This window comes from Aegilops tauschii, chromosome 2 (assembly GCF_002575655.3).
Source record: "Aegilops tauschii subsp. strangulata cultivar AL8/78 chromosome 2, Aet v6.0, whole genome shotgun sequence".
NCBI classification, from domain to species: Eukaryota; Viridiplantae; Streptophyta; class Magnoliopsida; order Poales; family Poaceae; genus Aegilops; species Aegilops tauschii.
The window spans coordinates 651,329,633-651,473,811 of record NC_053036.3 but is presented as its reverse complement, the minus strand read 5'-3'; the positions used below and the strand labels follow the sequence as shown (position 1 = coordinate 651,473,811).

The following is a 144,179-nucleotide window of genomic DNA, read 5'->3' as shown; positions in this document are numbered from 1 at the left end:
ATGTCAGACTCCGATTCTGAGAAGGGGAAGAACAAGGGCGGGACGAAATCGCCGGCGAAGACGCCACTGACCACGGCGCCAGTGGCGCGTCTGACGGGCGGTGGCAGCAACGAGCTCCGCATCGTCGAGCGAGTTGTGCGGGAGAGCGAGACCTCTTCGTCACCCGCACAAACTACATGGAGTGGTCCCTCGTCATGCAGGTCAAGCTGCAGGTTGCCCGTGTCTGGTCCGCGGTGACTGACGCTGCCGCCGACGAGCACGACGACCGGCGCGCTTTGCGGATCATCCTCACCGGCGTGCCGCCGGAGATAATCCGTGTACTGGTCGCCAAGGCACGGCCAAGATGGACCGGGAGACGATCAAAACTGTCCGGATGGGCAGCGAGCGCGCGTGCGAGGCTAAGGCCCAGGTGCGGCGCCGGGAATTCGAGGATCTCCGCTTCAAGGACGGCGAATCCTTCGAAGACTTCGCGCTGCGGCTCTCCGGCTTCGTCGCCGATCTCGAGCTGTACGGCGACCCAGTGACGGAGCACAAGTCCGTGCAGAAGTTTCTCCGGGTCGTGCCGCGCAAGTACCGACAGATGGCGATGGCGATCGAGTCCCTCATCGACCTCAAAACCATGACGATCGAAGAGCTCACTGGGCGCCTGTCCGCGTGTGAGGATCACTATGATCTGGATGACACGGCGCAGTCCGGTGCGCGCCTCATGTACACTTCCGCAGAGTGGGACGCGCGCGAGCGGCAGCTTGGCTCCAGCGGGTCATCATCAGGCGGCAACAACAACAAGAACAAGTCGCTGGGGAAGAACAGGTTCCAGGGCGGTGGCAAGGCCGCGCCGCCGAGCGTGGGCGCGGGCGGATCCAGCGGCTTCGGCGGGAAAAAGAAAGGCAAGTGCCATTACTGTAACAAACCAGGCCACTGGAAGGAGTGCCGCACCAGGCTCAAGGATGAGGATCAGAAGGGCAAGAAGGAGCAAGCGAATCTTGCCCAAGCCGGCGCCGAGCACGATCAGCGTCTGTACATGGCCGTGATCACCACTGTGGACACAACACAGCTCGCGGCGCCCCAGCAAGTGTACCTCAACGAGGAGAAGGTCATGCCCGTCCCTTCGCCGGACGGGGTGTGGTTCTTCGACACCGGGGCAAGCAGCCACATGACGGGCGATCGACATGTCTTCTCCTCACTCGACGAGATAGTGCACGGATCGATGAGATTCGGCGACGGATCGGTGAGATTCGGCGACGGCTCGGTCGTGGCCATCCGCGGGCGGGGCAGCGTGGTGTTTCGCTGTAAGGGCCGCGATCAGCGTTCGCTCACCGGCATCTTCTTCATCCCTAGCCTGCAGACGAATATCGTCTCTGTGGGACAGCTGGACGAGACCGGCTGCATCATCAATATCGCAGACGGTGTCATGGCCGTCCTGGAAATCGCCTGTACACCAGAGTGCTCACGATTGATGCGCCGGCGTGTCTGATGGCGCAGGGCGACGACGCAACATGGAGATGGCACGCTCGCATGGGGCATCTTCATTTCCGCGTGCTCCGGACCATGTCCAAGATGCAGCTCGTGCGCGGCATGCCGGTGATCGATCGCGTGGCGGAATACTGCGACGGCTGCTCTCTGGGCAGGCAACATCGAGCATCGTTCCCGCAGGCCACGGCGTACCGAGCTGATCGCGGTCTATAGCTCGTGCACACGGACTTGCGCGGGCCGATCACTTCAACAACTCCAGGAGGTAACAAGTTTTTCTTGCTTGTGGTAGATGATTACAGCCTCTATATGTGGTTAGAACTCGTAAGGTCCAAGGATGAGGCGTACTCTCGTTTCAAGAAAATCAAAGTGATGATCGAGGCCGACGGCAACTGCAAGCTGCGCGTGTTCTGGTCAGATCGCGGTGGCGAATTCAACTCAATCGAGTTCAGAAAATACTGCGAGCAGAGTGGCATCAGGAACTTCACCACCGCGCCATACATGCCACAGCAAAATGGCGTCATCGAATGACGCAATCAAACAGTGGTGGAGATGGCCCGGTGCATGAGCCAAAGCATGGGCATGCCGGCGTTCTTCTGGGCGGAGGCGGTGAGAACGGCAGTGTACCTGCTGAACCGCGCGCCAACCAGAAGCTTGGAGGGTGTCACGCCCTATGAGGCGTGGCACGGCCGTAAACCCAACGTGCAGCACCTGCGCACGTTTGGGTGCATGGTTCACGTGAAATGCGTCGGCACGAGCATCACCAAGCTCAGCGATCGATCGACACCTATGGTGTTTATCGGCTATGAGGAGGGCTCCAAGGCGTACCGAGCATACGATCCAGCAACCAATAAGGTCCAGGTGACTCGTGATATCGTTTTTGAAGAGAGGAGGCCCTGGACTTGGAGTGCTCCGGGCACGAGCGCGGTCACCACTGCACCAGCGACATTCACCGTGGTCTACACCATGGAGAACGGTGTCTAGGAGGTCGATAGCGGGTCTTCCACCCCGCCGGTCACTCCTCGAGGTGCGGCGACACCCTCTACACCAACCTTGGGGACGTCGCGATCGACTGTAGTCACCACGCCTGACTCATCGTAGTCCGGGCCGGTCCGCGGACTCGCCAAAGGGCAGCGAGAGCACGCCTCCGCCACACGACTCTAGGCACGATGTGCCTACGGGGCAGCCATTCCGCTATCGGAGTTTCACGAGCGTGCTGGAGGAAACTGAAGACCAGGCACTGCACGAGCAGTTCGAGCGGTGCTTGCTCGTGCGCTGTCTGTTCAGTGCCGAGGAGCCGCATCGAGTGAACGAGGCGCTCGCTAGTAAGCCGTGGAAGGGCGCCATGGACGTAGAGATGCAGTCCATCATCGACAACAAAACTTGGGAGCGTGATCCGGCAGGCAACATTGTTAAGCACAAGGCTCACCTCGTTGCAAAGGGATATGTCCAGCGTCAGGGTGTGGATTTTGAGGAAGTATTCGCTCCCGTAGCTCGCATGGAGACGGTGCGGATGCTGCTGGCTCTTGCTGCACATTCAGGCTGGGAGGTTCACCATATGGATGTAAAATCTGCTTTTCTGAACGGTGATCTCACTGAAGAGGTTTATGTCACTCGGCCGCCGGGATATGAGATCACCGGAGAGGAGGAAAGGGTCCTGCGGCTTCACAAGGATCTGTATGGACTGCATCAGGCTCCACGAGTGTGGTACGCAAAACTGGATGAGTCACTGAGCACTCTTGGCTTCACGCGCAGCCCCTTGGAGCATGCAGTCTACCGGCAAGGTGATGAGCGCTCATATCTGCTTGTGGGGGTGTATGTGGACGATCTGATCATCACAGGCACAAGTGCAGCAGGAATAGTTTCCTTCAAGGAGCAGATGCTGCAGCTCTTCAAAATGAGCGACCTTGGGCAGCTGAGTTACTATCTAGGCATAGAAGTGCAACAAGGGAGTAGCGGCATCACTCTCAGTCAGAAGAACTATGCTGGCAAAGTGTTGGAATTGGCAAACATGAGCGGCTGCAACAGCTGCCACACGCCCATGGACTGTCGCCTCAAGCTGAAGAAAGAAGACGGTGAGGAGCCCTTCGATGCTACTCTGAATCGCAGGGTGATCGGAAGCCTGTGCTATCTGGTGAACACACGACCAGACATCACGCATTCAGTCGGCATCGTCAGTCGGTTCATGGAGAAGCCTGGCACACAGCACTGCGCAGCGGTCAAGTAAATCCTAAGGTACGTCAAGGGCACTATACACTATGGATGCAACTACAAGAGAGGCCAGGGAAAAGCTAACTTGCTCGGGTTCAGTGATAGCGACCACGCCGGCGACACCGGCGATCGCAAGAGCACCTCCGGGCATGTCTTCTACTTGGTTAAGAATCTGATCACCTGGAGCTCTCAGAAGCAAAAGATAGTCGCTCTTTCTTCTTGTGAGGCAGAATACGTGGCCGTGGCATCTGCAACCTATCAAGGTCTGTGGCTGAGTCCGCTGCTTGAAAGCATGACAGGAACTGCACCAGCGAAATTTAGATTGTTGGTCGACGACAAGTCAGCTATAGCCTTGAGCAAGAACCTTGTCCATCATGATTGAAGCAAACACATAGATGTGAAATTTCATTTTGTCAGAGATTGCATGGACAAAGGGGAAGTGGAGATCGATCATGTAGGGACGCAAGACCAACTGGCTGATGCACTGACAAAAGCACTCGGACGGGTTCATTTCATCGAGATGAGACAGAGGCTTGGAGTGATTGGCTTGGAGCAGTGAGATTAGGGGGGTGAAATGTTATGCCTAGACTAATCTCATGTTTGCAGCGTAGCTTCTGTTTTTCTGTTTGTAATAATGCATGCATGCGGGATGATGTGACCCGGACATGCACGTAGCTAGGACGTGGATCAAGTTCCGTAGCATGCACTGACCACTTCTCCCTCTCCCGTTTTCTTCTCCTTGTTGGCTCATGCGCTGTGAGTGATGGCCGCGGGATGGCGCGGCCATCGCAGATCATGGCACGCCCGCCGGGAGGTAGCTAGCTAGTTTGTAGCAACAGATAAAGAGTGGAATGAAAAACAGAAAACGTTGGGCAGTTGGTGGCAGCACAAAATCCTCTCTCTCGCTTGTGTGGCATCGCTCTCTCTCTCTGATCTACCTTAGCTTGATCGCGTGTCTCGACAACAACAACACATCCACACCTCCACCGACAATGCTACACGCATCAACAGAACGGGGACTAGGCGGGGAGACATTTATTCCATCTTCAGGGAGCCGCCGCCGTCTCGCCTTCCTAAGCAGGACACAAACCCTAACAAAACTCGAAAAATATCTAAAAACGGAGCCATCCCACCAGCATGGGCCGGGATCCACTCCGCCCCCATGACAATAAGGCCACCGGCGACGGCGACGACGAGAGGCAGAGGAACCCTAGCTTTTTGGGAGCGGCGGCTGGCTAAAGTAGTTTCACTTGACGCCACCGTGGTCCAATCTTGCCGGCATAATACTTGGATCTTTGGCATGTTTCGTATTGGATATATAGATATATAGATCTATGCATCCGTGCTTTCAGTTTCTTTTTGACCTAGGACGTAACTTTTGCCGAACCGAATTGAGTGAGGGGTAGATAGTTGAATATTATGATAAATATGGGTCAACACAAGTTCCTCATCTTCTAATAAATTAGCAGGGTTTTGCTATTTGTAGACATCAAGCGTCACCGAGAAGGGATTTGAGCCGGATGGTTTTATTTTGACATGACACCAGCATTATTGTCGCCGCAATTCTAAAACCTACTACGCAAAGGATGAGAGACGAGAATCCCTTCCCTCTACCTCACAACACCAAAGCAACAGTCAGAGCCGAAGGGGAGATTATATTGATCTTGTGGTGGCTATGATTAATATCCAAGGGGTGTTCTCTAGCTAGAATTCAGAGGCAAAGCCAGGATATAGAGATTGGGTTCAGATGTACCCCATAAACTTCGTAGAATCCCATTATAATTAATGCTTATCTACTGATTTATTACTAATTTAAATCTAGTTTTACCACATATAATGAAACCAATAGAACAAATGATGAATCTTTTGAATGATGTTAGTAAAGAAACTTCTAGTCCTTTTTCTAACCGAGCCGCTTTGCTTGAGATACAACAGAACATAGAAGGAGCTCACACAAAATCACTACACCAAGACTTGTAAGAGCTATGTGCACGCACACTGGGCAGCCCAACAAGATTAGCCCAAACAAAGACGCTGGATTTCATTTCGGTTAGTTAGAGTGTGCTTCCTAGACCCCTAGTCGCCGCCGCCCCTATCATCAACCCCCTCCCTCCAGATCCCCTCCGCATGTTGCCCTTCGTCCCGATCCGATTTAGGACTTCGAGCTGCCATTGCCCCTCTCCTCGCCGCCACCGATGTGCGGAGCTTAGGCGAGGGATGATGGCGGTTGCATGGCCTTCGTCTACTGCGGCTCCGGGATGCGGTTGCAGTGGAGATCCGTGTGGGTGTCCTAGACATGTGAGTCGTCTGTCGGCGGCGGCACTGCGGTGTGGGCCCCTTCACCGTCGATGCCTCACCCAGGCGGGGAGGCGATTCCGGGAGGTGCTTCTAACGCGGTCGTGCGGTTTCCCAGCTAAAGACGTCATCCATTGGCATTCGGGATGACGGGGGAAGTATGTTTGGTGGTCCAATCGGGGATGGGCATGAATTTACCAGTGAAAGCTTGGTTCGGCCTTGGCCAGAACTGTCAACGACGACGCCCACAGGTGTCGTTACCTCATTGGAGGCATTGTTGGGCGATTCACGTTTTCTATGTGCCCCGGTGTGTCGATACTAAAACTGGCAGATCTCGGGTAGGGGGTCCCGAGATGGTGATACTAAAACTGGCGGATCTCGGGTAGGAGGTAACAGGAAGTAGAGAAAGACACACTACTTAGATTTGAGCCCTCTCTAAGAGGCAAAATGCTACGTCCTGCTTTTGTTATATTGATTGTGATGGGATACAGAGTACAAGATGCTCTGCGTCGCGATCATTTGAATGGATCTAGTCTAAACATCTTGCCTCTATAGACTAATCCCCTCGTCTTATATAGGTACCTAGGATACCTAGGGTTTACACATGGTCGCTTACATCTAAGGATAAACATGCCGACTATTTGAATACCCCTTGAAGTGTACGCCAAGTCTATGAAGGTTTCCTTCTTGAGTAAGCCGAGGGCCACAGCTGGTGTGGCCCATTCTTCAGTCGTCGATGGGTCCTCGGCCCGGCCCGTGAATGATGGGCCGACGCGGTGAGCACCCCCTAATCCAATACACCGCCAGTATCCCTTGAACTAGTATTATTCGAGCCGAGGACATTGGCTCCTTCTTTGGAATAGCTTCAACTTTATTGTCTTCGGCTTCATAGGCGAATTCCATCCTTCCACGTCGGCTTCTAGATTAGAGGACTTATTTGGCTCTGAAGTCCCTTCTATGTCCAGCTTCTTCTTGCACCGCGCTCATATGTAAACCCGAGCAATGATATACTCTGAGTAACCGGGCCGGTTTTCTAACAAGGCTCTTCATGAAGATAATGTGGTTTTATTGGGTCCAAAGACTCCTGATAGAGGACCCCAAGTTTGAAGTTTCGTTACTCCGAGGTCGATTTCTTATAGGCGAAGTGTTACTCACCGAGGATTCCCGACGACCCTTGGTGATTTTGTGGTCCCACATCTCGATATACCCACTAAAGGGGTTGTAGTGGGCCCCAAGATCCCTTTTTAGCGGTAGTTTGAAGTCTTTTTCCTCACTCTGTGTGTCCAAAGAAAGCATAATGCGGGGGAACATGCGGATTAACTATCAGGGATTCAAGCGTCCCATCATTGCATGCCCATTATTGCCGATATAAGACTAAGGAGGAGTTCCCCCTATCTGCTTCTTTGTCGCACCCAGGCAACTCCCCATTATCACTTCTAGAGCTCCAACAATAGTGAATGCTCCTGGCTCGTTGAATCGCCCCAATAGTCCCCTTGATGGAGACTGGAGGAGTTGCTCAGTTAACCAAGGGCAACTAAATCAACTCGCAACACAAGGGTATCTGCCTGATCCAGAGTTTGTGCACAGTGCGCCCTGGGCTGGTGGCCATAGATAGAAGGGTACTCGACGATAGGTATCCCACACCCCATGGGGCAGAGTGAATCTGTTTTATTCCCTTTCTCATCCGAGGAATTGGCTTTCCCATACACCCATTCCTTAGGGGCCTTGTAGGTTTTTATGGGATCCAGTGATGGAAATATGCCCTAGAGGCAATAATAAGTTGTTATTATCATATTTCCTTATTCATGATAAAGGTTTATTATTCATGCTATAATTGTATTGATCAGAAACTTAAATACATGTGTGGATACATAAACAAATACAGTGTCCCTAGTGAGCCTATACTAGACTAGCTCGTTGATCAAAAGATGGTTAAGGTTTCCTAACCATAGACATGTGTTGTCACTTGATAACGGGATCACATCATTAGGAGAATGATGTGATGCGCAAGACCCAACCTTTAGCATAGGATATGATCGTTTAGTTTATTGCTACTGCTTTCTTAATGTCAAGTACATGTTGCAAGGGCAAGTCCACTCCACATACCAATAACATGTATTAACGAAAAACAAACCAATTTGACCGCGATAGTTTGGTTGTGAGAGACTAACAGGAGCTTCTGTATGGAGCCTATAAATAATCAATTTAATGTACGTGAAAGTAAATTTGAGACCATTTATATGTTAGTTGTTAATTATTATACGCAATGTATTTAATTCCCAGTAAAAACATGCTAATTTCAACATTTCACTGAACCCAAATTCCAAGACCTATTTACCAATGGCACAACTTATACCCCAAAAGTTTATGTAAAAATAATTACCTAATAGTAGAACACTAGAAACCACTATTAAGATACTTGATGGATGATATGCTTTAGAGCTATAAACCGTATTGATATTTAAATATATAGGGACACATGTATATACACACAAATACATTCATATGCACTACATGATTTATGCAATCGTCAAAATTCATTCACACAAGTTTTTTATTAGAACAAAAAAAATTAAGTTTTGTGGAAAAAAAATGTCAATATATACATCAGAACTATATTAAAAATATTAGTAAATATTATTCAACAATGTTATTACGTGGTTTATTATGCCAACTATGTAATGCAAAGGACATTAATTATGAGAATAATATAATAAGAATTAATTTTAAAAAGTATAAATGTTTTGTATAAATCTTTGTCTTAAAACAGTTCTTAAAGTATAAATATATTACAAATGGAATAGACAGGCATGAGTACAAGAAAATAACTTAACCTTAAAATTGTTACAGGAAAGCACCGGTTCAAACAGAAACCTTCCAACTAAGCGAAATCAAGACAACATCAATTCTAACTGATGCGAGTTAACAAACCAATCCTTAAAAGAGAAGAAAATTAGATATGTGTCTGCACCTACACCTCAGTAACTAAATGAAATGCAAAAATGATCAAACAAGGGGCACCAATCACAATAGAGGAATGGAACATTAGCAATAAATATTGGTTGCCTTTGAAGATAATGAGATGTTGTTTTCACAAATGTATGTTTCATTTGACTATGATTTTTACAGATCACTCACCAACAGTTAATCAGTATTTTATATTCTCATATATGCAGTAACACTATAATGAAAAGAAGATACTGACTAGAAATATCACATTCAAGTACTGACTAGAAATATGAAGTAGTAAACATGAGTTTATTATAAAGAAAGCCAAGCCTCTTAGAAATATAATATAGCTCACCTTCAATGGAGGACATGCATGGTAAGAAAATATATTTTGGTATCAAGCAGTGGGTGCTGCAAAGCAAAGGTCAGTCCAACATCAACGGTTACAACTAAAATAAACAACGAGGGGAAACAAACCACACACACATATAGAAAACAATACTACCGAATCTGAATAAAACACAAAAGTGATCAAACAAAGGACACCTCTCACGATAGAGGAATAGGACATCAACAATAATTATTAGTTGCCATTATGGGCACCTCTCACGATAGAGGAATAGGACATCAACAGTAATTATTAGTTGCCATTCTCACTTGAGCAAAACATCTTTGAGGAACATCTTCCAACACTAGTATCACAAGATGACAATTTTCCAAATATATATTTCATTTGACTGATTTTTCCAGAACACTCACCAACAGTTAATCAGTACTGCTACAAAAGTTTAAAATAGTAAACATCAGATTACAACACACAAATTGCCTCATAGAGCAGCTGCAATTGGACATTGGTTACAAAGAAATGATTGAAAGCAATGAGCCATGAACTTAACAGTTATTTTCTGGTCATCCTTGCGGATGCACTTTGGAGGAAACACTTCACGTTGGTCCAGCAAAACAAAAGCTTCAAGATGCACAGTGCCCTAACACAAGAAAAAATGAGCATACCACTCAGCTAGGAAATCTTGAACAATACAAATATGAGGAAGTAGCTGCTAACAATAGAAAATGGGTCACCTTTAAAATCTAACTTCAGAAGATGGGAGGGGGGTTTGGCGCCCTACTTCATCTTGCGAAGGGATAGATGGAAGAACTACCCTTGTACTTGTAGCAGGAGGAGTTTAGGATGGACTGTAGAGCTGCAATGGAGAACGAGCAACCTAGGTGTCACTCTGGGAGAGAAAGCAGGCAAGTCAGATTGGAACCACAATGCAACAAGAAGAAGGAAATCTCCTCAGAAAACAAAATCCCCATCATGGAGATCAAGAGGAAGGGAGGGGGCAATCTCACATGCTGCTTGGCTTGGCGTCGAGCGGACGAGGAGGAGCCGCTCCGTCGTTGGCGTCGAGGGGACGACACCACGCAGCTCGAGCGTAAATGACGGCGCGTTGCTTCAGCTGGTTGGTGGGGGGAGCGGCTAGGTTACAGTGTAGGCGTGGTGAATGGGAACTGGACCACGCCGCAATGGCAAGATTGGTGGACTCGTCCCGGGTGCCCGGGCTCCGTTTTGCAGGCGAGTCGGAGGCAATTCGGTCCAGCAGGATGACGGCAGGCTCCTTCACGGTAGCCCACACATCAACCATACGATGGGCGGACACCTACCGATACGAGCGTCGTGCCGCCGTGCACCACGCCGGCTTGAAGAATATGCCCTTGGATTGCACAATGACGGTGATCCATCCAGCATGACTGTCGGCTGACTGGATCGTGGCATCTCATGGTTGTTGATGCAGAAGGGCACCAACGGCGAAGGAAGGATGCATGTCGCCGGCCGGCAGACCACCACAAGCGAAGGACGTGTCGAACGGCTCATATGAGTGAGAGAGATTCGATTTCAAGAGGAGGGAGGATGGGAGCGCGGCGGCTGGATGCGCAGCAGAGGAGTAGAGGGGCAAGGGTGTATTGTGATTAGGTTTAGGTATGGGTGTTTATATAGGCCAGCGGTGGAGGTGGGGCATTAATTACATTCGGGCCCGCCACCCCTGCCTACCGTGTCGCATTCTTACTTGGATCCGATCCACATTCACTCACGCGATAAAAGCATAAATGCGCCAGCCAAGCAGCAATTATTGAGAAGGCTCGCGTGGAAAGTGACGCGTCATGCATGAATTCAATTATTGCGGTGCGGTGCGGTGCATCAGTCGATTACCGAGGAAGGGAAGGAGTCGTGCAAATGAGTAAAGTCTGATTTAAACCTTAAGGTTGTAGACCTAGTTCGAAATAGACTTCACTCCCGTACATATTTCATGGATTTAGACGTCAGGGTTCATTTGCGTCACGCTATACAATCTCAAGGTTTAAAATAGTCTTCACTTCCGTGCAAATAAAGGAAAGCAACAACGCTCCCTTAATTATTGCTTGTGTCAATCAACATCAATATCGATCACGCCAAGCCTCCCCCACGGCGGTTGCTCGTTTCTCGCTAATTACTACTCCTATTACTACGTACTATTATATCTTTTTCATGCAAGGAAAGATATAATAATAATCTCTATCCCTAATGAAGCAGTTCGTACGTTGTTTCGTTCGTCCGTAGCCCCCACCATCGATCAAACAAGTCGCGCGGCCGCCCTGGCCGATTTTTTCTTCCTCCTGTCGTGGTTTTTTTCTTCTAATAATCAATCTACCCAATCCCCCGAGCATACAGAAAACGGCTGATGACATCTCTCTTCGCTAGGGTACGCGCAACCCTCCTCGCTAGCCACTCTTCTCTCGATCCAACTCCTCCCTCGATGCGCAACAACTGCCGCCAGGCGCTTCGCTCCTCACGGTTTCCAGGCGATTTGCAGGGCGACGTTTCTGCCCCCTTTCTCCATTGCCGGGGCTGAGGGTCCTCGCCTCCTCCGTCCGCCGCTTTGGCGACGGATGGGGGTGGGGACCCCGGTGATTCTGCCCCTGCTTGTTGGAAGGGTTGGCCAAGTTTGTCCTTGGGGCGTCGTTTTAGTGGTGAGGACGGCGCCGCGTCCTTGGAATAAAGTGCCTTCGCTCGTCTCCCACATTGACGGCGCTTCAACCGGCGGCGTCGAGGAGCAGATGGCTAGGTCTTCTCGGTGGTCTTCAGATCTGGCGAGTGTAAGTGTTGTTGGTCGCTGCTCGTTATCCTCTTTGGTATCCACGAGCTTGGCCTTTCTAGAAGGTTTTGGTGGCTTCAAGTGGGGCACATGGTTGGAGGAAGGCGGTGCCGGTGTTGTTCTTCGTCCATGTCGACTGAAGATGATGATCGCGATCTGGCGGACACAGGGATGATCCCGGCCCACGTGCCACATTGCCTCGGCCTCGTCGTTCGCGGCGAACCGGTTAATCGGCTTGAAAAGCAGCTTTGTCTGCGAAGGTGTACTTTCAGGTCTGGGCATGGTGGATGCTCTCATCTGTTCTCGGTGGCGCTCCGGCGGCACCAGTGACCCATGGTGGGCAGCGATTAGGCGAGGCAGGAAGGACTCCAAGGGCCAGAGTATAAATTTTAGTACTTTGGGGTGCTTTTGGCAATGCTTCATGTCACCGACCTTTCTGATGGTCTTGTATGGTTTCCACGTCTGTTCATGTTGTATTGTCCATGTTTAATGCAATGTGTGGTTACTGCAAAAAAACAAAAAACTCCTCCCTCGATTTTTTTTCTAGGGCGTGGTTGTGGGACGCCGCCACCGCCGCCCCCATCACGGAACCAGGGTTCCCAGCCTCCGTTGCACAATGTCTTAGCTTCTCCGCCGACCTCCGAGATTGCCGCCACTGTCGCCCCTCCACCTCACCTGCCCCCTCCGCCGGCTGGTGGCTGACATTGAGAGAGTCGAGTGTGGCCTGGTCGACGCCCCCGACTCATGGGCCGCCGCCGTCGTGTAACCGCGGGGCAGCGCGTGGCCATGGCCATGGCGTGCAATGGAGCAAGGAGGAGCGACAGGTATACCCCACTATCGTTTTCTGTTCGTTTTCTCTTTCTATATCTGGTTATGGGAGACGGGCCGCCGTGGAGATTTTTTATAGTTGCTGGCATTCGTGCTTGCTGGCTAATGTGCGTGTGTTGATGTTGTTGCTGTGCTCCTGCAGTTGTGTGTTCTCACCACAATCCACTGCAAATAATATTCCTTAGTTTTCTTAGTATCGTGTGAGACATGATCTTCATGCCTGGCAGGGTTCACATGACGCGTGTGGACAATGGTATTTTTGTGTTCTGTTAAGTTATCATATGTTTGTGCATATGCATTATCTATAAAACTGAGGATTGTTGGTTTTCAGATTCAGGTTTGATATGTCAGTGCAGAAGTAGGCTCCTGAGGCGAAGAAAGACCTTGAGATTCTGTAGCTACGGTGTTACACTTAGTGTGTTGTTGTCAGTATACTCCAATACTTTAGTCTGGGGTTGCATTATGTAACTAGAAAAAAAAACTGTTTAGCTTAACATTCAGGAATGTATACTGCAGATGGGAAAGCATCAGTCTTCCGTATTTATATTTGCTGCACAATAGGGAAATCAATAACGATTACCATTAAGAAAGCATGCATACTATAGTGAAAACTTAGTATACCACTCGTATTTTCTTGTCAACATGCACCTATTTGGAGGATTAGCCGATATTATTGCAATCTGATAGATCTGTGTTACTTCAAAGAATTGAATGTTTTTAGTTGGAATACTATGTTAATGTTCAATCACAATGTTGGACGAGACCACCTACTTATTCCTGAGACTTTATGTCTTTGGTAGCTTAAGCACAATATGCCCGGCATATGTTCTGCTTCTGAGGCATGTAATCACCCTATTGGTATTTCAAGAGGTCTTGTAAATACAACGCTGTTCCAAAGTATTTCCAAGTAAGTGATCAACTTGTGAGCTTTATTAAATATTTTAGATATCTCGCTTGTGAAAACTTGTGATTGCTCATCAGTAGCTAATTTCCTTAGTATTTTTATAATGGGTTTAGGTTGGGACGGGTCATTGAGCCTGTATTGATGAAATAGGTTGACAAAGAAGGAACTGAAGAAAATCTTGGTTGATGAGCTATTATCTGGCCAAAAACTCAAAAGCTTGAATCAAGTATGTCATCCTTTTTCTAACCACACGAGGCTTACTGTTTTTTGTTCTTGTTACCACCAATCAATAAAACATTGTGTATTCATTGCATATGGTGGATGGCCTTGATCTGAGATTTCATAGGTAGTTATACAACAGCAGAGCCATGTTCTAAAAATAGATTCTAGCCTTTCCTTGGTTTGGAGTTGGGTCCTGACGAACGTTCGAGCGCATGAAAATACTCTTTTTTCAAGAATTCAACTGTTTTTCTCCCTCATAGATTCCACTCGTAACATATCACAAGCATCTCCAGTCTAAAAAAAGAAGAAAACTGATCTTACATAATGTATTTAAATTACTAAATTGTACCAAGGAAGAACAAAGGAATGGAACCAAAGAGAAATGAGCGAGCATACACCTTTGCTACATTTTATCAATTGAACTAATGTACAAAAACACAGCTAATTTTTTTAAATAATACATTTTTTTATTAAATTACACAAATATTACGCGAAAAAATATTTTTCACAAATAATACACCGTCGGCCCTCAGCCGGCCGACTGGACCTAATCGGCCCACAGCAGGCCGATCGGCTTGCTGCTGGCCGACTGCTGGCCCGCCTGGCACGCGTCGGCCTCGGATTGGGCTGGCCACGTCGCGAGGGGGAGGGAGGGAGCTGTCGGCGCGGGCGTGCCCCTGTCGGCCTACCGCGGGCCGATCGGCCAGCTGCTGGCCGACAGGGTGCGGCCCCACCTTGCGCGCGGCTGGCCGGCTGCTCCCTGCGGCCTTATCCTCCCCTTCCTCCCTTCTTCTTCTGTTCCTCTGTTCTTCTTCTGTTCTTACCTTCTCCTCTCTCTACACAAAAATGCCACCAATTTATACACCTAAATGAGCAAGTTTTTCGCGATTTTGGCACCGTGAATGGATTCAACTCAGTTAGGGCAGCCAAAAGAGGTCTCGATCTACTGATGGGGTAGCTCGTGGTGGTCGTGGTGAGCATTTTGGTGGAGGTGGTGGTGGTGAAGTTGGGGCAGTGTGGTGGAGGTGAAGCTGTCGTTCGTCGTTCTTCGTTGGAGGCGGAGCACCGGCAGTTTGGTGGCCGCCGTTCGTCGTTCTTCGTTCGCACGCACGCTTCAAGGGTATATTTCAGCAAACATTTTATTTTTCGTAGGTGCTCCGGTAGTATTAGTTAATATGTTTCGATGTGAAATAAATTAGGTGTGCGATTATTGTTATTTGCCCCGGTAGTATACGTAAATATATTTAGATGTCAACCAATTAGTTGTGTAAAAATGTGTAGTTGCTCCGGTAATATTCCGTACTATATGTGGATGTCAAGTATTTAGGAGTGTCAGTATTTGTAGTAGTTCTGAAAAAAGGTCCGTAATATAGGCAGTCCAGTCAAATATATTAATCTGTCAATATTTGTAGTTGCTACGGCAAATATTTGTAATATACTTGTAGGTGTGTGAATTGTATTAGTTGCTCCGTTAATATTCTGCAATATATAGCTAGGTAATATATAGACATGTCTAATATTTGTTAGTGGGGATATTAAGTTGTTGCTTAATACTTGTATTTCGCTGTTGAAAAAAAATAGGTGAGCCGAGATGTCCGATGTAGTGAAGTTCATGTAGGGTAACGCAGCAGAAAACAAAAAAATTCCGACCTACGCACCAGCCCAGGACCACTATGGAGACTGCATACATGGTTTGATCTTTTTCGTTATCGACTCGTAGCGCAGCGGGAAGTAGAGTCGATGACGATCGGCGGTGCAGATCCCCGCAGCTAGGATTTACAACCTCCCAACCGCGAGGATGTATACCCTCATCTGCTCCTCAGACAGCCCTACGGGAGGCGGTCGAACAGCCCCCCGGACGGTGTCGCGGACAGCCCTTCGGGAGGACCTTCGAAACTCGAACGGTCACTCGGACAGCCCTTCGGGAGGACCTTCAAAACTCGGACGGTCACATGGACAGCCCTTCGGGAGGCACTCACGAACTAAGACCGAAACTACGATCTCTCTACAGAGTTGCACACATACGGTGTCATCTATCCGGCAGGGCTTCGCCGTCCAGAACTAGTTCCTGCCGGAACCCAGACAGCCTTACGGCTCTACGAAACTCTTTTCGGGGGAGGGAGAGAAGAAGCCAGATAATGCATGGCATGTGTATGAGAGCAAGGGATGAGTGTGGAGGGCTGCCCTCCACCTCTATTTATAGGAAATCCCAAGGGGGTAGGGTAGTTTCACAAAAAACCCCAAAATGCACATGAATGAAGTCCTTCCACAAGGACCTAGGAGTGAAACCAAGAAACAAGAGGGTCCCCAAGGGGATACCCCATGTGGCCGGCCACACCCCCATGAGGGGCCCAAAAAATGGCTCCTATCCATCCATGTCATCCCCAAGATCTTTTGGAGCAAAGCCCCAAAAGGTGGCTTTCCATAAAGTAATCATAAAGCTGATTTTCACTATTCACGATGACATTTTTCAGCGTCTGATCGAACTGAAAATATTTATGTGGGCTAAGAACATTTCTAGTACCCACTAAAATGATTTTCAACGCGTTCCGAAACAATTCTGGTTTTAGTGATTTTCATCTGCGAAACGCATCTGAAGTGGCTCCGGCAGCTCCGGAACATTTCCGGTTTTTATCTCAGAAAATTCCAAAAAGCTTCCAGAATGATTCTGGCATCCTCCAAGAATTATCAGGCATGTGCCGAAACCAATTTGACTTAATGGTGTATTCCGAAACAACTTTTCGGTATCATCCAAACTTATCCGATGACCTCTCTCTGCGGTACGATTCCGCTGTCCGAAACTTTTCGGTGTCCGAAACTTTTTCGGTGATTTTCTCTCAGACTCCCTGTCTAGTATTCAGCAGATAGATGACCCTTAAGTGTGTGACCCTATAGGTTCGGTGAAGTATAGACATGACCCGGAACCCCTTCCGATCAATGATCAACATCGGAGCCGTGGACACCCATATTGACCCCTATACCCACACGAATAAATATTCGAGTGAACCTCCAGTTGCCGTGTGCTATTCCTGTTGCTTCGCGATATGTTACAAATACCCGAGGTGAGACATGTTGGCATTCCCGTGGATCAACAACTTGTCCACTATGCTAGTTACCTCGTTACCGGTATTGTTCTCTTTTCTCGTTATCGTGTTCCGGCATCCCCGTGATCAAATCACAAAGTGTCTGGCCAGACGATGATGGATACCGTAACACTGAGAGGGCCCAGAGATATCTCTCCATCGTCGGAGGAGCAAATCCCAATCTTGAGCTATCAAGTTACTTGACACACTTTTCCATGAACCTGTAAGCCGCCGTAATGGCCACCCATTTACGGATGACGTTTAACAAACCCCAAAGTTCATGAAGCAAGCATGAAGAAACTCGATACTCTCATGGTCTAAGGAATCATGCAAACGTTAACCATCTCTGTGTTATGTACCAATAAACTTGTGACGAATGAATCTCATAGCATAACATCATGCCGGGTCGATTCAACACAAATGTTCTCTTAACATTATGCCCTCAAGGTTGTTGACATAGACATGGGCATGATCAGGAAAACATAACCATCATGCAACACTTGAGCTAGTCTTAGAGGCCAGACTAGGAATACATTTTACCGTTTATTATTCCACACGTGCATATGAATCTTCCTCCGAGCCTCGTGGTTATTGCAAACTCGAGAACCATAGCAGTTATAGCATGGAACATAAACATAATTATGAACTCGGAGATAAATAATATCATTTATTATTACCTCTAGGGCATATCTCCTACAGACTCCCACTTGCACTAGAGTCAATAATCTAGTTAATGCTAATGCACTTTACACCTGTGGCACACCGGTGTAAATATGCTTCGCTTGTGGTATAGCCTGATGTCCAACGGATCTGACGACTTCAGTTCCGTGTGTATCTTTGCATGTCCTCGCGTTTTCACGTTTTCACAAAATTCATATTTTGTGTGGACTTGGCTTTGTATGTATGTGAATCACAGGTCGAACGTGGATTCCTCAGACTGAGTTTTGGAGCAACTACCTGCAGTAGTGTCCCATTGTCAAAAGCCATCTTGGAACTATACTAAGTTCATGAATGAACTATATGATTCAACATCTTCTTTGTCGCTTCTAAAGCGTCAACATACTTAGCCCTTGTTATAGAATTCGCCACAGTAACTAGTTTGAACAAATTCCAACTAACTGTGCCACCACATTGTGTGTTACACAAAACCCTTAACTTAAATCGAAAATCGCACGGTGAAAAGATGAAGACTATCGATGTAACATTTTACAACGAACTCTTCATGATCTCCGCTTGCAAGAAAACATATCATCAGTACTTACTCTTGTACTCAATGACATCTTTCACTGTTGTCCCACGATCAATACTTTGATCACTTTAGTATCCATACTCGCAACACCTTGAGCGTATCGGACATATCTGGTTGTTTTACATACCATGGAATACATGATTAATCCAAACACAAAAGTGTGTGGAATCTGCATCATGTATTTTACTCATTAGTGTTTTGGGACACCGAGTCTTGCAAAAACTCCTTCCATGTGACTTTGGCAAGAATCACTCTTTGGCGTTTTAAATGCTAAAAGGTTTTAGCATCTTGTCAATATGTATTCATTGCTTAGCCCCATTAGGTAAATCTATCTCCATAGATCATCATGCCTAATATTGAGGCTATTTAGCCTAAGCACTTCATCGAAAAACTATTTTCAAATGAAGTCCTAATTCGTGTCAAGAAATTTATTTCCAATTACCAATGTGCCAAGCACATAAGGTTTTTAGAAATATTATTACGCTCCCACTTACTTTCTTGAATTACAAGCATCTTCGTTACCCATTGATGAAGTCAAAACCCCTTTGACCATTTCATCAAAACACGAAGATTCCAACTCCATTTTGCTCTCTTCTGTCCATTGCTGGAACTCTGAAGTTTGCATACCTACTAGCATCCTCTGGATCGACAAATTACTTTGGACTGTATCATATACAAGTCCTAGCTTTCATTTCCATTAGATGGAAATCCTTTTATCATCCATGTTTCATATCTCATGATTGAAATATGTATTAATTGCTAGTTCAACCCGAACCGACTTTAAGCATCGCTACGATGAAAACAACCTCATCGTAGTCAACTCTTGAACTTGTTATTTCAACAAGTCGAGCTTTATGGATAAAACATTTTATCCGTATCAGTTTTAAGTTCCATAAATATTCTTTAGACTCTAAGTCTTCCGAAAGGTGTATCAAGGTTTTAATCTTGAATCACTTATATGGAAACTAACTCGGGTTGTATTGGCATTTAGCCAATTCCGGAGTCAGGGCCCATCAACGCTTCCTTGTGTATCATAGGTATAATGTTGTCTAACAACAATATCTCGTTTGCGCACCTGAGAGGTTTGCACGAGCCTTGCCTACGTGGTTCAGCTGCAAGTTCGACCGAAGTTCATACATTTTATTGTAGAGACTTCCGTATCAGTCGCGGTAGGAAACTCTGGAATTCCTTCCAAGGTCTCTTTCCTTTGATCTGATGACGTAGATACTATTTATCTCGTCGAGTTGCACTATTCTCCCACTCACCTTTTTGAAAGAACCATTCTTTTTAAAAGCACACCGTTTCACGGCAAAACTATTTGCCTCGGTATAGTGAGGGAGGAATACCCAACATTTTGGTATAACCTACAAAGTAGCACTTGTCTGATTTGGAATAGGTTTGTAACCTTTTACACAAGCCCCATATTCCAAATGTTAAGAAAAGATATAACATGGTTGGGCGTACCATACCATGGCTTCATTTCAACAGACCCGATGTAGCTCTTTTCAGTGTAGAAGCCGCAGTCTCTAAAGCATCACTTTAAAAGGGATAATGGCAAATTTATTTATGTCATCTTTCACCTTACAATGTCATAAATGGTTTGATTACATCTCCACAGACTTTCCACTTGCAGTGGTGTTCCGGGAGGTGCAAGTTATGAAACCCCTTTCACAACTCATCAGACATTCGCTAAACATGTAACTCAAATATTCCTTTGTGCAATCAAATTGCAGAAACATAATTTTCTTGTTACAATAACTTCTACTTCATTTTTGAGAACCTTTCGAATGATTTCAAAAGATCCAGACTTACGTCTCATCAAGTAAATATCCATATATCTACTTGAGTCATTTCTGAAGATAAATAAATCCACCACTAACAACACTTATCGGACTACACACATCAAATGTATGATCACTAATAAGTTTGTTGTTCGTTCCTTATGGCATGTGAACGGTATTTTAGTCACTTCACTTTTCGGAGGAAAGTTGCAAGTGTCAGATGATTCAAAATCAAGAAGACTTCAAAATCCATCATAATGGAATTTTCCATGCGGTTTCTCCAATGTGACCAAATGTAGTGCCACACTTGTGTGGTATTCTTTTAGTCTTGCGACATTTAGCGTCAGTGTTATGGATGTATCATATTACCATCAATATTCATAACATACATGCCATCTTGGATGGAAGCATGGCCCTTCATGTTATTCATAATACTTAACAACAATTGTTGTTTTTATGAACAACTCTTTTGCAACAAACATTGTGCAATGGGCTAGAGTGTATGAAACTCTAAAATGAATTATGAAAGTAAACCCAGAGGTATTGTATTATTATCAATATTCATAACATACATCTCATTCATAATGAAAGTATGGCCCTTGTGTTATTCATAACATCGAACATGAAAAGTTCTCTTATGAACAACCTTCTTGCAAGATACCTTATGCAATGGGATAGAGTTTGTAAAACTCTAAATGAATTATGAAAATAAATACCGACGGCAATACACCGATGGAAGGTATAGTAACATTTACTATGTTCCTTGTGTATACCTTAACCTCATTTCTAGCTAGTCTTTCAGGCCATAGTAGTTCTTACATCGAGTTGCAACAGAATGCAATCGAGCGGGCAATTTTGTGATGAACTCACAATACCCAAGAATTAGTGATTAACATGTTTAACCATAATTCGCAAGAACTATATCTTTGACCAGCCTTCTATACATCAAAAACTTGTATGACATTCATACATGAGCTGGATATTCCAATCTTCTTTCCTTTTGCCTTTATACTTCTAACAGTTTAACTTTTAGTATTTCTCCTACTCTCAGAAGAAGCACCCAACTTAAGAGTGGCATTAGCCCCGGACTTCCTAGGCGTGTAAGTCATACTAACACCCTTTGGACACTTCCTTTCTCTTTAAGTTGTTGTTTTATTCATCTTTCATTATATGACAGGCGTTCTTCTGGATCCCTTTCCCAACAGTCAAATGCATAGTAAACACTTTTACTAATACTTGCAAACAAACATTGCTTTGTTTGTATCTGAAAATAATTTTCAGTTCCATGAATATCATATAACTATCCCAACTTTCGAAGTTTGGGTTTCATGGAAGCAACCATATTCCACTTGACCGTAACAGAATTCTAGCTTTTGGATCGAAGGACGAGAGTCACATGATCCATAACATTAGCGGGAGGATACGGAAAGCATGCGATAGGACAAAGTCCTTCTCGGCACTTTTGAGGACAATCCTCATATTACGTTACCAATCGTAAAGTTTTAACCAGATATTTAACAGCTATTCAATTTTAATAGGGAAGGTGGAAATGCGGGCCATTATTCTACAACTATTATGCAAAAAACACTTAGACAGTGTTCATAATTAATTGCACTGAGAATTAAACATGTTAATTCAATAGTGCGCTCCCACTCAAATCAATATCTCTCACAATTAATTTTGAGTGATACAAGATCCAGACTTCAATTCATCGCCATAGAATCATCATCTCATAACGGGAATTTTAATCGGTAGGCCAACTTGCCGATCACATCTCTATGTGACTCTTGCTCATCTTTCGATGCGTGTGTTCCGAGCTCAGGACGATCCTGCCATGAACGTCAAGACAACCAAGTGATCTTGCTGCGAGGTCTGACCTCACCCGCCTCACACTTCTCTAATCGTTCGTACCCATGCATCCATGGCGCACCCCGAAAAGATAGGTGCCGTGACGGTGCTACACTTGGGAGAACACTAACTACTTGATATTTTAAGTGAGAGATCACCCTAATAAAAGCGACTACCGCGCAATCAAGAAGGGTGCATCATAAGGGATAAACATCTCAGGCAATTCATAATAGCATGATATGGTATAGCCCTTTCTGACGGAGAAGTATTTCATTTCTTCGTCTTCGGCATTCGCGTCGGTGTTCACCTTTGCGAAGATTGCCACCACCTTGTCGATGCACCAGATAATATTGCTATCTCTATAGCTAACAAAATAATGCATTACAACAAGGTTGACACGCAGGTCATTAAAGTGCAATCATATGGCTCCAGCCATCATGCCGAATCATGACACACAGGTCATGTTAATCAAATTACATCATATAGTCATCTCATACATAATCGAATTAGTATGAGCACTGCTATACCACATCACATGCACATCCTGCAAAACCAAGTTAGACGCCTCTAATCGGTTTATGCAAAATTTATTTTACGTGGCTTCTAAGGTTTTGACTTAAACCGCAGCGACCAACGTTCATCATCAAGTATGATTATTCAGGTTGCTAGATTAACATCTCGGGGTGTATGAAACACGGGATAATTAAAACAAAAAATTGTCGATGAAACCTGCATCTACGCATAGCACGGCTCTTGATGCCACTGTAGGGTAACGCAGCAGAAAACAAAAAATTTCCGACCTACGCACCAGCCCAGGACCACTATGGAGACTGCATACATGGTTTGATCTTTTTCGTTATCGACTCGTAGCGCAGCGGGAAGTAGAGTCGATGACGATCGGCGGTGCAGATCCCCGCAGCTAGGATTTACAACCTCCCAACCGCGAGGATGTATACCCTCATCTGCTCCTCAGACAGCCCTACGGGAGGCGGTCGAACAGCCCCCCGGACGGTGTCGCGGACAGCCCTTCGGGAGGACCTTCGAAACTCGAACGGTCACTCGGACAGCCCTTCGGGAGGACCTTCAAAACTCGGACGGTCACATGGACAGCCCTTCGGGAGGCACTCACGAACTAAGACCGAAACTACGATCTCTCTACAGAGTTGCACACATACGGTGTCATCTATCCGGCAGGGCTTCGCCGTCCAGAACTAGTTCCTGCCGGAACCCAGACAGCCTTACGGCTCTACGAAACTCTTTTCGTGGGAGGGAGAGAAGAAGCCAGATAATGCATGGCATGTGTATGAGAGCAAGGGATGAGTGTGGAGGGCTGCCCTCCACCTCTATTTATAGGAAATCCCAAGGGGGTAGGGTAGTTTCACAAAAAACCCCAAAATGCACATGAATGAAGTCCTTCCACAAGGACCTAGGAGTGAAACCAAGAAACAAGAGGGTCCCCAAGGGGGGATACCCCATGTGGCCGGCCACACCCCCATGAGGGGCCCAAAAAATGGCTCCTATCCATCCATGTCATCCCCAAGATCTTTTGGAGCAAAGCCCCAAAAGGTGGCTTTCCATAAAGTAATCATAAAGCTGATTTTCACTATTCACGACGACATTTTTCAGCGTCTGATCGAACTGAAAATATTTATGTGGGCTAAGAACATTTCTAGTACCCACTAAAATGATTTCAACGCGTTCCGAAACAATTCCGGTTTTAGTGATTTTCATCTGCGAAACGCATCTGAAGTGGCTCCGGCAGCTCCGGAACATTTCCGGTTTTTATCTCAGAAAATTCCAAAAAGCTTCCAGAATGATTCTGGCATCCTCCAAGAATTATCAGGCATGTGCCGAAACCAATTTGACTTAATGGTGTATTCCGAAACAACTTTTCGGTATCATCCAAACTTATCCGATGACCTCTCTCTGCGGTACGATTCCGCTGTCCGAAACTTTTCGGTGTCCGAAACTTTTTCGGTGATTTTCTCTCAGACTCCCTGTCTAGTATTCAGCAGATAGATGACCCTTAAGTGTGTGACCCTATAGGTTCGGTGAAGTATAGACATGACCCGGAACCCCTTCCGATCAATGATCAACATCGGAGCCGTGGACACCCATATTGACCCCTATACCCACACGAATAAATATTCGAGTGAACCTCCAGTTGCCGTGTGCTATTCCTGTTGCTTCGCGATATGTTACAAATACCCGAGGTGAGACATGTTGGCATTCCCGTGGATCAACAACTTGTCCACTATGCTAGTTACCTCGTTACCGGTATTGTTCTCTTTTCTCGTTATCGTGTTCCGGCATCCCCGTGATCAAATCACAAAGTGTCTGGCCAGACGATGATGGATACCGTAACACTGAGAGGGCCCAGAGATATCTCTCCATCGTCGGAGGAGCAAATCCCAATCTTGAGCTATCAAGTTACTTGACACACTTTTCCATGAACCTGTAAGCCGCCGTAATAGCCACCCATTTACGGATGACGTTTAACAAACCCCAAAGTTCATGAAGCAAGCATGAAGAAACTCGATACTCTCATGGTCTAAGGAATCATGCAAACTTTAACCATCTCTGTGTTATGTACCAATAAACTTGTGACGAATGAATCTCATAGCATAACATCATGCCGGGTCGATTCAACACAAATGTTCTCTTAACATTATGCCCTCAAGGTTGCTGACATAGACATGCCCATGATCAGGAAAACATAACCATCATGCAACACTTGAGCTAGTCTTAGAGGCCAGACTAGGAATACATTTTACCGTTTATTATTCCACACGTGCATATGAGTCTTCCTCCGAGCCTCGTGGTTATTGCAGACTCGAGAACCATAGCGGTTATAGCATGGAACATAAACATAATTATGAACTCGGAGATAAATAATATCATTTATTATTGCCTCTAGGGCATATCTCCTACAGTTCAGATTTTACTACGGTCCTGGTACTGTCCAAACAACTGAGATGGGAGAAGATCTGAGTGAATTTACTCACATAGAGGTGCCAATGAGCGCACCACAAACATGGACTGTCAGTCAGTTGAAAGAATGGATTGCGGCAAGTTTAGGTCTTGATACTGAAACACACACCGTCGGTGTTCATGCATTGTGGACACGGTCAAGTTCAATAATTTACTTTTATTTGAGGCCAATGGAGGGAGACTCCGATTGGGTGCGGTGGTTACAAGGTTGTGAACGAAGGGGATGCAATCCTGTTGCTTTAGTGCTTCCCGTCGTGAAGGAGGTCACTGCACATGAAGGCGAGGGTGGCTACGAAGGACAGAGCAGTCAGGTAGAAGGAGGAAATGCTTATGGTTACGAACAAGGACAGAGCAGTCAGGTAGAAGGAGGAAATGCTTATGGTTATGAACCAGGACAGAGTAGTCAGGTAGAAGGAGGAAATGCCGATGGTGATTACAATGGCGAGGTGGACGCTGACGAGGTAGATGGGCACATGCAGAACCAGATGGAAGAAGAAGACACCGATGTTGAAAGGGGTCATGCCGATGATTCTGACGAGTCAGATGAAGAAGAAAATGCAGAGGAGGTCCCGAATCCTACATGGTGGAATCATGACTTCACATCTGCAATGACCGTGAATGATGGACATGATTCAGCCTGGCAATATCACCAGAACAATATTGCGACGGGTGCTATGTATCCGAACAAGCAAGCCCTGAAGGATGCAATAATTAATTGGGCAATGTCCACGCAAAGGGTTTTCACAGCTCAGGTGTCCAGTCAGAAATTCTTGACAATGGTATGCAAGAACGCAGATTGTCCCGCCAGGGTGCACGGCTTTCTCCCTAAGTATGGCACAAGTTGGGTGATAAGTGACTTAGTTAATCACACTTGTCTTATTCCCTGCATCCCTCAAGATCATGCCAACCTTTCATCCACGCTTATTGCTCGATTGTTTTACGATGAGATAATGCAGGGCAAAGCTATGGAAGTGAAGGCAGTCCAAACAAAAGTCTTCGCCAGGTTCAAGTACAGAATTTCTTATGGCAAGGCTTGGAGGGCTAAGCATGCGACGCTTGAGAGGAGATTTGGTTCATATTTTGATGCATATGACTCTGTTGTCCACCTCCTCCACACCCTGCAGCAGCGGAATCCAGGCACCTATATCGATATCCAAGACATGTTCATGCCAGAGTTCCCAACTGTGAGGGTGTTGCATCGTCTCTTCTTCTCTTTCGGTGTATGCATCGAAGCTTTCAAGCATTGCCGACCGGTGATATGTGTTGATGGTACTTTTCTCACAGGCAAGTACAAGGGTCAGATCCTGACAGCCATAGGTCAAGACGGCCAAAATCAAGTGGTCCCACTGGCATTTGCTTTTGTGGAGAGTGAGAACATTGAAAGTTGGACATGGTTTTTCAGGCAGTTGAAAATATCAGTTGTGAAGGAGAAGCCCAATGTGTGCATCCTTCATGACAGGCATGTAGGTATACTCAGTGCGATAAGGACACTGAGAAACCCAGGCCCTGAGAAACAAGTTTCATGGCAGGACTTGCAGAGCCGTTGGTGCATGCGCCATCTGGGGGCTAATTTCTTCTCGCAGTTTAGAAATAAGAACCTGATGAATCTGTTCAAAAAACTCTGCAAGCAAAACCAGTTATGGAAGTACAATTTGATACGCGACAGACTTAATGTGTGCATGCAGAGACACGTGAGGGACAGGAAAGCTGCAAGAGATGCAGCGGTGAGGGCACATGTTGAAGCAGTAGCTGCACAATTGGCAACAGGAATAGCGGTCGTGGAGGAGGAGCATGTTGGGCTATGTGACTTGCCAGGCTTTGACCCACCTGGTACTAGGAGAAGGCTCGGGAGGTCGATTAAAACCTTCGAGCAGTGGATAGAGCATGAGCCTCTGGATAGGTGGTCTTTGCTACATGACACACATGGAGCAAGGTACGGTGTCATGACAACGAACCTCGCGGAAACATACAACTTTGTCCTCAGAGGAAACCGGGCATTGCCACTTACAGCCACCGTTGAGGGTATTTTCTATGGCACCGTCAAGTATTTCAGAGATAGACGTCAAAAAGAAGAGCAACATATCTTGAACAACCCAAATACACGGTACTGTGAAAGAGTCACGAAGTACATGGACAACAAGATGCAAAAAGCTAGGTCACACACTGTAGTCGCCATCGGTAATCAAGAAAGAAGGTTTGAGGTCCGCTTAGCCAACAACAAATTCGGATGTGCAAATGAGTTGAGGACGCATGAGGTGAAAATTGGCAATGAAGCCTGGCCAACGTGTGAGTGCACATGCAATAAACCGAAATTGCTTCACCTACCTTGCTCACATGTACTTGCTGCTTGCGGGCAGCTTGGAATGGACGCAATATCGTTTGTGTCTCCATTTTTTCTGAAAGAGTCTGTCCTCAATACCTGGACAGGTGAGCAGCCGCGTCACTCCATGCACCGACATCAACCACGTCCACGTCTAGCACATCAGCCGACAACCAGGCCACCCCGTCCTGACCAACCTGGCAGTTCTACGTGGCACCCGCAGCACTATGGTCCAACATCGAGCTTCGTGTTTTCTCCACAGCCACAGCAACACGGTCCCTCGTCGAGCTTCGTGTTATCTCCACAGCCACAGCAGCACGGTCCCTCGTCCAGTTTCGTGTTTGAGCCAGAGCAGCCGTCACAGCCAGCAGGTATGTGTCTTCATATTTATTGTTTTCAATATTAATTGACGCGACCTCATTCTTCATGATCAAACGTTCCATCGCGTAGGAGCCTACGGATATCAGGTGTCTATGTCGGCATCACATGATACGTGGGGAGTGATCAACATCCCGAGGAGAACATACAGGCTCAGATGTCGCAGCACACCCAGTGGATGAACATGTTTTCGACTCCTCCACCAGGCCCCACACAGGATACACAGCATGACCAGGGAGAGTCTGAGATTCCTCCTCGTCACATTAGGGCACCCGACAGGTTGGGATGGTCGCCGCTTCCAGATCCGCCTCCCCGCCAGGCCAGACGTCGTCACTGACGCTTCTATCTATCAATAGAGACATTACCATCTATTTCTGTGTGAGACTTATGTCTATTCTATGTATGAGACAAATGACTATGTACTTATGTGTGAGACATATGCCTACTCTATTTTAGTACTCTGTTATCCGAACTACAAGATCATATTTAGATAGAACATAATACTCATACAACGAGACATTACAAACAACTAGATAGAACTACATCTAAATTAAATGGTACGTAACTAAACTCATAACATACAGCATAAAAACTACATGAAGTCATCATTGTCATCCTCGATCGATGCAGAACTCTTGCCCTTCGACGATGAAGAACTCTTGCCCTTCGACGATGCAGAAACCTTGCCCTTCGATGATGAAGAACTCTTGCCCTTCGACGATGCAGAACCCGAAAGCGGCGGCATGAAGATATCATCTTCATCCTCGCTCTCCTCAGTCCATAAACATGGATTATTTGCTGCAATCCTTCTGAAAGTTTCACTCTTCGGCACCACTACCTTCTTCCACCTATCATGCAACCTAAGAAGTTCTTTACGTACCTCCTCATAGGTCCTTTCAGGCCACCCAGACCTACGTAATTGGTGAGCCAACTCATTCATTATGGTGTCACTACCGGTGAGTTCGTCCCATGGAACTATCCTATTATCCATCCTGAAATCGGTAGCTAGCCTCAGAAGAGTCCTGCTCATCCCAGGGTGAAAACTACGATCGAAAGGATAATAGGACATCTCAACTACACTACACTGGAATGCTTATCCACCTCCGTCTGAAGGGGGTTTTATAGGTAGAGAGGAGAAAATGGCAGGAAAGAACGACTGCGGTATGGCGGGAAAGGGTTGGCGGGAAATGGGTGGCGGGAAACAGGTGGCGGGAAACGGGTGGCGGAAAATAGTTGGCGAGAACATATGGTGGGAAAGAGTTTGCGGGAACATATGGCGGGAAAGGGTTGTGCGGAATACGTCATAGTTTTTTAAAAAAAATCAGGGATCGTTCGGGAAAAAAATGGTGGCATGCACCAGTCGGCCCACAGCAGGCCAATTAGTCCTTGTCGGCCCACTGCAGGCCGACTGGACCCTGTCAGCCAACTGCAGGCCGACTGGACTTGATCTGATGGCCGACAGCCCAATCGGCCAGCAGCAAGCAGATGGGCCACCAGTCGGCCTGCTGTGGGCTGACTAGGCTCAGTCGGCCTGCAGCGGGCCGACGGTGCATTATTTTTGAAAATTATTTTTTCAGCGTAATATTTCTGTAATTTAATAAAAAAATGTATTATTTAAAAAAATTAGCCAAAAACACATACCGTTATCTTAATGCATGTAGTTATTTAATTTAACAACTTAAATTCCTCATGGAGCATACTATACTGGACTGCTTTTGGCTTTACATGTGCTTAGATTCCATAATTTGGATACGAAATGAAGCCTATGTGTATGTATAAATCATTTGCATTAGACTAATATTATATGTGTTGTTTTTAATGCACAACGGTAATCTGAACCTGCTCAGACCCTGGGGAGGATTTCTCTGGTGGACTATCGCTGGCAAGGTTGGCATGGGAGTAGGCCCTTACCGTGGGTTCATATGGCCGGAGGACCGTGACCAGTGTTGCGGTTGCCTGATGTGCTTGTGGAGCATGGCTCGCCGTGATGTGAGATCCTTCTAACCTAGCGGTATACAATTTCTTCAAAGAGAATTAAGATTGATATCAAAGTTGAGATTTGCAATGTATTTAAATTAGTGCTTAAATTGCTCCAAAGCTACTGAAATTTCCCTTTTCAGAATTTTTAGGCAGATACTGATTGTTCTAAATTTGACTCTCTGCTTAAATTGCGTAGAAATGAGAGGCTCAAGGTGGCAACAAGTAGGATGATGGAGTTAACAGGGAAAAGCATGGATCACAGCAAGCACCAACAACAATATGTTTGCTCCCCATGCTTTTCTGTGATGTATATGTACGGAAGTTTAGAAGCTTCATGCTAGCCATGGTAACCTTGCCTCTTCCTTTCTTCAACATTGCTCTGCTTCGTTTGTTGGATTGGAGAGCGAGGGGGAGAAATTGCCGTGCTTTTGATCCAAGCATACTACTGCAAAATGAAGGAATAGTAGAGTCACTATGCTGGTCAATGGATAATGAGTAATTTGTTTCATAACCGGAAACTACTTTACCAGGGAAAGAGATTTCTCTTGTGTATTTCATCGATTTTACTCATGCACGATATAATACAGAATAAAATATAGGGTTCCCAGGCCAGTCTTTAGTCATTTGTTTCCACATAGTTGTTGCAGCATTATGGATGATCTTGCAAATGTTTTTCTTTCTTATTTCAAACAAAGATATAGGGAATGGTCTAAATCCTATCGAGAAGAGAATTTAAAGTAGACTAGATTACTTCCACTTCTCTATATATTATGGTGATCTGCATTACTTCTAGCGTTCTAACATTTATTTCATCACAGCGAGATAAATCAGCTGTACAAGGATAATACCTGGTGTTTGGGACCCACGATCGTACTTTTTGGACAGAGGGGATGAATATGCCCTATCACCGAGAAAGGGTTTTCCCCGCTTTGTATTCCAAAGCAACCAACACCGATACAGGATCGCTGGGGCGAACAGCACAACAAGCCCAAAAGAAAAAGAAGAAGAAGCAAATGCCAACAACGGCAGCTCGACAGAGCGCGGATGACCCGCCACCGCTACGCCCACCAGACACAAACCACTACAACCCGAGGCTCCGGACCACCGCGTACAAAACAGCACCTCCAAGAAGGAAAGCGACGCCGACGACGCTGCTGCCCGGACATGTCCTAGGGTTTCCCCGGCACGTGGAGGGAGGTGGGGGATGGATATCACCGACACCCTCCAGGAAGGAATGGTGGCACCCGCAAGTGTCACCGCATCGGGGCCGAAGACCGGCAAGGATTTCTCCCGAACTCCAATCCCCACCGCCCCACGGACCGGAGCCGACCAGCCAGACCGCCGCCCACCACCATGCGCCGTCGCGGTTGCGCCGTCACCCACGCCGCCTCACTGCGAACACCAACACGAGGCCAGGAGGACCGGGGAGAAGCTCCCCGCGGAGGGAGAAGCAGCACCGAAGCCGAACGGGAGGGAACCACCTCCACCGCCGTCGTGCGGGAGGCCAGAACCTCCGGCACCGTCGCGGTAGCCGTCCGGACGCGGCAGCAGGGCATGCCAGGCCACCCCTGGCCCGGCAAGGCCTGAAACGGGCCCGCTAAGCCCCGCCGCCACACTGCAGCAAGCCGGCGATGGCGCCGCCAGCACCCTGCCGCTCATCGTCTCTCCCCCGCCTCCCGGAAGCCACGAAGCAGACCCGCCCCGCCGCCGGCCCGCCCAGGCCCAGATGGGGCCCGAAGGGTCCAGATCTGGGCCGAGCGGGCGCCGCCAGGCCGCGCCGCCGCGTCACCCTGCCGCCAACGGCGACGCCGCCATCCAGAAGTCCGCCCCCGCTCGCGCCGGGAGCCCCCGCCGCCGTGCTGGACCGCCGCCGCCTAGAAGCACCGCCCGGGGTCGCCCCGTCCCACGCCGGCGGACATCCGAGAGGGGAAAAGCCTGGGGGCCGCCGCTACCAGCGGCGCCCGGACCAGGCCCGCAGCGGGCGCCGGCGACGGCGGCAGAGAGGAAGGGGGAGGGAGAGGCGTGCGGGGGAGAGGGCTGGGCGCGGCCGGCCGCCCGCGGGGGCGGCGCGGTCGCGGGAGAGGAGAGGAGAGACCGCTCGCGATTCCTATCAATATGCCCTATTCAAGTAGCTTCCAGTTTTCTCATGCAAGAGCTAATGTTAGAGATTCAGGTAGTTTGCACGACAGTCATCAGCAGCCGTTGGATGAAATTCGTGGGTGTGTGGGATCGCGTCGTACGGATATCGTCCATCATAGTACGCACAGCAATTTCGTTTTGAAAAAAAGAAGTGCATGCACGCAGCAGCAGCAATAGTGGCTGGCTATGAGCACTGCCTTGGCAGGACTCTCTCCGTCCTGGATTATTAGGGCCCCGATCAAATCACAGTTACCAAGCTAGGGCAGTTCCTTCGGTTTCAACGCGCAATTTACTAGCTATCCAAAGCAATCCCGGCTTCACCTGCATGGTGATGCTGCTAATTTCTCACGGCCTCGGATGCCGCATGGTGCATGCATGCACCAATCGAAGGAGGACTATCTCGCTTCACTAATGCTCTTCTTAACTTCTTCAGCCAATTTTTCTCCTTCGAAGTGCATGCATTGGCTAGCTATCGCCGTGGCGTTGTGCTAGGAGGAGTTAACTAGTCAATGTATAGTTAGCTGGTGCATGCAAGCGGCTACAAAATTACTGCGCTTCATAAGACGGACTGTATATAGATGGAGGGGCCTAATAGACGCAGACACGCTGCCTCCGTCCAGAGGCCCAATAAACCCGGACGGAGGGAGTACGTACGATACGGAATTTTGGTTTGTGCACATGCATACCTTTACAATGTTGACTCGCTGACATGGAAAGCATTCTAGTTGGTTCTAGTAGATCTACAACATTAAACCACTGAAAGCCTTCTTTGACACAGAATCACTGACATAGAAAAGCAGACACTGAATCATGCATGCATGTATGTATGTATCTAGACAGGAGGGATTAGCTAATTATTTTGACATTCATTTTGGCTGTACAAACACTACACCACTCAAAGTGAAAACCACACAATTGTTCCAGATTATGTACAACAAAAGGCACCCACCACGCCGCGCTTCCTTCCAGGTGAGGCAACAAAACCCTCCTTCTTCAACCGCACGTTCACTGACATGGACAGCATTAAAATTCAGCAGGTTTATACTTGTCTGTTACAGTGTGTGAATTGGAAAGAGGGGAGCAGTACAAGTAGGAACCTGCGAGGGGTGGGGCGTGAGGGCTGGGCGGAGGCAGTTCTGATGCAGCGTGGTGTGCAGCCGGCGCCGACGCAGCTGCTGGTACAAAAAATTAAGCTGTGAGAATGAAGAAATATCACCGCCATCGCATTGCAGATAAATGCACAAATTTTCTGAATCTGCTTCACATATAATCTGCTCCATGTATAATTGTGGGATCAAAATTGATTCATGAATCCAATCTGCTCCAGCATGTTTAATTTGGTTCATGATCCAGCAGCTCATGTTTAAATTGGAAGAGAAATAAAAAAATGAATTGGACTGGAACAGAACCGAACATAGAGTAAGAGGAGATGGGCGAGGAGAAGATCCCCTCCCGCTCCACCTTATCCCCTCCCGCGCCGCCACCCGCGAGGAGGCCAGGAGGGCACCTCAAGCTCCGCCGTCAGCTACCCTCGGCTGGCAGGTGGCGCGGGCCTAGGTGGCCTCGGCTGGTTGCTGCGGCTCCGCTTTGCGGGCGCTTTTTTTTTGAAAGCCATCATGGCGGTTTATATTTCATGTGAAAACAGCGATACATCGTTTGCCAATACATCTAGCAGAAAATCTGGAGGCTCTGATTTCCACACAATAGTTCGAGAGACCTCGGAATTCCTAGCCAACAAATCGGGCGCCATATTAGCTTCCCTAGGACAATGAGAAAAAATTATAGAAATAAAATTACGAGCTAAGAAAGAGCATTCTTCATAAATTGCTGCTGCCGCGCTTAATCGGCCGAACATCATATTTTCATACAGGGGATATTCGGCACATGAACTTCATGAATGGGATGTAAGCGCATGCAGTGCTGACTTTGTATAGCCTCGGTGTTATTATTATAGAAATACTGACCGGACGGAAGGGGTATTAATCTACTGATTACTGAATATGTAAGAAAAATATATTGCCACTGCTACAGACATAATAACTCAATATCATATTTGGCTAAGAAGGATTGGCTCCAAAATAATTGTCACAATTCGACTTCACATATTTCCATTACATTGTCGTTTGAGATTTGACATAATATCATTTATGGAGGAAGAACATCTAATAGTGGAAAGCACAAATTGGATGCAAAAGAATCAACACAACATATTACCTTTTATTTTTTTTGTTAATTTGATGCTTCATTTCTGAAAGTACAATTTTACATGGTGATAGATCTGACTACTTGGGGCAGATTTTACTTTTTAGGAAGAAAAAAAGTGTTGTTAGTTTGATGGCTGAATGTATATGGTTGGCATATACCATATATATTTAAATTTCTTATATAAAAAGGTGGCGTTGATACATTTGAATCATACCTCAACACTACAAATTTTTGGGTACAAGAAAGTTGGAGTTGTGGGTTGGAGAGATCACAACGAGATACAGTATGCGATCGAATATGAGAATGCTACGAAACAGATTTAGAGTCCAGAGACTTCAATCCTAAGAAGAAACTAGCTCGTGCACGTGATATTATTGACATGCTTCAAAAATGGAAAATATCCAGGTATCTTAAAAAATTGAGAGTTTCTTCCTTCAGTTTTGAGATGCAATACATACCACATGGATCCTTGCACTAGAACCTGTTGAATTGCTAGAGGTTGGGCTTTGGTACTTCAGGAACAGGGCCAGGGGTTCCATGATGGTTGTTGCTTTACTCACATATATATCCTATTTAGACACTAGGCCATTTTCTACATACTATATATATTCCATAATACTAGTAGTTTCAAGCGTGCGTCCTCCTTCATAGCCAAATCCAATACCAATAGCTTCTTCGACGACATTTACGACGATGGCCTTGGCCACGCGCCAAGCCACGTTGAAGACGGCGGCATGGCAATCGAGTAGACAAGGGAAGAAGTGTCGTCCGAGGCCGCCATCCTCCTCTATAGCTCGTCGGGCAGTGCAGAGGCTACCGTCCTCCTTTGTAGATCATCGGGTCGGGTGGTGGGAAGGCCCCCGTCCTCCACCGGAGCTCGTCCGGCGATGGGGAGACCGACATCCCATGGTAGAGCATGGTGATCTCGCGAGGTTGCAGCCTCCTCCAGCTCGTCTGACCGCGCTGGGGCAGATCCGGGGGTGGTGTAGGTGGTGCCGGCGCCACAGACATGGACCGACAGGGGACGGACATGTGGGTGCGGTCCGTGAGGTAGGTGCTTGTTGGGCCAGCCCGGGCTACGCCGAGGGGCTGGCATACGAGGTGGAAGGGCTACTCATGTAGTGCTTAAAGAAATGCCAAGAAGAAAGGGAGAGGAGGAAGAAGAAGAAGACCAAGCCAATTTGCCTATGTGGAATTTTTTCTAGCAACTCAGCTTGATGGGTGGGCCCGGCCAATTAGTGACGTCATCCAAACACTTAGCATATACCATCAGTGTTTTTTGCCACGATCAAATTCTCAGTGTCGTGCATTCTGCAATATTTTATGAAGTGTTCGTTTTGTTGTTGTTGTGTGACACAGATTGTGGTGGTTGTGTTGGTTTTACTCTGTTGACTAAGTACTATAAACAGCTTTTAAAAAAGAAAAGAAAAAACGTCTTCTTTGTTCTGCCAATTTAGATCATCATAGTTTATGCTTCTTAGAAATGATGAATTTGTAAACATATAGTTCTTGGTATTTTTCCAATCTAGCAAAATGCAATTAGACACCTCTAATGCCGCAAAAATTAAAAAGTTAGACAGTTGTAAGAGACTGAGTCAACAAATAAGGTATCGTATCGACATACGTGGCAATGTAGAGTAGCCCAACAACATACACCCACATACAGGCTCTGCTCTGTGGCCGGAATTGAAGTTAGTGGTTGATTATTAGTGTCCCGACCGTGAGAATTATTTGTCGATCTTATCATACCCTACCCCGCTGAGATTCATTGATCGATCTTATCTAGCAAGACATATTTCAAAAATATTGGCTAAAATTACAAGATTTTGCCATGCTTTTTTGTTTGTCTGAGTTACAAGTGTTTACTTTGTGCACGAACAGTCCTTCTACACAACACAGAGTTGCAGAATATTATATTACAAGTGTTTACTTTGTTGGAGTCTCATAGTTTACGTTTCTTTGCGAGCATATCCCTCTACGTCTTCATCGCGTATTAACTAATTTATTTATAAGTGGAACGTGGTTGATCGGCCCATTTCGCAATTTATGAGAGCAGACGTGGTCACATGGTCCTGCGTAGTAATGAAGAAGATAAGGGAAATTTGTGGCGTGCCATGCAGCAAAATTCAAACGATGAGCAATGAGTGAGTACAATGGCGTTGCACGCACCTTTCTCCAGGCCCATTCTGCACCGATTTTCCACACACACGATTGATCTAGTTTTAAGGCACACCACGACTTTTCTCCACACAAGGCCTATAAATGGCGGCACTTGGCGCCATAATCTATCAAGCACCACCCAACACTAGTAGAAAAAGAGGCTTCCATACGCCCCCATTAGTCCCCAAAATAATCGAACCGCGACAAAAGGGGTCTTTAGTCGCGGTTCGGGAGGAGACCCGCGACCAACTATCTGGGCCCAGCGCGCTCGGTCGACAGCTGGCGGACGGGAGGGGCTTTAGTCCCGGTTGGCCTGGCCAACCGGGACTAAAGGTCCCCGAAGGCGTTTAGTCGCGGTTGGCCAGGCCAACCGGGACTAAAGGCCCATCCCTATATATAGGACTCAGCTCACTTCACTTCACTCAGCTCACTTCACAATATTCAGAAGGGGGTGGTGGGTTTGCTTTTGGTTCCTCCTATGCACACAAGGTGTTCGATGAAATGCCCGAGAGCCTGAAACAAACATGATATGAAGTGTCCGAGCCACACTTGAGCTTTCTCATTTATTTTTCCTCCGCGATCGCGGTTAGCAAGTTGAACCTTTCGTGTGTCATTGATAAAATATGCATGTGTGTAGTTCATTGTTTAATTTGTATTATTTCTAGCTAGTTAGTTTAACAAATGCATGATGGTTAATTATATACTTTATATAATAATAATGCAGATGAATCGGCAATGGATGTACGGTCCCCGACTCTCCGGCGAGTTCACTACGGGTTTGAAAGATTTCCTCGTAGTGGCAAATGCGAACAAGCAGCAAGGTTTTATTATCTGTCCATGTGCTGTCTGTAAGAATCAGAAGGGTTACTCCTCCTCAAGAGACGTTCACATGCACCTGCTTCGGCACGGTTTCATGCGAAGCTATAATTGTTGGACCAAGCATGGAGAAAGAGGGGTTAGAATGGAAGAAGATGAAGAAGGGGATGATATCGATGACAACTATCATGATCATTTCGGTGATACTTTCATGGAGGATGATGCTGAAGGTGGGGAAGGGTTAGGTGAAGGTGAAGAAGAGGCACATGATGAGCCCGCTGATGATCTTGGTCGGACCATTGCTGATGCACGGAGACGCTGCAAAACTGACAAGGATAGGGAGAATTTGGATCGCATGTTAGAGGATCACAAAAAGTCGTTGTATCCAGGATGCGATAATAGTCTGAAAAAGCTGGGCTGCACACTGGATTTGCTAAAATGGAAGGCACAGGAAGGTGTAGGTGACTCATCATTTGAAAATTTGCTGAAAATGTTGAAGAATATGTTTCCGAAGAATAACGAGTTGCCCGCCAGTACATACGAAGCAAAGAAGATTGTCTGCCCTCTAGGTTTAGAGGTTCTGAAGATACATGCATGCATTAACGACTGCATCCTCTACCGCGGTGAATACGAGAATTTGAATGAATGCCCTGTATGCACTGCATTGCGTTATAAGATCAGAGGCGATGACCCTGGTGACGATGTTGAGGGCGAGAAACCCAGGAAGAGGGTTCCCGCCAAGGTGATGTGGTATGCTCCTATAATACCACGGTTGAAACGTCTGTTCAGGAACAAAAAGCATGCCAAGTCGTTGCGATGGCACAAAGAGGACCGTAAGTCCGACGGGGAGTTGAGACACACCGCTGATGGAACGCAATGGAGAAAGATCGACAGAGTGTTCAAAGATTTTGCAGCTGACGCAAGGAACATAAGATTTGGTCTAAGTACTGATGGCATGAATCCTTTTGGCGAGCAAAGCTCCAGCCATAGCACCTGGCCCGTGACTCTATGCATCTACAACCTTCCTCCTTGGTTGTGCATGAAGCGGAAGTTCATTATGATGCCAGTGCTCATCCAAGGTCCAAAGCAACCCGGGAACAACATCGATGTGTACCTAAGGCCATTAGTTGATGAACTTTTACAGTTGTGGGCCAGACCTGGTGTACGTGTCTGGGATGAGCACAAAGGAGAGGAATTTGACCTACGAGCGTTGCTTTTTGTAACCATCAACGATTGGCCTGCTCTCAGTAACCTTTCGGGACAGACAAATAAGGGATACAATGCATGCACGCACTGCTTACATGAGACTGAAAGTGTACGTTTGGTTAATTGTAAGAAGAACGTGTACCTGGGTCATCGTCGATTTCTTCCCCGAAATCATAACGTAAGAAAGAAAGGCAAGCATTTCAACGGCAAGGCAGATCACCGGCCGAAGCCTGCGGAACGTACTGGTGCTGAGATATTTGATATGGTCAAGGATTTGAAAGTCATCTTTAGAAAGGGTCCTGGCGGACAATCAGTTCCGCGGGGAGTTGACGGGCACACACCCATGTGGAAGAAGAAATCTATATTTTGGGAGCTAGAATATTGGAAAGTCCTAGATGTCCGCTCTGCAATCGACGTGATGCATGTTACGAAGAATATTTGCGTGAACCTGCTAAGCTTCTTGGGCGTGTATGGGAAGACAAATGATACAAAGGAAGCACGGCAGGACCAGCAACTTTTGAAAGACCCAGATGACCGGCATCCGGAATGGTTTCAAGGTCGTGCCAGCTACGCTCTTATCAAAGAAGAGAAGGTCATTTTTTTTTTGAATGCCTGAGCAGTATGAAGGTCCCGTCTGGCTTCTCGTCGAATATAAAGGGAATAATAAACATGGCGGAGAAAAAGTTCCAAAACCTGAAGTCTCACGACTGCCACGTGATTATGACGCAATTGCTTCCGATTGCTTTGAGGGGGCTCCTACCGGAAAATGTTCGAGTAGCCATTGTGAAGCTATGTGCATTCCTCAATGCAATCTCTCAGAAGGTAATCAATCCAGAAGATCTACCACGGTTACAGAACGATGTGGTCCAATGCCTTGTCAGTTTCGAGTTGGTGTTCCCACCATCCTTCTTCGATATTATGACGCACCTCCTGCTCCACCTAGTCGAAGAGATTTCCATTCTCGGTCCTGTATTTGTACACAATATGTTCCCCTTTGAGAGGTTCATGGGAGTATTAAAGAAATATGTCCGTAACCGTGCTAGGCCAGAAGGAAGCATCGTCAAGGGCTATGGAAATGAGGAGGTAATTGAGTTCTGTATTGACTATGTTCCTGACCTTAAGCCGATTGGTATTCCTCAATCGCGGCACGAGGGAAGACTAAGTGGAAAAGGCAGGATCGGAAGGAAATCAACGATATGTATGGACGGTCATTCTATGACTGAAGCACACCACACAGTTCTGCAAAATTCCAGCTTGGTGGCTCCGTTCTTCGAGCAACACAAGAATATTTTACGCTCGGACAACCCGGGGAAGCCTGAATCCTGGATTAGAAAGGCCCACATGGAGACTTTCGGCAGTTGGTTGCGAAAACATTTAATGAATGACAATGATGTTGGAGATCAGCTATACATGTTGGCCAAGAAACCATCTTCGACTATAACGATTTTCCAAGGGTACGAGATAAATGGGAATACATTTTACACCATCGCCCAAGATAAAAAGAGCACCAACCAAAACAGTGGTGTCCGCTTTGATGCAGCAACCGAGAATGGGCAAAACGTCACATATTATGGATACATAGAGGAGATATGGGAACTTGGCTATGGACCCTCCTTTAAGGTCCCTTTGTTCCGGTGCAAATGGTTCAAGCTAACAAGAGGTGGGGTAAAGGTGGACGAGCAATACGGAATGACAATGGTGGATTTCAACAATCTTGGTTACCTTGACGAACCATTCGTCCTTGCCAAAGATGTCGCTCAGGTTTTTTATTTGAAGGACATGAGTAGCAAACCGAGGAAACGGAAAGATAAGAAAACGATCAGTACATCATGCGATGATCCAAAGCGCCACATTGTTCTTTCAGGGAAAAGAAACATCGTGGGAGTGGAGGACAAGACAGACATGTCAGAAGATTATAATATGTTTGGTGAAATTCCGCCCTTCAAAGTGAACACTGACCCAAGCATTAAGTTAAATGATGAGGATGCTCCATGGATACGGCACAATCGTAAGCAAGCAGGGACACAAGGGAAGAATTGATGTGTAATAATTTATTGTACCAAACTTTGTTGAATGGATCATGTGAATTAAAACGTACGATGGCGAATCCGGATGATTTGTATTTGGTCGATGAACTGAATGATGTATCAAACCTTTTGTCAAACCTTCAAGGGATCGATGAACTGATTTTTTTGATATATTATTTGTATTTTAAGATTTTAAAATGAATTAGTTTTATTTTTTTGATTTTTTTGATATATTATTTGTATTTTTAAGATTTTAAAATGAATTATTTTTATTTTTCTGATTTTTTGATATATAATTGTATTTTTAAGATTTTAAAATGAATTAGTTTTATTTTTCTGATTTTTTGATATATTATTTGTATTTTCAAGATTTTAAAATGAATTAGTTTTATTTTTCTGATTTTTTTGATATATTATTTGTATTTTTAAGATTTTAAAATGAATTAGTTTTGTTTTTCTGATTTTTTTTGATATATTATTTGTATATTTAAGATTTTAAAATGAATTAGTTTTATTTTTCTGATTTTTTTTATATATAATTGTATTTTTAAGATTTTAAAATGAATTAGTTTTATTTTTCTGATTTTTTTGATATATTATTTGTATTTTTAAGATTTTAAAATGAGTTAGTTTTATTTTATATGAAAAAAGGACCTTTAGTCGCGGTTCGTGACACGAACCGCGACTAAAGGCTCTTTCCGCGCGGGAACGAAAGCGGCGCGAAAGTACCTTTAGTCCCGGTTGGGGACACCAACCGCGACTAAAGGTATCCTTTAGTCGCGGTTGGTGTCCCCAACCGGGACTAAAGTGTACCTTTAGTTGCGGTTGGTCTCCCCAACCGGGACTAATGCTTTTCCTATATAAGTGGCACTTACGATTTTTCCACATTCTCCCCCGACGCCAACGCCCCTGCGCTTCGACGCCGCCAGGCTGCTCCTCGTCGCTGTCGCCGTTGCCGCGCCCTGCCCCGTCGCCGGCCGCTCCTCCTCGCCGTCGCCAACGCCTCCCTGACCTCACTGTCATCAACGCCTCCCCGACCTTGCCCTGCCCCCAGTGAGCTCCGACGCCCTGCACTATCGCCGTTGCCGCGCCCTGCCCCGTCGCCGCCCGCTCCTCCTCGCCGTCGCCAACGCCCGCCGCTGCCCCTGCCCCTGCCGCCGCCGCTGCCCCTGCCCCTGCCGCCGCCTGCCTCCCGCCGCTGCCCCTGCCGCCGCCTGCCTCCCGCCGCCCGCCCGCCGCCGTCCTCCTCAAACAAAGAAAAGGAAGAACAAAAGGAAGAAGAAAAGGAAAAAGAAAAGGAAGAAGAAAAGGAAAAAGAAAATAAGAAAAGGAAAAAGAAAATGAGAAAAGGAAAAACAGAATAAGAAAAAGAAAAAGAAAATAAGAAAAGGAAAAAGAAAAGGAAGAAGAAAAGGAAAAACAAAATAAGAAAAGGAAAAAGAAAATAAGAAAAGGAAAAAGAAAATAAGAAAAGGAAAAACAGAATAAGAAAAGGAAAAAGAAAATATGAAAACGAAAAAGAAAAGGAAGAAGAAAAGGAAAAACAAAATAAGAAAAGGAAAAAGAAAAGGAAGAAGAAAAGGAAGAAGAAAAGGAAAAACAAAATAAGAAAAGGAAGAAGAAAAGGAAGAAGAAAAGGAAAAAGAAAAGGAAGAAGAAAAGGAAAAAGAAAAGGAAAAACAAAATAAGAAAAGGAAAAAGAAAAGGAAAAAGAAAAGGAAGAAGAAAAGGAAAAAGAAAAGGAAGAAGAAAAGGAAAAACAAAATAAGAAAAGGAAAAAGAAAAGGAAGAAGAAAAGGAAAAACAAAATAAGAAAAGGAAGAAGAAAAGGAAGAAGAAAAGGAAAAAGAAAAGGAAGAAGAAAAGGAAAAAGAAAAGGAAAAACAAAATAAGAAAAGGAAAAAGAAAAGAAAAAAGAAAAGGAAAAACAAAATACTTGGCAGTGCTAAACAAAAACTTCTATGCAAATTAGTGCTCAATAATCTTATTTTTTAATTCCTCCTCCTCTATGTCCCCTTAATCTTATTTTTTAATTCCTTTATACTTAAAGAATTTTTACTACATGCAGGAGTGATATATGGCGGATGATAGAGCCGAGCCGCTTAGGGATCCGGAGGCTAAACGTTATTTAATGGGCATCATCAACAACGAGATTCCTTATGTGCCGGGCTCAGAATATGAGCAAGAAGAGGATGTAGTCTCTTCTTTTCTGAACCTTGACGGTGGAGATGATCAAGATGGTGAAGGAACGGACATTGTCGACGGAGGTCAACCGTCAACAAACGACGATCTCGAATTGCAAGTAGCAACCACCTCCGGCGAGGTATATATATACATTGAGCCTCTCGTGATACAAACTTACTGAAATGTGAATACATATGTATTAACGCGCGCGACTCTCTTTCTTTTTTTAGCCCTCGGCCGGATCGAGTACGACAAAGCGTGGCAAATCCAAGGCGATGAAAACAGGAGAAACATATGCCATTGAGTTTGTCAGTGAAACCGGCAAGCCCCTACAGCACACCTCAAAGTTTATCAACCAATGCGGAGTCGTTGTTAGAGACAACATCCCGATCACCGTCCAGGAATGGAAGGAGCCAAAGAAGGCACGTCTTGGTTTCAGTTTTGTCGACAAGAGAACGAAAAAGGATTGCTGGAGAAAGCTTATGGAACATTTCATTCTACCTCCGGAATACAACAAAGTCGATGAATTCGGTAACGAGGTTCCGGGTGGACGTGAGAGTAGGAGGCTAGTTAAAGAGTTCGCTCTTCAGAAGATGGGCGAAGCATTCCGGAACTTCAAGAAAAATTTAACCCGTGACTATGTCAACAAGGGCAAGACTCCGGATTTCAATGGACAACATGAGAAGCTGAAAGATGATTGGCCATAATTTGTGAGGCAAAAGCAATCGGAGCATTTCAAGGAAATATCGAAAAAATAAGGATAATGCGAGTAAGAAAAAGTTCCATCATATTATGGGGCCAGGAGGATACCGCCTTTCGGAGCCTAAGTGGCAGAAGATGGAGGAGGACCTGAGGGTGCGAGGAATCCCTCTAGGTACAGAGGGATGGGACCCAAGGGCCAAAAGCTGGTGGTACGGGCATGGGGGATCGCTAGACCCGGAGACAGGGGTGTGTGTTCACCGGAAGAAAAAGTTTGCTCCCACCCAAGCCCTTATTGACGCAATGACCCAAGCTCAAGAGGGCTTGATCAAGTTCAACAGAGAGAAAGACGCACTGACAACAACCCTCGGGAATGATGAACACGGAGGACGTGTACGAGGCAAAGGCAAAGTTCCGTGGAAAGTAGGGTTTTCCCAGGACAATGACCCGTACTGTTACAGAAGCCGTAAGAGAAAGACGGACCGGGATGCAGATCTTATGGCGAAGTTTGCATCGGAACTCCATGAGTTGAAGCAGACCGTGCATGAACTAGTAAAAGAAAAATCGGCTGCAGGGCCGCATGAAGATCATGAAGCGGATCGCGGAAGCCAGCAGCGGAGAAGCAGCGTGGCTTCCACGGATGCCCCGCCTGGTGCTAGTGCACCGATGATCGAGATTCGTGCACCGGAGCCTCACTACCCCGTGGATGATGTAAAGGAGATGAAAGAATGTGATCTGCATTATCCCGTGGGGAACGTTTCCACGAAGGTAGCTAGCGGCAGTGCTTTACCCTGTACACCTGGAGCACTCCACCACAACAACCCCATTGCATATGGCTATGCTCGTGTCACGGTGGAAGACATAGTCCAAGGGTTTGAGGACCTGGAGATTGACAAAGCTACACCCGAAGGGGAGAGAAGACTTGGAGATGTCAAGCGCCAGATCATTCTATGGAAAAAGAAGTACATAGTGTTTCCAGGCGAGGCGCCAAGGCTAACAAGTCCACCCCCCTCCGATGGTGGTGGTGGTGGTGGCGGCGGTGGTGGTGGTCGTGGTGGTTCACCTACACCTCCTTCACGCCATTCGACGCCGTCCCCCGATCCACAACCTCCGGCGGGTACGACGCCCCCAATCCTCCTCCGGCGGGTACGACGCCCCCCAATCCACCTCCGGCGAAGAAGCAGAAGCAGGCGGACAGCAAGGAAACCCGCTCCTGGACTATTAACCCGGACCCTTATGTACCTAAGACCACAAGGGTACCGGAGCCATCACTGAAGCCTCTCCTCCCAAGGCCTTGGGAACTTAGTGAAGCTGAAACCAAATTGGCCGCGTCTGCTCATTATGAGAAATGGAAGGCGGATATGAAGGCGATAAAAGAGCCTGAGCCCAAGCAAGTATTCACTGAGAAGCAAAAGAAGTGGGCTAACGATTTTTTGACGACACCGTCCCAAGCCGAGCTGAATATGCCTAACGACTATGGACATGAACTTCGTAGGCAAGCAAAAATATTGAAGGAGGAGAAAGAAGAAAGTAAAAAAAGCGGGAAACAAGTTGACCAGCTCGGGATGCAAAATAAACAATCGATCCCCCCGCTCATAGTGAAAGCCGGTCCGGAAGAGGACCCCGAGATCATAGCAGCTGCGGCAGCACTTGGATTGACTGTAGCGAGTGCCATGAAACAAGCGTCCGAGATGGGTTTGACTCTTCGTGCCTTCTTAGGCCTTGAGGATGCGCCAGTATGTGAGATAGCATTACAATATGTGCGGAATGGGCCTCTCGTCGAGCCTGCACGGGAAAAGAGTCTACCACCACAAATGCGAAATCTGCTACGTTGGTACAAGCAATTCATAACATGGGCCGACAAAGAATATGTTTATGCGGATGTTACAGAGGAGCATCACACCAAACGGTACTCTGTACAAGTTCATATGAGTGAATTGTTCCAGCTGTTCAATCTGCGCGACCTCAACAAATCTATGCTGAGTTGCTATGTTCTATAAGTGATTTATTTCTACCTCATCTCGTTCTTCATTGCCTGCACTATATATATATATATATATATATATATATATATATATATATATATATATATATATATATATATATATATATATATATATATATATTTCCTAACTATATTGTTGCAAAATAAGAAACATCCATGATGTTGGGTTCATTGACCCACATATCGTTAATGGACATGTGTTACAAAATCACCCCGAAGACGTGGAGAAAGACTTGTACAAGTTTCATAGAAAGCATCAACTCAAAAGTCATATTCTATTTCCTTACCATTTTGGGTGAGTGTTTCTCTCTTGTGCCCATTCTCTTTTGTTTACTCCATGCATGGTATGTCTAATCGATGAGTTATGCATGACTGTGCATGTAACGTGTCCGCAGGTTCCACTGGATTCTGCTAAATATTGAACTTCACACCTCCAGAGTTCTAATCATGGACTCTATGGATTCGGATCCAAAGCGTTGGGCCGACATGAGAAAAATGCTGCAAAAGTAATTATTTTCAATCATTTGAGCTCTATATCGATCGGTCTCTTTCGTTCATTTCCTAATATCAAGTAACTAATAACTCCCTTGTTCATTTAATTTTCTTTGCCCTGTAGGGTTTGGAGACGGTTCTCAGAAGAAATTGTCGATGAATTCAAACATGAGCTAGATTTTAGAAGGTTAGTTAATGTGGATAAGCAGCCACCGGGGACCAATCTATGTGGATACTATGTTTGTGAGAACATCCGGAGACACACTTCTGAGCGGAAGGCATCGGATAGCGTGCGGAAGGCGACGGATAACTTGCGGAGGAGGCTTAGTCCAGAAGCTCGCTTCCGACCCATTCAAGATGAATTAGCAGGATTTTTCATGAGGGAAGTCATCAATCCTAAAGGAGAACACTATACCGAGGACGAAGAAATTTATATGCATACCCGAGAAGTTGTATATGGTCATCCATCCTAATTGTGTATGAAAACTTGTTCAAAGTTGTATATGGTCACCCGAGATTGAATATATATTATATATTCCTCTTGAATTCTTCTTGTTTGAAATTTCATATGCATGTATATAGTAGCGTAGAATATGTGTACTGAAACTTCATCAAAATTAAAATAAAACACAAAATAAAATATAAAAGAAATAAAATACTACAAATTAAAAAGAAACCAGGTTTAGGGGGGCTAAAACCCTAAATCTGCGGAGGAGGCCTTTAGTCCCGGTTAGCCACGAGAACCGGGACTAAAGGTCCTCCGCGCCGACGGACCCCTGGCGCCCACGTGGACGGGCCTTTAGTCCGGTTAGCCACGAGAACCGGGACTAAAGGTCCTCCGCCCCGACGGACCCCTGGCGCCCACGTGGACGGGCCTTTAGTCGCGGTTCGTAAGAGGCGCGACTAAAGGGGGTCTTTAGTCGCGCATATTTAGTCCCGGTTGCACAGCCGGAAGGCCTTTGCGAACCGGAACTAAAGGCCCATTTTTTACCAGTGCAAGATCGATCATGAAGCCACACATGCCCACGGTACTGAGAGCCCCAAGGGTGGTGGCCATCCTGGCCGTCGTTGTGGCGGCGGCACTCGCCACAGCCGTGAACGCCCAGCAGTGCAGCAACCAGGCTGGTGGCACGACGTGCGCAAACTGTCTCTGCTGCAGCAAATTCGGGTACTGCGGCAGCGGCGACGCCAACTGCGGTGCCGGCTGCCAGAGCCAGTGCAGCGGCTGCGGCCCCACCCCTCCCGGCCCCAGCCCCGGCGGGGGCGTGTCGTCCATCCTTTCCAGGGACCTCTTCGAGCGGCTCCTCCTCCACCGCAACGACTGCCAAGAGGCCCGCGGGTTCTACACGTACGACGCCTTCCTCACCGCCGCCGCCGCGTTCCCGTCATTCGGCACCACGGGGAGCACGGAGACGCGGAAGCGGGAGGCGGCGGCCTTCCTCGGGCAGACCTCCCACGAGACCACCGGCGGGTGGCCCGCGGCACCCGACGGACCGTACGCCTGGGGCTACTGCTTCAAGCAGGAGCAGGGCTCGCCGGGAAACTACTGCGACCCAAAGCCGGAATGGCCGTGCGCGTCCGGCAAGAAATACTACGGCCGCGGCCCCATCCAGCTCTCATGGAACTACAACTACGGCCAAGCAGGGCGCGCAATCGGGGTGGACCTGCTGAACAACCCGGACCTGGTGGCGACAGACCCAACGGGGTCGTTCAAGACCGCGTTGTGGTTCTGGATGACGGCACAAGATAACAAGCCGGCGTCTCATGCTGTGATCACGGGTCAGTGGACGCCGTCGGCCGCCGACAACGCCGCCGGCCGGTCGCCTGGCTACGGTGTTATATATCACCAACATCATCAACGGTGGGATCGAGTGCGGAAAGGGACAGAACCCCTAGGTGGTTGACCGGATTGGGTTCTATAAGCGATACTGTGACATCATATCCTTGGGGTCGGCTACGGTAACAACCTTGACTGCTACAATCAGAGGTCATTCAAAGACGGGCTCTCGGCTGGGCTCGCATCACAGTAAAAACGACCGGTCACACGAAGGTTTCCGTACGTGTTAAGAGTGGGTTCTTGATCTATGCATGTGTAAGCACTACTGGAATTTTCTTCTTTGCCGAGTATTAGGCTCTTTGCCGAGTGCATTATGTCGGGCACTCGGCAATCGTATCTTTGCCGAGTCCCAAGCAGAAAAGTACTCGGCAAAATAGCGAAACTCGGCAAACATGTACTTTGCCGAGTGTCGTGGACAAAACACTCGGTAAAACAATAAAACACGGCAGACAGTGTCTTTACCGAGTGCTACACTCGGCAAAAGGGGGTCTTTACCGAGTGCTACACTCGGCAAAAGTGGGTCTTCACTACGCTGCACAGTTTTAACTGTACAGGTTGCGTACGACATCGGATGAAGATGTTCCAAAAATCAAAGTTGTTCATTTTGACGAGGCGGAAATTTTTCATGTTGAGAACTTTTTCATTTGAGGTCATATTAGTTACACTTTTTCCATGTAAATGTCTGGTCTAAGATGACCAATGTGATGGCCAAATTTATTGCATAGTTTATGATAATGTGGTGAAGTTGGCCATATAGGTGCATCTTGCCATTACAAACAGTGTTGCCAAATAAAGTTTCCAACTTTTTTTACAAAAAAATCATTTTCGATTTTCTAAGAATAAGAAATGAGTATTCTTTGCCAAGTAAGTACAAAAATAGTGTGCAAAATGGCACTAGTCCAATTATCACAGTAAGTAGACCATATTTTATGCACAGTTCGTTCACAAAATGGGCTATCGTGTATGAACAGTTATGGTTTCAAGTCAAATGACCAAGGTAATGGCCATATTCATTGCATAATTTTTTATAATATGCCCAAATTAGACACATAGGTGACTATTGACATTACAACAATATTGCCAAATAGAGTGTCCAACTTTTTTGAACAAAAAAAAATCCTTTTCATTTTCTAAGTGCCAAAATTGGGTATTTTTTGTAAAGTAAGTACAAAAAATAGGGTCCAAAATGGCACCACTCAAATTTTCGCAGTAAGTAGACCATATTTTATGCACAATTCACAAGTTTCATGGATTTTCTAGTTTTCTAGCTACTTTCGGGACATTTAAATGACTTTATGTCCATATCCCGAAAGTAATTCAAATTTAAACTGCAAGTGTGGGATAGCTCTGTCGTAAAAAAAATTAAAAAATATTTTTAGGTGCACAAGTAGTCATTACATGGGAGAACCACTTAGAGTTTTGAGAGATTCAATCCCATGCCATGAATAGCCATGCCATCCATTTTGACCCTGTCTTAGAAAAAATGAAAGAAAAAGACTACAAATTCAATAAATGCAATCCTTTCTCATTGAGTCCTTTTATGCATACTAGTTGGAAGGAAAAATACCAAACTTTCAATATTGCAAATTTGAAATAAAAAACCTTCACAAAACAGACTTTCATGTATGTACAGTCATGGTTTCAAGTCAAATGACCAAGGTAATGACCATATTCGTTGCATAGTTAATTATAGTATGCCAAAATTAGACACATAGGTGACTATTGACATTACAAACAATGTTTGCAAATAAAGTTTTCAATTTTTTGTACAAAAAAATCTTTTTTCATTTTCTAAGTGTCAAAATTGGGTGTTTTTTGTGAAGCAAGTACAAACAGTAGGGTACAAAATGGCACCACTCCAATTATCACAGTAAGTAGACCATATTTTATGCACAATTCACAAGTTTCATGGATTTTCTAGTTTTCTAGCTACTTTCGGACATTTAAATGACTTTATCCCGATATCTTGAAAGTAATTCAAATTTGAACTGCAAGTGTGTGTTAGCTCTCTCGTAATGTGCACAAATAGTCATTACATGGGAGAACCACTTAGAATTTTAAGAGATTCAACCCCTTGCCATGAATAGCCATGCCGGACATTTTGACCCGTTTTGAAAAGAAAAACGAATAAAAGTTTAAAAAATGCAATCCTTTCGCATGGACCCCTTTTACGTGTACTATTTGCGAGAGAAAAATACCAAACTTGTAATATGACAATTTTGAAAAAAAATCTTTAGAAAACAGACTATCAAGGATGAACATTCATGACTTTCATGCCAAATGACTACGATGATGACCGTTACCATTTTATATTTTGTAATTATGTGCTGAACTTGGTCGCATAGGTCCATCTTGCCATTACAAACAATGTTCCCAAATAGAGTATCCAACTTATTTGTAAAATAAAACATTTTCCATTTTGTAAGTGTCAAAAATGAGTATTTTATGTGAAACAAGTAATTCAAATTTGAAATGCAACTGTGTGATAACTCTGTCCTAAACATTGGGTTAACAAGTAGTCACTATATGGAAAATCAACTTAGGGTTTTGACAATTTTTTGGTCTGTTTATAGTATTTCTATTTATTTTTTGATATTTGTTGAGTGTTACACTCGATAAAAGTCATGGCAGAAAGCACACTTTCAGCCAATCTGCGACTAGTACACGGATTGAAGACGTGGCTAGGAGAATCTTCTCTCCAAATCAATCACAGCCACACATCTCTCTTCATCCCTCTTTTCCACAAACCCACACACAGCCGCACACAACTCTCTCTTATCTCTGCCTGCACCAACCACGGCCACACACACACACCCTGCCCATCTTGCCATGGCCGGCCACTCTCTCTTCCTTGCAGCCATAGCTCTCCTGCCGGCGCACCGGTCTAGCATGGCCGTTTACTCGTCGAGTTCGCCGTGAACCAGTGGCCCCACAAGAGATGCGACACCTCCGGCCCGTTGCGCCGCTCCGGACACTCGTCGGCGTGGTCAAGTCCTGCTGTCTCCCTCCTCTCATGGTGGCCGTCGTGTGCTTGGATTCGCGGCCAAGCAAACAAGCAGCATTGGTTGGCAAGCAAGCAAGCAGTAGCAGCTGCATCGGCAAGCAGCAGCAGCAGCGTCGGCTATCAAGGAAGCAAGCAGCAGCGCAAGCGGCAAGAAGGAAGAGCAGCAGCACCGCCGGCAGCACGCGTTGGCAGCGGTGGCGCGCGGTAGAGAGATTGGCCCACAGCAGCACATGCACGCGCTGTGGTGGCGCTGGCATTAGCGGCATATGTGGCCTTTTTTTTTAATTTCTGCCAACAAGTTTTACCGAGTGCGTCACTCGGCAAAAACACCTGTGACACGTGGCTAACCTATGAATTTTCACCGTTTTCATCTGCCGTTAGTTGATTTTTGCCGAGTTCAAACCTTTGCCGAATACCACGAGAACACTCGGTAATATTGTTGCCGAGTGCCTGATAAACGGCTCTCGGCAAAGTTCTGTTTGCCTGAGAGGTGTATGCCGGGTGGCCTTTACCGAGTGCAACTCTCGGCAAAGGCTTTGCCGACGGTTATTGACCCTTTGCCGAGTGTCCGTGGCACTCGGCGTATAAGGCGATTCCAGTAGTGAAGTGTGATCATCAATAAATAATCTCGAGGTGTACTCTATGGAAACAAAAGGTCGAATAAAAAGTCCCCATTGTTAATATCGATAGATAAAGTTTCCATTGTTGTGTGTTCGCTCAACTTACCCGATGCAGATTAAAGGTGATGTTGGTTTTTTAAAAGATTCTTCTTGTGACTTTTTTTTTGAGGGGTAACTGGGATTTTATTCAAAGTTCGTAATGTTTGGGATACAAGAGATATCTGGCGTAATTCCCAGCCACACATGGCGTCCAACTGACAGAGAAGAGGCCTCCTTCGCAATCGAGTGAGCTTCAAAGTTGGACTCTCTAAACTCAAAACAAAAAATAACACGCTCGAACTTAAGCCTAGTGTTATCAATTTCTCTCAAAATTGCCGCGTAAGGCGAAGAAGCTCCATTCTTGATGTCGCTGATCACTTCATTGCAGTCCGATGCAATAGTCAGGTTTCGGAGGTTCAGATCTTGGGCGAGTGAGAGCGCCTCGCTGCACGTTAGGGCCTCCAAAGTTGTTGGGTCCGTCATGCCCTCCAGAACCACAGCTGAAGCACCTAAGAAATTACCTGAACCGTCTCTGCATATGACTGCTGCCACCCCCTTATCTCCCAATGTCGACAAGCCTCCAACATTTATTTTGGCTGAACCATCAGTAGTTGGGATCCATCTCCTTTGACGATGCATAATCGCATGTGGCTTGTTTTTTACTGTACTTTTGGTCGAGGCAATCTGGAGCTCTTCAAGATAACTGTTGATGAAACCCATAGTTGTAAGCGGACTCTGAAATTGATTGTCATGAATAGCTCGATGCCGCGCCCACCATATCGCCCACATGGTGATCAAAACAAGCGCTAGCTCCTCCTCCTTCAGGGTTTCGAACAACCAGAAGACCCACATCTTCGCGTCCCCTATTTGGTTTGGAATGACATGCTCCAAAGTTTCTTCATCACCTAAAGCCCAAACACATCTCGCCATCCGACAGTTAATGAGGGAATGGCCCCATGAATCAACAGCATCATTGCATATAGAGCACACAGTTGAATTTGCCATCTTCCTCTCATGCTTCAAAGCTCCTGTTGGGATGGAAGTGTGTGCCAACCTCCAGACAAAGATACGTATTTTGACAGGATCTTGACATTCCAGAGCGACGTCCATGCCTTCTTCGATGCTTGAGTATCAGAAATGCTCGGCCTATGCTCCAGCCAATCTTCTCTTTGCTTCTTCGCAGCAGCTAACATTCTGTGAGTTGTGTATACACGTGTTGTTGTCTGGCCATGTCTAAGTCATGGGACAAATGCGGTCCAAACTTGATTGCGACTGTAATACCAACATTTTGATAGATTGTGGAGAGCACTTAAGCCCACTCAATTATTTCTCGAGCGTCTCCTACGAAAAGTAATAGAAAAAAAAGCCAAAAAATTAAAATTTAAAGTTAGCGCGAATCTCCTTGCAAAATCCGATGGCTATAACATTGATGGCAAGCTAGTAAATTGTGCGGAGAGTGGCAATAGAACTCACACGTAGTTTTCGCAAAAGAGATTAAAAAACATGATGCGACCTTGGAGGAGAAATGTTTAGTTTCCAAGAGAATGTGTGCCTCTCTTTCGCCAAGGGTTTCACGCAAAGATTCATGCTGTCGAAACACCAAGGGCTGACTCAGTGTGCTGCGCAAGGAATTTGGATGCAAGTGAGCATACTAAATAAGTTATTGTGTAATCCTACTACTAGCGGTTGGGGCTCTACCATTTAGCGCCGCATCAGAGGACGTCGTGCGCCCATTTTAATTTGAAAAAATACGTGGGTCCTCGCCTCCATCTAGAGAGAGAGAGAGAGAGAGAGAGAGAGACTCACCTTCATCTTTAAAAAACGAACCTTCCTCACTCAGCCAGCCAGCAAGTGCCAAGTGCCAAGCTGTGTGCTCGTTTCCATCTAAAAGATACATGGGTCCTCATCTCCATCTAAGAAAAAGAAAAAACATCTAAATAATCCGCACCCCCATCTAAAAAGGGAAATAAAAAACCTAAGAAAGGAAAAAAAAAAGTTCCCGCCGCAAACATCCCGCGGGCGCCACATGGCATAGCCCAGTGTTGGCCCCTTCTTTCTCCATTAACGGGTCCAATATTAAACTATTTGATTTACATTCCCTAAAATACTAGTACTATTTTGTAAGGAAAAACGTTGCCACTTTATTCAATGTTCATAGCACCTTCGAGAGCAATCTCCGAGCTAACACACTGAGGAGAGAAATGGAGCCATGTTTTACATACAGATTTAATGCAACCTTCCCTAGCAATAACATGTGCAACTTTCTTTTTGTGGGTTCATGTGCAACTTTGTTTGCCGAACGTCTCACCCAAGGAACCCTAAACTCCTGAAAAGGCCTAAGTAAACCTTTAATCTTCTCAACTAGTTGCCCATTTGCCGAGAGTTCCATTTCTGTGATCTTATGTGCTGCCACATGAGAATCCATCTCATGGATCACCTTCTGAACATTAAGTTCTTGTGCCAGGAAGACGGCCCTACGACACGCCATTAGCTCGGCCACCTCAGCGTCTTGAGCGGATGATAAAAATGGCATGAGCTCGCCAGGAACACGCCATGGTTGTTTTTGAGGATGGCTCCTTCCCCTCCTGTGGGACAAAAGCAATTTTTTGCAATGGTGCAAGACAAGGATGGCTTAGCACTTCCAACGCCAGAACCAACAGACATTCGAGGCTGAGATGGATCGTTGTTGCCGCCGCCGTCGGCTGGAGCTCCCTGCGCCATCTGTAGTATCATGAGGAAAGAAAGCATTGAGTATCATGATATCATACCATATCATATAAAATGATATATTAGTATGTGCCATACATGACAACAAATAAAATCACTACGATGCTAATCTATGATACTATGTACTGTGAAGATAGTGCCATACACTAATATATCTATGAAAGCTAAGATAAATTGTAAAATGATCCCTTTTATCTCTTTTCACACGAGTGGTAAGAGTATATAATATATCTGAGTCATTGATTTCAGTAAGTAGTGGGTCTTACGGCATCTCCAACGCCGATCCCTAAATTCCTCTGGTATATGTCCATTTTTGTGTCCAGATGTGGTCCACAGACATGATACGGGAGAGAGCAATCCAACGCTAATTGCAAAGTATCCGCGTAGGAGGAGAAAAAGTAGGTGAGGACCATGCATGTGGTCGACTATTTATGGGTTGGGAGGAGAGAGAGAGAATATGGGGACCATGCATATGTGTATGGGAGGAGAGAGAGAAGAGAGGGACCATGCATGTGATTGATTAATTGCATGTCTAGACTCAGTAAACCTCCCTACATTTATCTCCAAAATACTGGAATTTGAACGTCTAAATAGTTTCACGAACTGATACAGGTCCCCATTAAATTGCAAAAATGAACAAATATGTCTGGCCGGACATGTACGTATGTCTTGTGGGTCTCCCTTGGTAACTTTTACCTTTACCTTCAACCTTCCATTGTGACCAGCCTCACTCCTACTACTGATGTACTGATGTTGCTTGTTTAAACCGCCGCGTCACTCTCTAATATCATTGCTAGTTTAAATTAAACTAGCAATAAACTTTTCGGTACGCGTGAAGCTGTTGTGTCACCTTCTATATAGTTAGCCGTGGGGCCTCTTCGTGTGGTCATACGTGGGAATGGGAGCTGCTAGGCCCACATGCACACACAAGCTCTACTGTTGTTGGGCCCACAGGCGCACATGCACTGGCGCACATAGACGGTCCTTGGGTTGCCCGTAATCGAATTATCATAACTAGTATCATGCATGCAAAGTAGGCAATTTTGTTATTGTGGCATAAAATTAAATGAATAAACATCTCATATTCATTTCTGAGCCCTGGTTCATCTGCACTGGGTGAAGAAAAAATTCACAAAATATAAACTAAAACTTTCACAAAATTTTGAATCTTTATTGCATGGAAGATAATTTTGTGTGTGAGGTTCGTTCTAAATTTCAGATCATTTGAACATGCTACTCATATGTCTAAATGATCTGAAATTTAGAACACACCTCATGCACAAAATTATGCCCCATGCAAAAAAAATTAATTTTTGTAGTACTATTTTTAAAATTTTATATTCCTCGCGGGTGCAACTGAGCCTGCGCATCAAATCGCCTCGTCTAGGGTTTAGATTATCATGATACCATATCATAATAAATATTGTACTAGTGTATGTCTTGAATGACAATAAATAAGGTCATCTAATATAATATTATTCTATGATACTATGCATTACTAAGGTAGTATCATATGCATGATACTAACTTATGATACTACCCACTACGGGCAGCCTTTATAGAGAGAGAGCGCATTGTCTGCGCAGATATCTATCCCCCGCTCTGTTCTGAAGGTGTCGTTGACCTGATACCCACATCGACCCCCTACAGGAGACAGCGGCAAGAAGCTAGTCTAGGTACTAATAATAATCAATCTTTTAATCTCATTTTATTCAAGAAAGATATCTCCAATTTGCAACTAGCGAATTTATCATCCGCTAGATTCAGTATGGGAAGCTACTGGCAACTTCTTAGGGGGGTCTGTTGCCTGCGGATTCATGATCCTTCAATTGATCGCAACTAGCGACTGCGCTGTCAAGTGGCAGCAGTAGGCAGGTAGATTCAGAAGTCAAAATTACTGCTTCTAGTTGCTTAATCTGTAGGTGAGTGATGTCTTAATTTGCTTAGTACTGTATGTATCAGTATTACTTCTGCAATTCAGTATTATTCTAACTCCGTTCCAGATTAACGAATTTCCTAATTTCTTATCTCGGTCTAACTTTTTAAATGTGAATGAGTCCATAGAAGAAGAATATTCAAAGTCTGCAATACCAAATTTGTTTCATTAGAGTCATCATAGAAGTATGTTTTCAAAATGAATTTAGACACACGGGTGCACACAAAACATTGTAGATATGAGCACATTTTCTGTAGCTTGGTCAAATTTAGAGTTGTTTGACTTGAAAAAAAATCTAGAACTTCAGTTAATTTGGAATTGCGGAAGTAGGCTCGTGCATTCATAATGGTTTGTTCTTCTCTACAGGCTAATTACATGATAAATGCAATTGGAACGGAATGCTAGTAACACGGGAACTGACCTAGAGCAGATGTTAGTTGATGAAACCACAGACTCCAAGACCCTGCCGTTATCACTTATGGAGGACATCACACGTGGTTTCTCCGAGGACCGGGAGACTGGAAGCGGTGGATTTGCAGTGGTTTACAAGGTAGTATGCATGGCACAAGTGTTCCAATATTAATCACGCTTGATTTGGAAACTCAAACATATGCTAATACATGTTAGTGATAGGGAATACTTGATGATAGCGCGGTCACCATGAAGAGGCTACCAAAAGCTTTCATGGATGAAACAAAATTTCATCGAGAGGTTGAATGCCTAATGCGGGTAAAGCATAAAAATGTGTAAGGTTTTTGGGATATTGTGCTGAAGACCACCAAAAATTGCTTTACTTCGAGTATATACGTAAAGGGAGTCTCGATAAGTATATGACCATGTATCGTATAAGCTTCTCTTTATTTTCTATATTCATATACTACAAATTGTAACATACATCATTTGGTATTCAAAAGTTAATGCATCAAGTGTCTCATGCCATAAATCTAATTTCTCCTATCCCCTTTATAGATGCATATCCTGAGTGGGGAACATGTCATAAAATAATCTAAGGGATTTGTGAGGGTCTACAGTACCTTCATGATAACCATATCATTCACTTGGACCTGAAACCCGTCAATACACTACTTGACGATAACATGCTACCGAAAATCACTGATTTTGAACTACCAAGATGTTTTGATGAAAATCAAAGTCGGGATATTACCAAAACTATAGTAGCAACAATGTATGCTAGCTCACTTATTAAAGCTCCATAATTTGTCCTATATTATTTATATTGCACTATCGTTGAACTCCCTCCGTTTTTGTTTACTCAGCATATTAGATTTGACTGAAGTCAAACTTTATAAAGATTGACCAAGTTTGTAGAAAACAATATGAACATTTACAATAACAAATTTATATGATGTGAAAATATATTCAGTGATGAATTCAATGGTATTGATTTGGTGGTGTATATGTTAATATATTTTCTAAAACTTGTTGAAAGTATATAAAGTTTGACTTTAGATTAAGTTAATGTATGGAGTAAGTAAAAATTAAGGGAGTACATGAATCGGCAGAACTTCATATTTTCATATAGGGGGTATTTGGCACAGAACTTCGTGAAAGGGATGTAATCGCACCCAGGGGATAGTCTCGGTGTTATTATTGTCGAAATACTGATCGGACAGAAGGGGTATTAATCTACTGAAGATGTAAGAAAAATATATTGCCACTGCTACAAACATAATAACTCAATATCATTTTTGGCTAAGGATTGACTCCAAAATAATTGTCACGATTCAACTTCACATATTTCCATTACATTTTCATTTGAGATTTGACATAATATCCTTTATGGAGGAAGAACATCTAATAGTGGAAAGCACAAATTGGATGCAAAAGAATCAACACAACATATTACCTTTTATTTTATTTTCGTTAATTTGATGCTTCATTTCTGAAAGTACAATTTTACATGGTGATAGATCTGACTACTTGGTGCAGAGTTTTCTTTTTAGAAAGAAAAGAAGCGTTGTTAGTTTGATGGCTGAATGTATATGGTTGGCATATACCATAAATATTTAAATTTCTTATATAAAAATAACAATTGAATCATACCTCAACACTACAAATTTTTGGGTACTTGAAAGTTGGAATTGTGGGTTGGAGAGATCACAACGAGATACATTATGCGATAGAATATGAGAATGCTATGAGACAGATTTAGAGTCCAGACACTTCAATCCTAAGAAGAGACCAGCTCGTGCACGTGATATTATTGGCATGCTTCATAAATGGAAAATATCTGGGTATCTTAAAGAATTGACAGTTTCTTCCTTCAATTTTGAGATGCAATACATACCACATGGATCCTTGCACTAGAACCTATTGAATTTCTAGAGGTTGGGCTTTGGTACTTCAGGAACAGGGCCAGGGGTTCCACGATGTTAGTTGCTTTACTCACATATCCCTATTTAGACACTAGGCCCTTTTCTAGATACTATATATATTCCATAATACTAGTAGTTTCAAGCATGCCTCCTCCTCCATAGCTAAATCCAATACCAATAGCTTCTTCGACGACATTCACGACGATGGAGTTCGCCGTGCGCCAAGCCACATTGAAGACGGGGGCATGGCAGTCGAGTAGACAAGGGAAGAAGTGTCGTCCGAGGCCGCCATCCTCCTCTATAGCTCGTCGGGCAGTGCGGAGGCTACCGTCCTCCTTTGTAGATCATTGGGTCGGGTGGTGGGAAGGCCCCCGTCCTCCACCGGAGCTCGTCCGGCGGTGGGGAGACCGACATCCCGTGGTAGAGCATGGTGATCTCGCGAGGTTGCAGCCTCCTCCAACTCGTCTGACCGCGCGTGGGGTAGATCCGCGGGTGGTGTAGGTGGTGCAGGTGCCACAGACATGGATCCGACAGGGGACGGACATGTGGGTGCGGTCCGTGAGGTAGGTGCGTGTTGGGCCAGCCCAGGCTAAGCCGAGGGGCGGTCAAATTTCGTGTTTTGACCCTTTCGGCGTATAAAATCGGGATCTGACCCCGGTATGGAAAATTTTCAAGATTTGACCCTTTTGCTACCGCTGGAGGACCTGGCGGTAGGTACGTACAGGAAACCGCCGCCCCTCATGGCGGTAGGTTCCCTGACGCCGTCTGGCCGTTAACGGTCGTGCACACGTGGCAAAGGGACCTACCGCCGCCGGCTATGGTGGCAGGCTCTTGCAACCTACCGCCGGGCTCTCTGGCGGTAGGTTCCTAGATAAGGTTGTGTGGGGAGGGGGATGTGCTGCTCCCCACCCACTCATTCACCCCACTCTTCTTTTCGATCTCAAGCTCTCTCCCCCTCTTCTCCCCCACCAAATCACCCACTAGATCCCCCTCCATTGCTTGAGATTTGGCCGATGGATCGAGGCCATTTTCATCACCCAATGTACCTCCCCCATCCCCCCTTCATTTCGTTGGTTCAAATCATGAATTTTGCTCATTTTGTTGGAATCACTAGTTCATGGTTTTGTTGTGGTGAAATTAATGTATATGATGCATTTAGGGTAATGTTTGTGCTTTGACAATGTATTGTGTCACTAGCATTGTTTGGGTAGTTAGAAATATCATTTAGGGTTTTTTAGGGTTAGGTTTAATGACATGGTTAGGGTTAAGGTTATGGTTATGCTTAAGTAAATGCCTATATGACGAACATTATGGTTATAGTTTAATTAGGGTTTTGTTAGAGTAGTTACCTCTCGAATTATAGCTCGATCTACTCCTACGGTTATAGTTTTTGTCAAGAGACGGTTAGGATTTTTGCCTTGGATGACTGTTATAGTAATCCCTTGACTTGTAGGATGGGATCGATCATCTTTGTTGAGACTTCCGCGGAGGCGGCGGCGAAGCGTGAACGTGCAGTCATTGAGGAAAAGATGGACTTGTGGGTCAAAGCCATTGATGCATTGAATGCGGCTTGTAGAGATTTTTCAAAGTATTATGTGTCGAAGTGCGACGACGCCAGAGTTAAGTTATACCAGGCTAAAGAGAAAAACATAAGGAACCTCAAGAAGGAAGAGAAAATTCATAGAAGCGCTCTTGCATTGCAAATTGCATTGTGTGGAACAAGGGATGAGGTGAATGAGATGGACTTTAACAACCCTGGCCAGATCATTGATTGGCTAGTTAGGCAACCATCATCGATGATACTTAGTCGGGCAACTCGTTGGGCTTGGGTCCGTGAAAGAAATGGTGTCATTTGTTGCAACCCCGGGCAGTACGACAAAGATGTCTTGTTGATGGACTAGTAGAGGGGGTTGAAACACATGATGTTGTAGTGTCATTTGGACTGTAATGGCATGTACCCTTATCGTTTATGTAACCTATGTCATTTGAACCAGTGAGAACATTATGTAGCCTAAATAAGTTATGCTTTGTGTTTGTATTGTATCGTTTGATTTGAGTTTTGGTTTCTTCCATTTAATGTAGCATGGAAAACATGACCCCGGAGGAGATGAAGAAAGTATATGAGAAGTGTTGTGACATTGCATCTCAGAGTCTGGCGGTAGCATCTGAGAAGATTGTAGCGGAGCGAGTACTTCGTATCAAGAGGGAGCTTGAGGCATGGTTCAAGAGCAATGATGAGGTAATTGTTGCCATTCATGGAGGAACCTTCTGATCTTAAGGAGAGAAAAGTTTTCCGTAGGCTTGTGAAAGAAAAACAGAAGATACATAATGAGCTGCATGAGATGGAATATGCTTGCAGACATTCTATGGCAACGGAGATCTTTTTCTCTGTGGACATAGAAGAATTCCGTGAGGTGGACTTGAGAAAACCCGGACAGGTCATTGGATGGGCAATCAGACAAGGCAAGTCAAAGATTCCGGAACGCCGTGCTCGATCGGCCTGGTTCGGGGAAACGAAAGGTGTATTGGAGAATTGGGCAGGATCGTCGGATTATCAACTGAAGCCTAATCCTGATCGTGACGTACAAATTGAACGTCTTATACGTTTAAATCTTTTTTTCCATTGTGGGAAATGTATGCTCGAGCTTGAGCTTGTAGTTTGAACTCATGTCATTCGAATCGCTAGATGTTTGAAGTCATTTGAACAAGTGTCATTTGTGGATATAATGAACTATGCTCAGTTATGTATGTCTTTGCTACTCGATCATTTCTGGATGTCATTTGTGGATTCTTAGTTCATAGAAGTTTGTAACAAATGGAAAGGCAAAGGGCTATAAAATAAAGGTAAAGGGACATGGGTCAGCAGCCTACCGCGATAGGCTCCGGCGGTAGGATGGCCAAACCTACCGACAAACGAATGGCCAATTTGGTCACATCAGTAATGGCCGTAGGATGGCCAACCCTACCGCCATGATCCCTGGCGGAAGAGTGCTACCGCCGAGAGGGCTGGCGGTAGGGTGGCCAACCCTACCGCTGGAAATGTCGCCGATTTGGTCACAGTAGTAATGGCCGTAGGGTGGCCAACCCTACCGCCATGATCCCTGGCGGTAGGAACCTACCGCCGAGGGGGCTGGCGGTAGGGTGGCCAACCCTACCGTCAGAAATATCGCTGATATGGTCACAGAACAAGGAGCAGAGCAGGCAGTTGGGTGGCCACCCTACCGCCGTCTGCCTTGGCGGTAGGATGGCCAACCCTACCGCAAAACAGGGGAGAGTTTCCCTTTCAGGAGTTTGCTGTGGGGTTTAATTTCTTACTGCCAAGGCCCATGCTGGTGGGGTTTCATAGCCTACCGCCGAGGCTTCTGGCGGTAGGGTGCAAAGCAGAGCAGAGTTTACTCTGTTTTTCCTCTTAATCATTTGAATACAAGTGAAGTCACATCAACAAATGCACAATAAATGCTAAACTAGAGGAAGAACTAGGGGGTTGCAAAACTAGTTGATTCCAACCAAAGTAGATGATTGAACCAACCAAATGAAGGGGGGTGGGGGAGGTACCTTGGGTGATGCAAATGGCCTCGATCCAAGGGGCAAATCTCAAGCAATGGAGGGGAATCTAGTGGGTGCTTGGGTAGGGGAGAAGAGGGGGAGAGAGTGAGAGCTCGGGGAAGAAGATGAGTGGAGTGGATGGGTGGTGAGTGGACCCCACCAAACATTATCCTTCAGGACCCTACCGCCAGAGACCTCGGCGGTAGGGTGTCGAAGCCTACCGCCAAGGCTGGCGGCGGTAGGTCCCCTTTGCCATGTCAGCGCCCGTTAACGGCCAGACGGCCCTCAATAGAACCTATCGCCTGGTGGGGCGGTGGTAGCATGTAGATCTCTACCACCAGGGCCTCCGGCGGTAGCTAAAATGGTCAAATCTCGAAAAAAATTCATACCGGGGTCAGATCCCGATTTTATACGCCAAAAGGGTTAAAACACGAAATTTTGCCCCGAGGGGCTGGCATACGAGGTGGAAGGGCTACTCATGTAGTGCTTAATGAAATGCCAAGAAGAAAGGGAGAGGAAGAAGAAGAAGAAGAAGACCAAGCCAATTTGCCTATGTGGAATTTTTTCTAGCAACTCACCTTGATGGGTGGGCCCGGCCAATTAGTGACGTCATCTAACGCTTAGCATATACCATCAGTTTTTTTTTCCACGATCAAATTCTCAGTGTCGTGCATTCTGCAATATTTTATGAAGTGGTCGTTTTTTGTGTTGTCTGACACAGATTGTGGTGGTTGTGTTGATTTTACTCTGTTGGCTAAGTACTATAAACAGCTTTTAAAAAGAAAAGAAAAAATGTCTTCTTTGTTTTGCCAATTTAGATCATCATAGTTTAAGCTTCTTAGAAATGATGAATTTGTAAACATATAATTTCTTGGTATTTTTCCAATCTAACAAAATGCAATTAGACACCTCTAATCCCATAAAAAATAAAAGGACTAGACAGTTGTAAGAGCATCTCCAGCCATTGGCGCCCCGGGGGCGCGTAAATCGCCGCCTGGGGGCGAGCCGGCGCAAAAAATCGGCCTGGGGGTGAGTGGGTTCCCAGCCGCCGACCCCAGGGCTGCCCCCAAACGCCGTTATGTTAAAAAAGGAGTATTCAGCAAAGTTCGGCTAAAATTCGGCAAACTGGGCATATATCAGACATGTTCGAAATTTTACATAGCAAATTTATCAACAAAAGGCCGGAACTACAACTATGGGCTGAAGAAGTCGCTTAGCGCGGCGAAGTCGCCGCCATCTTCGCCGTCGTCGCCATCTGCCTTCTCCTACCTGACGCGGCCGCCCCTGCTGGACCCCTGGCAGGCGTCGCCATGGCAGACCGGTGACGGTGGCGACGCGTCGTCGTCGTCGCTGTCGTCGAGGACGACGACGCCACCTTCATCGCTGCCCCGGCGCCGATGTTCGAAGTGCTCTAGGGCGCGGCGATGGCGCTCCATCTCCATGTGTAGCCAGTCACCGCGCGCCCATCAATGCGGTCTAGCAGTTCGTTTAAAGACGAAACATCAGCTGGATCTAATTTTTGGAGTACTTTGGGCCAATCCGGCGGCCACGTGGGCCCTTATGGTGAAACTGCCAAACTGGAGGGTCTGCCCCGAAGCTAGGCACCCTCCGGAAGTGATATTGTTGTTGATGAATAGGCGAGCCATAGATCGCTTTATGCAGACAGCACGGCAGAGCTCTCAATGAAAGCACCAATGTCGGTGTCAGAACCGGTATATCTCGGGTAGGGGGCCCGAGCTATGCGTCTAAGGATCGATGGTAATAGGAGGCCAGGGAACACAATGTTTACCCAGGTTCGGGCCCTCTTAAGGGAGGTAAACCCCTACTTCCGCTTGATTATATTCGACGAGAATGATGATTACAAGAGTTTATCTACCTTGGGATCGTAATGGCTAACCCTAGATGTCTAGCCTATGAGGATTCCAATGATGGTTAGGAAGATAGCCTCTATGGACTAACCTCTCCAGTTTATATACACACCGGCGGAGCCTAGGGTTTGTACAAGGTCGGTTTATCAGAAAAGGAAGCTTCCGGACTCTATTCTTGCCGTGTACGTACTGAGAACACTAGTAGAAAAGAGGGCTTTGGTTCAGGCCGGGTCAGCCCATTAGTCCCGGTTCTGTCCAGAACCGGGACCCATGGGGGCACTGGTCCCGGTTCGTGAGGCCAAGGGCCTGCCGGGCCTCGTGGGGGCATTGGTCCCGGTTCGTCTGGCCCGTTTGGTCCCGATTGGTGGGACGAACCGAGACCAATGGGCCTCGCTCCTGGCCCACCACCATTGGTCCCGGTTGGTGGCTTGAACCGGGACCATAGGCTGCCCTTTAGTCCTGGTTCATGCCACGAACCGGGACCAATGAGGTGCCTATATATACCCCTCGCCCGGGAGCAGAGCACTCCAGTGCTCTGTTTTTCTCTGGCCAGCGAGGGGAGGGCTTTGTGGTGCTCTAGCTCACCTCCTATGCACATGAGGTGTTCGATGAAATGCCCGAGCCACACTAGTTAATCTTTCTCCTCTCGAAGCTCGACCTCAAAGCTCCATTTTCCTCGAGATTTGTCTAGGTTTAGCGGTCCGTCACGTCCCATTCCCGTCTTCACTGTCGTCGATCGCCCGCGCCGATCTCGTCGCCGGCACCACCGTGGTGAGCCTCTTCTTCTTATCTTCTTTCTGAAAGAAAAAAATTCTTACTTTAGATAGATACTTGTCTAATTTTATTACTATTTTATTGCTTGTTATTATATAGTGCGATGGTTTTGGTATCCGCCCCCGTCGGCCCTCGTCCTGTCTATGATTTGGATGTGGTATATATTATCTTTATAACTATCGGTTCATTTATTGTTTATGAAAATTATGCCGACCAACGTGACATAGATTTTATTTATCTAGGAGGTATGTGAACTAGAAATTCCAACCGACCATATTGTCGAGAGGTTAAATTTAGTTGAAGAATAAAACAATTTCTTGAAGGAAAAAATAAAAAAAATTGAGGAGGAGAAGATGATATTGGAGTTGCATGTTGCGGATGTCGTCGATGATCACAAGATCAAGATGGATGCAATGCGCTTGAAGATTAGAAAGATTAGAAAATATGCCATTCATACCGAGGCTTGGTATCATTATGCCGTTGGATCAATTGTTACCTTGGTTGCAATTATGATCGCATTTGTTTTCACATTGAAATGTTTTACATAGTTTTAATGTATGGTTTAATTAATTAGATGCTCTGGAGAGCTATATGTTGTTAGATGAGAACTATGTATGTACTTTGGTTTTAGTGTGATGATGAACTTCTATTAATTTGGTCACTTAATTATCTATTCATGATGTTCTGTAATGGTTTTTGACACACTTAATTATATATAATGCACGCAGATGAACCGGCAATGGATGTACGGTGACAGACACACCTCCGTACATTAAGGGCGTGCATGATTTTCTCGAAGTGGCTGAGGCAAACAAGCAGAATGGTTTTATGTGTTGTCCATGCCCTAAATGTGGGAATACGAAGTCTTACTCTGACCGGAAAATCCTTTGCACCCACCTGCTTTACAAGGGTTTCATACCACACTATAATGTTTGGACGAGGCACGGAGAAATAGGGGTTATGATGGAAGACGGCGAAGAAGAAGAGGACGATGACAACTATGTGCCCCCTGAATACGGTGATGCTGCAACGGGGGAAGCTGCTGAAGATCAAGAGGAACCAGACGATGTGCCCAATGATGCTGCAACGGGGGAAGCTGCTGAAGATCAAGAGGAACCAGACGATATGCCCGATGATGATGATCTCCGCCAGGTCATTGTCGATGCAAGGACGCAATGCGAAAGTCAAAAGGAGAAGCTGAAGTTCGATCGCATGTTAGAGGATCACAAAAAATGGTTGTACCCCAATTGCGAAGATGGCAACACAAAGCTCGGTACCGTACTAGAATTGCTGCAGTGGAAGGCAGAGAATGTTGTGCCTGACAAAGGATTTGAGAAGCTACTGAAAATATTGAAGAAGAAGCTTCCAAAGGATAACGAATTGCCCGACAGTACATACGTAGCAAAGAAGGTCGTATGCCCTCTAGGATTGGAGGTGCAGAAGATACATGCATGCCCTAATGACTGCATCCTCTACCGCGGTGCGTACAAGGATCTGAACGCATGCCCGGTATGCGGTGCATTGCGGTATAAGATCAGACGAGATGACCCTGGTGATGTTGACGGCGAGCCCCCCAGGAAGAGGGTTCCTGCGAAGGTGATGTGGTATGCTCCTATAATACCACGGTTGAAACGTCTGTTCAGAAACGAAGAGCATGCCAAGTTGATGCGATGGCACAGTGAGGACCGTAGGAAAGACGAGAAGTTGAGAGCACCCGCTGACGGGTCGCAGTGGAGAAAAATCGAGAGAAAGTACTGGGCTGAGTTTGCAGGTGACCCAAGGAATGTATGGTTTGGTTTAAGCGCGGATGGCATTAATCCTTTCGGGGAGCAGAGCAGCAATCACAGCACCTGGCCCGTCACTCTATGTATGTATAACCTTCCTCCTTGGATGTGCATGAAGCGGAAGTTCATTATGATGCCAGTTCTCATCCAAGGCCCTAAGCAACCCGGCAACGACATTGATGTGTACCTAAGGCCATTAGTTGAAGAACTTTTACAGCTGTGGAATGGAAACGGTGTACGTACGTGGGATGAGCACAAACAGGAGGAATTTAACCTGCACGCATTGCTGTTTGTAACAATCAACGATTGGCCCGCTCTCAGTAACCTTTCAGGACAGACAAACAAGGGATACCACGCATGCACGCACTGTTTAGATGACACTGAAAGTATATACCTGGACAAATGCAGGAAGAATGTGTACCTGGGCCTTCATCGATTTCTTCCAACCAACCATCAATGTCGAAAGAAAGGCAAGCATTTCAAAGGCGAGGCAGATCACCGGAAGAAGCCCGCCATGCGTACCGGTGATCACGTACTTGCTATGGTCAATGATTTACACGTAATCTTTGGAAAGGGTCCCGGCGGACTAGCTATTCCGAATGACGCTGAGGGACACGCACCCATGTGGAAGAAGAAATCTATATTTTGGGACCTACCCTACTGGAAAGACCTAGAGGTCCGCTCTTCAATCGACGTGATGCACGTGACGAAGAACCTTTGCGTGAACCTGCTAGGCTTCTTGGGCGTGTATGTGAAGACAAAAGATACACCTGAGGCAGGGGAGGACCTACAACGTTTGCACGAAAAAGACGGCATGCCTCCGAAGCAGTATGAAGGTCCTGCCAGCTACGCTCTTACAAAAGAAGAGAAAGAAATCTTCTTTGAATGCCTGCTCTGTATGAAGGTCCCGACAGGCTTCTCGTCGAATATAAAGGGAATAATAAATATGCCAGAGAAAAAGTTCCAGAACCTAAAGTCTCATGACTGCCACGTGATTATGACGCAACTGCTTCCGGTTGCATTGAGGGGGCTTATACCGGAAAACGTCCGATTAGCCATTGTGAAGCTATGTGCATTCCTCAATGCAATCTCTCAGAAGGTGATCGATCCAGAAATCATACCAAGGCTAAGGAGTGATGTGGCGCAATGTCTTGTCAGTTTCGAGCTGGTGTTCCCACCATCCTTCTTCAATATCATGACGCACGTCCTAGTTCATCTAGTCGACGAGATTGTCATTCTGGGCCCGTATTTCTACACAATATGTTCCCCTTTGAGAGGTTCATGGGAGTCCTAAAGAAATATGTCCGTGTTGCGGATCCTTGCAGAAATTAAAAAATTTCTACGCATCACCAAGATCAATCTATGGAGTTTACTAGCAACGAGAGGGGAGTGCATCTTCATACCTTTGAAGATCGCGATGCGGAAGCGTTGCAAGAACGTGGATGAGGGAGTCGTACTCGTAGCGATTAAGATCGCAGTGGATTCCGATCCTAGCGCCGAACAATGGCACCTCCGCGTTCAACACACGTGCAGCCCGGTGACGTCTCCCGCACCTTGATCCAGCAAGGAGGAGGGAGAGGTTGAGGAAGAGGGCTCCAACAGCAGCACGACGGCGTGGTGGTGATGGAGTGGCAGTTCTCCGGCAGGGCTTCGCCAAGCTCACGCGGAGGAGGAGAGGTGTTGGGGAGGGGAGGGGCTGCGCCTTGGATGTGGTCCTGCAGCCCTCCCTCCACCCCTCTATTTGTAGGGAGAAGGGGGAAGGGGGCCGGCCCCTCTAGATGAGATCTAGAGGGGGGGCGGCGGCCAAGGGGGAGGGGGCTTGCCCCCCAAGCAAGGGGGGCGCCCCCTTTAGGGTTCCCCCAAACCCTAGGCGCATGGGCCCTAGGGGGGATGTCGCCCAGCCAACTTAGGGGCTGGTTCCCTTCCACCTACAGCCCATAAGGCCCTCCGGGGCAGGTGGACCCTCGCGGTGGACCCTCGGAACCCCTTCGGTGGCCCCGGCACAATACCGGCATACAAATGAACACTTCCGGTGACCGTATGATGACTTCCCATATATAAATCTTCACCTCCGGACCATTCCGGAACTCCTCGTGACGTCCGGGATCTCATCCGGGACTCCAAAAAACATTCGGTAATCACATACAAATCTTCCTTATAACCCTAGCGTCATCGAACCTTAAGTGTGTAGACCCTACGGGTTCGGGAATCATGCAGACATGACCGAGACCGCTCTCTAGCCAATAACCAACAGCGGGATCTGGATACCCATGTTGGCTCCCACACGTTCCACGATGATCTCATCGGATGAACCACGATGTTGAGGATTCAAGCAATCCCGTATACAATTCCCTTTGTCAATCGGTACATTACTTGCCCGAGATTCGATCGTCGGTATCCCAATACCTCGTTCAATCTCGTTACCGGCAAGTCACTTTACTCGTTCCGTAATGCATGATCCCGTGACTAACTACTTAGTCACATATTGAGCCCATTATGATGATGCATTACCGAGTGGGCCCAGAGATACCTCTCCGTCATACGGAGTGACAAATTCCAGTCTCGATCTGTGCCAACCCAACAGACACTTTCGGAGATACCTGTAGTGCACCTTTGTAGCCACCCAGTTACGTTGTGACGTTTGGTACACCCAAAGTATTCCTACGGTATCCGGGAGTTGCACGATCTCATGGTCTAAGGAAATGATACTTGACATTAGAAAAGCTTTAGCAAACGAACTACACGATCTAGTGCTATGCTTAGGATTGGGTCTTGTCCATCACATCATTCTCCTAATGATGTGATCCCGTTATCAATGGCATCCAATGTCCATGGTCAGGAAACCGTAACCATGTATTGATCAACGAGCCAGTCAACTAGAGGCTCACTAGGGACATGTTATGGTCTATGTGTTCACACGTGTATTACGATTTCCGGATAACACAATTATAGCATGAACAATAGACAATTATCATGAACAAGGAAATATAATAATAACCATTTTATTATTGCCTCTAGGGCATACTTCCAACAGTCTCCCACTTGCACTAGAGTCAATAATCTAGTTACATTGTGATGAATCGTACACCCATAGAGTTCTGGTGTTGATCATGTTTCGCCCGTGGAAGAGGTTTAGTCAATGGATCTGCGACATTCAAATCCATATGCACTTTACAAATATCTATGTCTCCATTTTGAACATTTTCACGAATGGAGTTGAAGCGACGCTTGATGTGCCTGGTCTTCTTGTGAAACCTAGGCTCCTTGGCAAGGGCAATAGCTCCAGTGTTGTCACAGAAGAGAGTCATCGGCCACGATGCATTGGGAATAACTCCTAGGTCGGCAATGAACTCCATCATCCAGATTGCTTCATGTGCTGCCTCCGAGGCTGCCATGTACTCCGCTTCACATGTAGATCCCGCCACGACGCTTTGCTTGCAACTGCACCAGCTGACTGCCCCACCATTCAAAATATACACGTATCCGGTTTGTGACGTAGAGTCATCCAGATCTGTGTCAAAGCTAGCATCGACGTAACCCTTTACGACGAGTTCTTCGTCACCTCCATAAACGAGAAACATATCCTTAGTCCTTTTCAGGTACTTCAGGATGTTCTTGACCGCTATCCAGTGTTCCATGCCGGGATTACTTTGGTACCTTCCTACCAAACTTACGGCAAGGTTTACATCAGGTCCAGCATGGCATACATAATATACCCTATGGCCGAGGCATAGGGGATGACACTCATCTTTTCTCTATCTTCTACCATGGTCGGGCATTGAGCCGTGCTCAATCTCACACCTTGCAATACAAGCAAGAACCCCTTCTTGGACTGATCCATATTGAACTTCTTCAATATCTTGTCAAGGTATGTGCTTTGTGAAAGACCTATGAGGCGTCTCGATCTATCTCTATAGATCTTGATGCCTAATATGTAAGCAGCTTCTCCAAGGTCCTTCATTGAAAAACACTTATTCAAGTAGGCCTTTATGCTTTCCAAGAATTCTACATCATTTCCCATCAATAGTATGTCATCAACATATAATATGAGAAATGCTACGGAGCTCCCACTCACTTTCTTGTAAACACAGGCTTCTCCATAAGTCGGTGTAAACCCAAACGCTTTGATCATCTCATCAAAGCGAATGTTCCAACTCCAAGATGCCTGTACCAGCCCATAGATTGAGCGCTGGAGCTTGCATACCTTGTCAGCATTCTTAGGATCGACAAAACCTTCCGGCTGCATCATATACAATTCTTCCTTAAGGAAGCCGTTAAGGAATGCCGTTTTGACGTCCATTTGCCATATCTCATAATCGTAGAATGCGGCAATTGCTAACATGATTCGGACGGATTTCAGCTTCGCTACGGGTGAGAAGGTCTCATCGTAGTCAACTCCTTGAATTTGTCGAGAACCCTTAGCGACAAGTCGAGCTTTATAGATGGTAACATTTCCATCCGCGTACGTCTTCTTCTTAAAGATCCATTTATTTTCTATCGCTCGCCGACCATCGGGCAAGTCTGTCAAAGTCCATACTTTGTTTTCATACATGGATCCTATCTCGGATTGCATGGCTTCAAGCCATTTGTTGGAATCTGGGCCCGCCATTGCTTCTTCATAGTTCGAAGGTTCACCGTTGTCCAACAACATGATTTCCAGGACAGGGTTGCCATACCACTCTGGTGCGGAACGTGTCCTTGTGGACCTACGAAGTTCAGTGGTAACTTGATCATGATCGTCATCATTAACTTCCTCTCTAGTCGGTGCAGGCACCACAGAAACATATTCTTGTGCTGCGCTACTTTCTGGTTCGAGAGGGGTCATCTCATCAAGTTCCACTTTCCTCCCACTTACTTCTTTCGAGAGAAACTCTTTCTCCAGAAAGGACCCGTTCTTGGCAACGAAGATCTTGCCTTCGGATCTGAGGTAGAAGGTATACCCAGTGGTTTCCTTAGGGTATCCTATGAAGACGCATTTTTCCGACTTGGATTCGAGCTTTTCAGGTTGATGTTTCTTGACATAAGCATCGCATCCCCAAACTTTAAGAAACGACAGCTTAGGTTTCTTTCCAAACCATAATTCATACGGTGTTGTTTCAACGGATTTCAACGGAGCCCTATTTAAAGTGAATGCGGCAGTCTCTAAAGCATAACCCAAAAATGATAGCGGTAGATCGGTAAGAGACATCATAGATCGCACCATATCCAATAGAGTGCGATTACGACGTTCGGACACACCATTACGCTGAGGTGTTCCAGGCGGCGTGAGTTGTGAAACAATTCCACATTTCCTTAAGTGTGTGCCAAATTCGTGACTCAAATATTCCCCTCCACAATCTGATCGTAAGAACTTTATTTTCCTGTCACGTTGATTCTCAACCTCACTCTGAAATTCCTTGAACTTTTCAAAGGTCTCAGACTTGTGTTTCATTAAGTAGACATACCCATATCTACTTAAGTCATCAGTGAGGGTGAGAACATAACGATAGCCACCGCAAGCCTCAACGCTCATTGGACCGCACACATCAGTATGTATGATTTCCAATAAGTTGGTTGCTCGGTCCATTGTTCCGGAGAACGGAGTCTTGGTCATTTTTCCCATGAGGCATGGTTCGCACGTGTCAAATGATTCATAATCAAGAGACTCCAAAAGTCCATCTGCATGGAGTTTCTTCATGCGTTTGACACCAATGTGACCAAGGCGGCAGTGCCACAAGTATGTGGGACTATCATTATCAACCTTACATTTCTTGGCATTCACACTATGAATATGTGTAACATCACGTTCGAGATTCATTAAGAATAAACCATTGACCAGCGGGGCATGACCATAAAACATATCTCTCATATAAATAGAACAACCATTATTCTCGGATTTAAATGAGTAGCCATCTCGCATCAAACGAGATCCAGATACAATGTTCATGCTCAAAGCTGGCACTAAATAACAATTATTGAGGTTTAAAACTAATCCCGTAGGTAAATGTAGAGGTAGCGTGCCGACGGCGATCACATCGACCTTGGAACCATTCCCGACGCGCATCGTCACCTCGTCCTTCGCCAGTCTTCGCTTATTCCGCAGCTCCTGTTTTGAGTTACAAGTATGAGCAACCGCACCTGTATCAAATACCCAGGAGCTACTACGAGTACTAGTAAGGTACACACGAATCACATGTATATCACATATACCTTTGGTATTGCCGGCCTTCTTGTCAGCTAAGTACTTGGGGCAGTTCCGCTTCCAGTGACCGTTTCCCTTGCAATAAAAGCACTCAGTCTCAGGCTTGGGCCCATTCTTTGTTTTCTTCTCGGCAGCTTGCTTACCGGGCGCGGCAACTCCCTTGCCGTCTTTCTTGAAGCTCTTTTTACCCTTGCCTTTCTTGAACTTAGTGGTCTTATTCACCATCAACACTTGATGTTCCTTTTTGATCTCCACCTCCGCTGATTTCTGCATCGAATATACCTCAGGAATGGTTTTCTCCATCCCCTGCATATTGAAGTTCATCACAAAGCTCTTGTAGCTAGGTGGAAGCGACTGAAGGATTCTGTCAACGACCGCGTCATCCAGGAGATTAACTCCCAGCTGAGACAAGCGGTTGTGCAACCCAGACATTTTGAGTATGTGTTCGCTGACGGAACTATTCTCCTCCATCTTACAACTGTAGAACTTGTCGGAGACTTCATATCTCTCGACCCGGGCATGAGCTTGGAAAACCATTTTCAGCTCTTGGAACATTTCATATGTTCGGTGCTGCTCGAAACGCTTTTGGAGCCCCGGTTCTAAGCTGTAAAGCATGCCGCACTGAACCAGGGAGTAATCATCAACACGTGTTTGCCAAGCGTTCATAACGTATTGGTTTGCTGGGACGGGTGCTTCACCTAGCGGTGCTTCAAGGACATATGCTTTCTTGGCAGCTATGAGGATGATCCTCAAGTTCCAGACCCAGTCCGTATAGTTGCTACCATCGTCTTTCAGCTTGGTTTTCTCTAGGAACGCGTTGAAGTTGAGGTTGACATTAGCGTGGGCCATTTGATCTACAAGACATATTGTAAAGATTTTAGACTAAGTTCATGATAATTAAGTTCATCTAATCAAATTATTAATGAACTCCCACTCAGACAGACATCCCTCTAGTCATCTAAGTGATACATGATCCGAGTCAACTAGGCCGTGTCCGGTCATCACGTGAGACGGACTAGTCATCATCGGTGAACATCTTCATGTTGATCATATCTTCTATACGACTCATGTTCGACCTTTTGGTCTTCCGTGTTTCGAGGCCATGTCTGTATATGCTAGGCTCGTCAAGTCAACCTAAGTGTATTGCGTGTGTAAATCTGGCTTACACCCGTTGTATGCGAACGTTAGGACCTATCACACCCGATCATCAGGTGGTGCTTCCGAACAACGGACTTTAGCAATGGTGCACAGTTAGGGGGAACACAATTCTTCAAATTTTAGTGAGAGATCATCTTATTTATGCTACCGTCGTTCTAAGCAAATAAGATGTAAAACATGATAAACATCACATGCAATCAAATAGTGACATGATATGGCCAATATCATTTTGCTCCTCTTGATCTCCATCTTCGGGGCGCCATGATCATCATCGTCACCGGCATGACACCATGATCTCCATCATCGTGTCTTCATGAAGTTGTCTCGCCAACTATTACTTCTACTACTATGGCTAACGGTTAGCAATAAAGTAAAGTAATTACATGACGTTTCAGTTGACACGCAGGTCATAAATAAATTAAGACAACTCCTATGGCTCCTGCCGGTTGTCATACTCATCGACATGCAAGTCGTGATTCCTATTACAAGAGCATGATCAATCTCATACATCACATATATCATTCATCACATTCTTCTGGCCATATCACATCACATGACACATGCTGTAAAAACAAGTTAGACGTCCTCTAATTGTTGTTGCAAATTTTTACGTGGCTGCTATAAGTTTCTAGCAAGAACGTTTCTTACCTACGCCAAAACCACAACGTGATATGCCAATTTCTATTTAACCTTCATAAGGACCCTTTTCATCGAATCCGATCCGACTAAAGTGGGAGAGACAGACACCCGCTAGCCACCTTATGCAACTAGTGCATGTCCGTCGGTGGAACATGTCTCACGTAAGCGTACGTGTAAGGTCGGTCTGAGCCGCTTCATCCCACGATGCCGCCGAATCAATATAAGACTAGTAACAGCAAGTAAATTGACAAAATCGACGCCCACAACAACTTGTGTTCAACTCGTGCATAGAAACTACGCATAGACCAAGCTCTGATACCACTGTTGGGGATCGTTGCAGAAATTAAAAAATTTCTACGCATCACCAAGATCAATCTATGGAGTAACTAGCAACGAGAGAGAGAGGAGAGTGCATCTTCATACCATTGAAGATTGCGAGACGGAAGCGTTGCAAGAACGCGGACGAGGGAGATCGTACTCGTAGCGATTCAGATCGCGGTGGATTCCGATCCTAGCGCCGAACAACGGCACCTCCGCGTTCAACACACGTGCAGCCCGGTGACGTCTCCCACACCTTGATCCAGCAAGGAGGAGGGAGAGGTTGAGGAAGAGGGCTCCAACAGCAGCACGACGGCGTGGTGGTAATGGAGTGGCAGTTCTCTGGCAGGGCTTCGCCAAGCTCACGCGGAGGAGGAGAGGCGTTGGGGAGGGGAGGGGCTGCGCCTTGGATGTGGTGCTGCAGCTCTCCCTCCACCCCTCTATTTATAGGGAGAAGGGGCAAGGGGGCCGGCCCCTCTAGAAGAGATCTAGAGGGGGGCGGCGGCCAAGGGGGAGGGGGCTTGCCCCCCAAGCAAGGGGGGCGCCCCCTTTAGGGTTCCCCCCCAACCCTAGGCGCATGGGCCCTAGGGGGATGGCGCCCAGCCCACTTAGGGGGTGGTTCCCTTCCACCTACAGCCCATAAGGCCCTCCGAGGCAGGTGGACCCTCCTGGTGGACCCCCGGAACCCCTCCGGTGGTCCCGATACAATACCGGTATACCCCCGAATATTTCCGGTGACCGTATGATGACTTCTCATATATAAATCTTCACCTCTGGACCATTCCGGAACTCCTCGTGATGTCCGGGATTTCATCCGGGACTCCGAACAACATTCGGTAATCACATACAAATCTTCCTTATAACCCTAGCGTCATCGAACCTTAAGTGTGTAGACCCTACGGGTTCGGGAATCATGCAGACATGACCGAGAAAGCTCTCTAGCCAATAACCAACAGCGGGATCTGGATACCCATGGTGGCTCCCACATGTTCCATGATGATCTCATCGAATGAACCACGATGTCGAGGATTCAAGCAATCCCGTATACAATTCCCTTTGTCAATCGGTACGTTACTTGCCCGAGATTCGATCGTCGGTATCCCAATACCTCGTTCAATCTCGTTACCGGCAAGTCACTTTACTCGTTCCGTAATGCATGATCCCGTGACTAACTACGTAGTCACATATTGAGCTGATTATGATGACGCATTACCGAGTGGGCCCAGAGATACCTCTCCGTCATACGGAGTGACAAATCCCAGTCTCGATCCGTGCCAACCCAACAGACACTTTCGGAGATACCTGTAGTGCACCTTTATAGCCACCCAGTTACGTTGTGACGTTTGGTATACCCGAAGCATTCCTACGGTATTCGGGAGTTGCATGATCTCATGGTCTAAGGAAAGGATACTTGACATTAGAAAAGCTTTAGCAAACGAACTACACGATCTAGTGCTATGCTTAGGATTGGGTCTTGTCCATCACATCATTCTCCTAATGATGTGATCCCGTTATCAATGACATCCAATGTCCATGGTCAGGAAACCGTAACCATCTATTGATCAACGAGCTAGTCAACTAGAGGCTCACTAGGGACATGTTATGGTTTACGTGTTCACACATGTATTACGATTTCCGGATAACACAATTATAGCATGAACGATAGACAATTATCATGAACAAGGAAATATAATAATAACCATTTTATTATTGCCTCTAGGGCATATTTCCAACAGCCGACCCCTCTAGATAAGATCTAGAGGGGGGCGGCGGCCAAGGGGGAGGGGGCTTGCCCCCCAAGCAAGGGGGGCGCCCCCTTTAGGGTTCCCCCCAAACCCTAGGCGCATGGGCCCTAGGGGGATGGCGCCCAGCCCATTTAGGGGCTGGTTCCCTTCCACCTACAGCCCATAAGGCCCTCCGGGGCAGGTGGACCCTCCCGGTGGACCCCCGGAACCCCTTCGGTTGCCCCGGCATACCCCCGAACACTTCTAGTGACCGTATGATGACTTCCCATATATAAATCTTCACCTCCGGACCATTCTGGAACTCCTCACGACGTCCGGGATCTCATCCGGGACTCCAAACAACATTCGGTAATCACATACAAATCTTCCTTAGAACCCTAGCGTCATCGAACCTTAAGTGTGTAGACCCTACGGGTTCGGGAATCATGCAGACATGATCGAGACCGCTCTCTAGCCAATAACCAACAGCGGGATCTGGATACCCATGTTGGCTCCCACACGTTCCACGATGATCTCATCGGATGAACCACGATGTCGAGGATTCAAGCAATCCCGTATACAATTCCCTTTGTCAATCGGTACGTTAGTTGCCCGAGATTCGATCGTCGGTATCCCAATACCTCGTTCAATCTCGTTACCGGCAAGTCACTTTACTCGTTCCGTAATACATTATCCCGTGACTAACTACTTAGTCACATCTTGAGCCCATTATGATGATGCATTACCGAGTGGGCCCAGAGATACCTCTCCGTCATACGGAGTGACAAATCCCAGTCTCGATCCGTGCCAACCCAACAGACACTTTCGGAGATACCTGTAGTGCACCTTTGTAGCCACCCAGTTACGTTGTGACGTTTGGTACACCCAAAGTATTCCTACGGTATCCGGGAGTTGCACGATCTCATGGTCTAAGGAAATGATACTTGACATTATAAAAGCTTTAGCAAACGAACTACACGATCTAGTGCTATGCTTAGGATTGGGTCTTGTCCATCACATCATTCTCCTAATGATGTGATCCCGTTATCAATGACATCCAATGTCCATGGTCAGGAAACCGTAACCATCTATTGATCAACGAGCCAGTCAACTAGAGGCTCACTAGGGACATGTTATGGTCTATGTGTTCACACGTGTATTACGATTTCCGGATAACACAATTATAGCATGAACAATAGGCAATTATCATGAACAAGGAAATATAATAATAACCATTTTATTATTACCTCTAGGGCATATTTCCAATAGTCCGTAACCGCGCTAGGCCAGAAGGAAGCATCTCCATGGGCCATCAAACAGAGGATGTCATTGGGTTTTGTGTTGACTTCATTCCTGGCCTTAAGAAGATAGGTCTCCCTCAATCGCGGTATGAGGGGAGACTGACAGGAAAAGGCACGGTAGGAGCGGACTCAATAATATGCAGGGACGGGCATTCTTGGTCTCAAGCACACTACACAGTTCTACAGAACTCTACCTTGGTGACCCCGTATGTCGATGAACAGAAGAACAGTCTGCGCTCCAAACACCCGGAGCTTTGCGACGACTGGATTACATGTGAACACATCAGGACTTTCAGCAGTTGGTTGGAAACACGTCTCAGAGGTGAAAACACTGTTTGTGATGAGTTGTACTTGTTGTCCAGGGGACCATCTTTGACTGTATTGACTTACAAAGGATACGAGATAAATGGGAATACGTTTTACACGATCGCCCAAGATCAAAAGAGCACCAACCAAAAGAGCGGTGTCCGCTTTGATGCAGCAACCGAGAGGGGAAAGGACACATATTATGGTTACATAGTGGACATATGGGAACTTGACTACGGACATGATTTTAAGGTCCCTTTGTTTAAGTGCAAATGGGTCAATCTGTCAGGAGGCGGGGTACAGGTAGACCCACAGTACGAAATGACAACAGTGGATCTGAAAAATCTTGGGTACACTGACGAACCATTCGTCCTAGCCAATGATGTGGAACAGGTTATCTATGTGAAGGACATGTCTACCAAACCGAGAAAAAGAAAAGATAAGGAAGCAAATACATCATACGATGAGCCAAAGCGCCACATAGTTGTTTCAGGAAAAAGGGACATCGTGGGAGTGGAGGGCAAGACAGACATGTCTGAAGATTATGAAAAGTTTCATGAAATTCCTCCATTCAAAGTCAAGGCTGACCCAAGCATCCTGATAAACGATGAAGATTATCCATGGTTACGGCGCAATAAGCAAATGACACAAGCGAAGAAAAAGTGAAAACTTTCTCCCGCAACTATTATGATGATACCATGCCAACTTTGTAACAGACGAGTATGATACCATTGTCCGTTTTGTACACGAAGTGCATCCAGTTTTTGCCGTAACCCTCTCAACTTTCTTGCACATGCTATGTGGACGAAATGATGATACCATGCCAACTTTCAACCTTTTCAGAGTTTATTTGAAATGCTTTTCAATTTTAGGGTCTTATAGCTCAAAATAGTCAGTAAATGCATGAAAAATGGTGCATGAAAAATAAAAAATAAAATAAATAAGTAATTAGAAACAAAATAATATAAACTTTAATAAAATATATAAGTAGAAACAAAATAAAATAAACTTTAATAACATAAATAAAATTTATGAAACTAAAATTATCAAAGTATTTTCTGTTCAAAACATTATAAGCAACCTCTAGTATTATTGAAACTAAAATTATATAAAATTGATGCAACTAAAATTATCGAAGTATTTTCTGTTCAAAATCATTGAAAGCAAAAAGAATTTTCATAAAGAACTTTTTTTGGTAGAAACTTTAATAGCAAAAGGAATTATTATAAAGTAAAATAAATAAGTAATTAGAAACAAAATAAAATAAAATAAATAAATTTTTGTTGTAAGTAGAAACAAAACAAAATAAATAAAGCAAAAAAGAAAACAAAAATACAGGCAAAAAATAAAAAATATGCCACCTACTGGGCCACCACGGCCTGAATACGACTAGAAACCCATCGATGGGCCAGGATTCAGGCCCGCAAAAGGCCCGGTAGGCCCATCAGGCATAGCAGTGACAATTAGGCCCGTAAGCCTGTAATGGAGAGGAGCTCGAGAGGGGAGCAGCAGTGGGGCTTATAAACCACTGCGCGCCCCTCTCAACTAGCGAGGTGGGACTAAACTTTCGACGCGGGCGCAGCAGCACCAGGCCTTTGGTCCCGGTTGGTGGCACCAACCGGGACTAAAGGGGTGCATTGGTACCGGTTCGTGGCACTAACCGGTACCAATGCCACCCTTTAGTCCCGGTTGGTGCCATCAACCGGGACCAAAGGCCGCCGCTTCCCACCCTTTGGGCTGCTGAAAAGAGGCCTTTGGTCCCGGTTGGTGACACCAACCCGGACTAAAGGGTGGCATTGGTACCGGTTTGTGCCACCAACCGGTACCAATGCTCTCCGTATATAAGCAGGACTTGTAAATTTTTCAGTTTCATCGACCATTTGCCCCCCGACAACGCCGAACTCATCGACGCCGCCAGGCTGCCCGTGCTCGTCGTCGCCGCCCTGCGCCCTTGCTGCCCGTGCTCGCCTACACCGCCAGGCTGCCCGTGTTCACTGTCGCCGCACCGCCGCCCGCTCCTCGTCACCGCCCACTCCTCGTCGCCGTCGCCCCGCGCCGTTGCCCTACCCCGACGCGCCGCCCCGGCCCGTGTCCCTGCCCCGGCCCGCGCGCCCCTGCCCCGACGCGCCGCCCCGGCCCGAGCCCCTGCCTCGACGCCGCCCCACGCCCCCGGCCTGCCTCGACCACACGCCGCCGCCACGTTCGGTCCGGCCGCTGGCTTTCCTCTCTGTTTTTTTCATATATATGATTTTTTTTCAGATTATGTGCATATGTGTGATTATATGTATGTGTGTATATATGATTATATGTCCTGTTTTTTTTTCAGATTTTTTGTTCATATATATGTTGATTTGTTTTTGCATTTTTATAAAAATGTATATATGTATGTATGTTCTCTGCGCATATAAAAGTTAGATTTTTAGTACATTTGGGTACATTTTAGGTTAGTTTTATCTATATATGTTCTCTGATTTAGTACATTTTAGGTTAGTTTCATTTTTAGAAAAGTTTTATATATTTAGGAAAAGAAGGAAGAGAAGGAAGAAGAAGAAAAAGTTTTATATATGCAAAAGTTACATTTTTAGAAAAGTATTATATATCTAGCTAGGAAGATAATGAAGAGAAGAAAAAGAAGGAGAGGAAAAAGGAAAATAAGAAGAAGAAAACAGAAGAAAAAGAAGAGGAGAAGAAGAAAGGAATAGAGGAGAAGAACAGAAAATAGAATATTCTATTTTCTCTTCTTCTCCTCTTTTTTTTTCTTATTTTTTCTTCAATCTTCTCCTCTATTAATATCTTCTTCTCCTCTTTTATTTCTTCTTCGTCTTCTTATTTTTTATCGGATATGTCGTTCTCGATATACCCCGTGTCCCGATAACTTCAACACAAGGGGGGGGGGGGTGGGTCGACCTACCCCCTCCCCGATAACATTATTTTCCCATGTATGTATGTCGTCGTTGTCGATATAACCCCCTCCCGGATAACTTCGGCCGTGATAAGTTATACCACGGGAGCACCCCCCGGCCCTCTCGCTCGACCAAAACTCTTGAGGACACCCAAACCCTAGAAAAAAACAATGTCAGTCTCCTACAACCTCCCGCCGCGCCTCTACCCTTGAAGCGTTGCTGAGGCCACCCAAACCCGGAATAAGCTAGGTCTACGTTTGCACTAATATATCCACCTGCTGTCATGTTTGTGTAATAATTGCCATGTTGTAATATTTGCAGAAACAATGGAGCACGGACGAGACGAGGAAGCAGAAGAGGTGTTGGGGGACATAATCTTAGCCGGAGGTGATGTCTTGTCGTACCTTAATGACAATGATGGTCTGGAAGAACAGGGTGAAGAAGCAGTCTACGGTGATCGAAGAGTGGAGGAGGAAAGACATGATTATGATGGCTCCGGTGACCCAATGTTGGTGCAAGAAGGAGCCCGTGGTGACGGCTCCGGTGACCGAACAGAGTCCAGCCAGGTAAATATATTAGTTAAGCCTGTGCTGACTAGCTAATTGATGCATTCATTGTTTTGGTATGTACACATATTAATTAACTCTCGTCTTTCTTCTTTTTTCTAGGCCTCCGGATCGAGCACAACTTTGGTAAAGAGACGAGGCCCGAAGAGAAAGTTGTGCTCGGATGAAAGGTTTGAGATCACAGCAATCGCGCGCGATGGCCAACCGATTGAACCCATCAGGACAAGGATGCATTTGCTGCTCAGTGCGGGGTTCTTGTTAGGGACAAGATCCCGATCAGCATCCACCAATGATATAAGCCTAAGAAGGAAGACCCTGAGGTGTCTTATGTCAATTATATGCAGAAAGATGATCTTTGGACTGAGCTGAAGGCAAATTTCACCCTACCGCCAGAGGAGGATCCGGAGAAGCCAGTTAAAGAGCAATTAATCAAGTCTCATGCTCTTAAGAAGATGGCAGACCTATTCAGGAGGTGGAAGAATGAGCTAAAAACGTTTGTCGACAAAGAAGAGACACCAGAATTCATCGGCAAATATGAGAAGATCAGAGATCACTGGCCCGCATATGTGGCCCACAAGACATCGGAAAAGAGTAAGAAGTTGTCAGCGACAAACAAGAAAATTGCTGTGAAGAAGAAGCTTCACAATCGCACGGGGTCAGGTGGATACCTCAAAGCCCGGCCTAAGTGGGCCAAGGCTGAGAATGATCTGCTTGATAAAGGGATCAAACCAGAGACAATGAACTAGCCAGACCGTTGCCGGACTTGGTTTTCGGGGCTAGCGGAACCTTGGACCCTGTATCAGGGAAGTACGTTTGGACGGACGAGCTTTTGAGAATACCAGTCAAGAGGATTCAGCACTATATCGATGCAGCGCAGCAAGGGACGTTCGTTCCAGACGGAGAGAACGACGAGCTCACAATGGCCCTCGGGAATCCTGAGCACCCTGGACGGACACGAGGCACGCCAGGCTCCGTTCCGTGGAAGGCTGGTTTTCCGGACGCAGGCGGTTACAAATGCCAGGAGAGGAGGAAAAAAGTGGAGGAGACCCAAATTTAGAAGCTGCACGAAAGGGTTCAAGCGCTAGAGGAACGAGACGTAGCTCGCGGCAAGCGACCTGCCGAAACTACCCCCGAAGCTACCCCGCCATCCCAGCGGAGAAGCAGCGTGGCTTCCACCGAGCTGCTTCAGCCGGAGCATGTCTTGATGGCTCCTGCTAGCTACCCCGTGGATGCTATCATGGAGTCTCAACATTGCCACTTTATGACGCAATGGCAGAACTTCAAAGTCAAGGCGGCTGTCGGCTCTGTTCGACCTCCTGAACCCGACGCAACTTTTCACTGTCGTCCGATTCCAGAAGGATATGCTAGGGTGACGATGGACGAAATAACGGAGGGATTTGAGGACCTCCAGCTTGATCACCCTACCGGTGAAGGGGAGACTCGGCTGGGTTCTGCTCTGAAGTCCCCATGCCTATGGCGGAAGGAGCTCATCAACCTTCCGAACTGGACGCCTCCGCCTCCTCCTCCTCCTCCAGCGAGTAAGGGCACTCCGCCTCCTCCTCCGGTGAGTGATCAGGGCACTCAGCCTCCTTCTTCGGCGCGTGGCGGTACTCCGCCTCCTCCTCTGGCGAGTGATCAGGGCACTCAGCCTCCTTCTCCGGCGCGTGGCGGCACTCCGCCTCCTTCTCCGCCTCCGCCGGCGCGCCCGAGCAGCCAGCCTCCTCCTTCTCCGCCTCGTCAACAATGGCGGAAGAGACCTGCCGCTGCTCAGGCTGCTCCGGCGCGTCGTAGTCCTTCTCCTCCGCCTCGTAAGCAAGGAAAGAAGACAGCCGCAGCCGCTCCGTCTGCTCTGCCGGCGTCTAGCAGTACAGCCAGAGGCAGGAGGCAATACAGATTCAATCCTTCTCTGAAGACTCCAGAGAAGTTACCATATGAGAGGACCGAGGAGGAAACCATGAAGATCGCGCGAGCTGAAGTGACGAACTTGTTTGAATAGGTGAAAGCAAACAAACATCCACCTCCGGAGGAGAAGGTAGATCCGGTGAAAGCGAAGCGCACTCTGGCTGCCCTGACAAAACCACCAAAGTCTTCGCCGAAAGGCAACTATGAGCGCATTATTGCAAAGACGTTTGTCGAAGCGGAGCGGTCGGGAAGTACTGTCAGTGATCAAAGGTTAAAAGAACGAAGAGCTGGGAAAAATAGCCCAGCTCGGCGAACAAGCGAACCAATCATGCCCCCCGCTCAAGGTGTCTAGCGACATCGTTGCTAATGATCCGAGGATGGTGCCCGGTTATAGCAATCTTTGAGATTACCTGCCCGACGATGTACATTATGATTTCTTGGAGGTGGACGAACACAAATACCATTACGGGAAGCCTCTCGTCAAAGATGAAAGATCTCTAACAACGATGATGCGAAGATTACATGATTGGTACATGAAAACCTGCAGAGAGTCTGTGGGGAGGAATACTTTGATGCTGAGAATTAAAGAGGAGTATGACCAAGTTGGAATTGAAATGTTGAATGTTCCATTTGAGGAGTTCTTCCAGTTTTTCAATCAAAAGGCCCTCGATAAATCAACGATCACTTGCTACTGTCCGTAAGTACTACTACTTCTATCATTAAGTCTCTCTCTATATGTCAGCTCTTTCATTGCATGTATTTATAATTATCCTTACTATATTATGCAGATTGAAGATCGCCGAATTGAAGAAAAGACAAATCGGTAATATTGGATTGATTAACACAAATCTCATAGATGCAACTGAGGTTAAATATCATGCCAAAAATACCTAGGCCAACTTGCTACGATCGTTGGTAATAAATGAAAACAAAGATATAATACTCTTTCCTTACAACTTCAAGTGAGTGTTACTGTCTTGTGCGTATTCGGTTTCCCTTATTAGTCCAGGTTATAGTAATGTAATTGATGACTTATGCATGCGTGCGCAGCTTCTACTATATTCTCCTAGAGATTAAGCTTGAGCAGGGACTAGTAACCGTCTTAGACTCGAGACGAAAAGATCCCCAGGACTATGCGGACATGACTCAAATGCTCGAGAAGTAAGTTAAATCGATCATTATCCACCATATCAGCAACTTTGTTCATTTCCTGATATCAAGTAATTGTTTTCTTTGTCTAGCAGGGTTTGGAGAAAATTCACCAAAAAAGCTCCGGGACTGCCGAAGAAGCTGCAATTTAGACACCCGAAAGTAAGTACTATAGTAGCATGTTCCGCGCATCTCCTAGTGATTCAAGCGTTAGTTTCATCAATACCATTTAGCATGCTTGCTTATCAGTTTGATTGACCTCTATTTCTTGTAAAGTGGTTGTAACAGGAAGCCGGGAATAATTACTGTGGATACTACGTTTGCGAGTCCATCCGCTACACGACCTATGAGCGGGGCTACTCTGACGAACAATATGAAGTGCGTAAGCAATAATATTCACAATTTTATTTTATTACCATCATTTGTGTTGAGTTTCATTTATTCATATATATATGTATTGACCCCTTCTTCAAATTAGATCTTTCGGATGCGGGATGAACTCCTACCACCAGATCGTATGCGAGCAATTCAAGAGGAATTGGCGGCATTCTTCCTTGACCACGTGATCGCTGAAAACGGAGAATACTATGTGGACCCTGTGTACATATATAATTAGGAGATTATATTGTAAGAGATAATTATTGTATATATGTAACCGGTAGTGTCGGATAGATATACGAGAACTTGTTGTTCGACCAATCTCTCGGAGAAGGAGAGGTGGTCGATATCTCTTCTCTCTGTATGCATATATATGTTCATGACGATCTTCTGTTTCCTTCATTTGCTTACTAGCTAGCGTGTCTAGTCCTCTCTATACGTATATAGTACGTAGCGTCGACCAAGCACGGAGATAAGAGAGGACACTTCTCTCTATTAATTAGCTAGCTAACACAATATATGAAACACCTAAATTAACCCCCCAAAAACCCCAACCCCCCCCCCCTTTAAAAAAAACTAGCCCCTGAAATGCTGATGCGTGGATGCCTATTGGTCGCAGTTAGTGCCACCAACCGGGAACAAAGGCCCTCCTGCCCGGGCTCGCCGCACCGGCCACGTGGAGGCCCATCTGTCCCGGTTCGTGTAAGAACCGGGACTAAAGGGCTAGGGCATTAGTAACGACCCTTTAGTCCCGGTTCAACAACCAGGACAAAAGGCCCTTACCAACCTGGACAGATGACCCTTTTTCTACTAGTGGAAGTCCCACCCAGACACGGTGAATAATCTTCAGCATGATCTTGTACGGCCCATCCAACCTGGCCCATACTCTAGGACCGGACACCTGAGGACTCCCGAATCCAGGAATCCCTCAATTGACACCGAGGTACTTTCGGTAACCCGATGGAAGGGAATGACCCTCCCTCGTCAACACGTTGCCTAGGCATGTCGCGAAGACATCACAAAGGATTTCCCATGCAGCTTCTCGGCATGATTTCATGTGCCGCTTGTTGATATGCAATTTTCAGCGATAAAACCCTAGCACACAATAAATTTCATGAATATTCCGCGCGTGCCCAAAAAATGCGGAGGCCCGGCATGTGTCATGCGGTTGCCTCTTTTTGGAGCGCGAGAAGTTTCGAGGCCAACGAAGCAACAAGACTCGCACTTCCTGCACAAACCGGACACGTTCTCTCTCGGTACCCACAAACTAGCTCGGAGACGGTGCGGTTTACAAGCGGCCTCAGGGGAGGCTTACTCGAAAGGCACCCAAATTTTTACCACACCCTGATAGGGCCGTGTCATGACACCATGCTAGATCCTGAGGAATTCCGGCCTCGTACGATTTTCCGAGGATTTTAACGGTTGCATAAGGCATGACATCGAGGTACTTTCGATAACCCGGTGGAAGGACATGCCCCTCCCTCGTCTGTGCAAGGCCTAGGCATGGCACAAGGACATTACAAATAAAAAAACACCGACATATACCATTAAGAAGATGGCCGGTAACCAGGTAAGGCATGGCACAAGGACATTGCAAATAAATAAACGATGGCATCCACCATTAAAAAGATTGCCTATGACTTTGAATGTTCTCTGCTCGAAACAGGTGAACACTCAAAGTGATAGTCCATCTCCTTAACAAGAGTGTAATGAATACCCAAGCTTACTACATCTAGACTACCCCACTATTTGAACATGTTACGTTGCTTGTCTCTAGGTGAGGTGGGACTAAAGTTTGATGGTAGTCTTATTTTTACCGAGAGCTACTCTCAGCAACTGTTGACTTACCGAGAGCGGCTCTCAGTACATGTACGGTTGGATCATAAAATTAATACATATTCTTAATTGTGAACGCCGAAGTTTAATAAAATTGTTGGACTATCGAACAATGTAAAGAGGTAGGCGAGGTCGAACCAAATAGGCAACCGTTGATTTTCTGAGAGCTGCTCTCGGTAAAGAACTCAAACCATGGCCGTGCCGCTAAACACCGCCGGATGTGCCACGTGGCAGAACGTTGCCGTGCTGCACTGCTTGGCTCTCGGCAAATACTGCCTTTGCCGAGTGTTGCCTTTTTGCCGAGCTACACTCTCGGGATTGTCATGTGTTTGCCGAGATGCTTCTTTTGCCGAGAGTGACTCTCGGCGTTTAGTACTTTGCTGAGCGCCCGTGTTTTGGCTCTCGGCGAAGACCCTGACACTCAGCGTATACGAAATTTCCAGTAGTGTTGTGTAGCCGGCAACCTTGTTTGATGCGGCGCAGCTCGGAGCTCGCCAGATATTAAGCTCCTCCCCGACATGTGCTTGTCACAGCCTCCCAATCCGAGGCTCCAGCAGCGGTGGGTTTGTCACTTCCTCCTCCACCTCCTAGGCGGAAAGGCAGTGGTCGGCTGCTCAGCTCCTTCCGAACCGTCCCCTCCGGTGTGGTGCGAAGTTGTCATCATGGTGGGTTTTCTTCCTGGTAAGTAGGACTAGATGTTTAGTTTTTATTAGCTAGCACATTTCTGCTGCCTCCAAGTCTTGGCTGCCTCCCAATTTCTTCCTGGTAAGGAGTAGATGTATGCTCCATCTCTAGTTGTATTTTCTTGTACTTGTTCATGTCAAATCTGCTCACGTGTGAATGATGCCATTTTATAACTTTGATTTGATGATGTATTGCTACTATTCTTGGTCGTTTTCCACTCCAATTTGGAAGTTCAGTTTCACTGATAAGTGCTTGGAGAACCAACCTGGAAGGTTGAGGACGGGTAGATAATCCTCGAATTGAAGTCTACGACAATTCACTGAAAATATTAGTACCCGTTGTTACTCTGTTTTGTTGTCGCAATATGCAGTCATTGAGTAAAATTTGATGGGACACTGAGCTCTTTCTAATTGTGAAGATAACAGTTTACCAGTTCATATGATAATGTAGTGTATTACAATTTGCAGTTCTAGACATACCCTTCTTAATTTAAGATTGAATATTTATATGCAATCTTGTGGTGACATCCATAGTATTCGCGTACCTCGATAGCGAATTTTTCGTGAGAATAGTGAATGTACTCTTTTAAAATAGGCGCCGCCATTGCGTAACCTTCGCTGTACTTTGTGAGAACTTTTTTTATGTATGGGACTTCATGTACAAGTGCAACAATGCTTCCATTAGAAAGAGCGCTATAGAAATTTTCAGGTGTGGCATAGGCCCTAATTGTTTATGTATCAAAAGTTCAAAGCCGATCTCAAGTAGTAGACCATCTACATAGGAACCTTTGTGGAACCCTACATATTGTCCATTCTTCTGGAGTTCATGAACATCAGACACTGTTGGTGAAAGCTTCTGTACAGTTAGAATTGATGCAAGCCTGATGTATTACTTGCTGCAAGTACAAGAAGAACAATCCTCCATACACAAGGAATAATTCTAGCTAGAAAGCGTTCATGCTCCTGCTCTACAGAAATAAAAATCAGGACTTTATTAAGAAACTAAAGAAATTTCAAAGCTGGAACTGCTATGCACACCATTTCAGGACTTGCTAGAAAGCACGTAATTTCAATTTATTTAGGTGGTACCCTGTTGATTGTGTGGTCAGAGGACCATCTTGATTCCGTGCAATTACAAGGGAACCAATAATTAGAGAACACCGGCCAACATCGATCGATCTCATTAATCTAGCATAGATACATAATAGTTGAAGGATGAAAATAATAACATATATATAACTTCTAGTACTACACACTCTTGATCTAGACTCAAAACATCATCAGTGTAATGATTCCCACGAGAAAAAATGTTGCCACCAATCCAGAAGGGAGAACGAGGCTAAGCATAACACCAGATAAAAGGGCATATAGAAGCATCTTGAATTTTTGTATTTGGCCGCGCATCACATCAGTCTTCAGCTGCATCTCATCTATATGTTGTCTTAGTTCACCAATGGAGTACTCGAGCAACTCGCTCACGTACTTCTACATGAGATCAACCCATATCCATGGGTAGCAATATTTTATCCCTAATGCATATGGATGACAATATACACACACATATATTAATGATCGCAAATTGTGCAAATTTGCAGGATATCGAGGTATTTTCTGTCATATTACATTTCCACGGTTACACACATATATTACTTTGTGTGTGCGACATATGCTTTTCAGCAGGGCATCCACAACCGCAGAAAAGAAGCATAGGTGCCCTCGCTCGATTCCTAGCAGCTTCGGCGCCGGTGGCATAGCTGCCAGATCGTCGAAGGGACGTCGCGCTGCAGCGGAACGATTCGCCAAACAGGGCTGGCTACATTGGCCATCGCGAGGGCATGTCGTGGCCAACGGGGCCAGATGAGAGCTCGGCCAAGGCGGCGGAGTCCCGAACTTGCGACACGATGTGGGCTCGAACGGGCGGCTCGTGCCGATTCGACAAGCTTCGGTGGGTCCATTGTCACCTAAGCAGCTGAATAAGAGGGAGTAGAATTTTGTGAAGAATGGAAGTGTGAATGTATTTGAGAACAAGGGGCCGGCTGCCAACACATCTATATATATGCACAACTTAGTGTTGGCGTTCCGGGCGAAGACACGACAGCACAAAGCTAAGTATCTATGCCGTGTTTATAAATCACACAACAGCAATATACTTTAACTGGGCATGACAACTGGGCCCACATAGTAGTGGCATAGGATGTATTGCCAATGTCAGCAATAGCAACTTATAGCTGGTGTACCAATTTGGCAGACGCCAGCACTATTTGGAAAAAAATAGTGCTGGCATTGATGAAAAATGGCGTGCCACAAACGGAAGTTGTGGCTAGCCATTTTTCCACTAGTGAATATTTGGGCATTTGGTAATGTACATGTAATTCAAATTCGATTGATGGACATTAAATAGCTAGAAATGCATTAAATGCCTACACATATCATATTAATCCAGAAAAGTAAAAAATTTGAAAATGGAACTTGAAATGGTGTACATTCAACAATGACAAAATTTAAAGTTAAAATGATGAAAGAAAATTGAGTTCCGTTCAAACCCGATACTTACCCTTCATAACTAAGATACTTCCTATGAGACACTCCAATTTATAAGAGAAGTACATCACAACTTTTCTATAACTTCTCATTTTTTTACCACACCCTCTAGGGGTCATATCATGACACAATGCCAACTTTAATATTTTTAACAATTCATTTACATCATTTTTGAAATCAAAATGCATTTATCCTCTTTAAATACCTATAAATCCAATTAATGCCCTAAAAATAGCAAATCAACCCAAAGAAGTGCCAAAGTTTTATGTGAAGCTTTTAATTTAGCAAATTTGACCCCACAAAAAAATGGGACAATAATTCTATCCCTAAAATACAAAACCCAAAGATTGTTCAAAATTGACAAAAACAATAGCAGCGGCAGACCTTCAAAATCACCTGCCACTTGTAATGTACTATGCCGAGGTGCTCTGCGTTATTCGCTACCAGCAACTCGTGACCAGTGGTGAGATCTATGGGTTGCCAGACACTAGGATGTCTAGGTGGCATACACCTTCGCTCTGTGGGAGTTAGTCAGTTTTGACACTCCATCCCCACATCCAAATCCCTAGGTAGCCTCTCTCGCATGCGCCGTTTGCTATCGCTACACTATCCACACGAAAAGTTGTTGCATCATCGAGATGAACAGCTTTTGTTATTGGATCATTTTAATCCTTGGTTGTATGTCGCACATGGATCCTTTAAAACTAAACCATTGTCTCAGGCCCACCCTAAATCTTAGTTAGTTGATTATTCTATGATTGGGAGTCCTTTCCTTCTATGAGAAGTCCAGCTGCCTCATAAACAGATGACAGGTGTTGGACGAGTGGACGACACACAATTAGAAAACACATATATTACTATTTTTTTACTTGTTCGTCTTTACCCTAGTTTTTTTATTCCTCATTCTTCATTGTTCTTTGTGTTTAGCGGCACGATCCATGAGGCCAGAGGGATGACCAGGTCGACCTATGGCTACCCATAGCTACCGAGTGCCCTCATGTGGTCCCTCTTAGCCAAGTGGGATTTCGGGTCACCTAAAAGAAATCATCCACGTGTCTAGCGCGCCGCTTCCCTGTCAAGATCCTCCGGTGATGTTATTCTGTCTGTCACGCTCGATGTCGGGGGTACATGGTGAAGTTTTCATGTGCGAACAATAGGTTGACATTTTATTCCATTTGATAAAATTATTACGTCATTTACATGCTTAATTATATGAGTAAATTAAATAATTACTAAGAAAATTTCCTTCATACCACCCTAAAAAAGAAATCATGACTTTCTCATACATTTTGGTAAAATCAGTCAGTTCTTGTACCTTTCTAGATGGGACGTCATTTTAGACTCGGTTTGTGGATGCTCTTTGGCAAACATGATGCTCACTTTATGCTCCCTCTGTTTGGTTCATTTTAGAAGTCAGATTTTACAAATTTTAATCAAGTTTACAGAGGAAACTATTTATATCTACTATACTATGTCTAGCAATGTATAGAATGTCATGTATTTTGTTATTCTAGATGCAGTATTAGTAGTAGACCAAGAGCATCCTATATAGTGGTGCGAATAACCTCTGTCGCAACAACAGGAGACCCAGAGCAATTAACTCAACATCCACATTTAAAGGTCCACCCCTTTAGCAACGAGAACACCCACAATATAAATAACATGATAGAGGGAAAATCATTATGCATGTTTGCATGTTGTGGTGGTCTTTTTCCATGCATGTGGCATACTGAGGTGATGCACTTGCATGTTGAGAGAAATAGGCTAGTGGGGGACTAGGTATTAAGATATAGAATACGGATATTAAACATGTCCTTTCTCTTCCATTCCCTTAATTATATGAGGAGAAATGAAGTTAGTGATCTGCTAAATTAGTAGAGACAAGCGACAGAGCAAGAAATGGGAGCAACATATAACATAATTAAGTTTAGTAAGGCAAGCGACATGCATATTTACTTCTATCTCAGAAGGCACTGCACCATCAATCTTGCTGCCCCGTTGATGTTTCCAGAAGGCGTATTCCATGGCGAAAAGTCATAGCTGGGCACCCAGGGCCTGCCTATAAGTCAGGAAAATGGGAAAATGCCTTGGGCCCCAAGAGAAGGAGGGTACAAAATACAAAATATATACTAGTGATCACTATATGATTATCTGTCATTAACAAAATATTGAAGATGATCAAAAACACTATTAGTAAGGGCAAGTCCACTCCACATACCAATAACATGTATTAACGAAAAACAAACCAATTTGACCGCGATAGTTTGGTTGTGAGAGACTAACAGGAGATGTTGTATGGAGCCTAGAAATAATCAATATAATGTATGTGAAAGTAAATTTGAGACCATTTTTATGTTGGTTGTTAATTATTATACGCAATGTATTTAATTCCCAGTAAAAACATGCAAATTTCAACATTTCACTAAACCCAAATTCCAAGACCTATTTACCAATGGCACAATTTATACCCCAAAAGTTTATGTAAAAATAATTACCTAATAGTAGTACACTAGAAACCACTATTAAGATATTTGATGTACGATACACTTTAGAGCTATAAACTGTATTGATATTTAAATATATTGGACACATGTATATAGACACAAATAAATTCATATACACTACATGATTTATGCAATCATCAAAATTCATTCAAACAAGTTTTTGATTACAACAAAAAAAAATTTGGAAATAAATTTATCAATATATCCATCAGAACTATATTAAAAATATTAGTAAATGTTATTCAACAATGTTATTATGTGGTTTATTATGTCAACTATGTAATGCAAATGACATTAATTATGAGAGTGGTATAATAAAAATTAATTTTAAAAAGTATAAATGTTTTGTATAAACATATTGGTTTTATTTCACTAGGCTTCTTAGACTCCTTGGACGAATAACTTTCAAGATACTATGGTTTATCACGGGTAAAACATATAATATCAGATCATACAGACTGGGAACAATAGGTAACAAGAACTACAAAAGAAGATATAAGCACAAAATTCTTATTAATACCTCACGATGTCCCATTTCATACGAATTTGGCAAAAATCTGATTAATACATGACAAAAACACATATAAGGTACAATAAAATGTGGAATTTACATAATGAAATAATATTTTAGTAACAGAAAGATAAAAGAAATAACACTAGCACAAAATTCAGCTGATAACTAAGTGCATTATTATAGTTGCCTTCCCAGCTAATGAGATATTGTTTTCAGATATGCAGTAGCAACAAATAAAGTAAATAAGCTTGAGGAAAATCTACTAACATTAGAATGACAAGATGCTTTTTGTAAATGTATACTTCACTTAAGTACTACCATCGTCCCAAAATATAAGATCATTTATAACACTACACTAGTGAAGAAACACGTCATTATGTAATGGGACAGAGGGATTCAAGTTACAGTTACCAAATAATCTCAAGTACTGACTAGCAATAACATAGTAAACAAGAGTTGATTACAGAAAAGCATCTTCCATGAAATGGAATAGACAAGCATGGGGACAAGAAAATAACTTGGCCTTAAAGCAGTTGTTACAGCAAAGTAAGGGTTCAAACATAAACCTTCCAACTAAGCAAAATGAAGACAAAAACAAATCTAACTGATGAGAGTTAACAAACTCAATCCTTAAAAGAAAAAAAAAATCAATTATGTGACTGCACCTACACCTTCAGCAACTGAATCAAATGCAAAAGTGATCAAACAAGGCGCACCAATCACAATAGAGGAATGGGACATCAACAGTAAATATTGGTTGCCTTTCTAGATACTGAGATGCTGTTTTCACAAATATATGTTTCATTTGACTATGATTTTTACAGAACACTCACCAGCAGCTAATCAGTACTTTCTATTCTCAGATATGCAGTAACACTATAATGACAAGAAGATATTGACTAGATATATCACATTCAAGTACTGATTAGAAATATGAAGTAGTAAACCTGAGTTTATTATAAAGAAGCCAAGCCTCTTGAAAATGGAATATCGCTCACATTCAATGGAGGACAGGCATGGTAAGAAAATAGATTTTGGCATCAAGCAGTGGGTGCTGCAAAGCAAAGGTCAGTCCAACATCAACGGTTACAACTAAAATAAACAACCAGGGGAGACAAACCACACACAATACATCTACAAAACAATATTACAGAATCTGAATAAAACGCAAAAGTGATCAGACAAAGGGCACCTCTCACGATAGAGGAATAGGACATCAAAAATAATTATTAAAGGAAAACATCTTTGAGTAACATCTTCCAACACTAGTATGACAAGATGACAATTTTACAAATATATGTTTCATTTGACTGTTTTTTCCATAACACTCACCAACAGTTAACAGTACTGCTACAAAAGTTTAAAATAGTAAACATCAAAAAATGGGTCACCTTTAAAATATAACTTCAGAAGCTGGGAGGGTGTTTGGTGCCCTACTTCATGCAAAGGGACAGATGGAAGAACTAACCTTGTACTTGTAGCAGGAGGAGTTTAGGAGGGGCTGCAGAGCTGCAATGAACAACGATGCAGCAAGCAGAAGGAAATCTCCTCAGAATACAAAATCCCCGTCATGAAGACTAAGAGGAAGGGAGGGGGAAAGCTCACATGATGCTTGGCTTGGCGTCGAGCGGACGGGGAGGAGCCGCCACACGGCCGTGGGCGTTGAGGGGGCGGCACCACGCAACTCGAGCGTAAATGATGGTGTGTTGCTTCTGCTGGTTGGTGGGGGAGCGGCTAGGTTACAGTGTAGGCATAGTGAATGGGAACTAGACCAGGCCGCAATGCAAGATTGGTGGACTCGTCCCGGGTACCTGGGCTCCGTTTCACGGGCGGGCCGGAGACAATTGGTCCAGCAGGATGGCGGTAGGCTCCTTCGCGGTAGCCCACACATCCACCATACGATGGGCGGACACCGACCGATACGAGCGTCGTGCCGCCGTGCACCACGCCGGCTTGAAGAATCTGTCCCTTCGATTGCACGACGACAGTGGTCCATCCAGCGTGACCGCCGGCTGACTGGATCGTCGCATCTCATGGTTGTTGATGCGGAAGGGCACCAGCGACGAAGGAAGGATGCGTGTCGCCGGCCGGTTGACCACCACCGGCGAAGGACGTGGCGAACGGCTCGTAAAAGTGAGAGAGATTCGATTTCAGGAGGAGGGAGGATGGGAGCGCGGCGGCTGGATACACAGCAAAGGAGTAGAGGGGCAAGTGTGTATTGTAATTAGGTTAAGGTATGGGTGTTTATATAGACCAGCGGTGGAGGTCGGGCATTAATTACATTTGGGCACGCCACCCCTGCCTACCGTGTCGCATTCTTATTTGGATCCGATCCACATTCACTCACGCGACAAAAGAATAAATGCGCCAGCCAAGCGGCAATTTCGATGACGCTCGCGTGGAAAGTGACGCGTCATGCATGAATTGAATTGGTGCGGTGCGGTGCGTTGCACGCGCGCGGTGTCAACTGATTACCGGAAAGGAGCCGTCAAATGAGTAAAGTCCGATTTAAACCTTGAGGTTGTAGACCTCGTCCAAAATGGACCCTCACGTTTTAATCCCTGAAGTTTGTACCACGTCCTTTTGATCCGGCTCTAAATGAACCTTCACTCTGTTTTAGGAGGGGATTTGGTGACGTGGCACCGAGAGTCCGGGATTGTGGACTTTGACCAAATTAATTATTGCCATGTTGGTGTACACATATGTGGGTCCTTTCTTGTCAGTGTGTTGGAGAAAGAAATACTGGAGGGTTTCAGGCCAAAAATAAAAGCCGCCGAACGAGGGTTCGAGCAGCAACCCGAGCTGACCGCCGGACCATCCCGCTCTATCTGCCCGAAGATATATTTGTATTCCATATTATGCAATAGCAGGCCCATGGCGATGCTGGTACTTATCCAGCCGCTCTAGATCGCCATGCAGTCGCATGCTCCGACGAGTGCGATGAAACTGCTCCCACGCGAAACGAAGCTGGCTCCAGTTGCTTTCGTATCCAGCCGGGATCAATCAGCACTGTAGGTTTGAAGCTAGCTTGTACCGTTGTACGTATGTCTTTTTCTTTCTTTGTATGGGTACTTGCGTCTTTTTCTTGTACCGTTGTACGTATGTCTTTGTACCATTGTACCGTTGTGCATGCTGTGATGTGCTAGACATGGTGGCCGCGTGCCCAGGATCGAAAGCAGCCCCGTGGACATGGACGCCGCCGGCTTACATCTGCTGACAGTGCGCGCGTGGATTCACAGAGTCATGGTACACAGCGCGCGCGCACTTCTCTTTACTTGTGCGTGCGTCTTGTCTATACGGTATACTATATGCACCTATGGCTGTTATGTTTACACGAAAGTTTGTTTAATGGGGTGGTTAGCAGGTGGCACAGACTAATTATAAGGCTTTGGTTTGAACTGTTTCCATTTTTATCTTACTTTGCTATTTATTCCTTCAACTGACAAGTGGGTCCCACAAACATGTGCTGTATAACTCATACATCCCGGCCTTTTCTGAGCCACATAGGAATCCCCTGTTTCGATACGGCTTAAAGGTCAAAAACAACCAGGATAAGTATGGTCAGGGTACAGATTTCAGGGATTTAGACGCCGGGGTTCATATGCGTCGCGCTCTACAATCTCAGGTTTAAAACAGACTTCACTCCCGTGCAAATAAAGGAAAGCAACGACGCTCCCTTAATTATTGCTTGTGTCAATCAACATCAATATCGATCACGCCAAGCCTCCCCCCACGACGCTTGCTCGTTTCGCGCTAATTACTACTCCTATTACTACTAGCATATCTTTTTCATGCAAGGAAAGATATAATAATAATCTCTAATCCTAATGGAGCAGTCTGTACGTCGTTTCGTTCGTCCGTACCCCCACCATTGATCGAACAAGTTGCTCGGCCGCCCCGACCGATTTTTCTTCCCCCTGTCGTGGTTGTTTCCTCTAATAATCAATCTACCCAATCCCCCGAACATACAAAAAATGGCTGATGACATCTCTCTTCGCTAGGGTATGCGCAACCCTCCTCGCCAGCCACTCCTCTCTCGATCCAACTCCTCCCTCGATTTTTTTTCTAGGGAGTGGTTGTGGGACACCGCCACCTCCGCCCAAATAGCGGAACCAGGGTTCCCAGCCTCCGTTGCATAATGTCTTAACTTCTCCGCCGACCTCCGAGACTGCCGCCGTTGTTACCCTTCCACCTCACCTGCCCCGTCCGCCGGCTGGTGGCTGACATCGAGAGAGTTGAATGTGGCCTGGTTGAGGCCCCCGACTCATGGGCCGCCGCCGCCATCATGTAACCCCGGGGCAACACGTGGCCATGCCGTAGCGTGGGCATCATGGATCGCCGCAAGGGCGTGCAATGGAGCGAGGAGGAGAGACAGGTATACCCCACCATCGTTTTCTTTTCGTTTCTCTTTTCTATATCTAGTTATGGGAGACGGGCAGCCGTGGAGATTTTTCATAGTTGCTGGCATTCATGCTTGCTGGCTAATGTGCGTGTGTGGATGTTGCTGGTGTGCCCCTGCTGTTGTGTGTTCTCACCACCATCCACTGCAAATAATATTCCTTAGTTTTCTTAGTATCGTGTGAGCCATGATCTTCATGCCTGGCAGGGATCACATGACGCGTGTGGAAAATGGTGTTTTGATGTTCAGTTAAGTTATCACATGTTTGTGCATATGCATTATCTATAAAACTGAGGATTGTTGGTTTTCAGGTTCAGGTTTGATATGTCAGTCCAGAAGTAGGGTTCCGAGTCGAAGAAAGACCTTGAGATTCTATAGGTATGGTGTTACACTTAGTGTGTTGTTGTCAGCATACTCCAATACTTTTGTCTGGGGTTGCATTATGTAACTAGAAAAAAAAAACTGTTTAGTTTAACATTCAGGAATGTATACTGCAGATGGGAAAGCATCAGTCTTCCGTATTTGCTGCACAATAGGGAAATCAATAAATTACCATTAAGAAAGCATGCATGCTATAGTGAACACTTAGTATACCACTCGTATTTTCTTGTCAACATGCACCTATTTGGAGGATTAGCCGATATTATTGCAATCCGGTAGATCTGTGTTACTTCAAAGAATTGAATATTTTAGTTGCGACCTGCAAAAAAATATTTTAGTTGGAATACTATGTTTATGTTCAATCACAATGTTGGACGAGACCACCAACTTATTCCTGAGACTTTATGTCTTTGGTGGCTTAAGCACAATATGCCCGGCATATGTTCTGCTTCTGACGCATGTAATGACCCTACTGGCATTTCAAGAGGTCTTGTAAATACAACGCTATTCCAAAGTATTTCGAAGCAAGTGATCAACTTGTGAGCTTTATTAAATATTTTAGACATCTCCCTTGTGAAAACTTGTGAATGCTCATCAGTAGCTAATTTCCTTAGTGTTTTTTATAATGGGTTTAGGTTGGGACGGGTTATTGAGCCTGTATTGTTGAAATAGGTTGACAAAGAAGGAACTGAAGAAAATGCCGACAACGCGTTCCATGCTCCTTCAGAGATGGTGTCCAGGCGCTCGAGGCTCCGTTGCCCCGCGCACTCTATTGGAGGAGCCCCCGCCCCACGCGTGGCCGCCTTGGAGTTGGAGTGCTTCCTGCCCCACGCCCCTTGTCTGCTCTAGCGGCAGGTTCCTTCTGGCCGCGATGATGCCCGAGGCCGGCCGCTACACCCACAAGGACAACGGCATCTGCAACAGTGTCTACAACGAGGTGAGCCATTCCCCTCCCCCTCCCCTCTCCAGATCTGCTTTGTTCGCTGCGGGGGGTTTGATTCCCCGGTCCCTGAGATGCGTGCTTCCCTTGTCGGGATGCCGAGAGCATTAGGTCCGGGCCGCATGCTTGCCGTCTTGTACCTCGATTTGGTCCACGTGACGTTGTCGATGCGTGCTGCTGCTTTATACATGTTTAATCAAATATATCAAGCAGTTGTTGTCATGTCATGCTTGTTGTATTAATAATCAATTTAGTTGTGTATTACCAGTTCAAGTTGTTTAGTATATATCATGTTTTGTTTTGCTACTGAAACGCCTTCAACTTAAATGCTGAATTGCCTTGTACACATAATTGTTTGTAATATAAGGGAAAGCCCTTAATAGTCAGCTGACCTTATGAACTGTATAAATATATCAAAATCTTGTTGTTTAATCGAGCTTATTGCCAATTGGCAACCTCTTATTGTAGTAGTTGGACCTTCTTCCACCATCCCTCTAATAAACAATAAATCATGATGCTTCTGGCGCCATACTTCTTTTCTTGTTCACCATCCAGGTACAATGGGACCAAGCTTATCCTCGTCCCTAGCTACTACACGACTGCCATCTTGCATATTCCCTCTAGTTCATGGAGCATATGGACCTCTTACTGTAGTAGCTGGTATGCCTGCTGCGTGTATCCCCATCTATTTGATGTTTTGCTAGAACCATAAATCCTGATGCTTGATGATTATGGTCTGGTTTGGTATATCTATTCTACTGGTGCTTAAAATTTCACATGCCTGGATTTAGTTTCTCATGTGTACTGTAAATATTTTGAATGAATTTTCACGTCTTCTAATAGTATAGCAAGTTAAGAGTTGCACAGGTCAGTATACTATTCACCATCAATCAGGTGATTTGGTGTTGGATCAGGAAAAGAAAGAAAATGTAGGTGCACATCAGTGTTAGTATATCTGCAATTCATTGAACACTCTGCTTGCTTGATACTCCTATATGCTACTGTGGTGGCCGCTTTGTAATTACTAGTGGGGTGCTTGGTTGTCCACCTATTTATGTGCTGCTGTTTAACCAACCTATACTGCTAAAACATTGTTGCCAGTGATGTTATTATCTACTCTAATGGCTAATGAATCTGTACCTGCCATACCATGTGGAATGACTAATGAATCTGTGCACGAATACCATATGTAATTACTATTATTTTTGCATCGTCTGAACATTTTTTTGCTGCTGTATAGTTTCTCACTCATGATTGATCTACTGCCAGGTGAATGAAGTTTTCAAATGTTGAAGGAGGAGGACAATAGGAACTTCTATTATGTCTTATCGTCTAAATTCCTGTTCTCATTTTCTTTGTCGTAGAATAGTTTTGTTTCGCACTTACTGTTCCTGGGATGTAAAGATATGTATTAGCAATATTATATTTTGGGCTCCTATAACATTGCGCGTTGCTTTGAAAATGTATCAGAACTGGGCTAGGCCCAAGATAGCTTGTGGTGTGATGTATTGTAATGTCAATGGCATAATAATTTTTTTTTGATTGGATCATTTTTTCGGAACTGGGCTAGGCCCAAGTTATATTGGACAATTATTTTCGAGGGAAAAGCATGAGAGGCCCAGCAAAGAAACGGCCTAGAAAAATACATGACCAAAAAGAAAATATGCCCTTAAAAGGGCCAGGCAAAGAAATTAAAAAAAGGCTGAATTGTTGCGCGAGGCCCATGTAGCTAATCAAAGCACAGGAAAAAATACATATAGACAGCCAACTGGACCGGGCTAATTCTATGCAACGACCTTTTCATTTGGTCGCAAATTTGCCACGTCAGCTTGCCATGTCAGATCCAATGTGGCCTAGGCAGACAACCAGCGACCAAAACAAAAGGTCGTAGGACCAAAGGCCTTTTGTTTTGGTCGTTGCCTTCAACGACGATATCATAGAGAAGGTCGTTAATTTCCATTAAAGACAGTCAACTTTTGACCATTTGTTTTTGGTCACAAAAAGGTCGCAAATGAAAAACAACGACCATTCAGCGACCAATAGTGATGGTCGCAAGTTGACATATTTCTTGTAGTGGGTCATATTCTCACGGTGCTTAGGCGAAGCCCTGCGCAGATCATTTCACCATCACCGTCACCACGCCGTCGTGCTGACGGAACTCATCTACTACCTCGACACCTTGCTGGATCAAGAAGGCGAGGGACGTCACTGAGCTGAACGTGTGCAGAACTCGGAGGTGCCGTACGTTTGGTACTTGATCGGTCGGAGCTAGAAGAAGTTCGACTACATCAACCGTGTTGTCAAACGCTTCCGCTTACGGTCTACAAGGGTACGTAGACACACTCTCCCCCTCTCGTTGCTATACATCTCCTAGATAGATCTTGCCTGAGCGTAGGAATTTTTTTGAAATTGATGCCACGTTCCCCAAAAAGTAACACCTCTAGGCCGAATAATAATGCTTCATATTCGGCTTGATTGTTTGTGCAAAAATATTCTAAGAGGCACGAGGCTTCAAAAACAGCACCATGAGGAGATATATAAACAATACCAACACATTGACCATTGCTACAAACTGAACCATCAAAATATAATCGCCACGATACTAATAAGACAAGGTTTATATCAATATCATGCTTGTCATCAATCCGATGTTCAACAATCAAATTAGCAACGATTTGGCCTTTCATGGATTTTAGATATTCATAAGACAAATCATATTCAATCAAAGCATAAGCCCACTTGCCAATTCTACCACTAAGAATTAGTCTATGCAACATGTACTTGATGACATCAGTTTGACAAGCCACTACGCAAGCACTCGGCACTAGGTAATGTCTCAATTTTGTGCAAGCATAATATAAGCATAGACATAACTTTTCAATAAACGTATACCCCCTTGTCTCAACGTCAAATAAACGGCGGCTCAAATAAGTGATGGCATGCTCTTTCCTTCGGTTTCTTGAGTCAGAACGGCACCAATAACACCTTCCTCTCCTGCAATGTAAAGCCCGAAGGGTTCCTTATGCTTGGGCGCTTTCATTATCGGAGGAGTGCACAAATTATTCTTGATCATATTGAATGCTTCTTGCTATTTTTCCCCCCAAGGGAAATCAACATCATTCTTTAACCAAAGGATATGAGTAAATGCATGAACCTTCTTTGACAGATTAGTTATGAATCTCCTCAAATAATTGACCTTGCCAAGGAATTTTTGTATATCTCTCTTGCATGTTGGAGCCTCCACTTTCTGTATGGCTTCTATCTTTTTGGGATCAATCTCTATGCCATCTTCATGAATAATGAAACCCAAAAATTTGCCAGCCGACATGCCGAATGCACACTTCAAAGGATTCATCTTCAGTCCATACTTTTTCATTCTTTCAAAAGCTAAACGCAAATTGGCCAAGTGAGATTCAAAAGCATCTGATTTGACAACAATATCATCAATATAAACTTCAAGTATGACACCGAGTAAATCATGAAAAATCAAATTCATAGACCTTTGATATGTAGCTCCATCATTTTTTAATCCGAATGTCAGTACTGTCACCTATAATAGGTTATTCTTGGTGTGGCTGCCAACAATAAACGTCAGTATTCAGCCTCGATGGGGAAGAGCAGATGATGCTAGGGTATTAGACAAGGGTTTTAGGGTTTGTGGCACACCTCCAACGTGGGGTGGCCTTTGCATTATATAGAGAGTACATAATCATGTACAATACAATTACAGGTGGGGACACTAATACATGTACAAAGGCCCGGTATGTACAGAGTCTAACACCCTCCCTCAATCTCAACTGAGCTCTCAAGAATTCACTAGGTTGAGATTGCGCCTACAGCCTTCAAACTGAGGTAGAGGCAGCGGCTTTGTGAAGCTGTCATCAAGTGGATCCTTTGAGGGGATGAACTTGATAAGAAGCAGTTTCTGAGCAACACGTTCCCTGACAAAATGATAATCAACTTCGATGTGTTTAGTGCGAGCATGAAATACTGGATTTGAAGACAAGTACGTAGCACCAATGTTATCACACCAAAGAACCGGCGGCTGCTTCTGAGAGACCCTCAACTCTCGAAGCAAAGAATGTATCCAAATAAGTTCAGCTGTGGCATTTGCAACTGCTTTCTACTCAGCTTCAATGCTATTGCGGGACACTGTTGCTTGTTTACGAGCACTCCAGGCGATCAGGTTAGAACCAAGGAACACTACATATCCCCCTATTGATCGTCTGTCGTCCGGACTCCCAGCCCAGTCTGCATCAGAGAACACAAAGAGAGATCCAGAGGGCGCTGGTTGCAGGTGCAAGCCATAAGAGGCAGTCAACCAAATATAGCGCAATATGCGCTTAATCGCAGTCCGGTGAGAATCTCGAGGCGCATGAAGAAACTGACAGACACGGTTGACAGCATAAGAGACATCGGGACGGGTGATAGTCAAGTACTGCAAGCCACCAACAATACTGCGATACTCGGTAGCCTCATCAGCGGAGAGGAGAGAACCATCGAGAGCAGATGTTTGTCAGTAGATGACATAGGTGTAGTAGCCGTCTTGCACTAGAGCATAGTGGCCCGTCGTAGAAGATCAAGAGAGTACTTCTGCTGAGTAAGTGTCAAATCAGAACCAGAGTGCAAAACCTTCAGGCCAAGGAAATAGTGAAGCTTCCCAAGATCCTTAACAGCAAAATCACCACTCAAAGTAGAAACCAAGCGATCTGCAGCATAGTCCGAAGAGCTGACCAGGATGATATCATCAACGTAGACCAACAGATACATAGTAACTGTAGGACCCTGAAGAAGAAACAGCGACGTGTCAACCATAGAGGGAACAAACCCATGAGCTCGAAGAGTGGTGCCAAGACGTGCATGCCAAGCACGCGGAGCCTGCTTCAGACCATAGAGCGCCTTAACAAGACGACATAGATGTTGCGGACGAGCTAGATCAACAAAACCAGGAGGCTGACGCATGTAAACCTCCTCCTCAAGAACACCATGAAGTAAAGCATTCTGAACATCAAGCTGACGAAGAGACCATCCTCGAGTAATAGCCAGTGAGAGCAGAAGCCCGATAGTGGTAGGTTTGACCACCGGACTGAAGGTGTCCCCATAATCAATGCCATGACGCTGTTTGAAGCCTTTAGCAACCAGTCTAGCCTTGTATCTCTCGATAGAACCATCGGCATGTTTCTTGACCTTGAAAACCCACTTAGAATCAATTATGTTAACACCAGCCTTAGGAGGAATCAAACACCATGTATCAATCTTGAGAAGAGCCTGATATTCTTGTTCCATTGCAGTTTGCCAGTGAGGGATACTCGGAGCAGCCTGAAAATGCCGTGGCTCGGCAGTAGGATCTGACTGTGCCTGCGCCATGCAAGTCGCGAGCCAGGCAACCGTGCCATCTATGCGCTTCTTAGGAAGAAACAACCCACTTTTGCTGCGTGTATGAGCACGCAACACAGGGGGCGGAGCAGGTGGAGAGATCGTCGGTGATGAGGGCGAAGATAGCGCAGCATCCATCATGACAGAAGGTGCAGTCGGAGGCGTTGACGGTGCCAATGCAGTAGAAGACGCCGACCCACTGGAGGGCGATGCCGGCCCAGGCGAGTTGGGCAACGACTGCCGTGCGGGCGACGCCGGCCCAGGCGTGCTGGGCAACGAGTGCCGTGCGGGCGACATGGATGGTGGAGGGTTTCCAGGCGGGGACGGCCCAGGTGTCGGTGCTGGAGACGCAGGTGAAGGCGAGGCGGCCCGCTGAGCCAGGGTGCTGCGCGGCACAAGCGACTGCTGGGCCAGAGCGCTGGCTCACGGCGCAGAGGCCGAGGGCATGGGCGGGCACGTTGCATGGGGCATGCAGGGTGCCGGCCGATCGACATAAGAGGGCGGGGATGAGGGAGCCGGAGGATCAACCTCGTCCAGGAGCTCCAGACGCGCACATCTCCCAATACCTGCACCATGGTTAGACAACAAAGAGGGCGAATGTGCAGCATCTACAAATTGATCAGGCAATATAGTGGATGGGTGCACTGGCGGTGTGGAACTGGGGACATGTGGGGGAGAATAGAAAAGGGAAAAACATGCTCATCAAAGACAACATCTCGTGAGATATACACACGGTTAGACCGGACATGAAGGCACTTATACCCTTTATGAACAGTACTGTACCCAAGAAAGACACATTTCTTTGAACGGAACTCAAGCTTGCGATTATTGTAGGGACGGAGATGCGGCCAGCACGCACAACCGAACACTTTAAGAAATGTGTAATCAGGAATCTGACCAAGCAAGACTTGAAGTGGAGTTTTCATATGAAGGAGCCGCGAAGGAAGCCTATTTATGAGGAAACAGGCTGTAGTGAAGGCATCACTCCAAAAACGAAACGGGGCAGATGCATGAGCGAGCAAGGTTAGACCTGTTTCAAAAATATGATGATGCTTACGTTCAGCTGAACCATTCTGCTGGTGTGTATGCAGGCAAGACACACGATGAGCGATTCCAAGTTTTTCAAAGAAAGTACTAAGATTGCGGTATTCACCCCCCCCCCCAATCTGACTGTACATGAATGATTTTATGATTAAGGAGACGCTCAACATGTGCTTGAAATTTTAAAAACACATCAGACTTATGCTTAAGAAGATAAATCCAAGTAAAGCGACTATAAGCATCAATGAAACTGACATAATATTCATGCCCACTAACAGACATCTGGGCAGGACCCCATACATCTGACAACACAAGCTCAAGAGGAGTTTTAACTATATGTGTGGAAACAGAAAAAGGAAACTGATGACTTTTGCCTTGCTGACAGGCATCACAGATAGCAGCATCTTTATTACTAGATTCGGACGGTAACTCATGGCGGTGGAGAACATGGCGAACAATGGGTGATGCTGGGTGACCAAGGAGAGAGTGCCACAGTGAAGGAGACACACGAACACCACTGAAGACCTGAAACGCAGCAGCAGGAGTGGGGACGGCGGTGGGCACATCAAGAGCATATAAGCCATGGCGGTAGCGACCTCTAAGAAGTATGTTCCTCATAGCACAATCCTTAACAAAGAGATGAAACAGGTGAAATTCACAGAAAACATTGTTATCCTGTGTAAGTTTAGGAACAGAGAGTAAGTTACGTGCAAATGTAAGAACACGAAGAATATTTCTAAGATGCAATGTCCTAGAGGTGTTTGTAAGAAGGGATGCCTCACCAACATGCGAGATGTGCATACCTGCCCCATTAGCTGTATGAACCTTGTCGTGCCCACGGTAGGGCTGCTGAACTGTGAGCTTGCCCAGTTCGTTCGTGACATGAGCTGTAGCTCCAGTATCCATGTACCAAGAAGGATCAATAGCATATGAAGGCGTGTGCCCCTGTTGTGCCATGTTAACTTGATGATCATTGCCCTTGCCGTTGTTGCCGAGGCCGAGGAAGTCGGTTTTGAAGTGGTGATGACATCGGGAGGCGACATGGCGCGGCAGGCCACAGAGCTGACACGGCTGGGCTGCAACGCAGGCAGTACAGTAGGCGCAGGCGCGACCATCAACTACCGCCACCGAGGCGCCAAGGCGTGGTGCTTGCTGCTGAGCAGGGGGCGCGCCTCCGGATTTGCGACTACGGCCGCCTCCTTTGCCGCGGTACACGGCGTTGACAGAGGAGTCGGTCGAGACGTCAGGACGGCGTGCGTTGAGCCGCTGCTCCGTAGAAAGGAGGCGGTTGTAGAGCTCCTAAGGGCGAATCGGTTCCTTGCGTTCATTGATGACCTCAGCAAGCGAGTCGTAGTCGCTGTCGAGGCCGGCTAGGATGAAGGCCGTGAACTCGGAGTCGCGAAGGGGCTCTCCAATCGAAGCAAGGGTGTCGGCCAATTTCCTGACCTTGTTGTAGAAAGCGGTCACCGTATCATTGTCCTTACGGGTCTCACCAAGCTTTGCACGGATGGCCATGGACTGAGCAGTAGACTGGGACGAGAAGCTCGACTCCAGGATGTCCCACACCTCATGAGAAGATGCAGCGAAGAGGACCAGCCCGCCAACACCTTCACCCAGAGAAGATTGGATCGCCGAGAGGATGACTTGATCCTGAGCGATCCACGTGCGGAACATCGGATGATGCAGCGGCGGACATGGCAGGGTGCCGTCGACGAACCCTCCAAATAATGGCTGCGAAGGATTGGAAGCACCTGAGCGCGCCAGTACAGATAATTATTCGGCTTGAGCTTCACCGGAAGGAGGTGCGAGAACAGGAACGGCGGCGAGGAGATCGCGGCCAGAGCAGCTTCAATGTCCATGTAGAGCGCAGGAGAGTGCGTCGGTGCAGACAGAGCCGCGGCATGCGCGTACCCCTGTGGGGCACCGTACGCGTATGGCGCACCATACGGTGGTGGAGCCGTGTACGAGCCCTGGCCATGGTAGGCGCCATAGGAACGCGCTGGTGGCGGGGTTGAAGGAAATATGCCCTAGAGATAATAATAAAGTATTATATATTTCCTTATATCATGATAAATGTTTATTATTCATGCTAGAATTGTATTAACCGGAAACATAATACATGTGTGAATACATAGACAAACAGAGTGTCACTAGTACGCCTCTACTTGACTAGCTCGTTAATCAAAGATGGTTATGTTTCCTAGCCATAGACATGAGTTGTCATTTGATTAACGAGATCACCTCATTAGGAGAATGACGTGATTGACTTGACCCATTCCGTTAGCTTAGCACTCGATCGTTTAGTATGTTGCTATTGCTTTATTCATGACTTATACATGTTCCTATGACTATGAGATTATGCAACTCCCGTTTACCGGAGGAACACTTTGTGTGCTACCAAACGTCACAGCGTAAATGGGTGATTATAAAGGTGCTCTACAGGTGTCTCCAAAGGTACTTGTTGGGTTGGCGTATTTCGAGATTAGGATTTGTCACTCCAATTGTCAGAGAGGTATCTCCGGGCCCACTCGGTAATGCACATCACTATAAGCCTTGCAAGCATTGTGACTAATGAGTTAGTTGCGAGATGATGTCTTACGGAACGAGTAAAGAGACTTGCCGGTAACGAGATTGAACTAGGTATCGAGATACCGACGATCAAATCTCGGGAAAGTAACATACCGGTGACAAAGGGAACAACGTATATTGTTATGCGGTCTGACCGATAAAGATCTTCGTAGAATATGTGGGAGCCAATATGGGCATCCAGGTCCCGCTATTGGTTATTGACCGGAGACGTGTCTCGGTCATGTCTACATAGTTCTCGAACCCGTAGGGTCCGCACGCTTAACGTTACGATGACAGTTTTATTGAGTTTTGATGTACCGAAGGAGTTCGGAGTCCCGGATGAGATCGGGGATATGACGAGGAGTCTCGAAATGGTCGAGACATAAAAATCGATATATTGGACGACTATATTCGGACTTCGGAAAGGTTCCGAGTGATTCGGGTATTTTTCGGAGTACCGGAGAGTTACGGGAATACGTATTGGGCCTTATTGGGCCATACGGGAAAGAAGGAAAAGGGCCTCAAGGGTGGCCGCACCCCTCCCCTTGGTCTGGTCCGAATTGGACTAGGGAAGGGGGGCGCCCCCTTCCTTCCTTCTCTTTTTCCCTTCCTCTTTTCCTATTCCATATGGGAGGTGGAATCCTACTAGGACTAGGGAGTCCTAGTAGGACTCCACACTTGGTGCGCCCCCTCCTAGGGCCGGCCTCCTCCTCCCTTGCTCCTTTATATACGGGGGCAGGGGGGCACCCCAGGGACACAACAATTGATCCTTGAGATCTCTTAGTCGTGTGCGGTGCCCCCCTCCACCATATTACACCTCGATAATACCGTTGCGGAGCTTAGGCGAAGCCCTGCGTCGGTGGAACATCATCATCGTCACCACGCCGTCGTGCTGACGAAACTCTCCCTCAACACTCGGCTGGATCGGAGTTCGAGGGACGTCATCGAGTTGAACGTGTGTAGAACTCGGAGGTGCCGTACGTTCGGTACTTGATCGGTCGGATTGTGAAGACGTACGACTACATCAACCGCGTTGTGATAACGCTTCCGCTGTCGGTCTACGAGGGTACGTGGACAACACTCTCCCCTCTCGTTGCTATGCATCACCAAGATCTTGCGTGTGCGTAGGAATTTTTTTGAAACTACTACGTTCCCCAACAGTGGCATCCGAGCCTGGTTTTATGCGTTTATGCTATGCACGAGTAGAACACAAGTGAGTTGTGGGCGATATAAGTCATACTGCTTACCAGCATGTCATGCTTTGGTTCAGCGGTATTGTGAGATGAAGCAGCCCGGACCGACATTACGCGTACGCTTACGCGAGACTGGTTTCACCGTTCGGAGCACTCGTTGCTTAAAGGTGACTGGCGGGTGTCTGTCTCTCTCACTTTAGTTGAACCGAGTGTGGCTACGCCCGGTCCTTGCGAAGGTTAAAACAGCACCAACTTGACAAACTATCGTTGTGGTTTTGATGCGTAGGTAAGAACGGTTCTTGCTAAGCCCGTAGCAGCCATGCAAAATATGCAACAACAAAGTAGAGGACGTCTAACTTGTTTTTGCAGGGCATGTTGTGATGTGATATGGTCAAGACATGATGTGATATAATGTGTTGTATGTGATGATCATGTTTTGTAACCGAGTTATCGGCAACTGGCAGGAGCCATATGGTTGTCGCTTTATTGTATGAGATGCAATCGCCATGTAATAGTTTTACTTAATCACTAAGCGGTAGCGATAGTCGTAAAAGCAATAAGTTGGCGAGACGACAACGATGCTACGATGGAGATCAAGGTGTCGCGCCGGTGACGATGGTGATCATGACGGTGCTTCGGAGATGGAGATCACAAGCACGGTGCTTCGGAGATGGAGATCACAAGCACAAGATGATGATGGCCATATCATATCACTTATATTGATTGCATGTGAAGTTAATCCTTTATGCATCTTATCTTGCTTTGTTTGACGGTAGCATTATAAGATGATCCTTCACTAAATTATCAAAGTATAAGTGTTCTCCCTGAGTATGCACCGTTGCAAAAGTTCTTCGTGCTGAGACACCACGTGATGATCGGGTGTGATAGGCTCTACGTTCAAATACAACGGGTGCAAAACAGTTGCACACGCGGAATACTCAGGTTAAACTTGACGAGCCTAGCATATAACAGATATGGCCTCGGAACACGGAGACCGAAAGGTCGAGCGTGAATCATATAGTAGATATGATCAACATAGTGATGTTCACCATTGAAACTACTCCATCTCACGTGATGATCGGACATGGTTTAGTTGATATGGATCACGCGATCACTTAGAGGATTAGAGGGATGTCTATCTAAGTGGGAGTTCTTAAGTAATATGATTAATTGAACTTAAATTTATCATGAACTTAGCCTGATAGTATTTTGCAAATTATGTTGTAGATCAATAGCTCGCGTTGTTGCTTCCCTGTTTTATTTTTTGATATGTTCCTAGAGAAAATTATGTTGAAAGATGTTAGTAGCAAAGATGCGGATTGGATCCGTGATCTGAGGATTATCCTCATTGCTGCACAGAAAAATTATGTCCTTGATGCACCGCTAGGTGACAGACCTATTGCAGGAGCAGATGCAGACGTTATGAACGTTTGGCTAGCTCAATATGATGACTACTTGATAGTTTAGTGCACCATGCTTAACGGCTTAGAATCGGGACTTCAAAGATGTTTTGAACGTCATGGACCATATGAGATGTTCCAGGAGTTGAAGTTAATATTTCAAGCAAATACCCGAGTTGAGAGATATGAAGTCTCCAACAAGTTCTATAGCTAAAAGATGGAGGAGAATCGCTCAACTAGTGAGCATGTGCTCAGATTGTCTGGGTACTACAATCGCTTGAATCAAGTGGGAGTTTATCTTCCAGATAAAATAGTGATTGACAGAATTCTCTAGTCACCATCACCAAGTTAGTAGAACTTCGTGATGAACTATAGTATGCAAGGGATGACGAAAGTAATTCCTGAGCTCTTCGTGATGCTGAAATCGACGAAGGTAGAAATCAAGAAAAACATAAAGTGTTGATGGTTGATGAGACCACTAGTTTCAATAAAAGGGCAAAGGGAAGAAGGGGAACTTCAAAAAGAACGGCAAGCAAGTTGCTGCTCAAGTGAAGAAGCCCAAGTCTGTACCTAAGCCTGAGACTAAGTGCTTCTACTGCAAAGGGACTGGTCACTGGAAGCGGAACTGCCCCAAGTATTTGGTGGATAAGAAGGATGGCAAAGTGAACAAAGGTATATTTGATATACAGATTATTGATGTGTACTTTACTAGTGTTTATAGCAACCCCTCGGTAATTGATACTGGTTCAGTTGCTAAGAGTAGTAACTCGAAATGGGAGTTGCAGAATAAACAGAGACTAGTAAAAGTGAACAAAGGTATATTTGATATACAGATTATTGATGTGTACTAGTGTTTATAGCAACCCCTCGGTAATTGATACTGGTTCAGTTGCTAAAGAGTAGTAACTCGAAAAACGGGAGTTGCAGAATAAACAGAGACTAGTAAAAAGGCGAGGTGACGATGTGTGTTGGAAGTAGTTCCAAGATTGATATGATCATCATCGCATACTCCCTGTACTTTCGGGATTAGTGTTGAAACTAAATAAGTGTTATTTGGTGTTTGCGTTGAGCATGAATATGATTTGATCATGTTTATTGCAATACGGTTATTCATTTAAGTTAGAGAACAATTGTTGTTCTGTTTACATGAATAAAACATTTATGGTCATACACACCAACGAAAAATGGTTTGTTGGATCTCGATCGTAGTGATACACATATTCATAATATTGAAGCCAAAAGATGGAGAGTTAATAATGATAGTGCAACTTATTTGTGGTACTGTCGTTTAGGTCATATTGGTGTAAAGCGCATGAAGAAACTCCATACTGATGGGATTTTGGAATCACTTGATTATGAATCACTTGATGCTTGCGAACCGTGCCTCATGGGCAAGATGACTGAAACGCCGTTCTCCGGAACTATGGAGAGAGCAACAGATTTGTTGGAAGTCATACATACGGATGTATGTGGTCCAATGAATATTGAGGCTCGTGGCGGATATCGTTATTTTCTCACCTTCACAGATGATTTGAGCAGATATGGGTATATCTACTTAATGAAACATAAGTCTGAAACATTTGAAAAGTTCATATAATTTCAGAGTGAAGTGGAAAATCATCGTAACAAGAAAAATAAAGTTTCTACGATCTGATCGTAGAGAAGAGTATTTGAGTTACGAGTTTGGCCTTCAGTTAAAACAATGTGAAATAGTTTCACTACTCACGCCACCTGGAACACCACGGTGTAATGGTGTGTCCGAACGTCGTAATCGTACTTTATTAGATATGGTGCGATATATGATGTATCTTACCGATCTACCACTATCGTTTTGGGGTTATGCATTAGAGACAACTGCATTCATGTTAAATAGGGCACCATCAAAATCCGTTGAGACGACGCCTTATGAACTGAGGTTTAGCAAGAAACCAAATTTGTCGTTTCTTAAAATTTGGGGTTGCGATGCTTATGTGAAAAAGTTTTATCCTGATAAGCTCAAACCCAAATCGGAGAAATGTGTCTTCATAGGATACCCAAAGGAGACAGTTGGGTACACCTTCTATCACAGATCCGAAGGCAAGACATACGTTGCTAAAAAGGGATCCTTTCTAGAGAAGGAATTTCTCTCGAAAGAAGTGAGTGGGAGGAAAGTAGAACTTGATGAGGTAACTGTACCTGCTCCCTTATTGGAAAGTAGTTCATCACAGAAATCTGTTCCTGTGACTCCTACACCAATTAGTGAGGAAGTTAATGATGATGATCATGTAACTTCAGATCAAGTTACTAGCAAACCTCGTAGGTAAACCAGAGTGAGATCCACACCAGAGTGGTACGGTAATCCTGTTCTGGAGGTCATGTTATTTGACCATGACGAACCTACGAACTATGAGGAAGCGATGATGAGCCCAGATTCCGGGAAATGGCTTGAGGCCATGAAATCTGAGATGAGATCCATGTATGAGAACAAAGTATGGACTTTGATTGACTTGCCCAATGGTCGGCAAGCCATTGAGATTAAATGGATCTTCAAGAGGAAGACGGACGCTGATAGTAGTGTCACTATCTACAAAGCTAGAATTGTCGCAAAAAGGTTTTCGACAAGTTCAAGATGTTGACTACGATGAGAGTTTCTCACTCGTATCTATGCTTAAGTCTGTCCGAATCATGTTAGCAATTGCCGCATTTTATGAAATCTGGCAAATGGATAAACAAAACTACATTCCTTAATGGATTTATTAAAGAAGAGTTGTATATGATGAAACCAGGAGGTTTTGTCAATCCTAAAAATGCTAACAAAATATGCAAGCTCCAGCGATCCATCTATGGACTGGTGCAAGCATCTCGGAGTTGGAATATACACTTTGATAAGTTGATCAAAGGATATAGTTTTATACAGACTTGCGATGAAGCCTGTATTTACAAGAAAGTGAGTGGGAGCACTACAGCATTTCTGATAAGTATATGTAAATGACATATTGTTGATCGGAAATAATGTAGAATTATTCTGCAAAGCATAAAGGAATGTTTGAAAGGAGTTTTTCAAAGAAAGACCTCGGTGAAGCTGCTTACATATTGAGCATCAAGATCTATAGAGATAGATGAAGACGCTTGATAAGTTTTTTCAATGAGTACATACCTTAACAAGATTTTGAAGTAGTTCAAAATAGAACAGTCCAAGAAAGAGTTCTTGCCTGTGTTACAAGGTGTGAAATTGAGTAAAGACTCAAAGCCCGACCACGGCAAAAGATAGAAAGAGAATGAAAGTCATTCCCTATGCCTTGGCCATAGGTTCTATAAAGTATGCCATGCTGTGTACCAGATCTATTGTATACCCTACACTGATTTTGGCAAGGGAGTACAAGAGTAGATCACTGGACAGCGGTCAAAATTATCCTTGGTGGAATAAGGATATATTTCTCAATTATGGAAGTGACAAAAAGGTTCGTCGTAAAGGGTTACGTCGACACAAGTTTTGACACTAAATCTAGATGACTCTAAGTCTCGGTCTAGATACATATTGAAAGTGGAAGCAATTAGCTAGAGTAGCGCCGTGCAGAGCATTGCAGACATAGAAATTTGTAAAATACTTACGGATCTGAATGTGGCAGACCCGTTGACTAAAATTATCTCACAATCAAAACATGATCACACCTTAGTACTCTTTGGGTGTTAATCGCATAGCGATGTGAACTAGATTATTGACTCTAGTAAACCCTTTGAGTGTTGGTCACATAGAGATGTGAACTATGGGTGTTAATCACATGGTGATGTGAATTATTGATGTTAAATCACATGGCGATGTGAACTAGATTATTGACTCTAGTGCAAGTGGGAGACTGAAGGAAATATGCCCTAGAGGCAATAATAAAGTATTATATATTTCCTTATATCATGATAAATGTTTATTATTCATGCTAGAATTGTATTAACCGGAAACATAATACATGTGTGAATACATAGACAAACAGAGTGTCACTAGTATGCCTCTACTTGACTAGCTCGTTAATCAAAGATGGTTATGTTTCCTAGCCATAGACATGAGTTGTCATTTGATTAACGAGATCACCTCATTAGGAGAATGACGTGATTGACTTGACCCATTCCGTTAGCTTAGCACTCGATCGTTTAGTATGTTGCTATTGCTTTCTTCATGACTTATACATGTTCCTATGACTATGAGATTATGCAACTCCCGTTTACCGGAGGAACACTTTGTGTGCTACCAAACGTCACAACGTAAATGGGTGATTATAAAGGTGCTCTACAGGTGTCTCCAAAGGTACTTGTTGGGTTGGCGTATTTCGAGATTAGGATTTGTCACTCCAATTGTCGGAGAGGTATCTCTGGGCCCACTCGGTAATGCACATCACTATAAGCCTTGCAAGCATTGTGACTAATGAGTTAGTTGCGAGATGATGTCTTACGGAACGAGTAAAGAGACTTGCCGGTAACGAGATTGAACTAGGTATCGAGATACCGACGATCAAATCTCGGGCAAGTAACATACCGGTGACAAAGGGAACAACGTATGTTGTTATGCGGTCGGACCGATAAAGATCTTCGTAAAATATGTGGGAGCCAATATGGGCATCCAGGTCCCGCTATTGGTTATTGACCGGAGACGTGTCTCGGTCATGTCTACATAGTTCTCGAACCCGTAGGGTCCGCACGCTTAACGTTACGATGACAGTTTTACTGAGTTTTGATGTACCGAAGGAGTTCGGAGTCCCGGATGAGATCGGGGATATGACGAGGAGTCTCGAAATGGTCGAGACGTAAAAATCGATATATTGGACGACTATATTCGGACTTCGGAAAGGTTCCGAGTGATTCGGGTATCTTTCGGAGTACGGGAGAGTTACGGGAATACGTATTGGGCCTTATTGGGCCATACGGGAAAGAAGGAAAAGGGGCTCAAGGGTGGCCGCACCCCTCCCCTTGGTCTGGTCCGAATTGGACTAGGGAAGGGGGGCGCCCCCTTCCTTCCTTCTTTTTTTCCCTTCCGCTTTTCCTATTCCATATGGGAGGTGGAATCCTACTAGGACTAAGGAGTCCTAGTAGGACTCCACACTTGGTGCGCCCCCTCCTAGGGCCGGCCTCCTCCTCCCTTGCTCCTTTATATACGGGGGCAGGGGGCACCCCAGGGACACAACAATTGATCCTTGAGATCTCTTAGCCGTGTGCGGTGCCCCCCTCCACCATATTACACCTCGATAATACCGTTGCAGAGCTTAGGCGAAGCCCTGCGTCGGTGGAACATCATCATCGTCACCACGCCGTCGTGCTGACGAAACTCTCCCTCAACACTCGGCTGGAGCGGAGTTCGAGGGACGTCATCAAGCTGAACGTGTGTAGAACTCGGAGGTGCCGTACGTTCGGTACTTGATCGGTCGGATCGTGAAGACGTACGACTACATCAACCGCGTTGTGATAACACTTCCGCTGTCGGTCTACGAGGGTACGTGGACAACACTCTCCCCTCTCATTGCTATGCATCACCAAGATCTTGCGTGTGCGTAGGAAATTTTTTGAAATTACTACGTTCCCCAACAGGGGTGCCGTACGGGGCCGCATACACAAGGTAGCCGACATGGCCACCATAGGCAGCATGAGCGACGTCGGCAATGGCAGGGCCTGCTGCGGTGTAGATGGAGGCATCAGGAGCAGGCGCGACCGCGCGCACCATCGGGTGTGAGGCAGTCAGGGGGCGGCGGCGTGGGCACCAAGGAGTGCGTGGCGGCCGGGACCGGCGGCGGCTGTTGGAACCGAGCCGGCGAAGAGGGACCCCGCCGATTGAGCCCTCGTCCTGTCTATGATTCGGATGTGGTATATATTATCTTTATAACTATTGGTTCATTTATTGTTTATGAAAATTATGCCGACCAACGTGACATAGATTTTTTTTATCTAGGAGGTATGTGAACCGGAAATTCCAACCGACCCTATTGTTGAGAGGTTAAATTTAGTTGAAGAAGAAAACAATTTCTTGAAGAAAAAAATAAAAAAAATTGAGGAGGAGAAGATGATATTGGAGTTGCATGTTGCGGATGTCGTCGATGATCACAAGATCAAGATGGATGCAATGCGCTTGAAGATTAGAAAGATTAGAAAATATGCCGTTCATACCGAGGCTTGCTATCATTATGCCGTTGGATCAATTTTTACCTTGGTTGCGATTATGATCGCATTTGTTTTCGCATTGAAATGTTTTACATAGTTTCAATGTATGGTTTAATTAATTAGATGCTCTGGAGAGCTATATGTTGTTAGATGAGAACTATGTATGTACTTTGGTTTTAATGTGATGATGAACTTTTATTAATTTGGTCACTTAATTATCTATTCATTATATTCTGTAATGATTTTTGACACACTTAATTATATATAACGCACGCAGATGAACTGGCAATGGATGTACGGTGACAGACACACCTCCGAGTACATTAAGGGCGTGCATGAATTCCTCGAAGCGGCTGAGGCAAACAAGCAGAATGGTTTTATGTGTTGTCCATGCCCTAATTATGGGAATACGAAGTCTTACTCTGACCGGAAAATCCTTCACACCCACCTGCTTTACAAGGGTTTCATGCCACACTATAATGTTTGGACAAGGCACGGAGAAATGGGGGTTATGATGGAAGACGGCGAAGAAGAAGAGTACGATGACAACTATGTGCCCCCTGAATACGGTGATGCTGCAACGGGGGGAGCTGGTGAAGATCAAGAGGAACCAGACGATGTGCCCAATGATGCTGCAACGGGTGAAGCTGCTGAAGATCAAGAGGAACCAGACGATGTGCCCAATGATGATGATCTCCGCCGGGTCATTGTCGATGCAAGGACGCAATGCGAAAGTCAAAAGGAAAAGCTGAAGTTCGATCGCATGTTAGAGGATCACAAAAAAGGGTTGTACCCCAATTGCGAAGATGGCAACACAAAGCTCGATACCGTACTGGAATTGCTGCAGTGGAAGGCAGAGAATGCTGTGTCTGACAAAGGATTTGAGAAGCTACTGAAAACATTGAAGAAGAAGCTTCCAAAGGATAACGAATTGCCCGACAGTACATACGCAGCAAAGAAGGTCGTATGCCCTCTAGGATTGGAGGTGCAGAAGATACATGCATGCCCTAATGACTGCATCCTGTACCGCGGTGCATACAAGGATCTGAACGCATGCCCGGTATGCGGTGCATTGCAGTATAAGATCAGACGAGATGACCCTGGTGATGTTGACGGCGAGCCCCCCAGGAAGAGGGTTCCTGCGAAGGTGATGTGGTATGCTCCTATAATACCATGGTTGAAACGTCTGTTCAGAAACGGAGAGCATGCCAAGTTGATGCGATGGCACAGTGAGGACCGTAAGAAAGACGGGAAGTTGAGAGCACCCGCTGACGGGTCGCAATGGAGAAAAATCGAGAGAAAGTACTGGGATGAGTTTGCAAAGGATCCAAGGAACGTATGGTTTGCTTTAAGCGCGGATGGCATTAATCCTTTCGGGGAGTAGAGCAGCAATCACAGCACCTGGCCCGTGACTCTATGTATGTATAACCTTCCTCCTTGGATGTGCATGAAACGGAAGTTCATTATGATGCCAGTTTTCATCCAAGGCCCTAAGCAACCCGGCAACGACATTGATGTGTACCTAAGGCCATTAGTTGAAGAACTTTTACAGCTGTGGAATGGAAACGGTGTACGTACGTGGGATGAACACAGACAGGATGAATTTAACCTAAAGGCGTTGCTGTTCGTGACCATCAACGATTGGCAAGCTCTCAGTAACCTTTCAGGACAGACAAACAAGGGATACCACGCATGCACGCACTGTTTGGATGACACCGAAAGTATATACCTGGACAGATGCAGGAAGAATGTGTACGTGGGCCATCGTCGATTTCTCCCGACCAACCATCAATGTCGAAAGAAAGGCAAGCATTTCAAAGGCGAGGCAGATCACCGGAAGAAGCCCGCCATGCGTACCGGTGATCACGTACTTGCTATGGTCAATGATTTACACGTAATCTTTGGAAAGGGTCCCGGCGGACTAGTTGTTCCGAATGACGCTGAGGGACGCGCACCCATGTGGAAGAAGAAATCTATATTCTTCGACCTACCCTACTGGAAAGAGCTAGAGGTCCGCTCTTCAATCGACGTGATGCACGTGACGAAGAACCTTTGCGTGAACCTGTTAGGCTTCTTGGGCGTGTATGGGAAGACAAAAGATACACCTGAGGCACGGGAGGACCTGCAACGTTTGCACGAAAAAGACGGCATGCCTCCAAAGCAGTATGAAGGTCCTGCCAGCTACGCTCTTACCAAAGAAGAGAAAGAAATTTTCTTTGAATGCCTGCTCAGTATGAAGGTCCTGACTGGCTTCTCGTCGAATATAAACGGAACAATAAATATGCCAGAGAAAAAGTTCCAGAACCTAAAGTCTCATGACTGCCACGTGATTATGACGCAACTGCTTCCGGTTGCATTGAGGGGGCTTCTACCGGAAAACGTCCGATTAGCCATTGTGAAGCTATGAACATTCCTTAATGCAATCTCTCAGAAGGTGATCGATCCAGAAATCATACCAAGGCTAAGGAGTGATGTGGCGCAATGTCTTGTCAGTTTCGAGCTGGTGTTCCCACCATCCTTTTTCAATATCATGACGTACGTCCTAGTTCATCTAGTCGACGAGATTGTCATTCTGGGGCCGTATTTCTACACAATATGTTCCCCTTTGAGAGGTTCATGGGAGTCCTAAAGAAATATGTCCGTAACCGCGCTAGGCCAGAAGGAAGCATCTCCATGGGCCATCAAACAGAGGATGTCATTGGGTTTTGTGTTGACTTCATTCCTGGCCTTAAGAAGATAGGTCTCCCTAAATCGCGGTATGAGGGAAGACTGACAGGAAAAGGCACGCTAGGAGCAGACTCAATAATATGCAGGGACGGGCATTCTTGGTCTCAAGCACACTACATAGTTCTACAAAACTCTACCTTGGTGACCCCGTATGTCGATGAACAGAAGAACAGTCTGCGCTCCAAACACCCGGAGCTTTGCGACGACTGGATTACATGTGAACACATCAGGACTTTCAGCAGTTGGTTGGAAACACGTCTCAGAGCTGACAACACTGTTTGTGATGAATTGTACTTGTTGTCCAGGGGACCATCTTTGACTGTATTGACTTATAAAGGATACGAGATAAATGGGAATACATTTTACACGATCGCCCAAGATCAAAAGAGCACCAACCAAAACAGCGGTGTCCGCTTTGATGCAGCAACCGAGAGGGGAAACGACACATATTATGGTTACATAGTGGACATATGGGAACTTGACTACGGACATGATTTTAAGGTCCCTTTGTTTAAGTGCAAATGGGTCAATCTGTCAGGAGGCGGGGTACAGGTAGACCCACAGTACGGAATGACAACAGTGGATCTGAAAAATCATGGGTACACTGACGAACCGTTCGTCCTAGCCAATGATGTGGCACAGGTTATCTATGTGAAGGACATGTCTACCAGACCGAGAAAAAGAAAAGATAAGGAAGCGAATACATCATATGATGAGCCAAAGCGCCACATAGTTCTTTCAGGAAAAAGGGACATCGTGGGAGTGGAGGGCAAGACAGACATGTCTGAAAATTATGAAAAGTTTCATGAAATTCCTCCCTTCAAAGTCAAGGCTGACCCAAGCATCCTGATAAACGATGAAGATTATCCAGGGTTACGTCGCAATAAGCAAATGACACAAGCGAAGAAAAAGTGAAGACTTTCTCCCGCAACTATTATGATGATACCATGCGAACTTTGTAACAGACGAGTATGCTATGGCAACTTTTTCAGAGTTCATTTGAAAACTATGAATTTAGGTCGAATTTTCTCTATAGGTGCATCTATGTTCATTTTTTTAGTAAAGTTAATCACAAACTTGTGATTCACACAAATTTCAAAGAATTCAAATTTTAACTATTCAAATTTGAAAACTAATGGCACTAACAGAAAGTTTATAATTTTTCTAAAACTAATGGCACTAACAGAAAGTTTATAAGTTTGCTGACCTAAAAGCAAAAAGAATTAAAAAATAAAGAAAAAACAAAAGAAAATAAATAATACAGAAAACAAAACAAAAAAACTGGAAAATAAAAATAAAAATAGCAACAATAAGTATTTTGTTGTAAGTAGAAACAAAATAAAATAAATAAAGCAACAAAGAAAACAAAAAAACTAAAAAAGTGTTTTCAAATTTGAAAACTAATGGCACTAATAGAAAGTTTATAATTTTTCTAAAACTAAAAGCAAAAAGAATTAAAAATTAAAGCAAAAAACAAAAGAAAATAAATAATGCAGAAAACAAAACAAAAAGCTGAAAAAATAGGGCTCGCCCCTGGCCCATGACCATTAGTCCCGGTTTGTGCCACAAACCGGGACTAAAGGGTTGGTCCTCGTTGCGCTCAGAGTTTAGTCCCACCTCGCCAACCGAAGGGCGCCCACACCGGTTTATAAGCCCGTCCCTCTCTGCCTTGTTGAGATCCTCTCAAAGTGAAAATAGATGCCCCTATACAAGGAATTTGACCTAAATTCATATAATGAATTTCTCTGATATTCATAGAAATTGATTATGAATTTAGGTCGAATTTTCTCTATAGGTGCATCTATGTTCATTTTTCTAGTACAGTTAATCACAAACTTGTGATTCACACAAATTTTAAAAAATTCAAATTTAAACTATTCAAATTTGACAACTAATGGCACTAACAGAAAGTTTATAATTTTTGTGACCTAAAAGAAAAAAGAAATCACTAAAAAACTATAAATATTTAGTTCTAAGTAGAAATGAAAAAAAATAGGAAAAAAGAAAAAAATGCCTATAATATTTGTTATGACTAACTAAAATTACCAAATTGAGTATAATGATAAAACACAGTAATATTAAATAGCAGGAAAAAGAATGACTCAAAAATCAATTTTTATAGTAAAGTTATTCATAAACTAGTGATTCACACAAATTTTAAAAAATTCAAATTTAAACTATTCAAATTTTAAAACTAATGGCACTAACAGAAAGTTGACCTAAAAGAAAAAAGAAATCAGTAAAAAACTATAAGTATTTAGTTCTAAGTAGAAATGAAAAAATAAATAGCAAAAAAGAAAAAAAAAATGCCACCTACTGGGCCAGCACGGCCTGAATACGACTAGAAACCCAACCATGGGCCAGGATTCAGGCCCGCAGCAGGCCCAGTAGGCCCACAGGCATTGCAGTGTCCAATTAGGCCCGTAAGCCTGCAGTTCAGAGGAGTTCGAGAGGGAAGATGCAGCGGAGCTTATAAACAGGTGCTGGCCGCTCTCAACTAGCGAGGTGGGACTAAACATCCCACCGCACCGCGCCAGTTCTAGCACAAGGCCTTTGGTCCCGGTTGGTGCCACCAACCGGGACTAAAGGGGGGCATTGGTCCCGGTTCGTGGCACCAACCGGGACCAATTCCCCCCTTTAGTCCCGGTTGGTGCCACCAACCGGGACCAAAGGCCTCCGCTTCCCGCCCTTTGGGCTGCTGAAAAAGGCCTTTGGTCCCGGTTGGTGGCACCAACCGGGACTAAAGGGGGGCATTGGTCCCGGTTCGTGCCACGAACCGGGACCAATGCCTTTCCTATATAACCAAACACTTAGGAAATTTCCCCCCACCCGCCATTCTTCTCTCCAACGCCGCCAGGCTGCTGCGCTGCTCCTCGACGCCGGCCCCTGCCCCGACGTCGCCGTCGCCTCCCCTAGCCGCCCGAGGTCGCCGTCGCCGCCCGCTCGCCGTCGCCCGTGCCCTCGCCAGACGCCGTCGCCGCTCGCCGCCCTGCCCCGACGCGCGTCGCGCGCCCCGGCCCGCCCGTCGCCGTCGCCCTGCCCCGCCCGTCGCCGTCGCCCCACCCCGCTCGTCGCCGTCGCCCCGACCCGCCCGTCGCCGTCGCCCTGCCCCTCCATTGGTCCGGCCGGCGTCCCTCCCCTGTTTTTTTCATATATTATATGCTTGTGTATATTGTGTATATTGCTTCTTTGTGTATATTATGTATATATGTCAGTATATGTATTGTGTATATTGCTTCTTTTTAGATTTTTTTTCATATATATGTTTGTATTTTGTATTTTGCTTTTTTATAAAAATGTATATATGTTTGTATGTTCTCTGTGTATATATGTTCATATATGCAAAAGTTAGATTTAAATATTTAGAAAAGGATTATCTATATATGTTCTCTGATTTAGTACATTTTAGGTTAGTTTCATTTTTAGAAAAGTTTTATATATTTAGGAGAGGAAAAAGGAAAATAAGAAGAGGAAAAAGGAGAAGAAGAGGAGAGGAAGAAAAGGAAGAGGAGAAGAAGAGGAGAGGAAGAAAAGGAAGAGGAGAAGAGGAAAGGAATAGAGGAGAAGAAGAAAAATAGATTTTTATTTTATTTTTTCTTCTTCTCCTCTATTCCTTTCTTCTTCTCCTCTTTTTTTTCTTCTTTTTTTTCTTCGATCTTCTCCTCTAGCTATTCCTTTCTTCTTCGTTTTCTTATGTTTTATCGGGTGTGTCGTCGTCGATATACCCCTCCCGATAACTTCAACACGTGGGGGGGGGGGTCGATATACCCCCTCCCGATAAATTCAACACGAGGGGGGTCGATATACCCCCTCCCGATAACTTCAGCACGTGGGGGGGGTCGATATACCCCCTCCCCGATAATATTATTTTCCCATGTACGTATGTCGTCGTTGTCGATATAAACCCCTCCCGATAACTTCAACACGTGGGGGGGGGGGGGGGCGTCGATATACCCGCTCCCCGATAACGTTATTTTCCCGTGTATGTATCTCATCGTTGTCGATATACCCCCTCCCGATAACTTCAACACGAGGGGGGTCGATATACCCCCTCCCGATAACTTCAACACGTGGGGGGGGGGGTCGATATACCCCCTCCCCGATAATATTATTTTCCCATGTACGTATGTCGTCGTTGTCGATATAAACCCCTCCCGATAACTTCAACACGTGGGGGGGGGGGTCGATATACCCGCTCCCCGATAACATTATTTTCCCGTGTATGTATCTCATCGTTGTCGATATTACCCCCTCCCTGATAACTTCGACAGTGAAAAATCTCGAGGACACCCAAACTAATATATCCACATGATGTCATGTTTGTGTAATAATTGCCATGTTGTAATATATATTTGCAGAAACAATGGAGCACGGACGAGACGAGGAAGCAGAAGAGAGGTTGCGGGAAATAATCTTAGACGGATGTGATGTCATGTCGTGTTATTTTAACGACAATGATGGTCTGGAAGAAGAGCAGGGTGAAGAAGCAGGTCCGGAAGAACAGCAGGGTGCAGAAGCAGGTCCGGAAGAACAGGGTGACGGCTCTGGTGACCGAACAGAGTCCGGCCAGGTAAATATATTAGTTAAGCCTGTGCTGAGACTAGCTAATTGATGCATTATTCATGGTTTTGGTATGTACACATATTAATTAACTCTCGTCTTTCTTCTTTTTTCTAGCCCTCCGGATCGAGCACAACTTCGGTAAAGAGACGAGGCCCGAAGAAAAAGTTGCGCGAGGATGAAAGGTTTGAGATCACAGCAATCGCGTGCGACGGCCAACCGATTGAACCCATCCGGACAAAGAACGCATTTTCTGCTCAGTGCGGGGTTCTTGTTAGGGACAAGATCCCGATCAGCATCCAGCAATGGTTAAAGCCGGCTAAAGAAGACCCTGAGGTGTCTTATGTCAATGATATGCAGAAAGATGATCTTTGGAAAGAGCTGAAGGCAAATTTCACCCTACCGCCAGAGGAGGATCCGGAGAAGCCAGTTATAGAGCCATTAATCAAGTCTGCTGCTCTTAAGAAGATGGCAGAGCTATTCAGGAGGTGGAAGAATGAGCTGAAAAGGTTTGTCGACAAATAAGAGACACCAGAATTCATCGGCAGATATGAGAAGATCAGAGATCAATGGCCCGAATTTGTGGCCCACAAGACATCGGATAAGAGTAAGAAGATGTCGGCGACAAACAAGAAAAATGCTGCGAAGAAGAAGCTTCACCATCGCACGGGGTCAGGTGGCTACCTCAAAGCCCGGCCTAAGTGGGACCAGGCTGAGACTGATCTGTTTGATAAAGGGATCGAACCAGAGACAATGAACTGGCCAGACCGTTGCCGGACTTGGTTCTTCGGGGCTGGCGGATCCTTGGACCCTGTAACAGGGAAGTGCGTTTGGACGGACGAGCAACTTGACATACCCTTCAAGAAGCTTCGGTACTATATCGATGCAGTGCAGAAAGGGACGTTCCTTCCAGACAGAGAGAACGACGAGCTCACAAAGGCCCTCGGAAATCCTGAGCACCCTGGACGGACAGGAGGCACGCCAGGCTCCATTCCGTGGAGGGCTGGTTTTCCGGACGCAGGCGGTTACAAATCCCACGAGAGGAGGAAGAAAGTGCAGCAGACCGAATTGCAGGCGCTGCACGCAAGGGTACAAGCGATAGAGGAACGAGAAGCAAATCGCAGCAAACGAACTGCCGAAGCTTCCCCCGAAGCTACCCCGCCATCTCAGCGGAGAAGCAGCGTGGCTTCCACCGAGCTGCTTCAGCCAGAGCATGTCTTGACGGCTCCTGCCAGCTATCCCGTGGATGCTATCACGGAGTCTCAAAATTGCCACCTTATGACACAATGGATTAATATGAAGGTCAAGGCGGCTGTTGGCTCTGTTTTTCCTACTGAACCCGGCGCAACTTTTCACTGCCGGCCGATTCCAGAAGGATATGCTAGGGTGATGGTGGATGAAATAACGGAGGGATTTGAGGACCTCCAGCTTGACCACCCTACCGGTCAAGGGGAGACTCGGTTGGGTCTTGCTCTAAAGACTCCATGCCTATGGCGGAAGGAGCTCATCAACCTTCTGAACTGGACGCCTCCACCTCCTCCTCCTCCGGCGAGTTAGGGCACTCCGCCTCCTCCACCGCCTCCTCCTCCGGCGAGTGACGATCAGGGCACTCGGGCTCCTTCTCCGGCGCGTGGAGGCACTCCGCCTCCTTCTCCGCCTGCGCCGGCGCGCCCGAGCAGCCAGCCTCCTCCTTCTCCGCCTCGTCAGCAAGGGCGGAAGAGACCCGCCGCCGCTCCGGCGCGTCGTAGTCCTTCTCCTCCGCCTCGTAAGCAAGTAAAGAAGACACCCGCTCCGTCTGCTCTGCCGGCGTCTAGCAGTACGGCCAGAGGCGGGAGGACATACAGATTCGGTCCTTCTCTGAAGACTCCAGAGAAGTTACCATACGAGAGGACCCCGGAGGAGAACGCGAAGATCGCGCGAACCGAAGTGGATGACTGGTTTCAAGGGTTGAAAGCAAAGAGACATCCACCTCCTGAGGAGAAGGTAGATCCGGTGAAAGCGAAGCGCACTCTGGCTGCCCTGACAAAACCACCCAAGTCTCCACCGAAAGGCAACTATGAGCGCATTATTGGAAAGACATGGGCCGAAGCGGAGCGGTCGGGAAGTACAGTCTGTGATCAAAGGATGAAAGAACGACGAGCAGCTGGGAAACAAATTGCCCAGCTCGGCGAACAAGGGAATCAATCGTGCCCCCCGCTCAAGGTGCCTAGTGACATCGTTGATCCGAGGATGGTGCCCGGTTATAGCAATCTTGGAGATTACATGCCCGACGATGTACATTATGATTTCCTGGACGTGCAGATACACAGATACGAGTACGGGAAGCCTCTCGTCAAAGATGAAAAATCTCTATCAACGATGATGCGAAGATTGCATGATTGGTACTTGAAAATCTACAGAGAGTCTGGGGGGAGGAGTACTTTGTATGTGAGAGTTAAAAAGGAGCATGACCTCGTTGGAATTGATATGTTGCCTATTCCATTTGAGGAGTTCTATCAGTTTTTCAATCAATTGGCCCTCGATAAAGCAACGGTCATGTGCTACTATCTGTAAGTACTACTACTTCTGTCATTAAGTCTCTCTATATAGCTCAGCTCTTTCATTGCATGTATTTATAATTATCCTCACTATATTATGCAGATTGAAGATCGCCGAATTGAAGAAAAGACAAGTCGGTGATATTGGGTTCGTTAACACATATCTCATAGATGCAACTGAGGCTAAATTTCATGCCGCAGATACCGAGGCCAACTTGCTACGATCATTCAAAATAAATGAAAACAAAGATATAATACTCTTTCCTTACAACTTCAAGTGAGTGTTACTGTCTTGTGCATATTCGGTTTCCCTTATATATTAGTCCAGGTTATAGTAATGTAATTGATGAGTTATGCATGCGTGCGCAGGTACCACTACATTCTCCTAGAGATTAGGCTTGAGCAGGGAGTAGTAACTTTCTTGGACTCAAAACGAAAAGATCCCCAGGAGTATGCGGACATGATTGAAATCCTCGAGAAGTAAGGTAAATCGATCATTATCCACCATATCAGCAACTTTGTTCATTTCTGATATCAAGTAATTGTTTTCTTTGTCTGGCAGGATTTGGAGAAAATTCACCAGAAAAGCTCCGGGACTGCCGAAGGAGCTGAAATTTAGACACCCGAAAGTAAGTACTATATAGTAGCATGTTCCGCGCATCTCCTTATGATTCAAGCGCTAGCTTCATCAATACCATTTGGCATTCTTGCTTATCAGTTTGATTGACCTCTATTTCTTGTAAAGTGGTTGTGGCAGGAACAAGGGAATGATTTCTGTGGATACTACGTTTGCGAGTCCATCCGCCACACGACCTGTGAGCGGGGCTACTCTGACGAACAATATGAAGTGCGTAAATAACAATATTCACAATTTTATTTTATTACCATCATTTGTGTTGAGTTTCATTCATTCATATATATATGTATTGACCCCCTTCTTCAAATTAGATGTTTCGGATGCGGGATGAACTCCTACCACCAGATCGCATGCGAGCAATTCAAGAGGAGTTGGCGGCATTCTTTCTTGACCACGTGATCTCTGAAGACGGAGAATACTATGTGGACCATGCGTCCGTAGTTTAGGAGATTATGTTTGTAAGAGATAATTATTGTATATATGTAGCCGGTAGTGTCGGATAGATATACGAGAACTTGTTGTTCGACCAATCTCTCGGAGAAGGAGAGGTGGTCGATATCACTTCTCTCTGTATGCATATATGTTCATGACGATCTTCTGTTTCCTTCGTTTGCTTACTAGCTAGCTAGCGTGTCTAGTCCTCTCGTATGTAGTATAGTACGTACCGTCGACCAAGCACGGACATATATAAGAGAGGACACTTCTCTCTATTAATTAGCTAGCTAACACAATATATAAAATACCTAAATTAACCCACCAAAACCCCCAACCCCCCCTTCAAAAAAAAACAAAAACCCAGCCACAGAAATGCTGACGCGTGGATGCCTATTGGTCTCGGTTGGTGCCACCAACCGGGACCAAAGGCCCTCCTGCCTGGGCTCGGCGCGCAGGCCACGTGGAGGCCCATTTGTCCCGGTTCTGGTTAGAACCGGGACTAAAGGGTCAGGGCATTAGTAACGACCCTTTAGTCCTGGTTCAGTAACCGGGACAAAAGCCCCTTACGAACGGGACAATAGGCCCGTTTTCTACTAATGTCATGTCCACCACCGCCAGGATACAAATGGGCACACAGGTCAGGCTGACAAGGAGGGGGCAGCCGGAGGGGTCGGCGAGCCCGGTGTGGAACGAGGAGTTCATGTTCGTGACCAGCGAGCCGTTTGAGGACCCGCTGGTGTTCACTCTGCAGGAGATGGTTGCCCCTGGTCGCGATGAAGCCATCGGTCGCGTGATCATCCCTGTGGCCTACGTGCACCGCAGCAACGACCTTGCCAAGTCGGTGCCATCGAAATGGTTCAACATGTCGCGCGGGATGACGGTGGACAAGGCGGTGGCGGACGTCACGACGGGGACCAAGAAGAACAAGGAGCACTCCAAGACGTTTGCCGGCAAAATCCACCTGAAACTGAGCCTGGAGCCGGCGTACCACGTGCTGGATGAGTCCACGCACTACACCAGCGATTTGCTGCCAGCTGAGCCTTGACGATGCTGACCTGCCTGTCCTATGATTAGCAGATGGTTCTCCTTTATTAATTACTAGTTCTAAATAGTGGGCAAACGATGGAACTTGGTTTCTTTTAATGCCATTCATTAGCAATTCCGTCGTTTTTGAATGTCGCATAATTAAACTAGCTAGTAGCATACTTGTCAAACTTTATTTTGCTTATTATTCGTCTTCACACACATCTGCCTATGTATCACATGTACTTTTTCATCATCGGCGAAGAAGCTCCGCAAGAGCGCCGTTGGCGTCCTGGAGGTCAACTTCCTGGGTGCGCGTGATCTGGCCGTCGGCACAAGGAACTCTTACTGCGTCGCCAAGTACGGCAAGAAGTGGGTGCGAACACGCACGCTCTTTGCCACAGCGGCGCCGCAGTGGGATGAGAAGTACACCTGGGACGTGTTTGACGTCAGCACCGTCATCACCATCGCCGTGTTTGATGACTCCAATGGCGCCGCCAGGCACCAGAGGATCGGCAAGGTGCGCGTCCGCCTCGCCACCCTTGAGACGGATCGTGTATACTCCCAGTACTACCCTCTACTAAAGCTCAGCCCCTCAGGGCTGAATAAGAACGGGGAGCTCCACCTCGCTGTCCGGTTCACCTGCAAGTCGTGGGCCAAAATGCTGGCCATGTACGGCAAACCGATGCTCCCCAAGATGCACCACACCAACCCCATCTCCGTGAGGCTGCAGGACTACCTCCGGCACCTGGCGATGCAGATGGTGGCGAAGCGGCTGGAGCGGGCCCAGCCGCCGCTGCGGAGGGAGGTGGTGGAGTACATTCTCGACGTCAACTTCGAAACCATGTTCAGCCTGCGCCGGAGCAAGGCCAACTTCTTCCAGCTCATGTCCGTCTTCTCCGTCTTCATCGCCGTCTCCAAGTGGTTCGTGGGCATCTGCAAGTGGAAGAACCCGCTGACGACGATTGTGGTGCACGTGGTGTTCCTGAAGCTGGTGTGCTACCCGGAGCTGATCCTGTCCACCGTGTTTATCTGCATGATCATGATCGCACTGTGGAACTACCCGCGGCGGCCGCGGAAACCGCCGCACATGGTCACGGAGCTATCAGCCTCAGAGCTCGCGCACCCGGACGAGCTGAACGAGGACTTCGACAGCTTGCAGCCGCCGCACATAAATACGATGCTCTGGTGGTACCCGGTTCAGGCGCACCCGCTGGACGAGCTGGACGAGGAGTTCGACACGTTCCCGACGTCCAAGCCGGAGGATGTGGTGCAGGTGAGGTATGATCGACTGAGGGGGGTCGCTGGCAGGGTACAGACAGTGGTTGGCGACCTGGCTAGCCAGGGGGAGCGCGCGCAGTTCCTGCTCCGCTGGCGCGACCCCAGGGTAACTCCCGTCTTCATGACGTTCTTCTTGGTGGTGGCCATCGTACTGTACCTAACGCCGTTCCGGGCGGTGGCCATGGTGATGGGGCTGTACCTCCTCCGGCCCCCGTTGTTGCGGGACAGGAGCAAGAGCAACCTGCTCTTCAACTTGTACAATCGCCTGCCCTCCAATGACGACATGATGCTATAAGGTTGATGCATGCATGAATTGCTCCTTTTCTTATCTTCGGTTTGGTTGACTGTGTTACCTTTTCTTTATCTATGTATGACTTTTCTGGATTGCATAAAATATTACTCCTTTCGTTCAGATTTGTAAGACTTGTTTCTACTGTTATTTTATTGTCTCCAATGTAAGACTTTGGTTGTAATTTCAGTACGCACTTTAGTGCATATTTCGATAAAACAGGTAGGAGCACCGCCCATTCATTAGAAGATGGCGAACTTCGATTTCACCTTATCACAAAATTCTTTTACCAATGCGTAAGGGCCTGTGGCCTCAGCGACACTCCTCACATCCTGGATGATCTGGAAGCACATAAATGATTGCATCTTCGACCCTGCGCGCCCGTCCCGCCATTGGACTTAGAGTAGTCCTCCCAACAACCTGGGATGTACACTAATGATTGTTGCCTGATTGTAAACTACTCCCTCCGTCCTTTAAAGAGTGTACTTCCAACTTTGTTGGAGGGTCAAACTATCCCAAAGTTTAACCGAGTTTGTGCAAAAATATATTAATGTTTGTGAAACCAAATAGATATATGATGAAAATATATCTTATTATGAGTCTAATGCTACTTATTTCATGACATTAATGTTGGTGTATTATTATATAAATACGGTCAAACATAAAAATGTTTGACTTTCCAACAATATTGGAAGTACACTCTTCAAAGGACAGAGGGAGTACCTCCTCGGAGGAGTGTAACTTTAAACCCCTCTTTTCAATGAATGAAACAAAAGTCCTTTGTGTTTTCTCAAAAAAAATCTTTTAATTTGCCATTCAATTTTGTACGACAAGCATTACTTCTCATGTCAAGAAAAAACTGAAGTAAATTACTTTTTTTTCATTCACTAAGTTTTTTCAGTTCAGAGAATTGTTTCATAAGCGTACAACAAATATTCTTTTAGGAATGATTTTAGTTTTTCCGTTTGTTGTCCAACCATTTCTAGAAGTATTCTATCATTCATTGGAAATATTCTTGTATATGAACTGAAATGTTCACGCAGTTTGTGAAATGTGATTTTGAAAATATTGTACACCTTCCATGGATAGTTGTTTATGACTGTCAACAGAGTGTTACTTCGTCCGTAAAAGCATGCTTAACCAAACCTTCTTTTATACTCATGTGAATAATTATATATACTAGTCGTCAACCCGTGCATTCGCACGGCTAGGCCCACAAAAATTAATTGTAATTGAATTCTATCTAATAATCATTTTAACTTCAAAGTATGATTAAAGTTATGCAATGATATAAATTTCATTTTGCAACCAAATGGGATGGCTTTATACTTATTTGTGGTAGCCATGTGAAGGAAATGTTTCATTTATTTGTAGAATACAGTAACGTAGATGCTTCAGATTCGGTTATAGTACTACTACGGTTGTTCCATCTTAGTAGAGTCAACATGGTCGTGCAATAGCTTGTGTGTTTGTAAAGAACCACAGTAGATAATTATCATCTTTTCTGCGACAAATTAATACACCAGGTCAATCTGATACTATAATTTAGGCACCATATAAACTGATGCTAACATTAAATTCTTGAATAACTTAGCACTAAAAATATGCAAGATACCATGCTTGTGAACAATAATGTTAAACTTTACAAAAGTTGCAATCTTCTCATTAAATTGTACTGTGACCAAAGTCATCTTTGATGATGATAGTAACCCACAAAAGCTCAAAAATTAGTGCTGCTCCATAGATTTCTATATCGCTATGTTTATTCACGAATATAATATAGCAAGAAGCTTGTTGATTAGTAATATTGTGGAAGTTGTCGGTCATTGTCAATTTTGTCTAGTCTATATGTATAGAAGTATATATTTGCAGCAGAATTCGCAGGGTTGTTGTATATTCTCGTATTAGTATAACCAAAATCATTCTTCAATAGTTTGCGTTGTGGAAAATGTTTAAAATAATCATAATCTTATTAAACTTCCTTTGGTAAATTTGTGCTAAATTGATACACATGTATAATCTGATGCCAATATATGAATTTCACAAACAAATTAGCACCAATCAATTGAACATAAAATGACCACACTTGTACACAACAATCTTGGCAAATTACCTAATGTAACAACCCTATCTCAAAGAAAAGTATATCTACATATTTTTTGTATCATCATGTTTCGTCGTGGATGTCAACGGAACATACTATCAAAATGCACCAAGGAAAATGGCATGTTGATACATAAACGTATATACTTTCTGGTAGTTGACAATGTTCATGTAACAAAGTTTTTGTTAAAACCTTCAGTAATATGATTTACCTTCTCATGCCATAAACCTGGCTGCATGGCAACATCGTCGGTATAGAAATACATAGCCATGAGGCATGCATGTAATACATTGCCTGTTTCATTCATAATCAGCTATAGAGATAGAACAATACACCTATTGGAGAGCGAGTATACTTGATATGAGTGGCAACAACATCAACAGGTACGCTCAAAAAAATAATACTGCGGCGGTTGGTATTGTTTCCATGAAGTATTGCTTCTATCCAGCTAGATGTACTGGCTGCCAACCTGTACGTCAGTAAATAGATTTAGCTCCCACAGCAGGTATCTGTGTAGCAGTGCCATCTTAGATATCCGCCGGGAGAAGCTGAAGAAGACCATCACATTTACCGACATTAGGCAATAGAAAAGGATCAGAATGGCAGATTTTGGCACAGGGTGCAACTCACATTGCCCAGAAAGGCACGTACATGTAGGTAAGCTGACTTCCCAAGCAGCTTGAATGATTCCGTCCAGATGTGCTAGTGGGTAAGTACGTACGTAACGACAACGGTGGTCAATTTCTTCTGGCTGCCACATGTGCACGTAAGAGGCGGGGAAATCCTATGAGACCTGGTCTCATAGGCGAGAACGTGAGACCCTACCGGATGAGCGCCACGTGGCCTCGGCAATCTCAAAGCACGCTAATCCCAGCTGATTCCCGATTCTGACAGGTATGTGGGTTAGGTCTTATTTTCCATTGCGTATATGGTGGCCATGCCGAAAGGCCTCGACGACGGTGGCCAAACAGCACGACGCAGCGCCGAATCAGCTCGTCGCGGGCGGCCTGTCTGACGGCTCGTCCATGGTGGAAGCACGACACATTGTTGGCTCGGCTCATAGGAGTTCAGGACGCTCATGGCGGCTGTGCATCAAGGCATCGTTGCGGATGGCCGCACCAAGACGGGAGCCGTACTGCTCCTTGCCACTGCACCCGATCGTGCCAAAGCTGTTTTCTTCTCATGAATCATAATTATATTATATTCACAAAAAAAATCATAATTATATTGCTCGTGCCATTGTCTTTTTGACATCATAGGCTCGCGGCTTGACTCGCCCATCGCGCTGTTCGTCGATACAGGATGCAAGACATCAGCATGCCTCGTCGCCATCAATGTTTGATTCATGGACATAGGCTCGGAAAGTACCATATGTCCTTCCAGGCACTGGAACTGCATAATCCTCAAGATCATTAGCTTAATCTCTTTCAGTATTATTTCTAGAACTTAGTATGATATAATAGTTTGGCCTAGCATCAGACTTGTACAACATGTAGCTAGCATCACGAAGTAGGCATACATGGGAGTCCACGACGACACCTTGGCGCACGGCCGGCCCGCCCTGAACGTCCTGATCTTTGGGCCAACAACGTGCCGTGCATTCGTCATGGAGAGAAGCGCTGCCGATTTTGGATTGATGTTTTCAGTGACATGTGCTCGTCGTTCCTTCTTTTTTTTTCCTTTGCAACTGATCCCATGATTTGATTTTAAAGATGCATGAACAGAAAGTACGGGCATGTATCCTTTAAAATCGGGGCAAAGGGATTAGAGAAAAACATTACCATACATACAACCATCCAGCCTTAATTCACGGATGGTGAGATTAAACAGGAGAACAGAGAGATTAGAGACCGGGCCCAACAGTTAAAAGTGGGGGAGCAAAATTAGGGATAAACTGCACGCGTGTGGGAGAAAAAACAGGAATAAACTTTGCTGTCAAGGAAAAAAATGTGTATACAGGGAAATAGGAGATCATTTTTTTTATTACTTTTAGGAATAAAGGAGAGTAATTAAGCCTAGGAGTCCTGCCGCACATAACAGCTACAGGGTAGGCTGTAATTTTTATACGGGATATTGGTTTATGCTAGGTCTACGGATGTAGATAGATTTTGGTCGCTGGTGAGTTTTTTTAAGGAATACAATGCTAGTCATCCTACGGATGTAGATAAATCATGGTTTAATCGACGAAAAAACTTTTGTCCTATCGAAAGATCTACACCGTAATAACTTGGTTCCACCAGATTAACGGTCTGTAAATTCTAATTAACGTGAGAATTTCTTGGGAGTCTGTAATTAGTATAGGTAAGGTATAGATAGATAGATAGATAGATATAGATAGATAGATTTATATATGAACATTTTGTATTCAAGAGTGGAAATATTTTTCAAATAGTATATCTATATGAATCGTTCCTTTTGTTATAACTACCATAACAATAGTTGCTTCCACTATTATTTATGTATATAGACATCTTCCGTTAAGAGCCAACCCTGGCCATGACAAGTACATAAATACAATCTACGGTACTTGTCGGAGTAGGCGATCCGTAGACCCAAACAAGGTTCGAACTCTGGGGGCATGTACTAAGGATCTCGCTTCACCCCGACGCTCTGCTCGCTACCCACACGGTTCGATCTCACTGAGTGCGCACGAGCGGGGAGAAGGAATGGGCACGGAGATTTACCCAGGTTCGGGCCACCTCGCGGTGTAAAATCTGACTCATGCTTTTGGTGGATTGGCCTCACGAGGAGGTTGAGGATGAACTAGTATAGTGGCTGAGAAGCTTCACGAGGGCTCAGAGGATGAGGTTGAACTAATCCCTCTCTACGGTGGAGACTAGTCTATATTTATAGTGGCCTTGGTTCTCTACCCTCATAGCTTAGGCGAGAAGGGATTCCACAACGACCAACTTTGAAGGGGGGCAAGAGGTACATCTTATCCTGACGAAAGGTGGTTTTCGCCTGCAAAGCTTCTGGCCATGATGCAGCGGTGGGCTCGGCGATGAAGTCCGTCCTGCCGAACTCGTGGTCTCGGTTTCATTGCACCGAAATGGAAACTTTTGGGCCTTCCTTGGGAACCCGCACATGTTCTTGCTTCCTTATCACCGAAGAGGAAACTGTCCCCTCTGCGTCCGCTAGCGCTCGCCTGGTGATACGTGTCCAACATATCTATAATTTTTGATTGCTCCATGCTATATTATCTACTGTTTTGGGCAACATTGGGCTTTATTTTCCACTTTTATATTACTTTTGGGACTAACCTATTAACCGGAGGCCCAGCCCAGATTTGCTGTTTTTTGCCTATTTCAGTGTTCCGAAGAAAAGGAATATCAAACGAAGTCGAAACGAAACGAAATCAACTAGAGAAGTTATTTTTGGAAGGAAAGCTACCGGATGGACTTGGACCCCACGTCAGGAGAGAAGGGAGGTGCCCACGAGGGTGGGGGCGCGCCCTAAAGCTACCGGATGGACTTGGACCCCACGTCAGGAGAGAAGGGAGGTGCCCACGAGGGTGGGGGCGCGCCCACCCCCCTAGGGCGCGCCCCCCTGCCTCGTGCCCCCCCCGGAGCTCCACCGACGTACTTCTTTCACCCATATATACCCACGTATCCTAAAACTTTCAGAACAGAGAATAGATCGGGAGTTCCGCCGCCGCAAGCCTCTGTAGCCACCAAAAGTCAATCGGGACCCTGTTCCGGCACCCTGCCGGAGGGGGGGAACCCTCACCGGTGGCCATCTTCATCATCCCGGCGATCTCCATGACGAGGAGGGAGTAGTTCACCCTCGGGGCTGAGGGTATGTACCAATAGCTATGTGTTTGATCTCTCTCTCTCGTGTTCTTGATTTGGCACGATCTTGATGTATCGCGAGCTTTGCTATTATAGTTGGATCCTATGTTTCTTCTCCCCCTCTACTCTCTCGTAATGGATTGAGTTTCCCCTTTGAAGTTATGTTATCGGATTGAGTCTTTAAAGATTTGAGAACACTTGATGTATGTCTTGCGTGGGATAACCGTGGTGACAATGGGGTATTCCATTGATTCACTTGATGTATGTTTTGGTGATCAACTTGCGGGTTCCGTGACCTTGGGAATCTATGCATAGGGGTTGGCACACGTTTTCGTCTTGACTCTCCGGTAGAAACTTTGGGGCACTCTTTGAGGTTCTATGTGTTGGTTGAATAGATGAATCTGAGATTGTGTGATGCATATCGTATAATCATACCCACGGATACTTGAGGTGACATTGGAGTATCTAGGTGACATTAGGGTTTTGGTTGATTTGTATCTTAAGGTGTTATTCTAGTATGAACCCTAGGGCTGTTTGTGACACTTATAGGAATAGCCCAACGGATTGATTGGAAAGAATAACTTTGAGGTGGTTTCGTACCCTACCATAATCTCTTCGGTTGTTCTCCGCTATTAGTGACTTTGGAGTGACTCTTTGTTGCATGTTGAGGGATAGTTATATGATCCAATTATGTTATTATTGTTGAGAGGACTTGCACTAGTGAAAGTATGAACCCTAGGCCTTGTTTCCTAGCATTGCAATACCGTTTACTACTTGTTACCATGCTGTTTTTATAATTTCAGATTACAAAAACCCATATCTACCATCTATTTTGCACTTGTATTGACATCTCTTCGCCGAACTAGTGCACCTATACAATTTACCATTGTATTGGGTGTGTTGGGGACACAAGAGACTCTTTGTTATTTGGTTGCAGGGTTGTTTGAGAGAGACCATCTTCATCCTACGCCTCCCACGGATTGATAAACCTTAGGTCATCCACTTGAGGGAAATTTGCTACTGTCCTACAAACCTCTGCACTTGGAGGCCCAACAACGTCTACAAGAAGAAGGTTGCGTAGTAGAGATCAAGCTCTTTTCTGGCGCCGTTGTCGGGGAGGCTAGGTAAGCGGCACTCACACCACGTCAACTAAGCTCTTTTCTGGCGCCGTTGCCGGGGAGGTGAGTGCTTGAATTTATATCTTTATATCTTGCAATCGAATCTTTTTGTTTCTTGTTTTAGCACTAGTTTATTTTATAAAAGAAAACTACAAAAAATGGAATTGAGTTTGTCTCATACGCTTCATCTTTTTAATATCTTTTGTGAGTATGATGGAAAAGAAAATTGTGCCAAAGTGTTAGAAGAAGAATGCATTAAAATGTTTGGCACTAAATCTTTGAATGATGAGCATGATTGCAATGTTGTTAGTATGAATTCTTTGAATATCCATGATGCTAATGATATGCAAAGCCACAAGCTTGGGGAAGCTATTTTTGATGAAGATGATATTTTTTGTCCCCCAAGCTTTGATGAGCAAATTTTATGATGATAGCATGCCTTCTACCTATGCTGATTATATTGATGAAAGTGGATTTGGAGAGGTCATGACTTTATTTAGTGATGTATCCACTATTTCGGAAGAGGTTTCAATTGATTATGACGAGAACAAAGTTGCTACTTATGATGATTATTGTGATGAAACTTATGCTATAAAGATTAGTGATGATTATATTTATAAAACTTGTCATGATTATGAGTACCCTTTCTCTGAGCATTACTCTTTTAATGTGGAAACAATTTATAGTATTCAAGTCTCTTATGATACTCCCACTATTCCGAATGAGAAGAATTTTGCTTATGTGGAGAGTAGTAAATTTTCTATGCAAGTAGATCATGAAAAGAATGCTTTAGGTGCTGGTTATATTGTTGAATTCATTCATGATGCTACTGAAAATTATTATGAGGGAGGAAAATATGCTTGTAGAAATTGCAATAATATCAAGTTTCCTCTCTATGTGCTTAAAGTTTTAAAGTTATGCTTGTTTTGTCTTCCTATGCTAGTTTATTATTGTTCCCATAAGTTGTTTACTCACAAAATCCCTATGCATAGGAAGTGGGTTAGACTTAAATGTGCTAGTCACATTCTTCATGATGCTCTCTTTATGTTTCAATTCTTATCTTTTATGTGAGCATCATTGAAATCACCATGCCTAGCTAGGGGCGTTAAACGATAGCGCTTGTTGGGAGGCAACCAATTTTATTTTAGTTTCTTGCTTTTTGGTTATGTTTAGGAATAAATAATCCATCTAGCTTCTGTTTAGATGTGGTTTTGTGTTTTAATTAGTGTTTGTGCCAAGTAGAACCTTTGGGAAGACTTGGGTGAAGTCTTTATGATCATGCTGTAAAAAAAAGAAACTTTGGCGCTCACGAGATTAGCTTCAACTTTTTACTGGAGAGAGCTATTTAGTTGATTCTTTTTGCAGATGATTACTAGACAAATTCCGCAGGTCCACCAATTTATTTTAGAATTTTTGGAGTTCCAGAAGTTTGCGTTAGTTACAGATTACTACAGACTGTTCTGTTTTTGACAGATTCTGTTTTTCGTGTGTTGTTTGCTTATTTTGATGACTCTATGGCTAGTAAAATAGTTTATAAACCATAGAGAAGTTGGAATACAGTAGTTTCAACACCAATATAAATAAAGAATGAGTTCATTACAGTACTTTGAAGTGGTGTTTTGTTTTCTTTCGCTAAACGGAGCTCACGAGATTTTCTGTTAAGTTTTGTGTTGTGAAGTTTTCAAGTTTTGGGTAAAGATTCGATGGACTATGGAATGAGGAGTGGCAAGAGCCTAAGCTCGGGAATGCCCAAGGCACCCCAAGGTAATATTCAAGGATAAACAAGCGTCTAAGCTTGGGGATGCCTTGCCCCGGAAGGCATCCCCTCGTTCGTCTTCGTTCATCGGTAACTTTACTTGGAGCTATATTTTTATTCACCACATGATATGTGTTTTGCTTGGAGCGTCATTTTATTTTATTTAACTTTGCTTGCTGTTAGAATAAAGTATCAAGATCTGAAATTCTTAAAATGGGAGAGTCTTCACATAGTTGCATAATTATTCGACTACTCATTGATCTTCACTTATATCTTTCAGAGTAGTTTGTTATTTTCTCTAGTACTTCACTTATATCTTTTAGGGCATGGTGGTAGTTTTATTTTGAAGAAATAGATGAACTCTCATGCTTCACTTATATTATTTTGAGAGTCTTTTGAATAGCATGGTAATTTGCTTAAATGATCATAATATGCTAAGCATACAAGATTTGAAAGAATTCTTATGAGTGTGTTGAATACTAAGAGAAGTTTGATGCTTGATGATTGTTTTGAGATATGGAGGTAGTGATATCAAAGTCGTGCTAGTTGAGTAGTTGTGAATTTGAGAAATTCTTGTGTTGAAGTTTGCAAGTCCCGTAGCATGCACGTATGGTAAACGTTATGTAACAAATTTGAAACATGAGGTGTTATTTGATTGTCCTCCTTATGAGTGGTGGTCGGGGATGAGCGATGGTATTTTCCTACCAATCTATCCCCCTAGGAGCATGCGCATAGTGCTTTGGTTTTTGATGGCTTGTAGATTTTTGCAATAAGTATGTGAGTTCTTTATGACTAATGTTGAGTCCATGGATTATACGCACTCTCACCCTTCCATCATTGCTAGCCTCTTCGGTACCGTGCATTGCCCTTTCTCACGTTGAGAGTTGGTGCAAACTTCGCCGGTGCATCCAAACCCCGTGATATGATACGCTCTTTCACACATAAACCTCCTTATATCTTCCTCAAAACAGCCACCATACCTACCTATTATGGCATTTCCATAGCCATTCCGAGATATATTGCCATGCAACTTTCCACCGTTCTTTTTATCATGACACGTTCATCATTGTCATATTGCTATGCATGATCATGTAGTTGACATCGTATTTGTGGCAAAGGCACCATGCATAATTCTTTCATACATGTCACTCTTGATTCATTCCACATCCCGGTACACCGCCGGAGGCATTCATATAGAGTCATACTTTGTTCTAGTATCGAGTTGTAATCATTCAGTTGTAAATAAATAGAAGTGTGATGATCATCATTCAATAGAGCATTGTCCAAATAAAAAAAGGCCAAAGAAAAAAAAAGGCCCAAAAAAAGGGGGCAATGCTACTATCCTTTTTTTCCCACACTTGTGCTTCAAAGTAGCACCGTAATCTCCATGATAGAGAGTCTCTTGTTTTGTCATTTTCATATACTAGTGGGAATATTTCATTATAGAACTTGGCTTGTATATTCCAACGATGGGCCTCCTCAAGTGCCCTAGGTCTTCATGAGCAAGCAAGTTGGATGCACACCCACTTAGTTTCTTTTGTTGAGCTTTCATACATTTATAGCTCTAGTGCATCCATTGCATGGCAATCCCTACTCCTTGCATTAACATCAATCGATGGGCATCTCCCTAGCCCATTGATTAGCCTCGTTGATGTGAGACTTCCTTCTTTTTTGTCTTCTCCACATAACCCCCATCATCATATTCTATTCCACCCATAGTGCTATGTCCATGGCTCGCGCTTATATATTGCGTGAAAGTTTATAGGTTTGAGATTATTAAAGTATGAAACAATTGCTTGGCTTGTCATCGGGGTTGTGCATGATGAGAGCATTCTTGTGTGACGAAAATGGAGCATGACTAAACTATATGATTTTGTAGGGATGAACTTTCTTTGACCATGTTGTTTTGAGAGGACATAATTGCTTAGTTAGTATGCTTGAAGTATTATTATTTTTATGTCAATATGAACTTTTATCTTGAACCTTTCAGATCTGAATATTCGTATCACAAGTAAGAAGAATTACATTGAAATTATGCCAACTAGCATTCCACATCAAAAATTATCTTTTTTATCATTTACCTACTCGAGGACGAGCAGGAATTAATCTTGGGGATGCTTGATACGTCTCCAACGTATCTATAATTTTTTATTGCTCCATGCTATATTATCTACTGTTTTGGGCAACATTGGGCTTTATTTTCCACTTTTATATTACTTTTGGGACTAACCTATTAACCGGAGGCCCAGCCCAGATTTGTTGTTTTTTTGCCTATTTCAGTGTTTCGAAGAAAAGGAATATCAAACGAAGTCGAAACGGAACGAAATCAACTGGAGAAGTTATTTTTGGATGGAAAGCTACCGGATGGACTTGGACCCCACGTCAGGAGAGAAGGGAGGTGCCCACGAGGGTGGGGGCGCGCCCACCCCCTAGGGAGCGCCCCCTGCCTCGTGGCCCCCCGGAGCTCCACCGACGTACTTCTTTCACCCATATATACCCACGTATCCTAAAACTTCCAGAACAGAGAATAGATCGGGAGTTCCACCGCCCCAAGCCTCTGTAGCCACCAAATGTCAATCGGGGCCCTGTTCCGGCACCCTGCCGGAGGGGGAACCCTCACCGGTGGCCATCTTCATCATCCCGGCGATCTCCATGACGAGGAGGGAGTTGTTCACCCTCGGGGCTGAGGGTATGTACCAGTAGCTATGTGCTTGATCTCTCTCTCTCTCGTGTTCTTGATTTGGCACGATCTTGATGTATCGCGAGCTTTGCTATTATAGTTGGATCCTATGTTTTTCTCCCCCTCTACTCTCTTGTAATGGATTGAGTTTCCCCTTTGAAGTTATGTTGTCGGATTGAGTCTTTAAAGATTTGAGAACACTTGATGTATGTCTTGCGTGGGATAACCGTGATGACAATGGGGTATTCCATTGATTCACTTGATGTATGTTTTGGTGATAACTTGCGGGTTCCGTGACCTTGGGAATCTATGCATAGGGGTTGGCACACGTTTTCGTCTTGACTCTCCGGTAGAAACTTTGGGGCACTCTTTGAGGTTCTATGTGTTGGTTGAATAGATGAATCTGAGATTGTGTGATGCATATCGTATAATCATACCCACGGATACTTGAGGTGACATTGGAGTATCTAGGTGACATTAGGGTTTTGGTTGATTTGTATCTTAAGGTGTTATTCTAGTACGAACTCTAGGGCTGTTTGTGACACTTATAGGAATAGCCCAACGGATTGATTGGAAAGAATAACTTTGAGGTGGTTTCGTACCCTATCATAATCTCTTCATTTGTTCTCCGCTATTAGTGACTTTGGAGTGACTCTTTGTTGCATGTTGAGGGTAGTTATATGATCCAATTATGTTATTATTGTTGAGAGGACTTGCACTAGTGAAAGTATGAACCCTAGGCCTTGTTTCCTAGCATTGCAATACCGTTTACTACTTGTTACCTTGCTGTTTTTATAATTTCAGATTACAAAAACCCATATCTACCATCTATTTTGCACTTGTATTACCATCTCTTCGCCGAACTAGTGCACCTATACAATTTACCATTGTATTGGGTCTGTCTGGGACACAAGAAACTCTTTGTTATTTGGTTGCAGGGTTGTTTGAGAGAGACCATCTTCATCCTACGCCTCCCATGGATTGATAAACCTTAGGTCATCCACTTGAGGGAAATTTGCTACTGTCCTACAAACCTCTGCACTTGGAGGCCCAACAACGTCTACAAGAAGAAGGTTGCGTAGTAGACATCACCTGGCCTTGGTCGTCATGGCTCACATCATCGCGGCCTCGTGAGTCGGGGGTACCTGCATAGAGATCCCCGCTCCTTGGGAGGCTGGCTTGGGAAGCTGCTCTTCTGGGGGCCTTGGCGTAGTTCGCCTCGCGAGGCCGGGGGTCCTCACAAGGGTCTTGCTTGTGCAGTCTCATATTTGGGCCGTGCCAGACCGTCGATGGGGCCACGCGCTAGGCTGTAGGCAAGCAGGTCTGGGTACCCCCGATCCAAGAACGCCGACAGTAGCCACCGGGCCCATGGCGTGCCCGGCCTGGCTTCGAAGCGAAGGCGAGGGGAGAAGGGCCAAACACCACGGGCCCTAATTGTGTGCGGGCTAGGCTTGATGCGACGACCTTTTAAACCGTCGCCTAGTGAGTGTGGGCGATAGGGGTCCTTCCCATACGACCCAGAAACCATCGGGGATAGGCTCTCCTGGCACACTCACTTGGCAAAATGATATCGTGTGCGATGGGCGTGAGATCAAATACGATTATACAGGCCCAGTCGGTTTCGGTCGTAAGTACATCCCACACAGTCAGTCCCAAACAAACGTTTCCGTTTGTTATGTACATTTCACAACAGTCAATCCAAGGAATACGTTTCCGTTTTTATGTACATCCCACACAGTCAATCCAGAGAAATCGTTTCCATTCGTATGTACATCCCATACAGTCAATCCAGGAAAAATGTTTCCGCTCATATGTACATCCCACATAGTTTTATGTATAAGCTCGTGTGTGATAGATGTAACTATAACACACGCTCTGCCTCGGTTAACCATTTGCTTTTATTCAACTACATCACACACGATTTGATTAAGAAAACTGTGTAGAATTGGGCTATCCATCACAACCGCTTTTACAGCTAGAACCGTTTGCAAAGTTCCATGACCCATTTAGCAGGTTTATTAGTTTACAATTAATAATTCCAGTATTACGCAAATTCACATTTCCTATCGAACAGATGTTTGCCAATTTCATATCAGGCACATAAATATATTTTAACATCACAGTACGATAGCTACCTGAAAACAGCACAATACATCATATAGCTAGTTCAGCTTCATAAGAACACTATTAGAACAATATATTCATTTCCCTAATCGAAATTATACAGGCTCATCTTATCCACCTCTGCTTTCAGTTCAGTAAGAACCTGTTTTGCACTGGCCAACTGGGAAAGTGCCTCCTCCTTCGCCAACACCATCTTACCAAAGTCTGATTTAAAAAATCTGAGCTCATTTTCCACCTTCCTTTTTTATCCCGCATCTTCAAATATTCTTCAGCGTTGACAACACTTTCTCTAAACCTATCTCTGTTCTCTTCCTCATGTATGCTCAAGAGCTTTGCTAGGCACATCTTTAAAGTCTGTGGCCACTCTTGATCAATCCACTCCAAGTAAGAGCACTTCCGTTCATCCTATAATATTTAAAGTTAGATCAGTAACAATTGTAGGGGAAATGGGTTTATAGCAACATAGAAAATTACCAATACTTATTTTGAAAAACTGAAAAAACAGGTTAATTATAACTTATCTTCTCAAAAAGATCAATGCGCAAATGAATTAATTTCTACTGAGACAGCAACCAAATTCCGAAACATCAGAAGCTATAATTAACTATAACAACGCTACAAGTTCTTACTCGTGTACTATAAATAAAAAATTAAACATTTTATGAGGAAGCTAAATATAATTGCAACAACATAGCAAGAGTGTTTGGATGACATCAAATTGATACTAACAGGTGTTTACAAGCACAAATTTAGTAACGTAGAACTAATAGCACTAAGCCCGTCCACTATGTGTGCCAAAAATGGTGTAAAGACAACTGTTGCTACATTTCGCACCGGTGCCCTGCACTAGCGAGCCGATGCAGCGGAAAAAAAATCAGGAACCCGGACTCTGGAGCACCTAGTTGCTAGGAAGCCCAGTTCCTTCGTGCTATAAAGATTTAGTATTTTACTGCTTGGCTGCTCGAATGTGTGGATCAAAGTTGGTTGCACAAACTACTGAAGCGGTGCCAAATAATTTTCTAATGGCACCGCCGATGAGATGGCAACATTTT

The 144,179-nt window shown here is 45.3% G+C and overlaps 2 protein-coding genes and 2 pseudogenes across 2 annotated transcripts; all 4 read left to right on the top strand.

Annotated features, from left to right (window-relative positions):
• Nucleotides 1-343: 343 nt before the first annotated feature.
• Nucleotides 344-1,474, top strand: LOC141041457 (uncharacterized). The gene has a single exon (XM_073507607.1). It carries the CDS (start codon nucleotides 344-346, stop codon nucleotides 1,472-1,474), a length of 1,131 nt encoding a protein of 376 aa, XP_073363708.1.
• Nucleotides 1,475-34,297: 32,823 nt separating this feature from the next.
• LOC109784202 (multiple C2 domain and transmembrane region protein 6) lies at nucleotides 34,298-129,803 on the top strand. The gene is made up of 2 exons (XM_073509411.1): nucleotides 34,298-34,392; nucleotides 128,253-129,803. The coding sequence occupies exons 1-2, from the start codon at nucleotides 34,378-34,380 to the stop codon at nucleotides 129,561-129,563; spliced, it is 1,326 nt and encodes a 441-aa protein (XP_073365512.1). The 5' UTR covers nucleotides 34,298-34,377; the 3' UTR covers nucleotides 129,564-129,803.
• LOC109784206 (26 kDa endochitinase 1-like) lies at nucleotides 46,579-48,190 on the top strand (annotated as a pseudogene).
• On the top strand, nucleotides 56,122-60,347 carry LOC109784201 (uncharacterized; annotated as a pseudogene).
• Nucleotides 129,804-144,179: the final 14,376 nt, after the last annotated feature.

Bases quoted from the DNA above. Each gene is read 5' to 3' on its own strand.
- LOC141041457 (XM_073507607.1), top strand. From the start codon at position 344: ATGGACCGGGAGACGATCAAAACTGTCCGGATGGGCAGCGAGCGCGCG.